This window comes from Pleurodeles waltl, chromosome 3_1 (genome assembly GCF_031143425.1).
Source record: "Pleurodeles waltl isolate 20211129_DDA chromosome 3_1, aPleWal1.hap1.20221129, whole genome shotgun sequence".
Classification (NCBI taxonomy): domain Eukaryota; kingdom Metazoa; phylum Chordata; class Amphibia; order Caudata; family Salamandridae; genus Pleurodeles; species Pleurodeles waltl.
In genome coordinates, this window is record NC_090440.1 from 1460401529 (window position 1) to 1460538877 (window position 137349).

The following is a 137349-nucleotide window of genomic DNA, read 5'->3' on the forward strand; positions in this document are numbered from 1 at the left end:
GGGGTGGAGGGTGAGGGAAGAGGTCAATGGTGGAGAGGAAACACTACTTAGGGACATTGGGTCAGGGAGAGGGTGAGGTTTGGGAGTGGAGGAAGTGGGAGTGGTTGGGGAGGTGTCTGTCTGCTGTGTTCTGGTTCAGATGCATGGGCTGGATGCTGCTGTTACTTGGATGGCTGTTGGGTGTCAGTGCTTGCCTTTGTGTACCTTGGGAGAGGGGGGACAGACACAGTGGGAGAGGACACAGGGGACGTGTGCATGGCTGTTAGGGTGGTGTCTACCAGTGAGGTGTGTGTTCTGATAGGTGTCCTGGTGATGGCAGTGGTGGATGAGGATGTAGTGCATGCAGATGTTAGTGTAGACGGAACTGGGAAGGAGGTGGAGGAGGAGAAGGAGGGGGACACAGTGGAGGCAGTGGATGTTTGTATTTCTGCATCTGGATGGTGTTTGTGTGAGTGCCTGTGGGATGAAGTATGATGCTTGTGTTTGCCTGTGCCACTCATGTGTGTTGTCTTGTGTGCATGCTGGTCTGCCTGTGTGCTTCAGATAGGTTGGGGTTGAGGGGAATGGGATTGGGTAGAGGAAGCTGGAGGGTGGAAACAGGGACAATGGCTGCCATCAGAGAGGAGGCCGCAGCCTGGATTGATCTCTGTTGGGCCGCCAAGCCAGTGTGAATGCCCTCCAGAAATGCATTGGTCTGTTGCATTGGGGCTGCCAGCCCCTGGCTGGCATTCACAATGGTTGACTGCCCAACAGAGATGGATCTCAGGAGGTCAATAGCCTCCTCACTCATGGCAGCAGGGCTAACTGGGGTAGGGCCTGAGGTGCCTGGGGTGAAGGAGATGCCCACCCTCCTGGGTGAACGGGCACGGGCAACTCGATGAGGGGCTGCTGGGAGGGCAGTGCTGGTATGGGGGGTGGCGGATGTACCTATAGCTGGGGTGGGCACAGAGGTGTCCGCCACAACCAGGGAGCTTCCATCAGAGGAGGTATCTGTGTCTGAACTGTCCTCTCCAGTCTCTGTCGTGGTGCTCCCCTTGCCCTCTGTCCCACTGGTGCCCTCACCGTCGGTGGACTCCTGGGTCCTGTGGGACGCAGCTCCCTCCGTCGCCGGTGCCTCTGCTCCTCTGCCAGTTGATGCTAATGCACATAAGGACAGGATGACAAAAAAAGAGGGGGAGACAAAGGATACACTTGATCAGTGGCTGCACCGACACCATGGTTGGCGTACACAGCACCCTCACACACAGAGAACAGGCCTATGCAATATGCAATGCACTATCAGTAACAATGTTAGTCACCAGGGCATGGGGAGGGACACATACCGCCAACTGCAGCATACCTGGGACTCACACAGCCCTGCCCAGTAGTGGATGCCTACAAGCTAGGTAGGAGGAATATCACATCAGTACCCTACCCAACATGGGACATACTCTGCAATGTCAGGCCTGGCCTAGGGGCACCCACAGACACACATCCCCCACCTGGATACCACCCCACCAGGCGTAAGTTGTAATGATGGGCACTGTACTCACCCCCTTGTGACTGCTGCGATGCCCTAAAATGCCCATCCAGCTCCGGATAGGCCACTGCCAGTATGCGGGCCATCAGGGGGGTCAGAGTTCGACGGGCACCCCTTCCTCGTTGGGAGGCCATCCCCAGCTGGGCCTCTGCCGTCTTCCGTGCCCAGCGTCTCAGGTCCTCCCACCGTTTCCGGCAGTGGGTGCTCCACCTGCCGTAGACCACCAGGGTCCACACCTCCTTGGCGATGGCACGCCATATACTCTTCTTTTGATGGGCTCTGACCTACAGAGGAAATACACATGGGGAAAGGTGTTGTTCAGACTGTCCTGCCTGTTACACTCATGCCTCACCATACCCTTTCCCATCCCCATTTGCACAGACATGGCCCAGCACACATGCTGCTCGCTGCCCAGGGGACATCCACCAACCCCCCCCTACACAAGGCCTTCACACACACCACTCCATGCATTCATGCCCCATGCATCATAATCACAGTGTACTCACCTGTTGGTCTGGAGGCCCATACAGCAGTCAGTACTGGGGTAGGACCCCATTCACTAGTCGCTATAACTCCACCGAGGTGAAGGCAGGGGCCCTTTCCCCATTCACATGGGCCATGGTAGGTTCCAGACACAGGTCACAGCAGCACATGCAGTGTATGTCCTCTCCTGTTGAAGGTCAGGCAGCAAGTGAGTGAACAAATAGAAAATGGCAGTGACGTCCACGGTGGTGCATACCGTCACCGCCGGCGTACATCACCATTGGCCACTGTATCCCATAGAACCCAATATTATCCAATGAGGCATTGCACTGCGGTTCATGACCGCCTCCCGCAATGGCGCACAACGTCAGTGGAATTACCTCACTTTCACCTGTCCCTCCACACAGGACAGGCGGATGCCATTTCGGCAGGGCAGGCCCTGGATTATAACTGCGTCGCAGTTCACATATGTACATACAGGACAAAGGCCACTTATACATTTCAAATTAACATCATGCATTGTACTGTTGTGGCTATAATGTACAGTTTATGACCTGGTCCTCACTCATTTGCCCCATAGATTGCAACCACTGCAGATGAATAGGAGATGGAGACATACCCCTGTGTACAGACCCCTGGTAGACTTGGCAACAATGGAGGACAGGCACATTATCCTCACCTACAGACTTGAGAGGGCCACAATCAATAAGCTGTGTGCCCAACTGGAGCTTGACCTGATATCTGCTATCCATCACCCCACTGGGATCCCCCCTCTTGTGCAAGTTCTCTTAGTGCTCCATTTCTTGCCAACTGGTTCTTTCCAAATGACAGTGAGCTTGGCAGCAGGAATGTCACAGCCAATGTTCTTCAATAGTGCTGACCAGAGTGTTGTCTGCCCTGATTAAACACATGTGCAGCTACATTGTTTTCCCCCAGATGGAGCGTGGAGGATTTAGCCACAGTGAAGGCTGACTTCTATGCAATTGGACATATCCCCAACATCATTGGGGTGATTGCTGGAACACATATTGCATTTGTCCCGTCTCCCGGCAAAATGAACAGGTCTTCAGAAATCGAAAGAGTTTTCACTCCATGAATGTCCAGGTGGTGTGCCTGGTGGACCAGTACATCTCCCACGTCAATGCTAAGTATCCTGGGTCTGTGCATGATGCCTTCATCCTGAGGAATAGCAGCATTCCAAATGTGATGGGCCAACTACAGAGGCACTGGGTGTGGCTAACAGGTAAGCCCTGGTTCCCACCCAGTGGCTGTTGGTGAATGGGTATGGTGTGGGCCATAAGGGATAGTGTGTGGCTAAATGTTGTACCCCAATATTTGCAGGTAACTCTGGTTACCCCAAACTATCATGGCTACTGACCCCTGTGAGGAATCCCAGGACAAGGGCAGAGGAACTTTACAATGAGGCACGTGGGTGTACAAGAAGGATAATAGAACGTACCTTTGGCCTGCTGAAGGCCAGGTTTCGGTGCCTCCATCTAACAGGTGGATCCCTGCGCTACTCACCCAAGAAGGTCTGCCAGATAATCGTGGCATGCTGCATGTTGCATAACCTTGCCTTGAGACACCATGTGCCTTTTCTGCAGGGGGAGGAGGCTGGAGATGCCCCTGTGGCAGCAGTTGACCCTGTGGACAGTGAAGATGAGTAGGCAGAGGATGAGGATGAGGACAACAGGCAGCAGTAACTAGGCAATACTTCCAATGACTCACAGGCAAGACAGTGTGACTTCACATTTCATTGTCATTTTCTTGTTTCACATTGTCAATGGCAGGCTGTGATTTCCCACTTCTATGCCCACTCACTGTACCCTTTGGCAACTCTTTTTGCAGATGTTGGTGCCCCACTATCACTCCTGGTGTGTTCACTGCAGCCAACTACAGGTCTATCCTATTACATTACTGTAAAGTTGATTTGCTATGTGTGAGCCTTGTTAAACAAATACATACTTTAATCATTTCACATTCTCCATACTTGTATTTGTTCAAAGTGTGTTTATTGCAGTGCTAAAAAGAAAAGGGGGAAGTGCAATGGGCTGGGATGATGATGGAGCACAGGTGCATTGTCCAAGGGGGCATAGGAAGGGGAGCAATGGCAGTTCAAGGTGGACAGGGTGACAGAGTGGGACACAAGGGTGACAATCAGGAGAGTCCTATTTCCTGGCGAGGGTCTTGGCAATAGTTCCTGACTTCTGCCTGGATCGCAGGGAACGTTTGCAGGGTGGTTCCCCTTCTGCAGGAGCAGGGGTGCTGGTGGCCTGTTGGTCCTGTGGCAGGGGCTCCTGTCCACTAGCGGCAGCGGAGGTGGAGGGCAGTTCAGTAGTCTGGCTAGTGGCAGGGGCCCGCTGTTGTAAGAATGCCTCCCTCATAATGTTGGCCATGTCTGCCAGCACCCCTCCAATGGAGACCAGGGTGGTGTTAATGGCCTTCAAATCCTCCTTGATCCCCTGGTACTGTCCCTCCTGCAGCCTCCTGTTCTCCTGCACATTGTCCAGGATCTGTTGGTATGCTCCCAGGATGTCAGTGAGTGCCTCCTGGAGAGTTGGTTCCCTGGGCCTGTCCTCACCCTGGCGCACAGCAGTCCTCTCAGTTTCCCAGTTGTCCTGTGCCTCTGTCCCCTGAACCGTGTGCCCACTGACCTGAGGTCCCTGATTGTCTTGGGTATGACGTGTGCCCTGGGGTCCCTGTAGTGGTGGGCACACTGCTGATTGGTGTGTCCTGGGGACAGAGGTGTGGGTACCCTGGCTAGGTGCTGTGGTGATGTTTCCTGTGGGGGGAAGGCTCTGTGGTGGTGTGGGACTGTGCCTGGGTAACCAACTGTCCAGAGGTCCCCGATGGGCCAGGTTGGTCATCCAGATCCAGGCGATCAGAGCTGCTGTCATCACTGTGGGCCTCTTCTGTGGGTGTACTGGAAATTTGCTGGCACCTCCTCTCTGCTGACATTGGCTGGGATACCTGTGGGGATGTAAATGCAGTGTTATTGTTTCTGTGTGTGACATATTGTGCATGGGTGGCTTGCCCTCTTTGTTTGTATTTGCCCTGGAAACTTTAACTTGTTTGAGTTGGTATGTGTTGGGCTAGCTGATTCTCTCTAGTTTGCATGCTTTAGTGATAGGTGTACATGCAGGTCTGTGAGTGGTGTCCATGCATTAGTGTGGCATGCAGGGCTTGGTATTGGGATGAGTGAGTTGTGATGGTGGGGTGTGTGGGAAGTGGTGGAGTGATGGGAGTGAGTGTGAGGATGGGGGTATGTGATGGCATGCAGGTAGGGGTGTAGTAGTAGTAGAGACTTGGCTTACCAGAGTCCAGTCCTCCTCCTACTCTGGCCAGGCCCTGTGAATGCATGTTTGCCAAGACGTGCTCTTTCCATGTTGTTAATTGTGGTGGAGGAGGTGGGGGTCCACCGCCGGTCCTGTGTACAGCGAGTTGGTGTCTTGCTGCAATGGAACATACCTTCCCCCGTAGGTCGTTCCACCTCTTCCTGATATCATCCCTTGTTCTGGAGTGCTGTCCCATGGCGTTGACCCTGTCCACAATCCTCCACCATAGCTCCATCTTCCTAGCAATGGACATCTGCTGCACCTGTGCTCCAAATAGCTGTGGCTCTACCCGGATGATTTCCTCCATCATGACCCTTAGCTCTTCCTCAGAGAATCTGGTGTGTCGTTTGGGTGCCGTGGGTGTTGTGTGAGTAGTGTGGGTGAGGGTGTGTAGGGTGATGTGTTAGGAAGTGTTTTGTGAGGTACGTGGGTGGTGGATAGGTGATGGTGGTGTGTGGCTCTGGTCTTGTCTGTGGTCGTGGTGTCTATCTCGTGGCAATTGTTTGATTTCGTAAAGGGTTATTGGTAGTATGTGTGTTTTATAGGGGCGTGGGTGTGTGAGTGTGGTGTGTGTATGGGTGTCAGGTGTGTGTAGTTCAAATTGTCCAATGTGCTGCTGTTTTGTGTGTGTGTGTATTTTGAGCACAGCGGTATGTACTGCCAATGGTTTACCACAGTTGAATGTCCACCATGGTGATTCGTGGGTCATAATGTGTTGGGCGTTGTTCTGTTGGTGTAACTGTATGTTTTGATACTGCCAGTTTATCACTGACCTTTGGTGTGGCGGAATTGTGTATGTGGCTGAATAGTGACAGATTGGTGTGTGTGTCATAATATGTTGAACGGATATTTGCTGCGGCAGCGGTATGTCGCCGGCAGTCAGCATGGCAGTAAGTGGGATTTACCGCCAATGTCATAATGAGGGCCTACGTCTCTTCTTGGAAGGACTCACTGCTCAAACAATGGAAGATGCCCCCCTTGACTCACTACCTGCCCGGTCCCACTGCCATACCTCCCACCCCACTGTCCCCAGTGGTTGTTGGTGCACTGGTGGGACCTGGGACAGAGGCAGAGCCCTTTAGAGACTGGTCTACTCCCAGGATGACAGGGACCTGGCCCTTAAGACGGTGGCATCCCTCACTCAGGACCAGGGCAGCAACAAATCATGGTCCCCGCTAAAGCCCTCCCATCCCAATAGTTGAGATGCATTCCTGGTAGTAACAAGGCTAGTTACACCCCCCTGTGCCATTTTCTGGGAGCTGGGGGCCATGATCTTCAGTCAACGAACGGATGAGTACTATGCTGCAAGCCTATACCTAACTTAGTGACATTTGCATTGTTGATACATTCTTTGATTGTTATTGAGCCTCTCTGACTTGCTCCACGCTCGATTGAACTGCTTCACCTGCTGTATAGCCGCATGCCTTTGCATCTTTTCTATTGTGTTATTACATTACACTTCCTGGCATCAGAACTGTTTGTTATGGCAGGGATTTCCCCATTGGACACACCCCACCAGGTTGTTGGGACATCACTTCATTGCTGCCTGACCTCATTGTCCCCCGCGACTCTCAATCACCTTCTGGGCTCACCATCCATACTTCCTCCGTGATAACCTCCCCCCAGGTTGCCTCCAAGGACTCCATACCCTACGGCCTCAATCAAATTCAATTCACTTCTCTTTATTGCAATACATCCTTTCTGCTTCTTGTTTACCTGCTCTCTGTAGCACTACATCTCTGGCTGCCCCTCACAGCCAGACGGGTCCCCTTTATCTCCCTTCCCACCTACCTCACAGGGGTTCACCTCACCCCACTTCCACAGCCTCCCCACATCACTGTGTACTCTCCCTCGATTTTCCCTTAGCATGTACATCGCCTTGTCCCTCTGTCTGTGAGCCCTCCGGCTCATTGGCGCCACAAGTCTAGATCCGCGGTGTGCGGTTTCCAGCCGCTCCTGGGGCTTGCTTTCAGCCTGGTGCTGGCTAGTTTATTTTTTTTCTCCCCTCCCACCTCATACCGCTCTCTTTCCCCACATACTCGGTACAACTTTCCATGCCGTGCCGGAGGGACCCTTGTACTGACCTACCCCCTCTCCTCTTTTTGTCCTTCTCTCTTTCTATTTCTTCCTGTCTCCCCCATCTCTCTCACCCTCCCTCTCTGTTCCCTTGCCTCCCCCCACTCAACCTCTTTTCCCTATCCACGTTGACCAACCTCCTGTTCCCCCCCTTAAGGCTTCTGTTATGCGTTGTGCCCCACCGGCCCACACACCGCCCTGATGGCTGCCTCTGCCTAATCTCCCCCCTTGTGCACCATTTCGTGGAATGTCAACAGGCTTACACACTATATGAAACGTAAGAAAGTGTTGTACCATTTTCAGTCAAAGCGGGTAGATGTGACCCTCTCATAGAAGACCCACGTCTCCTTCCTTGAATCCGAGAAGCTGGGGTGCAAATGGGTGGGATGGGTGATCCACAGTAGCTGCCCAGCTGCCCTTAAGTTGGGCTCTTGTGGCCCCTCCAGAAAATGTAGTGTTGCTGTACTCTTACGTAGATCACTGCCAGTCACAGTCCTCAAATCCTGTTCTGTTCCAGATGGGCGATATGCTTTTGTCATATTGAAATTTGGGGAGTGAACACTGTGTGTTGGCTCGGTATATGCCGCAACAGGCCCTATGCGCCTCTTCTTCCTCCAACTCAACTGCCTCCTCACAGAGATCGAGCCCTTCCACTATTTGATTGTGGGCGAGTGGAAATTGACACTGGAAGTGGTACTGGATCATACTGGCCCATTGGATGCCAGCAACAATACCGAAAGGGCCCTCTAGGGGGACGTGATCTCCAACCATGGCCTGGTGGACCACTGGCTCCTCGCCCATCCAATGGACCAGTAGTGTACCTTTCTCTCACCCGTCCTTGGCACACAATCCAAGCTGGACTACTTCCTGGTCTCCCATAGGGTGGTGACAATCATGCGGGAATCCCAAATCCTGCATTCTAAATTGTCTGACCAAACTCCAGTCTTGGTCTCCCTGGACCTCTGCTTCACCTCCATGGGCTGCAAACCATGGTGACTGAATGTATCACCCTATCGCACCTCCAAGGGTAAATCCCAGCTTCGCTCCCACATCTCCATGTACCTGGATGATAATAAGGGCTCAGTGGCCTCCCATAGGGTTCTGTGGTCAGCCGCAAAGGAGATGATCCGTGGCCAGCTTATGAGGGATGCAGCACTGGCCAATGCACAGAGAGTGACCCATCAGAAGGAACTGGAGGCCGAGATTTCAACTCTCACACATCTCTATACAGTGAAGCCCTCCCCCACACTTGCTGTCCTCTGGAGAGTGAACGTATGGACTAGGGGTGGGTGGCGAACTCCGCTCCGCTCGAAGAGTTTGCAGAGTTTTTACCACTCTGCGCTCCGCTTAGAGTGCAGAGCTCTGAAAAACTCACTGTAGCAGAGCTGTGCAGAGTTTTTCCTTGCTCTCGCTCCCCAATGTTGAGTTGGAGAGAGCGAGCAAGGAAAATCCTACTCAAGGCAACCTCCCGGCATGATTTCTCAATGCAGGTGGTCGCAAATGGTTGCGACCACTTGTGTTGAGAAACCTTCCGTTCGCATTGAGGAAGCTTCTGCTTGAGTAGAAAATCTACTTGAATGGCAGAAAAGAAGCAGCACCCTCTTGTGCTGTGCAGGGAGCCATTGGCATTGATTTTTCAGTGCAGGACAAACACCTGGTGCTATAAATCAGCACTAACGGCGCAACCTATTGCACTCTGCCACTTGCAGAACTCCACGTGGCGGGGCAGAGTTTGTTGGCCACTTTGCAGAGCTCGCGTAGTGGAACTTCACGAACTCCACCCAGGCCTAGTTTGGACCTTAACGCTTTGTTCTCATCTAAGGTCGAATATGCCCTACAGAGACTTAAAGGCTGTCACTATGAACAGGGTGAGAAGGCAGGTTGCCTTCTAGTAGCACAACTGAACCAACAGGAGGCTGCATTAGCCATCCCAGCCCTACGATCTTCTTACCCACCCACAGGACAGAGTAAATGAATTTGCACACTTCTACCGGACTCTTTATACTCCAGAAACAACGACTGACACCACTCGAGTGATGGCATTCTTGAGGGCGTGTGCCTCATCAACTTCAACAAGGCCAGCAGGGCCCTTCTGGACAGGGAAATCAGTAAGACTGAGATTGGGCAAGCCATCTTTAGACTTCTTTACCACAAAGCTCCAGGGGAGGATGGCTTCTCCACAGAATTCTACAAGTAGGCTGGAGGAGATCTTATTGAATCCCTCTATTAAGCCTTCTGTGAGGCAGGCTAGATGGGTTCACTTGGCTCCATCTATAGCAGAGCAGTGATACCATTCCTCCCCAAACCTGGGGTGGCAGCTACAGACCCATCTACCTACTTAACGGTGACATGAAAATCCTCACTGGTTTACTGACAGCCCGCCTCCACAAGGTGTTCCCGTCCTTGATTCACCACACGCAGGTGGGGTTTGTCCCCGGCTGTTCCTTCAAGAATCACCTCTGTACCGTTGCTCAAAACCTGTGGGCAGCCAAAGATATGCCAGATGAGGCACTTGCCATCTCCATAGATGCCAAAAAGGTGTTCAACAGGATCAAATGGGGATACCTCTTTGAAACTCTGCAGCTATTGACCTAGATGAGTGTTGGACCTGTCTTTTTGACAGGGTCATCCCCAAACTTTTTGCCTCCTTCCTCCTATTATTTCTGACCTGTTGTTGTTGGCTTTTGAACTTTGGGCACTTTACTGCTGCTAACCAGTGCTAAAGTGCATATGCTTTATGTGTAAATTGTACTGTTGATTGGTTTATCCATGATTGGCTATTTGATTTAAGACCTTAGTAGAGTGCACTATATGTGCCTAGGGCCTGTAGATTAAATGCTACTAGTGGGCCTGCAGCACTGGTTGTGCCACCCACTTAAGTAGCCCCTTCACCTTGTCTCAGGCCAGCCATTGCAAGGCCTGTGTGTGCAGCTTCACTGCCACTTCGACTTTGCATTTAAAAGTACTTGCCAAGCCTAAAACTCCCCTTTTTCTACACATAAGTCACCCCTAATGTGTTCCCTACGTAACCCCTAGAGCAGGGTGCTGTGTGGGTAAAACGCAGGATATGTACCTGTGTAGTTTATATGTCCTGGTACTGTAAAACTCCTAAATTAGTTTCTACACTACCGTGAGGCCTGCTCCCTTCATAGGCTAACATTGGGGCTGCCCTCATACATTGTTGAAGTGGCAGCTGCTGATCTGAAAGGAGAAGGAAGGTCATATTTAATATGGCCAGAATGGTAATACAAAATCCTGCTGACTGGTGAAGTCAGATTTAATATTACTATTCTAGAAATGCCACTTTTAGAAAGTGAGCATTTCTTTGCACTTAAATCTTTCTGTGCCTTACAATCCACGTCTGGCTAGGTTTCGTTGATAGCTCCTTGTGCATTCACTCAGACACACCTCAAACAAGGGTACTCAGCCTCACTTGCATACATCTGCATTTTGAATGGGTCTTTCTGGGCTGGGAGGGTGGAGGGCCTGCCCTCACACATAGGACTGCCTCACCCCCTACTGGGACCCTGGCAGACAGGATTGAACTGAAAGGGGACTGGTGCACTTCTTAGCCACTCTTTGAAGTCACCCCCACTTCAAAGACACAATTTAGTATAAAACAGGGCCTCTGCCCTACCACATCAGACGTTGCTGGAGAAGAAACCTGAACCAGAACCTGCATCCTGCCAAGAAGAACTGCCTGGCTGCTCAAAGGACTCACCTGTCTACTTTCTACAAAGGACTGCTGCCTTGCTGTTGGCCGGCTGCCTTGCTGAACTCTTGTCTGGCTGTAAAAGTGCTCTCCAAGGGCTTGGATAGAGCTTGCCTCCTGTTCCCTGAAGTCTCAGGACCAAAAAGACTTCTCTTTTTCATTTGGACTCCTCGTGTGCCGAAAAATTAGACGCACAGCTTGCTCCACGGTGAGAAATTCACCGCACGCCGATCCAGAAAGACACCGCTCCACGCGACGCCTGCGGTGCGACCGGAACTTCGACGCACGGCATCGCATGGACAACGCCGCCCGACTTCCAGAGAGGAAATCGGCGCGACACCTGCTGTGAGAAAGAAAATTCCACCCACAGCCCCCAGGAACGGCGCGCAGCCGGATAACAAGCCGAGGAATCCACGCACAGACCCTGGGACATCTGGTAATCCTGCGATCCACAGAAGGAGACGGTCCACGTGCCGGAAAACGACGCACGTCTTCCCCGAGTGAAAAATAACGACGCAAGTCCATGTGTGAAGGGCTGAAACCGACGCACACACCATTTTTCTTCCCGTAGAACGACGCACGTCTCCCCGAGTGAAAAATAACGACGCAAGTCCATGTGTGAAGGGACGTAACCGACGCACACACCATTTTTCCACGCATCTCCTCTTCTGCGGCCCTCTGCGGAGATTTTCCACTCCAAACCAGGTACTTTGTGCTTGAAAGAGACTTTGTTTGCTTTTTAAAGACTTAAGACACTTTGGCGGTCATTCCAACCGCGGCGGGAACCGCCGAATGACCGCACCGCGGTCAAAAGACCGCGGCGGCCATTCTGGCTTTCCCGCTGGGCCGGCAGGCGACCGTCAAAAGGCCGCCCACCGGCCCAGCAGGAAAGACCCAGCAACGATGAAGCTGGCTCCGAATGGAGCAGGCGGAGTTGCTGGGGTGCGACGGGTGCAGTGGCACCCGTCGGGATTTTCAGTGTCTGCAAAGCAGACACTGAAAATCATTATGGGGCCCTGTTAGGGGGCCCCTGCACTGCCCATGCAAGTGGCATGGGCAGTGCAGGGGCCCCCAGGGGCCCCACGACACCCGTTCCCGCCATCCTGTTCCTGGCGGTAAAAACCGCCAGGAACGGGATGGCAGGAAGGGGGTCAGAATCCCCATGGCAAGATTCCCTAGGCCAGGGGAAAACCGGCGGGAAACCGCTGGTTCCCCTTTTCTGACCGCGGCTTTACCGCCGCGGTCAGAATGGCCCAGGAAGCACCGCCAGCCTGTTGGCGGTGCTTCCACGGTCCCCGGCCCTGGCGGTCATGGACCGCCAGGGTCGGAATGACCCCCTTTATATCACTTTTTAGTGATATCTTTACAAATTCATATTGCATCTTTGATCGTTTTGACCTGCAAATACCCAGATAAATATTATATATTTTTCTAAACGCTGTGTGGTGTATATTTGTGGTGCTATATGGTGTTATTGTATGATTTATTGCACATACGCTTTACACATTGCCTTCTAAGTTAAGCCTGACTGCTCGTGCCAAGCTACCAGAGGGTGGGCGCAGGATAATTTGGATTGTGTGTGACTTACCCTGACTAGAGTGAGGGTTCTTGCTTGGACAGAGGGTAACCTGACTGCCAACCAAAAACCCAATTTCTAACATTGGTGATCAGCGGTGAGGATAGGACTTGCATTTGTGCAGTGACATACAGTAGCTAAGTATTTCACTACCTACCCACAGTTGAAGGTCAATTTGATTTTTTTGATCTTTTTGCTTTTGGTTCTCTGATGTCCTCCTGGATATATTATTGATTTTGGACTTTGGTTTTGGGTTTTGCCTGTGATACCTTGCCAGATTGGGAATGGATTCCAGCTTCAGAGAAGACTACGATGTGTCAAACCTTGTACCTGTTGAATCCCTCACTAAGGCTGAGCTGAGGGAGCTTTGCAGTAAATGGGGACTTCCTATGTCAAGGAGATCCACTAAGATGGAACTGCTAGATTTCTATGTAGCTTGGGGAGAAGCACAATGGGCAGAGGAACAGGCAGCAAAGACTCAAAGAAATCATAGCCCTGAGAATGATTATGAGGAGGACGACTACTCAGATGAAGAAAGAGAACCAGTGAGAGATGAATGGCTCCTAGAGACAGAGCGGTGGAGAGAGGAGCTAGATGACTTTATTGAAAGGGCTGAGGCAGCAAGAGCCTTAGCCCTGGAAAAAGAAAGGATTGCAGCTCAAGAGCTGAGCTGTGAAGAGCTGAAACTGGAAGCCGAAAGGGCTGAGTCCAGTTCAGATGGTGGCAGCAAAAATCTTGCATCCAGTGCTGCTGAAGAAGTGTACAAGCCCAGAGATGTGGTACCCAACTTGAAGAAGGGAGTTGACACACCCCAGACGGTTCAAGAGTATGAGGTAGTTCCCGTTATGCACAGGGTCCCTGAGAAGGATTGGGGAACTAGCACAGGGAGTCTACTGGGGGGAGGGACACTTTACTGGCTCTAGAAGAGAGTGACAGGGAAAAGGGTTCCCCCCTGGTGGACGTCCTGGATATAGAGTGTGGAGACATCCCAGAAGAGTATGGGTTGAGTGTCAGGGACAGTCAGATACTGTCTCACCAGTCTCAGGAGGGTGATGTAGAGTGCTTTTTCAAGGCTGAGTCTCTTGATGGTTGGGTGAAGGGTACTGTGGTTAATACATGTGAAGGGCAGAGTGATGTAATTGCTGGAAGGCATATGTCTGGTCCTTATTTTCCAGAGCTACGCCAACACCAGGTGGAGTGTGAGTTCTCTGACCCCAAGTAGCTTACAATGGAGGCAGACTTCTGGGTGAATACAAGAGAGTCTAAAGAGGCATTTGGGGGTGCTCCTGAAGGGAGTGGTCTAGGTGTTTCCCAACCAGGTGAGGTGGGAGAGGATGGTAGTGTCCCAGGTAGGTCCCAGGTCCTAGAGGGTTCCATGAGGGAACGCCAGGAGGGAAGCCTAGCCTGTACCGTAGGGCCACCTGTTGAGGGAGGCCCGCAGTGTCAGAAGAACTTGGGGGGGGGGTAACTGTAGCCAGCATCCCACCAGTTCTGGTGTCTGGCAGTACCACTCCTAGTGAGGGGGTGCAGAAGTCCAGACAGAGGGTTGAGAGGGGGTTGCGGACCCCAGTGGAGGTCCTGGAGAGTCAGGGGTCAGCTCTGTGAGCAGAGCCCCTCAGGAATGACCCAGGTGAAACCGTTTCTGGTTTGGGGGAGATCCAGACTCTGCCAGATGGGCAGAGGTCAGGAGACCTGCGCCAGCCAGACTCTTGTGTAGCCCTTAGGGATGGTGTGTCCCTTGTGGGGGGTGAGCATGCCCCCCATGAAGTCCTGGCGTGCCAGGCAATTGTTGAACCTCAGGGTGGTGACTCTGGGTTGGATGACCAGGTTCAGGGGTTACACTCTGGCCTGGTGGGGGGTCAGTGTGCCCCCCAAGAAGTCCTGGTGTGCCAGGCAAGTGTTCAACCTCAGGGTGGTGACTCTGGGTTGGATGCCCAGGTTCAGAGGTTAAACTCTGACCTGGTGGGGGGTAGGTGTGCCCCCCAGAAAGTCCTGGTTTGACAGGCAGTGATCCAGTCTGAGGGTACAGGCCCTGGGCTGGAAGACCAGGTTCAGGGTGTCCCCCCGGACCTGGAGGGAGGGGCTACTGATAACAGTGCCCTTACCATGTTGTCTTCTGAGGAGGTCACTCCTAGTTGGAGGGTGCTTGACCCCAGAAGAGAGGGCAGGGGGAGGAAAGCCTCACCCCGGGCCCTAGTCCAACCTGAAGGTACAGACCCCAGGTTGGAGGGCCAGTTGCAGGTTAACAGCCCTGCACTGGTGGAAGAATGGTGCAGGGCGGCTTCTATAAGCACCCTGACCATGTTGGACTCTGGGGGTACCGCTCCAGGAGGGAGGGTACAGAGAGATCCAATTGGAGTCAGGAAGGCGAAGAACTGGAACATGCCCCTGCTGTTGTGGGCCTGGGTCCTTGTTCTATCGCCTCAAACAGGGAAGTACATCAGGATAGTGATTGTTCTCCCCTGGCTTTAGGCTGGTGGGGGTTCATGTTGGACCTGGCTTTTTGACAGGGTCATCCCCAAACTTTGTGCTTCCTTCCTCCTATTTTTTCTGACCTGTTGTGGTTGAGTTTTGAAATTTGGGCACTTTACCACTGCTAACCAGTGCTAAAGTTCATAAGCTCTCTGTGTAAATTGTACTGTTGATTGGTTTATCCATGATTGGCTATTTGATTTACTTGTAAGGCCATAGTAGAGTGCACTATATGTGCCTAGGGCCTGTAGATTAAATGCTAATAGTGGGCCTGCAGCACTGGTTGTGCCACCCACTTAAGTAGTCCCTTCTCCTTGTCTCAGGCCTGCCATTGCAAGGCCTGTGTGTTCAGTTTCACTGCCACTTCGACTTGGCATTTAAAAGTATTTGCCAAGCCTAAAACTCCCCATTTTCTACATATAAGTCACCCCTAATGTGTGCCCTAGGTAACCCCTAGAGCAGGGTGCTGTGTGGGTAAAAGGCAGAACATGTACCTGTGTAGTATATATGTCCTGGTAGTGTAAAACTCCTAAATTCGTTTTTACACTACTGTGAGGCCTGCTCCCTTCATAGGCTAACATTGGGGCTGCCCTCATACATTGTTGAAGTGGCAGCTGATGATCTGAAAGGAGCAGGAAGGTCATATTTAGTATGGCCAGAATGGTAATACAAAATCCTGCTGACTGGTGAAGTCGGATTTAATATTACTATTCTAGAAATGCCACTTTTAGAAAGTGAGTATTTCTTTGCACTTAAATCTTTCTGTGCCTTACAATCCACGTCTGGCTAGGTTTAGTTGACAGCTCCTTGTGCATTCACTCAGACACACCCCAAACACAGGGTACTCAGCCTCACTTGCATACATCTGCATTTTGAATTGGTCTTCCTGGGCTGGGAGGGTGGAGGGCCTGCCCTCACACAAAGGACTGCCACACACCCTATGGGTACCCTGGCAGACAGGATTGAACTGAAAGGGGACTGGTGCACTTCTTAGCCACTCTTTGAAGTCACCCCCACTTCAAAGGCACAATTTAGTATAAAACAGGGCTTCTGCCCTACCACATCAGACACTTGCTGGAGAAGAAACCTGAACCAGAACCTGCATCCTGCCAAGAAGAACTGCCTGGCTGATCAAAGGACTCACCTGTCTGCTTTCTACAAAGGACTGCTGCCTTGCTGTTGGCCTGCTGCCTTGCTGAACTCTTGTCTGGCTGCAAAAGTGCTCTCCAAGGGCTTAGATAGAGCTTGCCTCCTGTTCCCTGAAGTCTCAGGACCAAAAAGACTTCTCTTTTTCATTTGGACTCCTCGTGCGCCGAAAAATAAGACGCACAGCTTGCTCCGCGGTGAGAAATTCACTGCACGCCAAGCCAGAAAGACACCGCTCCACGCGACGCCTGCGGTGCGACCGGAACTTCGACGCACGGCCTCGCATGGACAACGCCGCCCGACTTCCAGAGAGGAAATCGACGTGACGCCTGCCGTGAGAAAGAAAATTCCACGCACAGCCCCCCGGAACGATGCGTAGCCGGATAACAAGCCGAGGAATCCACGCACAGACCCTGGGACATCTGGTAATCCTGCGATCCACAGAAGGAGACCGCATGCCGGAAAACGACGCACGTCTTCCCCAAGTGAAAAATAACGACCTAAGTCCATGTGTGAAGGGGCAAAACCAACGCACACACCATTTTTCTTCCTCTAGAACGACGCACGTCTCCCCGCATGAAAAAATAACGACGCAAGTCCGTGTGTGAAGGGGCATAACCGACACACACACCAATTTTCCACGCATCTCCTCTTCTGCGGCCATTGCGGAGATTTTCCACTCCAAACCAAGGACAATGGGGTTGAAAGAGACTTTGTTTGCTTTTTAACCCCTTCGCTGCCAGGCCTTTTCCCCCTCCTGTGCCGGGCCTTTTTTTGCCTATTTGGGGCAGTTCGCGCTTAGGCCCTCATAACTTTTTGTCCACATAAGCTAACCAAGCCAAATTTGCGTCCTTTTTTTCCAACATCCTAGGGATTCTAGAGGTACCCAGACTTTGTGGGTTCCCTTGAAGGAGGCCAAGAAATTGGCCAAAATACAGTGAAAATTTCGTTTTTTTCAAAAAAATTGGAAAAAGTGGCTGCAGAAAAAGGCTTGTGGTTTTTCCCCTGAAAATGGCATCAACAAAGGGTTTGTGGTGCTAAACTCAGCAACTTCCCAGCTTTCAGGAACAGGCAGACTTGAATCAGAAAACCCAATTTTTCAACACAATTTTGGCATTTTACTGGGACATACCCCATTTTTGCAGTTTTTTGTGCTTTCAGCCTCCTTCCAGTCAGTGACAGAAATGGGCATGAAACCAATGCTGGATCCCAGAAACCTAAACATTTCTGAAAAGTAGACAAAATTCTGAATTCAGCAAGGGGTCATTTGTGTAGATCCTACAAGGGTTTCCTACAGAAAATAACAACTGAAAAAGAAAAATATTGAAATTGAGGTGAAAAAAACATAAATGTTTCTCTACGTTTTACTCTGTAACTTTTACCTGCAATGTCAGATTATCGAAAGCAATATACCGTTACGTCTGCTGGACTCCTCTGGTTGCGGGGATATATAGGGCTTGTAGGTTCATCAAGAACCCAAGGAACCCAGAGCCAGTAAATGAGCTGCACCCCGACGTGCGTTTTCAATCTATACCGGGTATAAAGCAATTCATTTGCTGAAATATAAAGAGTAAAAAATTGCTATCAAGAAAACCTTTGTATTTCCAAAAAGGGCACAAGATAAGGTGTTGAGGAGCAGTGTTTGCACATATCTGAATTCCGGGGTGACCAAACTAGCATGTGAATTACAGGGCATTTCTCAAATAGATGTTTTTTTTACACACTCTCCTATATTTGGAAGGAAAAAATGTAGAGAAAGACAAGGGGCAATAACACTTGTTTTGCTAATCTATGTTCCCCCAAGTCTCCCGATAAAAATGATACCTCACTTGCGTGGGTAGGCCTAGCGCCGGCGACAGGAAACACCCCAAAGCGCAACGTGGACACATCCTAAATTTTGGAAAAAAACAGAGGTGTTTTTTGCGAAGTGCCTACCTGTAGATTTTGGCCTCTAGCTCAGCCGGCACCTAGGGAAACCTACCAAACCTGTGCATTTCTGAAAACTAGAGACCTAGGGGAATCCAAGGAGGGGTGACTTGCGGGGATCGGACCAGGTTCTGTTACCCAGAATCCTTTGCAAACCTCAAAATTTGGCTTAAAAAACACATGTCCCTCACATTTCTGTGGCAGAAAGTTCTGGAATCTGAGAGGAGCTACAAATTTCCTTCCACCCAGCGTTCCCCCAAGTCTCCCGATAAAAATGATACCTCACTTGCGTGGGTAGGCCTAGCGCCGGCGACAGGAAACACCCCAAAGCGCAACGTGGACACATCCTAAATTTTGGAAAAAAACAGAGGTGTTTTTTGCGAAGTGCCTACCTGTAGATTTTGGCCTCTAGCTCAGCCGGCACCTAGGGAAACCTACCAAACCTGTGCATTTCTGAAAACTAGAGACCTAGGGGAATCCAAGGAGGAGTGACTTGCGGGGCTCGGACCAGGTTCTGTTACCCAGAATCCTTTGCAAACCTCAAAATTTGGCTAAAATAACACATGTCCCTCACATTTCTGTGGCAGAAAGTTCTGGAATCTGAGAGGAGCTACAAATTTCCTTCCACCCAGCGTTCCCCCAAGTCTCCCGATAAAAAAGATACCTCACTTGTGTGGGTAGGCCTAGCGCCCGCGACAGGAAACGCCCCAAAGCGCAACGTGGACACATCCTAAATTTTGGAAAAAAACAGAGGTGTTTTTTGCGAAGTGCCTACCTGTAGATTTTGGCTTCTAGCTCAGCCGGCACCTAGGGAAACCTACCAAACCTGTGCATTTCTGAAAACTAGAGACCTAGGGGAATCCAAGGAGGGGTGACTTGCGGGGCTCGGACCAGGTTCTGTTACCCAGAATCCTTTGCAAACCTCAAAATTTGGCTAAAAAAACACATGTCCCTCACATTTCTGTGGCAGAAAGTTCTGGAATCTGAGAGGAGCTACAAATTTCCTTCCACCCAGCGTTCCCCCAAGTCTCCCGATAAAAATGATACCTCACTTGCGTGGGTAGGCCTAGCGCCGGCGACAGGAAACACCCCAAAGCGCAACGTGGACACATCCTAAATTTTGGAAAAAAACAGAGGTGTTTTTTGCGAAGTGCCTACCTGTAGATTTTGGCCTCTAGCTCAGCCGGCACCTAGGGAAACCTACCAAACCTGTGCATTTCTGAAAACTAGAGACCTAGGAGAATCCAAGGAGGGGTGATTTGCGGGGCTCGGACCAGGTTCTGTTACCCAGAATCCTTTGCAAACCTCAAAATTTGGCTAAAAAAACACATGTCCCTCACATTTCTGTGGCAGAAAGTTCTGGAATCTGAGAGGAGCTACAAATTTCCTTCCACCCAGCGTTCCCCCAAGTCCCCCGATAAAAATGATACCTCACTTGCGTGGGTAGGCCTAGCGCCGGCGACAGGAAACACCCCAAAGCGCAACGTGGACACATCCTAAATTTTGGAAAAAAACAGAGGTGTTTTTTGCGAAGTGCCTACCTGTAGATTTTGGCCTCTAGCTCAGCCGGCACCTAGGGAAACCTACCAAACCTGTGCATTTCTGAAAACTAGAGACCTAGGGGAATCCAAGGAGGGGTGACTTGCGGGGCTCGGACCAGGTTCTGTTACCCAGAATCCTTTGCAAACCTCAAAATTTGGCTAAAAAACCACATGTCCCTCACATTTCTGTGGCAGAAAGTTCTGGAATCTGAGAGGAGCTACAAATTTCCTTCCACCCAGCGTTCCCCCAAGTCTCCCGATAAAAATGATACCTCACTTGCGTGGGTAGGCCTAGCGCCGGCGACAGGAAACACCCCAAAGCGCAACGTGGACACATCCTAAATTTTGGAAAAAAACAGAGGTGTTTTTTGCGAAGTGCCTACCTGTAGATTTTGGCCTCTAGCTCAGCCGGCACCTAGGGAAACCTACCAAACCTGTGCATTTCTGAAAACTAGAGACCTAGAGGAATCCAAGGAGGGGTGACTTGCGGGGCTCGGACCAGGTTCTGTTACCCAGAATCCTTTGCAAACCTCAAAATTTGGCTAAAAAAACACATGTCCCTCACATTTCTGTGGCAGAAAGTTCTGGAATCTGAGAGGAGCTACAAATTTCCTTCCACCCAGCGTTCCCCCAAGTCTCCCGATAAAAATGATACCTCACTTGCGTGGGTAGGCCTAGCGCCGGCGACAGGAAACACCCCAAAGCGCAACGTGGACACATCCTAAATTTTGGAAAAAAACAGAGGTGTTTTTTGCGAAGTGCCTACCTGTAGATTTTGGCCTCTAGCTCAGCCGGCACCTAGGGAAACCTACCAAACCTGTGCATTTCTGAAAACTAGAGACCTAGAGGAATCCAAGGAGGGGTGACTTGCGGGGCTCGGACCAGGTTCTGTTACCCAGAATCCTTTGCAAACCTCAAAATTTGGCTAAAAAAACACATGTCCCTCACATTTCTGTGGCAGAAAGTTCTGGAATCTGAGAGGAGCTACAAATTTCCTTCCACCCAGCGTTCCCCCAAGTCTCCCGATAAAAATGATACCTCACTTGCGTGGGTAGGCCTAGCGCCGGCGACAGGAAACACCCCAAAGCGCAACGTGGACACATCCTAAATTTTGGAAAAAAACAGAGGTGTTTTTTGCGAAGTGCCTACCTGTAGATTTTGGCCTCTAGCTCAGCCGGCACCTAGGGAAACCTACCAAACCTGTGCATTTCTGAAAACTAGAGACCTAGAGGAATCCAAGGAGGGGTGACTTGCGGGGCTCGGACCAGGTTCTGTTACCCAGAATCCTTTGCAAACCTCAAAATTTGGCTAAAAAAACACATGTCCCTCACATTTTTGTGGCAGAAAGTTCTGGAATCTGAGAGGAGCTACAAATTTCCTTCCACCCAGCGTTCCCCCACGTCTCCCGATCAAAATGATACCTCACTTGTGTGGGTAGGCCTAGCGCCCGCAACAGGAAACACCCCAAAGCGCAACGTGGACACATCACAGAAAACAGACCTGTTTTTAGCAAAGTGCCTACCTGTAGATTTTGGCCTGTAGCTCAGCCGCCACCTAGGGAAACCTACCAAACCTGTGCATTTCTGAAAACTAGAGACCTAGGGGAATCCAAGATGGGGTGACTTGTGTGGCTCGGACCAGGTTCTGTTACCCAGAATCCTTTGCAAACCTCAAAATTTGGCTAAGAAAACACATGTTCCTCACATTTCTGTGGCAGAAAGTTCTACAATCTGAGAGGAGCCACACATTTCCTTCCACCCAGCGTTCCCCCACGTCTCCCGATAAAAATGATACCTCACTTGTGTGGGTAGGCCTAGCGCTCGCGACAGGAAATGCCCCAAAACACAACGTGGACACATCACATTTTTTCATAGAAAACAGTGCCTACGTGTGGATTTTGGCCTCTAGCTCAGCCGGCACCTGGGGAAACCTAGCAAACCAGCGCATTTTTGAAAACTAGAGAACTTGGGGAATCCAGGATGGGGTGATTTGCGGGGCTCTGACCAGGTTCTGTTACCCAGAATCCTTTGCAAACATCAAAATCTGGCTAAAAAACACTTTTTCCTCTCATTTCGGTGACAGAAAGTTCTGGAATCTGAGAGGAGCCACAAATTTCCTTCCACCCAGCGTTCCCCTAAGTCTCTCCATAAAAATGGTACCTCACTTGTGTGGGTAGGCCTAGCGCCCACAAAAGGAAATGGCCCAAAACACAACGTGGACACAACATATTTTTTCACAGAAAACAGAGGTGTTTTTTGCAAAGTGCCTACCTGTGGATTTTGCCCTCTAGCTCAGCCGGCCCCGGGGGGGGGGGGGAATGCCCTAAAATAAATTTGACCCCCCCACCCCCCCAAACCCCCCCTGCCCAGGTGCGACCCTTGCCTACGGGGTCGCTACCCCTGCGCGACATTGGCGCCAAAAAACAAATCCCCGGTGCCTAGTGGTTTCTGCCCCCTTGGGGCAGATTGACCTAAAATCTACCAATCTGCCCCCAAGGGGGGCAGAAATGGTCTAAACACAATTTGCCCCCCAGGGGAGCGACCCTTGCCTGATGGGTCGCTCCCCATCTCTAAAAAAAACCAAACAAACAAAAAAAAAAAACACACAAAAAAATTTGCCCTGGCAACATGAGGTTTCTGCCCCCAGGGGGCAGATCGGCCTAATAATAGGCCGATCTGCCCCCAGGGGGAGCAGCAATGGCCTAAAATAAATTTGCCCCCCGAACACCCACTCCCCCCCCCCCCCCGGAGGGACCCTTGCCTACGGGGTCGCTCCCCCTGCGTGACATTGGCGCCAAAAAACAAATCCCTGGTGCCTAGTGGTTTCCGCCCCCTTGGGGCAGATTGACCTAAAATCTACCAATCTGCCCCCAAGGGGGGCAGAAATGGTCTAAACACAATTTGCCCCCCAGGGGAGCGACCCTTGCCTGATGGGTCGCTCCCCATCTCTAAAAAAAAACAAACAAACAAAAAAAAAAAAAAAAAAAAAAAATTTGCCCTGGCAACAAGAGGTTTCTGCCCCCCCTGGGGGCAGATCGGCCTAATAATAGGCCGATCTGCCCCCAGGGGGGGCAGAAATGGCCTAAAATAAATTTGCCTCCTGAACCCCCCCCCCCCCGAGCGACCATTGCCTACGGGGTTGCTCCCCCTGCGTGACATTGGCGCCAAAAAACAAATCCCCGGTGCCTAGTGGTTTCTGCCCCCTTGGGGCAGATTGACCTAAAATCGACCAAAAGTCTAAACACAATTTGCCCCCCAGGGGAGCGACCCTTGCCTGATGGGTCGCTCCCCATCTCTAAAAAAAACCAAACAAACAAAAAAAAAACACAAAAAAAAATTTGCCCTGGCAACAAGAGGTTTCTGCCCCCCCTGGGGGCAGATCGGCCTAATAATAGGCCGATCTGCCCCCAGGGGGGGCAGAAATGGCCTAAAATAAATTTGCCCCCCGAACACCCACTCCCCCCCCCCCCCCGGAGGGACCCTTGCCTACGGGGTCGCTCCCCCTGCGTGACATTGGCGCCAAAAAACAAATCCCTGGTGCCTAGTGGTTTCCGCCCCCTTGGGGCAGATTGACCTAAAATCTACCAATCTGCCCCCAAGGGGGGCAGAAATGGGCTAAACACAATTTGCCCCACAGGGGAGTGAACCTTGCCTGATGGGTCGCTCCCCTTCTCTAAAAAAAACACCAAACCAATAAAAAAAAACACAAAAAAAAAATTTGCCCTGGCGCCTAGAGGTTTCTGCCCCCCCTGGGGGTAGACCGGCCTAATACCAATAGGCCGATCTGCCCCCAGGGGGGGCAGAGATGGCCTAAAATAATTTTGCCCCCCCCACCCCTACCCCCCCCCGGGGAGCGACCCTTGACTACAAGGTCGCTCCCCTTGTGTGACGGCGCAAAAAAAAGATCCCTGGTGCCTAGTGGTTTCTGCCCCCCTTGGGGGCAGATTGACCTAAAATCGGCCGATCTGCCCCCAAAGCGGGCAGAAATGGCCTAAATACATTTTGCCCCTCCAGGGGAGCGACCCTTGTCCAAGGGGGTCGCTCCCCATCTGTAAAACAGAAAAACAAAAAAATCCCTGGTGCCTAGTGGTTTCTGCCCCCCTTGGGGGCAGATCAGCCGAATCAAAATAGGCTGATCTACCCCCCCAGGGGGGCAGAAATGGCCTAAAATAATCCCCCCCCACCCCCCCCCAGGGAGCGACCCTTGCCTAAGGGGTCGCTCCCCTTGCGTGAAATTCACGCAAAAAAAAACTCCCTGGTGTCTAATGGTTTCTGCCCCCCTTGGGGGCAGATTGGCCTCATCAAAATAGGCCAATCTGCCCCCAAGGGGGGCAGAAATGGTCTAAATATAATTTGCCCCCTAGGGGAGCGACCCTTGCCTAAGGGGTCGCTCCCCACCTAAAAAAAAAAGAAAACATAACAAAAAAAAAAACAAAAAAAAAGATCCCTGGTGCCTAGAGGTTTCTGCCCCCCCTGGGGGCAGATCGGCCTAATAATAGGCCGATCTGTCCCCAGGGGGGGCAGAAAAGGCCTTCCCAAAAAAATGCCCCCCCTGGGAGCGACCCTTGCCAAAGGGGTCGCTTTGTTGCGTGACATTCGCGCGCAAAAACAAACTCCCTGGTGTCTAATGGTTTATCAAAATAGGCCAATCTGCCCCCAAGGGGGGCAGAAATGGCCTAAATATATATTGCCCCGTAGGGGAGCGACCCTTGCCTAAGGGATCACTCCCCACCTAAAAAAAAAGAAATCATCACAAAAAAAAAAAAAAAAAAAAAAAGGTCCCTGGTGCCTAGAGGTTTCTGCCCCCCCTGGGGGCAGATCGGCCTAATAATAGGCCAATCTGCCCCCAGGGGGGGCAGAAAAGGCCTTCCTAAAAAAATGCCCCCCTGGGAGCGACCCTTGCCCAAGGGGTCGCTCCCTTTTGCCAATTTCAAGGAAAAAAAAAAAATCCCTGGTGTCTAGTGGGGTTTCAAAAGCCGGATTGCAAGCAATCCGGCTTTTGAAACCTGTGAGAGACTTCAAAGGGAAGGAAATACATTTCCTTCCCTTTGAAGCCTCTCGGGGCCTCCCCCATGGGATTGAAAAAGAAATGCAAAAGCATTTCTTTTTCAATCGCGCTGGAAGCTCTGCTTCCAGCGCAATGGGGGAGACCCTGTGACTAATCAGCGCGCGCTCGCGCGCTGACGTCACAGGGGGGGTTGGGGGGGTCGGGGGTGGGAGGGGAAGGGCTCCCCCTTCCATCCCTGACTTGGGGGGGTGGGGGGGGAACCCCACAGAGGGAGCGAGAGCGCTCCCTCTGGGCTCTGTGCACAGGACGTAATGGTTACGTCCTGGGCACAGCAGCACTGTGCCTCAGGACGTAACCATTACGTCCTGGGCACAGAAGGGGTTAAAGACGTAAGACACTTTATATCACTTTTTTGTGATATCTTTACAAATTCATATTGCATCTATGATCGTTTTGACCTGCAAATACCCAGATAAATATTATATATTTTTCTCAACACTGTGTGGTGTATTTTTGTGGTGCTATATGGTGTTATTGTATGATTTATTGCACAAACGCTTTACACATTGCCTTCTAAGTTAAGCCTGACTGCTCGTGCCAAGCTACCAGAGGGTGGGCACAGGATAATTTGGATTGTGTGTGACTTACCCTGACTAGAGTGAGGGTTCTTGCTTGGACAGAGGGTAACCTGACTGCCAACCAAAAACCCAATTTCTAACAGTGAGGAATTCATAAACAAGGACTGTTGGCTATGTGACTCCTCCACAGCTCAGGTTAACTGCGGGTGCGTCCTGTCAGATCCATTCCTGATCATGAGGGGTGCCAAGCAGGATTGCCCACTGTCACCTCTGCTATTCCTCCTGGCCATGGAGCCCCTTGCATTCTCCCTTCATCAATCCCCGCTCCTCTCTGGTGTCACTATCCCTAGCGGCATGTCCACAATGTATCTCTACACGGATGATATCTTCCTCACGGACCTGTTAAGCTCCCTTCGGCATTGCTATACATCATCGTCAACTTTGCACCGCTGTCGGGATACCGGGTGAACTGGGACAAGAACGAGATGTTGCTCCTTTTGCACTTGACCATGAGGGTGGCTATCCATGGCTACCCCTTCCGCTGGACGCTGACCTGCCTGAAATATCTGGGGGTCTATGTCAATAGGAGGTTGGACCATATGTTGGCGGACAAACTTGACCCTTTGATCGCCCCCTTTTAAATTTAAATTGGGCTTCGTGAAATGGTCCCACCTCAGCCTCTCCATGTGGGGAAGAGTACAAGCTGTGAGAATGGTGATGCTCCCACGGTTTACGTAGGCCCTTGGCCTCTTGCCTATCTTGGTTCCCCCGTCTACCTTACACACCATAGAGGCAGAGATTCGCTACTTTTTCTGGGGGTCTACCCACTCCCGCTTAGCTTATGCCAATCTCTTGGTACATCCCTCGTGTGGTGGTTTGGGTCTCCCCTCAGTTGAGCACTACACCCTAGCCCAACACCTTTCCCAGCTGGCCTACATGCTACCTTTACAGGGGGGTGGCCTAACATCATCAGGTCCTGCCAGCCTGATCCTCCGGGCCATGATGAAATCCTAGCACCAAGCCCATTCCCTCCTCCGGGTGGATCCCCTTCTTCATGAACATGCACCCTTGTAGGGCAACAGGTAAGTTACATGTTGAACTGGAAGCCTTCCGGGCAGCAGGCATCACCGGCCAAGACCAGGTCCTCACCGGAGGGACCATCAAGTCCTTTGCAGCACTCAGATAAGAGTTTGGGGTGCCGCACCAGCAAGCTTCCATGGGGTTATGCATGTTTTTTTATGGCATTCTGAACTGCAACATCTTCTTCCTTCCTCTTCTTAATAACCTCTGCATTACATGGCAAAAGAGGCTGCAAACAGAATATGAGGCAGAAGATTGGGCAGAACTCTTGGAGGCTCTAAACTGCAGTATGAGGGCGGCCCGTTTGAAGTTATGCCTCTTCAAGACACTGCATGATTGGCATTGGACCCTCTGTGAAACTGCGAGCAGCATGATTGTTGCTTGATGGGACCTTTTTGCCGTTGGCCAGGTACCCGCTGTGAAATTCTACACATTTTCTGCGACTGCTCTTCGATCCAACACTTTTGGGACACAGTGGAAACCATGCTCCTTGAGTCACTACCTTTCTGGACCCCTTTGTCTCACCCTCTGATCTACGTGCATGACACAGACGACACCTGACCTCTCCCTTCCCCAGCATCGCCTCTTACATACGGCCCTTACCACTGACAAGATCTGCATTTTTAGCCACTGATGTTCCCCTACACCCCCCCCACCATTAGTAGTGGCTGGAGGTATTGTACCATGCTTCTTCCCACAAACATATTATTTACATTCTCCAGGACAGAGTGGAGATTTTCCTCCAGAAGTGGGTGCCCATCCTTCCGATACCTAGGCACTAATTCCTGTTCTTATACGTGAGCTTCCCACTCCCCCTCTCCCACCGAATGCCCCCTGCCAGGTAGACGAGCCGACCCTCATCCCCTGCTTCAGGCAGGTTGTCTCCCCTGGGTGCTACATAACTCCAGTGGCTATTAACTTTCTCCCCCTCCCTCCCTTGCCTATCCCTTTAATTTCTAGCTCCTCCCTCGCCCTCTTTTTCTATGTGTCCTCACCCTCCCTCTCCCCTCGGATGAGCACCAATGCTGCTCCTGCATATTTCCCTGCACCTCGAGGCGAATAGTGGTGGGATTCTCCCCTTGGTATGCTATAATGTTAATGTATATCTTGTGTTCTGAAATATGGTTTTCCCTGTATCACCCTGATCTACAACGTTTTTGCATTTACCCCCTGCCGATGTGAAGAACCTCTGTTGTAACTGTATGCAATACACCCACTGTACCACAGTGTTATTCCTTTAGATTTCTAATAAAGAAGTGCAAAACGAAAATAAACCCAAATTAATCCTACCAAGTCATAAATCCCACCAGTTTTTAACAAACTGAACCTCTGGAATGAGTCTTTCTGCCCCCTAAGATGGGCAAAAATACAACTCCTGCTGCAGAGGTTAGAAACCTTGAAATCATCCCGGACTTCAAATTGGCCCTTGGAAACCAGATTGCAAATTCAACGAAATCTCACTGTTACCAAATTAGAATGTTTAGATGCATAATGTTCTTCCTTTCTTTCTCTCACAAAATCATGACTGTAAATGTGTTTGTACAAGACAGACTAAATCAAGGAAATTCAACTGACCTCAATTTCCCCATGGCTGCGACTTATTGACTCCAGAAGATTCAGAACACTCTTTTTAGAGCTATTTTCAATTTGATAAAGTTTGTTTTAGTACCTCATGTACAGCAACTCCATTGGCTCCCAGTTTGAAAATGTATCATTTTCAAAAACATTCTGCATGATGTTCACATTTGTAATGGGACTTCTCCCCCCTTCTTACACAAAATGTTCAGAAATACTCTTTTCACATCAGGCACAAAACTCAAGCAAGTGTGCCCCTCTCCACGCTTGCCAAATTTGGGTAGCAGAGCATTGAGGGCCTGATTTATACTTTTTTAGCACTTCATTTGTGCAATTTTTTGACGCAAAAGTGGCGCAAACGTACAAAATATAATTGAATTTTGTAAGTTTGCGATGCTTTTGCGTAAAAAAATGACGCAAATGCGGCGCTAAAAAAGTATAAATCAGACCCCTAGAGTGCAGGAAGCTTCCCAATGGAATTCTAACATTCACACAGGCTATCTTGTCTTCTCTAAGAGAGGACAGTAACAGATCTCTCCAGTTTATTACTATAGTCAAAGGTGCTGTGTCTTGATGCTCAAGAGAATCGTGGCTTGAAGATGAAAGGCAACTTAAGTTAGTACTCACCGCTGTTTTTAATCTTGATCGTGACCCTTTTGGATTGCCAGTAAACAGATTAGTTAAGGGGTCTCTAATCAATCTTAAATTCTTTCACTCTCCTGCCATACTGAGTGCCTGACCTTCTTGATTCAACGGCAGCCACCATATATAAAAAGATCTCCGGCAAAAAGCCCCCGAAAGGGGAGCCCGTCAGATATTGCACCAGCCGGTCTGACGAGGAGCTTCCCGATGATGAAGCATGACACCCTTTCAGGTGTGTGAGGGCTCTAGCTCCTAAACTTTAATTGTTCACCCTAGTGTTAGGAACAGTGTACTTTTTGTATTGATTAGACGTATTGGGAGTACGTACACTGGACCTTCAATTCTCCCGATCCCTCTTTTTGTTGAGATGTCACAAGCTAGACAGAATTATAAGAGTAGGTAAAACATTTTTTCACTTTAAAGGTGGGAGTTATCGGGCTACATCTGATTATGCCTCAACCTTTTGGATTGGATGTTTGGTGCTCATTGTGAAGATGCTATGAATGGAAATATATTCAGGCACTGCTAAATCTCAAAGCCGAATGTGTGGTTCCTGGACAGATTCATTAACTTGGTTCTTCTGAAGATGATTTGGTAGGAAATGATTCTCCTCAGATGGAGCTGGTGGTAGACAGAACTTGCCGAGCCTTGCTAGGTCCAGACTGGTTAATTGAAGGCTCATAGTGGTGAGATGTATAAAAGACAAAAATCAGCTGAGTGCTGCTGAAGGCCAAATCAGGATAAAATGTGAACGGATTAACATTTTCTTCTGAAAAATCCACTGAATGATCCCAGCACAGTATTTGGCCTGTGACTGACATCAGTAGATGAAAGCTTGGCACTCTTTTATATTTCTGGCACAAAACCTTGAGTTAAGTGGCACGTTGCCTTTTGGAGTTCAGTTATCATATACCATACAGACTTCATAGTTATGGCTGCCAAATCTTTCCACACCTCTCATGCAAAGAGAAGGGATCAGTACAATGCTTCTCTGATATGGCAAAGTGCATTAAGTAAACTGATGAGTATCATAGCTCCAATGTAATATTCAGCCGTGATTACACTTTAACTCCTGAACAAATCAGGGAATTAGTTCATCCTTTTTTGGAATCTCTTTTTAGCCTTATATGAACTCTTTGGCGAACTCACTTTTTATTGGTCAATGGGGACTCAATATCACTAAGTGATTTAATGTCCATGGTTTACTTTTGAAATGTATATATGGTTAAAGAGCTAAGTGACTAGTTCCTTGTTTCAACCATTAAGAGGGTAAAAAAAGGTGGAAGAGTTATTGGAAGAGTTAGGTTGTTGTAGAGACCTCTGTAATGTGCAGACTTTTATCTTCGTGCCAAGTAAAGGAAAAAATGCTTAGGCCTAATTTAATACTGAGGGCCTGATTTAGAGACTGGCAGATGACTTATTCAGTCACAAAGGTGAAGGATATCTAGTCTGCCCTATTTTAAATCCTATTGCACTTCTAATAAGGGGGACAGGTAATCCTTCATGCGTTTAATGGCGTACCTATCTGCCAAGTTCTAAATCAGGTCATAAGTATCTTACTATTTGGCAGTGTGCTATTGTTTTTGGAAACCTAGTAGCTCTTTAGGTACGAGCAATTATTCACTCTCACCTTCACACAGGCTATCTTGTCTTCTCTAAGAGAGGACAGTAACAGATCTCTCCAGTTTATTACTATAGTCAAAGGTGCTGTGTCTTGATGCTCAAGAGAATCGTGGCTTGAAGATGAAAGGCAACTTAAGTTAGTACTCACCGCTGTCAGAGGTGCGGTATCAGAGGAGTTTGATGGAGCATTGGTGACACCACAGGTATGGTAGAGAGTTGGATGGCAGTGATACCTCCAAACATGCAATAACGTGAAAAAAGTCAAAATGAAAGAAGTGTAGAGTGGGGACTGCTAAACAGGGAAAGATAGCAGTGGGAAGAGCAGGCATCAAACGGTGGATAAAGTGTCTTCCTTATCTCTGATTAGCACCTGCTCTCATCCATTGCAAATCTAGTGAAGTTTAAGAATGTAGATGGTGTTGTGGCATAAATGTTCAGTGCATTGTCACTCCCTCTGAAAGGCACAGCGCAACACATCAACCACATGCAGTCACTTGAAATAGAAAGGGTCCAGAGAGTGCCTAAAGAGCCTCTTAAAAATAGTACACATCCAAGTGTTACACGATTCCTACGCATATAGCAGGACTGTGTATTAGCCCAACACAAACTTCACAATATAGAGACTGCTAATCTGTTCGTCTACAAGGCGGCCCGCCCACTCAATTTAGATGTTGCCAGGCCATGTCAGCGGCGTCATAGGCAAAAGTGGTTGTCAGAGGGAATGCAGCCAATATTTTTACTGTGCCAATTACGATGTGCCTTCCCATCAACGTAACTGTGGTGGGCCACACCTGAGTTGGCGGTTTCAAAGGAATATAAGGCAGAAACTTACTTTTTTTCTTTCTTCCACTTCCCTTTCCATCATGAACACAATTTTCCAAGTCCTTCCTTTGCTGCTGCTACTTGGCCACTTAGCAAATCAACCCCACCATTGCTGGAATCGAAAGTAAGCTTCTTTTTTAATTGTTTTCTTTTGAATTGTCTGTTTACATTTGCTCCGGACTCGGGCATGTTTACAGTTCTCTGACAAGCATTTTTTTCTAATGTGTACTGCATGTGCGTAACTTCATTTAAGAAATTTAAAGAATTACACCTGTATTAATTGTATTGTGATTTCAAATTTGGTGCAAGCTTCCATCATTATAATGGACACTTGCACAAAATTTGGCATCGATTAAAATTCATAAGGTGTTCATACTGTGTGTTTAGGTATTTTCTGTAAACTATCAAACTTAAAATAACTGCATTACAATTTGTTTGAATAATTTAAATTTAAAATAATTCAGTAATTGAACTAGACATGATAAAACTTGTTTTAAAAAATAAATGCAAGCTCAATGTTAGTTATAAACTTGAATCATTAATAATATTTATTTATGTAACAATTCCACTCGTCTGGGGTCTTGTATGTGTTTTACTATTTTGATTGGACTTTGAAGAAGTGATTGTGCTTGGGACTGGGGTGGGAGTTTTGACTTTGGTTGATGAAGGAAACTGAGTTGAGACATAAGGTTGGACTGGTTGGGAGGCTGGGTGACTGAGGAGGCTGCTATTTTGGCAACCAATCTCTGCATGCCAGACATTGAACTGTGAAGGGCATCTAGAAATGCAACAATTTGTTGCATTTGTCAGAATAGCCCCTGGATTACATTCACTATTGCAGTCCGGCCTACAGAGATGCTGTGTAATAGGTCAGTAGTCTCCTCACTTAGTGTAACCAAGGTGACAGGGGCATTGGGTAAGGTGCCTGTGGCAAAGGAGACCCCAGCCCTTTTAGGGTTTGGGGCTTGGCCAATGGGGGTGAGGTTTGAGGGAGCTGAAAAGGGAGGGTGGATTTGTGTTTCTGGGTGGTGCACAAGGATGAGGTTGTTACAGTTCCGTTATAGTCCACAACCACTAGACACTGGTCACTTGTGGAGGCCTCCAATGAAGATGAGAAAGTGGTGGCCTCAGTTCCAGGCCCTTCACCCTGCATGCCACAGTGTCTATCAGTTTCTGATGTTTCACCATCAAAAAACACAGTGGCCTGCTGCTTTCCTACCTTCTTGGCCAATATCTCCTTCGGCTCCTCTTGAAGATGCTGTAAAGGCAAATACAACAGTTTTGTTGTATCTGTGTAAATATAACTGATCATGACGTTTTTTTTCTCAAAACGTTTTCAAAAGGTTTATATTTCACCTGCTTCAAGGTTTTTAAGCCTTGGTTTAGTTTTATCTTTATCTCTTGCATGTAGGGAACATCTTCAGAAACCATTTGGTCACAGTTTTGTGAATTTCCTATTATTGTTCCTATTGTAATTTGTTTTTTGATCATTTTTCTTAACTATTTTCAATTCTCTCCAGGAACTGTTTACACTTCTAAATGGTTCTGATTTATTGTTTGGAATAGTGAACTTATGTTACAAAATTTTAATGTAAACCAAAACCCCCTTTTAGCATTGTGTGTACAAGGCAAAAAAGCAATTTTGTGGTGTTTAAAAAACAAAAATAAATTTCAATTTGTGTCAATATTTACTGTACTGTTATTCCATTTTTACTATAAACTGAAAGACTGTTCTTCGTTGGACATTTCACAATGGTAAAACTTACTTGATTTCACTTAAGCATTTTAAAATGTTAAAAGTAAAGGTTTTGATTAAGTACTAAAGTTGTTTATTAATGTATCACTCCCTTTGTATTCAGTTATGCTGTTGAAGAAATCCAAAAATAGTTTTTTAGTTTTAAATTACTTCTACAGCATAAGTAAATACATAGGCCATGATACATTTTGACTTCACTTTAGTACATATTTGAAAACATTTACATTTTTCAATTACAAATCTTAATTCATTTTTAGTTTTTTTACCATTGTGAAAATAAAGAAAAATATTCTGGCTTTCAGTCTAGTCAAAAATTGGTACAACTTTACAGTAACTTTTGAAACACATTGGTGCATATTTATTTTTTAAACCCAGAAATCAAAATGCTATTTACAATTAAACATTTTTTTACTTTCATGTATTTCAAATATTTATGAATGAGTCATTTTCCTGTCTCATTTTGAGTTTTGCAGATGGGATACTCCAACATATATCTGATGAAATTTCCATTTGCCAAATTCCAAGCATATCATAAAACATTTTGCCCTTGGAATAAGTTGGGACTATGTGATGGGAAATTCCATGTGCAAAGTTCTTTAAGTATTCTCTTTTTTGTTCATTATTGATTTTTCATCTGCAAATAACAAAGGACATAAAATTAATGTCTTTGGTGTGTGTTACTATGTCACTAATGTGTTCACATTACTGTCTTTTTTTCAAAAAAGCAGGCCACAGAATTAATTTTTAAATAAACAGTCTGGCTTACATGCACATTTGTGAATGAGGAAGACATCATGCAAAATTGTTATTTTTTTACAATAAATTAAATAGATTTTTTAATAAAACATAATGTTAATATGTTTGTAATCAAACTTTTATCTATTTATTCTCATGTTTTGTTTGTTATTTTTGCTCACAAATTTAAAATTGTTAGTTTATAGTGGCATGTTGTCAACATGGAGTGCTAGATGTGTCTGAGCAGAACTCCCACTGAGCCCAATTACATCCTCCTTGAATCCTTACCCTTGATCCTGTTTATGGGGGCTCAGAGTTGATGGCTGACCCAAGAGAGGACATCACCAGTGTGGTGCAGGCAGAGGTGGAGGCAATCTAGAGCCAATAGATGAGAGCCGGACGCCATTAGCCGGCCTGTACAACATGGCACCCATAATCTCCGTGAGCGAGAACCAGAGTGGTGTATGCCCCTGAGAAGACCTGTGGTCACACGGATGGTGAGTGGAGCTCTACCGCTGTTCCAGGAAACCCTAGGGGTTGTGTCCTGTCCTGCCCCCGTGTGGTCACTCATCTAGGTGGAAGCCTTGATCCCGCGGCTGGCCTGCCTACATAGATGCGGGCCCTGCAACTGACTGTGAGGATGTCTGCACCCCAGTGTGCCAGCGTTTGGAGGTAAGGAGTGCACGGAGAGAGTAGTGGCCCGAGGTGCACTAGCTGTGTTTGACCGCAAGAGGCCTGTCCCTCCCATGTGCTGGCTGGTGGTTCTTGGCTGAATTGACGCTGCCTCTAAGGCTGGAAAAGAGTGGCCCTATGATCAACAGCGGCGGGGAGGGGAAAGATACGCAGCATGCCTCAGCAGAATGCACTGCGTCTGGGAGACCTGAAAGAGTTGCCTACTCGACTCCTTGGCACCAGATTATTAAAGACAGACATAATGCGGCTAGATGGATCATTGCCTAAGAATTTAACCTCTCAACACCTTCCTCTGTGGTGACAGCGGGGACAGACTTGCTCCGCGGACACCCTTCGCCAGAAGGGCCTTAAAGATATGGTGAACAGTTTCTCATCACGAGTCAGGACTTTTTACTCATCCTGACTGGCTCTACTTTTTTTGGTTCCTGGCCTCCGCTGCCCTCAAGGGAGACCCATGGGTGAGGCACGCGCCAGTGGATCAAAGAACCGACCAATGAATTTGGTGTGTGATAGATGACCTCAGCAGATGCGGGCACCCCCAATTCCTCAGGGCCCATAGTAATCATAGTGTTGGTGGTATACCTATACAATACTGTCATCTAGTAGGGCAGACAAAGGGGGACATACTAATAAGTAAGTGCTCCTTTGCTGGACATCGGAGAGTGAGGGTGTCCCGCCTGTTGTGCAGGATGGAGAGAGAGACATTTTTTGAGGGCCAGTGCTAACCTGGTTGTGCAATCCCTAAACAGTCAGGCCTGTCTTGGTGATTACTATTAGGCCTTGTGGACTGTTTGTCAGCGGCTGCCTTGAGAGGCGCCCAGAAGACCAGATATAGGGGCTCTACCCGACCAGTGACCTCTCAAACAGGGGAAGATAGACAGGTACACTAAAGTGATGGAGGCTCCCTTCCCAAGTGGATGTGGCTGCCTCGTCACTGGATACTGCGGCCCTATTACTAGAAATCCAGCAATCCAGAGCGGCCTTAGAAACTAAAGTGGGGGAGGTAGCTGTGGAGATCTCTCTGTTAAAACAACACCTCTGCAATGTTGCTGATTGAGTGACAGCTACAGAGGAGAGGATAACGGAGCTAGAAGATGCGACACACACCCAAGGTAAAGATTTAGCTCATATAAAAGTGTTTACTAAGGATCTCCTCAGGGAGTGAATGATGCTGAAAGCCACGCTCGGTGTAACAATCTCCGCTTCATGGGATTTCCTGCTGGAATAGGGGAAATAGTAGAAACGCACCTACTTTTTTTCAGAACTGGCTCCAAGATCACTTTACTTCTACTAATTTCTCTCTGTGTTTTGTGATAGAGAGTGCCTATAGGGCATTGGCAGGCAGGCCCCTCTGAGAGCCCTTATTGTGCACTTTTTGAACTACCATGACAGAGATATTGGGCCTGATGTATCAAGCTCCCAGTTTGCATTTCCTAAATAGCGAATTTTAGGAAATCGCTATTTTAGAAATGCAAAATGGGATGTATCAAAATACCGAACCGCAAATCATTTGCGAATCGGTATCTGAAAATCGCAAATTGCGAAAACGGCAACCCAGAACAGCCTGATGACATCACAACCAGGAAGTGAGTCAGCCCATGCTGTTTCCAGGAGCCACGCCCACAGGAGCATGCAGGGAGATACAGCCCAGCACCAGGGAGCCAGCTTTGTTATCCAGCGAGGACCAAATTGCAACATGGCCACTAATGGAAAGATGAAGGACAAGGGAGCCAGGAAGCGCAAGGTCAAATTCAGTGAGCAGGAATTGGAGGTGCTCACTGAGGAGGTTGTCAGGAACCATGACAAACTCTTTGGGAAGAACTCACTACAGGTCCCTGAAAGTGAGAAAAGGAAACTGTGGTTGGAAATCCAGACAAAAATCTGTGCAGTAGGTGTTGCGCAGCGCTCTGTGGAAGAAATACGCAAGAGATGGTATGACCTGCATTCCCGTGCCAAAGAAAGGGTAGCCAGCAGGCTAAAGGAGGCAAGGAGCACCGGAGGAGGACCACCCACCCAGACACCGTCCACACCAAGGGAAGACATGGTGGAGTCCACACTGCTTCCAGAAGCCGTCAGTGGTGTCACTGACATTGACACCTCAGGGACACCCAGCACCAGCAAAGGTAAGGGCAGCAAAGATGAATATCCCTATATGTGCATGTACAAATGTCCCCTAGAAATAGCTATTAGCTTGATGCAGCGTGATAAGTAGTCCATGCCACATCTTATACAACGCAACAATGCCTTATGGGAGTGATAGTCCACAATCCTAAGGTCAATAAACCACATTAAAAACAACTTGGTGTTCAGCCACATACAGAAACAACACACACAAGTCACAGTGATACGATGTCAGAGTACAAAATTTACTATTGTGCTACTTATTGTGAGATATAAATAAATGACATGCTGCACATTCTCGTTGCGGATGTTCCGGGCCCTGCTGCAGCAGAAGGTGGAAATGTGGGGGATGTTGAAACACAGCCATAGTCCGACTCTAACACAAGTGAGTCTCTCAGTATTGCACCAACCAGATGCAGGGCAAGGGTGTTACCTCTCCCAGAGTACAACCTGGACTCAGATGTGATGCCGGATGAACTGCCCACACCACCCCCAGAGGATAGATCCACAGGAACACAGCAGTCCCTGCCCCAGCGTAAGTCAACTCCCCTCAGGAGGCATCACAATGCAGGCAGACAGTGCACAGAGGAAGGAGAGGGCCCATCAATCTTTGGTGGCCTTGAAGCCTCCATGCTGAAAGTGCAGCGCCTGCAATGCAAACACATGAGGTCAATGCACAGGCAGTTGCTGTCATTCAGTCAGAACATGGGCGCAATGAGCAAGCAGTTACATTCACTGTATGAGGGACAGCAAACAGCAACCGAAAACACAAAGGACCTGACAAATGCCATTAGGGATCTCTGCACTGAGATTCAGCAGGAGCGTGTCAACCACCATAGACGCCATCACCAATTTATGAGAAGGTTTGATGGGTTCTGCAGATCGGTCAATCGGCCTGCTAGCTCAACTGCCATGATCTCACGACGTGCTGTGGGCATACAGGTGGAGATGGCACACTGCAGTTGTGACGTTGCACAGGGCTTGGTGCAAATAACCAATGTCCTGGATGCAATGCAGACAGCACACAGTGCTACAAACAGCAAACTGGGTGGTGGAGATAGTGAGGAGTTCTCTAACCTCAGCAGTCTTACAGCCCCTGCGATGGATCCCATGCGTCGCAGTACCAGACACAGTTCTGCCAGTGAACCTGCTACAAGAGGTGCCAGTGAGGCCACTGAGCACTCAAGTGTAGTGTGTGGACATAGGAAGTAATTCAAAGTCCTACAGGGGACTACCATAACATGTAGCTGTACAGTTATACTATGATGCTAATAGTGTGACACTGTTATTTGCAAATGGTTGCCTATGGTTCATGGCTCTGTCCTATTGACACATACGTTACCTGAAGTCAAGGTAATAAAGGTGCCAACTACAGAAAGACATACAATTGCAGTGGTTTTGTCATTACTTACATCAGAAATGGTTGTGCGTGATGTCAGCACGTCTTTGCCTGCCCTCTGCTGCACTGGTCCTGTCTACTGGATGATGGGGTGGTAAGGGATCACCATCTTCATCTGAGTCTGGCTCCATTGGTTCAACAGGTATGCCCCTTCTCGTTGCAATGTTTTGCAACATTGCACATGTAGCCACAATTTTGAAGTTCGTCTCTGGGCTGTACTGTAGTGCCCCTCCACTCTTATGGGTGCACCTGAAGCGGCTCTCAGGATACCGAAAGTCCGCTCCACCACACTGCGGGTTGCCCTGTGTGCAGCATTGTACCCCCTCTCTGCAGGCGTTGCAGGGTTCAAGCAGGGCGTCAGTATATAGGTGCGCACTGCATAGACAAAGTCTCCTAGAATAAACAGAGGGGTAAATGGGTATTACTTTACCCAGTAGGTATCCTTCACCAAACTCCCCAGTTAGCAGTCTTGTGTGAATCCCGCTGTGGTGAAAGATGTATGAGTCATTTGTGCTACCTGGGTACCTGGCCACCAGATCGGTAATGATGTTAGAGGCATTTCTACTCACCTGTATGTTCATGGAATGATGGTTTTACAGGTGCGATCAACATACTCGGTGGCCGATGGTGGACAGATAGCTACATGTGTCCCATCAAAGGCACCATGTTGGAATTGTGCAATCTGATAAAAATTGATTTTCGTTTGTTGTAATTCCTGTGGGGTGTTGGGGAATCTGATGTGCTCTTGTATTTTGCTCAACATGGCATTTACAAATGCTTTGAAGAATTGTGAGGGCACTCTGTGAGACCCCTCCTGCTGCTGCTACGACCCCTTGATAGCTCCCTGATGCTAATAGATGTAGGAAGCATAATACCTGCACATGGGTGGGTATGCTATTGGTCCTGTGTGTGGTGCTCTGCAGTAGGCGTTGTAGATCTGCTATCAGGTCAAGTATCATGGCTGAGCTTAACCTGTACTTCTCATATATCTCCTCCTCTGTCTGGTCAAAGCCATTGTGGAAGACCGGCTGAGTCATTCTGGGCCTCTTTATATAGGTTGCACCTGGTTACCACCTGATTTCAATTCGTGGTAAATTGCGTGTGTAAAAGCCCATTTGGTGAATTTTCGCAAATTGCGAATTTTTGATGCATCTCATTGCAACATGGCTTTGCGTGTCACAATCTGCATATCGCAAATTGCGCCAGGATTTAGCAGATCACTATCTGCGATTTGCTAAACGGTGTCACAGTTTGCGTCTCGCAAATAGCGATTCGGTATCTCATGTCGCCATTTGCGATACACTGATTGCGACACGCAAAACCATGTCATATTCACTAAACATCACAATTTTTGCGTTTCCATATTTTCATACTGCGAATGCCTTTCATACATCTCAGGGACCATTTTTGAATTCGAAAACGGCAGTTTTTTGCAATTCGCACCGTTTGCGAATGCAAAAATGTTTGATACATCTGGCCCATTATCCTCACAGATGCACATTGGCTGGGCAATCTCAACTATGACTCTTCTACCATACTCCTTTTCCCGAACTACCCCTGTGAAGTACATAAGCAGCACTGTTGATTCAATGCAGTTAAAGTGAAACTTTGTGCAATGCAGCTTCGATACATGCTTCTTCTTCTGGCAAAGTTGAAAGTCATCCTACAGAAACACCAAAGGATACGTGACGATGGGTGTAGGAAAGATCACCGCCATACCCACTTCAGACAACCTTGACAGAGACGCCTGGAGAAAGAGCACAGAGGCCCATATTTCTACTTTTTGACGCAAACTTGCGCTAGCGCAGGTTTTCGTCAAAAAGTTTAACGCCAGCTACCGCCATTCCAAAGCGCCAGCCGGGCGTCATATTTAAGGAATGATGGTAGCCAGTGCTGCAGCCTGGTTAGCGTCAAAATAAATGACTCTAACCAGGCAGCGGAGGCGTAGGGATGACTGGGGGTTGTGCATCAAAGAATGGTGCAAGTCAGGTTACAGTTAAAAAAAATGACTCTAACCTGACTAGCGTCATTTTTTGACGCACAACCCCCATGGAAATGACTCCTGTCTTAGCAAAGACAGGAATCATGCCCCCCTGCCCAATGGCTATGCCCAGGGAACTTCTGTTCCCTGGGCATGGCCATTGGGCACCATGGCATGTAGGGGGGCCCAAGTTAGGCCCCCTTATGCCACCTAAAAAAAAAAATATATACTTACCTCCACTTACCATTGATGGGTCCCCCCATTCATGGGTGTCCTCCAGGGGTGGGCGAGGGTGGCAGGGGGTGTCCCTGGGGGCAGGGAAGGGCATCTGTGGACTGTTTCCATGGTCAGAGACCATGGAAATGAGCCCACAGGTCCCTTAATGCCTGCCCTGACCCAGGCGTTAAAAAGCGGTGCAAATCCATCTGGGTGACATTTTTTAAGGCCCGCCTCCTCCTGTGCTTCAAAATGACGCAGGAGGAAAAATAAGGCGGACATAACTTAGAGTCATTTTTGCACGGGAACGCCTACCTTGCATGTCATTAGCGCAAGGTAGGTTTTCACGTACAAAAAATGACTCAAACTCCATAACTTTGGTGCTGGACTGGTCTAGCGCCAAAGTATAAATATGGAGTTAAGTTTGCGCTGAATTTGCGTAAAAAAAAAAGACGCAAATCCGTCGCAAACAGAGTATAAATATGGGCCAGAGAGCCAGACCAAAATACCTGGACCTCCAAGTGCAAGCTAGCAATGCCATCCCCTTATGATGGACCCAGCAGGCCATAGCATGCTCGGCGAGAGAGGACAGAGCAGACTCCCGTGAGGCCCACCCGTCATCTGAGCCGCAACTGACTGACTAGACTGGACCAGACACCATTGATCCGAATAGAGAGACAGATGGAGACACTGATCGTTGATGTTGAAAAGGGGTAGCATTCTTTCTTTTTCCTGAGGTCCACTGGAGAGTTTGATGGGTATGAAAGGCCCTGGCATGAGAGCTCCTCTTTGGTCCCCTACTCTTCCCTATTCCTCCCTCACCCTTCATCTCTTTCTTCCTCAGTCTGTTTACTCTCTTTTTAGTCTCTTTCTCTCTTCCCAAATTGGTGTAAGTGGTGTGTGTGTGTTTAGAGTGACTGTGGAGTACAGCCACTATAGGTCTGAGGGTTAGTTAAAGCACCGTAGGAGTCGATTGTAGGCCTAGTTGTTTCTTCCCTCCCATACAGTGTGAGTGTCACTCAGTGAATGTCCCTTAAGAGGGACGTTGTGAGTTTTATGTGTGCAAGGTTGGGATAGGGTGGACTACAGACCCCTCTGGCCTGGTCCTGCGATGTGGTTGCCATAGTGAAACTTGTGGATGTACGTGAGCAGGGGGCGGGAATGGAAGGGGTGATTGGGGTTGGATAGTTATGTGATGTTTTTTTTTTTTTGCTATTCCTTTTATTGGGATATTGACAGCAAGGAGGGTGCATCGTTCACAAGCGACCCTCCTCTCCACAGAAAAGGGGGCATGAAGGTGTATCTATGTAGATATAATGCTCACAGTCAACTCTGATGTTGGCATACGCTCTATTCTCTCATGAAACTTCAATGACTTAGGAAATAAAGTTTAGAAGGGATTGGTGACTGCTTTCATCAAGCATCAGAATCCGGATGATGTTCTTTTGCAGGAGACACACCTACTGGGCAACCACTAGCGCTTTATGGACCAGAGAGATTACACTATGCTGGCACATGCTGGGTTCACTTTGGGGGCCTGGGAAGTAGCAATTCTAGTCCACAAAAGGCCCCCTTCAAGATCTGTAGAACATGGATAGACCTTAAGGGGACCTTTGCAGCCATCCAGGGTATGTGGGGAAGGGAAGACATCACCATCATCAGTGTTTATGCACCTCCCCATCTCCAGCAACCTATATTACAGATGGTGGCTGGAATACTCTGACACGAGTCCTCTTTGCATATTATTGGGAGAGACCTTAATGATGTGTTAGCGCCTACGCTAGATAGATCAGGCACTCCACCTGCCACAAAGACATCTAGACCCATGCCTCTGAGATGTTTTGTATAAATACTGGGCATGACCGACCTGTGGCGGCGACAGCACCCGATGACACAAGGTTGTTCCCACTATTATGGGGTGCCTAAAGTGTTTTCTAGATTTGATTATGTATTCACACTCTCTGGGAAGTGAGAGTGATACAGAGAGCAGAGAATCTGGCGCTAGGTTTGTCTGATCATTCTCCACTTTGGGTGTCCATTGGACAGTGGACCCAAGGCCGGGGCGATGGTTGGCGGCTGAGTGCCTGGGAGTTAAGAGACGAAATGGTCAGATGAGAAATTAGGACGGACACAGAGCGTTACTTTTCAGAAAATAAAGACTTGGTAGATTCAGCAGTGATACTGTGGGTGGCCTATAAAGCAGTGATGCAAGATAGAGCACAAAATATTATCGTCTTTAAAAAAAGAAGACCCTCGAAGAGATGGAAGACCTTAAGTGTCGGTTGATAGCTTTGAAGGTGAGGAATGCAGACTCATCTACCCTCTTGACCTTCGGTACATAGAGGTTTTGTGTGCCAAATATAGAGCCCCTGCCTCTAATGAGGTAGAACCCATCTCTTGACCATGTAACACCACCTTTATGACACAGGTAATATGGCAGGGAAATTGTTGGCATGGCTGGGGCAGCGTGAATTAGAAGCACAATGGGTGGCTCTATTGGAGGGAAATGAGGGCACCTTTTATGTAACTGACAAAGAAATTGCAGATGAGTTCACTCGATTCTATGAGGCCCTTTATAGGAAGCGACCTCGAGTTGATCGGCACCAGATAGAAGGGTATCTGAAAGCCTTAGCTGTCCCAGTGCTCTCTGCGGTGGACAGGGAGTCCTTAGAAGATGAGCTATCCCTTGCTGAGGTAAGGGAGGCGGTTGCGAAACTCTCTCCAGGGAAAACTCTCAGCCCAAATGCCCTTCTGGCAGACTTTTTCAAGAAACAGATAGAGCTATTGGTACCCCACCTTCATAACTTATACGTAACAGCCCGCAAGGAGGAGATCTTTCCACCCAACCCGTGCAGGGATACAATAGTAGTAATCCATAAACCAGGTAAACCTCCTACTGAGTGAGGATCTTACTGCCCTTATCTCCCTACTTAATATTGAAACTAAGGTCCTGGCCACAGTACTTGCTACTAGTCTGTTGAGGGTTATCTCTCCCCTTGTTCACAAGGACCAATATGTGTTTATGCCAAAACGCTCTACCAGGGGTAACCTTTGCAAACTACATAACTGGATAGCAACAGTGAAGTCCTACCCTGATCCTCATAGCTTTGTGTTGTTGGACGCAGAAAAGGCCTTTGATGCTATCCATTGGACTTTTATGATGCAAACCCTCCAAACAATGGGAGTTGGGCAAAAATGTTTGGCTTGGATAACTCTACTTTACCATGAGCCCTAAGCAGTGGTGTGGGTTGACATTACAATGTCAAATGGATTTCCTATTTTTCCTATTAGATGGGGCACTCGTCGAGGCTGCCCTCTCTCCCCCTCCTCTTTGCACTTACATTGGAATCCCTGGCTTGTACAATCTTAGACAATCCATCTATGAAGGGCTTTAGGGCCCCAGGATTCTCTTGAGCAAAGTAAAAAATCTCCTTGTAACCCACCGACCACCTTGAGCCCTGAAATGTTCTAGACATTTGAGACCTACGGAGTCCATTCAGGCTATACCATCAATTGGAATAAGTCAGTCCTCTATTATGATCATCTGTCGGGATCTGGTCATACTGCACTATATAAACTAACAGGATGACAGATGTCCTGAGAAGGATTCTGACATTTGGGCATTTATGTAACACTACACCCCAAAAGCAGTATAGACCGCAATATTGAGACTATACTATCAGACTTCCACGTAGACGCCATGCGCTGGAGGACACTCCCTCTCACAATAATGGCAGAGCATCCATGTTCAAGATGGTCACCCTCCCCATGTTTTTCTCTGCCCTGCAAAACTGTTGATATAAACTCCCAGACAAAATTTTGAAAGAGATGGAGTTGCTACAATGGAGGTATTGCCCTTCTGATGTTTGGACATATCACTGGGCCTCCCACTTGGTTGTGAAATGACTGGTGTCACGCTGAAGGGAACCACCCCACCTATGTGCTAGAAAAAGCACAGTTTCGGGACCTTCCTTTTCTTCACTATCTCTATGACGGTAAGAAAGTGAGGTGATTCCTACCCACAACACAAGTTGTAATAGAGGTGTGGCACATGGCAACCAACAGAGGTATAGCTTAGGTGGGAAATATCACTCAAGAGACTGTTTTGTGGGCAGGAAATACTTTTAAAAAACTGTAAAATGAGAGGGTTTCATGACTGAGACCAAACAGGAATTTCTAAGGTGGGAGACTTATTTGGGGGGGCAGTTGATGTCCTTTTCCTCTCTACAACAAGAAAATCAGCTCCGTAATACACAAAACTTTAGATACCTTTAACTCAAACATGCATGGTGAGAAGAATCTATCCCAACTGACCTCCTGGAATATTCACCCTTAGAGAGCAGGTTGTTGATGGGGGAAATTACTGTGAAGGCTGTCTGATTCATTCATATATAGATCCCTTAACAATAACATGCCCAACACCCTACTGAAACATAGACACATCTGGGAACCTGAGATAGGCGAGGTTATAGTTTGGGATGCAGCTCTCATGTTTCCCAGAGATGTGGTGATTAAATCCAGGTGACGATTTATTCAGCTAAAGATGCTACATCAGATCTATTATGATAAAGCACGTCTATATAACTTGGGATGGGCAGCCTCCTCTGATTGTCTACAATGCATGAGGCAGGGGCAGACTTCTTTCACATGCTCTGGTCCTGCCCGGTCAAAAGCCCCTATTGGTAAAAACGTTTTGATGACAAAGGGAAGATACTTAAAATAACACCACTGAATGACTCCAAATATATCCTCCTTCGCATTCCTTGTGACATAGATTTCCCTCTAATGAAATTACTGTTTTGTAGTCTGGGCCTGGTGATTGCCAATAGAGACCTGGCTAAGAACTGGGGGGGGGAGGCTAAGGGGGTCAGGAGCCCAACAATAACAGAATGGATTTGTATATATCAGAGGGGAGGGGGGTATTTAAGAGAAGTGGATGCCCGCATAAATTTCATAAAATACGTGGTGCCTGGATTACACACAATAACCATGATCCCCAAGAAGGTGTCAAATCAGAATGACTTTTTCAATGCTAACAATCCAACTTGTTTATGTATCCATATCCATGTGCAAGATGTTGTCCCCATATATGCTTCAAGATGATAATACTAAGCCCTGTCATGCTTTCCGATGTACCTTGGCCTTCTTCATTGTCCTCTGTTATGTCTTGCACATATGCTTATGTAACAATTATTTTGTATTTGAAAAATCCAATAACAATATTCTTTAAAAAATATATATCTTTTGTCTATAATGCTACCTCACAAATGTGAAGTTTGGAACATCCACTGTATTCGAAGTGCATTTTATATTATGTCACTTTTAGTAGGGGGAAACGTAACATCCTTTACAATTGTGATGAAGTATCACACCTGACACAAATAAAACTTTTGGGCTATTTGGTACAACTGTCCCTTATAAAATCTAACAACATCATGCTTATTTTTTTTAGGCAGGCATGTCCTTTGTAAGTTATCAAAAATATATTGCTTTCATTATTTTCTTCAAAAAGCACATCATGCTACACAATGTGCAAAACTCGCACCTTCAAGAACTCTTCTTGTACGTTGGTCATGTGTCAACCTTTATGCTGATGCCAAATTTTGTTGCTTCAACAAAACACAGTTACGTAAAATGAAAAACACAAAACAAACTTAACCCATTCATGCTGCTGTCTTGCTTTCAGCTGTCTATCAAGCTGGGGATAGGTCACAACAAGTATGTGGGCCATTAGGGGTCTGGGTTCTGCTCACATGCTTATAAGATTGGGAGGACTGGCTGAGCTGAACTTCTGTTGATTTCTTGGTCCAGCATCATAGGTCCTCCCATTCCTTGCAGCAGTTGATGCTGTGCCGCTTGTAGACCCCTAGGGTCTGCACCTTCTTGCCGATGTCCTTCCAAGTGTCCCTCTTATGATGGGAGCTGACCTGTATAAATAAAAAAAAAGATTTTTTTTTAAAATGTTTGTGACTTTTGACGTAAAACAATTTTGAGAAATCAATTACAAGCATTTAAAAAAATTAAAACAGCACAACTTTAAAAAAAATAAGTAGTATGTAGTAACCTGTTGAGTAACCTTATCCCTTGCTATGTCCTCATTTTACTAATCCAGGCCAGTGACATCATTTAGGCTGAGTTATTTGTCTGAATAAAAACAATTCAACATATTATTTTGGTATGTAAAAATACCTATCTATCTATCTATCTATCTATCTATCTATCTATCTATCTATCTATCTATCTATCTATCTATCTATCTATCTATGTTAATTCATATTATAAATATATATATATAATTTTAAAGTAACATAATGTTAACTTTGTAAATTTAAAATGAAATTTGTGGTGTGTAATTTAAATGTTTAAAAATACACACCATCATTTTTCTATGTAAATAAAAATAAACACAAACTTCACTTCAATCACTACATTTTACTCAGGAACTAAAAGCCACATTTTAGCCTGTGTTTACATAAAAAAGTTAGCTAAAATTACATTTTCATTTCAAACATGTACCTGCTCCTCTGGTAAGCCATACAGCCTGCTGTACTGGGACAGGACCTAATTTGAAAGCATCTCCAGCTCATCTGGTGAGACGTTTGGGGCCCTGTCTCCTGCTTTTCCAGGCATTGTAACTCCCAGAAGTAGGAAACAGCAGCAACAATTGAGGAAGTGTTCTTGGTGGCACTGTTAGGAGGCAAGCCAGCTTTTTTTTTCTAATCCCACATACATCTACACGATGTGCAAGACCTTTAACCTAAAATGACATATCCATTGGCTTTCGTACATTGCTTTCATACATACTAGCCGTTGTGGAGTTTCACATCTACTACCCTGTCAACTTCAGCCAACTTTCATCTAATTGCAAATGTTCTAACAGCGCTGTCAGGCTTCTGCCATTTTAGATTGTTAAATGGTATGTTTCTGATTGTTAAGTGTGTCACCACCACTCAAAATGGTGACTAGTTTGTGTTTATACTATTGTTGATGGAATTTTAGATAGAAAGAAATTGTAAATAAATGTGTAAATAATACATTTAAAATATTTTATTTACACATTTCTTTTTTTATAAAGGTCATTAAAAAAATTTAATAAAATATCATCACAAATAAATGTTGTGTAAAATTATTTAAAAATAAAAATATTGAAATATAAATACATTTTATATCTGTTATTTCAAAAATACGTTTGCAAAATTTATACCAATTTTTTAAACGTAAATGCAGACATGTGAACCCAGAGAGAGGGAAAACACAATGGACTCAAGTTATGAGAACATTTCCAGACCTTGCCACCATGGAAGAATGGGATATAATTAAAACATTCAGATTAAATAGGCAAACTAATATTGATTTATGTCATCAGCTTGAGCCAGATCTTCTGCCTCACAATAGGAATCTCACATCAATAACACCAATAGTGAAAATAATGACAGTTCTTTATTTTGTGGTCACAGGATCATTCCAATAGACTGTTGCAGTATATGGTGGAAAGTCCCAACCAACTTCCAGTGGTGTGCTATAAGACATTCTTTCTTCAATGATGAGACACATCAACAGCTTCACACAGTTTCCAAAAAATGAGGATTTTGCCAATGCAAAGGGTGATTTTTATGTTTTGGGTCAACTGGCAAATGTGGTCAGAGCAATTTAAGCAGCACATATTGCCTTTGTGGCAATATTCAACAGAAAACAAGTCTAATGCAATCTTAAAAAGTTCAGTTCAATCACTGTGCGAGTTGTCTTCGTACTAGATATGTACATACAAAACTCAAGACCAATCGGTTAAAAAAATAGTTGCTCTGTTTACATGCAAACACCAGAACAATTGCATAAAAATAAATACTGTTGCAGTTCTTAGGACCATTTGCAAGTAAGTAACACTTCTGTAGATAATTGTGTTTTTACACAGGACATGTTCCAGAATATTGTGTCTGCACAGGAGTCCTTATACTCAGTTCTCTGGAATCCCCTTTAGGTAGGAGGGCGCTAGAGGTGCAAAGTTATGGACAAGACCAGCATTTCTGGTTTGCCTGCCCATGAGCATCCGGGTGCAGTGGTGTTTGTCCTGTCAGGTTCCTGTGCACCAAACACTTGGCAATGAGGGGGGCCACCTTGAAAAAGAATGCAAGGTGGTGCTTGGGGACAAGTCTGCGAGTCTCAACTGGGGACTCAGTCGGTGGGCATCCAGAGAGCAGGGGGGACACCGTTGGAAGTTGTGGACCCGGGCCAGGGTACTCGGGTGCAGTGGATCTTTAGCGGTGGTGCTCCTGCGTCAAGATCCACACAGTTCTTTTGGTGACCTGCAGAGAGAGAGACAGAACAAGGCAACTCGATGTCTGGGAATGCTTACCTCTGTGATGCTGAAGGTTCTGCTATTGGAGTCCAGGGTGGGCTTTAACAGGCCTTGGTTGGTGCAAGGGGTCCAGTACCACAGGTGTTAGTGCAGCTCAGCTCCAGTGGATCCATGGATCTTCTCACTTAGTGTGGAGACGGGACTGGCTTCTTGGAGCAATGGGACCTCTTTCTGGATGGCTGCTGCGAAGGTGGACCTGGGGGCCAGCAGGCCAGAGAACTGGAAATTGAAGTTGGTACCTGCAAGATGCAGGGAAGTGGCTCCTACACTTAAAGGGAGATGCTGATGGACTAGTGAAGTGCTGGAGAACCTCTGAGGCTTTTGAAGTCCCCACAGCCACAGGATGAGTCATGATGTTGTGATTTTTGGGACCGCAGCAGGTAAGGATGCAGGGTTTTGCGCCAAAAGTTAATCAGACGCCTGCAGTTCCCGCTCTTCCGGTACTTCTGAGTCCTCTTCTTCTTGTTGTCAGCTGAATCTGGCTTCTGTTGTTGGGGAGCAGCCTAAATACTGAATTTAGGGGCATTTTATGGGAATGTAGAGTAGTAGCCAATGGGCTACTTACACTTGTAGGTGCCTACACCCCATTATGACCACTTCCTGTGGGGAATGGGCATATCCCTATCCCAGAAGGCCTAGTTCAGACCAAAATCAAGACGATGGAACACTTTTTTGAACATCCACCTTGGGTAGCCTACCTTTGGGGTGTGGTTAGCCCAGGGGCGGTACACGTCTACTGACCAGCTACTTTTTTCGCCTGTCCTGGTGCCAAATTGGCCTGAGGGCAGGGGATGGCTACACCCAGGACTTGGGAATCTGGGGGGTGCATACCAAAGGCCTCAGGGTCTCTGAAGATCCTGGCCTTGGAATACAGATCTGCTAACAATCCTGCTTGAGAGCACATGCTCTTCATCTGAGGGGGCCAGAAACATGGCTGCTGGTGGCAGACTGGTCTAACCTAATCTGTCAGCACACCAAGAGGCTAGTGGGGTTCGGGAGCCAGCTCTAAGGTGCCCACTGGGTGCATGTCCGAATAAACCTGAGGCTGGTATCAGTCTGAATTTATCAAGATGATGTGTTTGATACCAAACGCCATAGGTTTTGGTGAAGTCATTAAGGCCCATATTTATACTTTTTTAGCACCACATTTGTGTCATTTTTTGATGCAAAAGCCATGCAAACTTACAAAATACAATTGTACTTTGTAAGTTTGCGCCGCTTTTGCATCAAAAAGCGGCACAAATGCTATGCTAAAAAAGTATGCATAGGGGCCTAAGTGTATGGGCCACTCGTGTTGACAAGTGTCCAGCACCTACCGTAAAGTTGCTTCCAGGTTCACTTGCAATGCTCAGCAATGGGGCTGACCATCACAGAGTCATATCCATTTGTGCAGATATGGCCACCCAGTAAGTGTACTGCACCCTGCCTTAGGGCTCTTAAGCCTGCTTTAGGGGTGACTTACATATACTTAGCTGAAGTGATGGGGGCATGGCACACCAAAAGTGTGCCATGTCATGTTTTCTCCTGGCTTGCACCAGGGCACATAGACTGCAATGGCAACTGTGTGCTTCTCGTTTTAGGGGGGTTCCCTGAGGTTGGCACAATCTGTGCTGCTGCCTTTAAGGACAGTTTCCTATATCCAGGCCCCCTGTAGCAGTGGTCCCACTTACTACCAACTTACACGGTGGAGGAGTTTGCCAACTGTACACCATGTTACCTGTTTTTTGGAAAAGAGCACTGGCACTGAGGGCCTATTTAGAAGGAACCCGGTGCACCTTAGTTGAAAAACCTTAGTATCAGTTGCAAAAAGTGGGGTGTGGCCATTTCAAAATGGGGCACTTTCCCACAGATAGGATATAGAAAGCATTTTGAGCATGGAGATCTGGGTCTTAATAGAAAATCTTGTAAATCCATGTTGTCAGAAAGGAGAGATAATTGTTGCTTAACACCAGACAAAGTGGAATGTTCTAGCATTTGCTGGCATAACTTACCCACACTCTAAGTAGTTACTACACCTGAGTGTTGTGACTGAACATATCTGAGGTCTTGTCTGCTAGCTTTAAAACCCTTGGATGAGTTTAAAAAATGTTAATTGCAGCCAATAGTGTCAACATGCCACACCAACCAACCCTCTGAAATGCAAAGTGAAGAATTGTATGTACCATTCTGCACAATGAATTAAGCTGTTCTTCTGTGAGACTAATGTACTGTTGCCATTATTGACTCGTGCAACAGAGGGAATACTAGGTGTGTTCAAATTTTTTACTTTTAGCCAATCCAAGACACATAGCATGCTGTACTGTTTTGTTTAAAAATACCATTTGTCCAGGAATCTAACAATCCCTGAATAAAGCATCAATGCCTTGGACCTGTCTGTGTCTCATACTCCAAACTGATTTTAAATCAATGTGTTGTTTCCGATATTTGTAACCCTCCAAAGACAATTGGGAAACAAAGGAATTGGAAAAAATAATTTTGTTTGTGTCAGCATATTTTGCTTTGCTGATGATGGTGTTAATTTATAATAGAATAAAACTGTGTCTATGGCGAAGTCACCAGAAAGTAAGGAAAGTTTTTCAAATATTGTTGCGGACTCCCTGCAGGTGGAGTTAGGCAGTGTTCCCCCTGTGTATAGTTAAAACAGCATGAGGTGTACTTGCTCTATGTAACAATGATGAGCAGAATGATGGTAAAAAACATTTCACCATGGGTTGCAGAATTCAAATCAAATCCTCTTTCTTAAATACTGTGTGAGATTCTAGTACAGAAAACATGTTAGAATTAGTCTTGACATCCAAATCATCAGATACAACACTTGGGGTGACAAAGTCATTCATAGCAATCTTAAAAACATGTGGAATTTGTAAGGGTTCTGTGGGACCAAAATTGTCATGTGAGACTTTATCCCAAATAATACAAACATGGGTGGGGAATGCAGTAATGCTCACAAAGTACAAGTCTCTTCTGACCTTATGTGTGGAAGGTTCTGGAAAGGAACATGTTGGGAGATAACAGAAAAAAGTCTGTTACAAATCCAAACCAGATCAAGAGGAAAGATAGTGAAAGGAAAATCTAAAGTTAGTACTGTGGAGGTATCAAGTAAGTCTTTTTGCAACCGAAACCATAGCACAAGAGCACCAATCAATGAAGTGTATAAAGAATATGAAGAAAACCATGAATGCTGGCAAAGTAACCAAAGGCAGTCTGTGCAAAGATAGGGGCTGTTTGAGACAAAGGAGAGTCTGTAGATACCTCCAAGGTTGTTTGATAGTATATAATTTTTTTGCCAAGAGTAGCTGTGGAGCATTGCATACCCATATCAGAAACCTATCCTGTGTTGGCAGTAGAAGCAGGCAGAAGTGCATGTTCACCATCAGATGACCTCATCCAGAGAATAAAAGTATTAGGACTGCTTAATGCAGGTAGAGGGATCTCTTGCAGGATATGGTGAGGAGATAAGGCACTACCCAGATACCCTTGCAGACAAATGTGTAGTTGCTGCCTGTCTACAATTAACAGGAATAACAATTACTTGTGCCATGTTTAATGAATGCTATTCAAAGAAAGGTCAACTGTAGTGGGGTAATCATTGGAAACGTTCAAGTTTTTACAACATAGAGACATAAATACATGCTTTCTTTTTAGCTGAGGAGGATGAATCCCTTTCATCATGGATGTCTCCATGTAGAGGTGAAAAGGACTCTCTGCCACACTACTCAGGAGACCTGTTAAATAAGTACCTTACCAAAAACATTGGTGGCGCTATGTTATACGATTTCTACAAATAAAGCAGGACTGTGTATTAGACCAACACAAACTTCATAATATTAAGACTTAGGCCCAGGTTTATACTTTTTGGTGCAAAACTGCACTAGCACAGTTTTGCACCAAAAGGTTTAGTGCCCTGAGCTCCAGCTGGTTGCCATATTTATTGAATGGCGCAAGCCGGCAAATAAGCTTGGGCTAGCATCAACAAAAATTATGCAAGCCGGATGAGAGTGGTGGTATAGGAATAAGTGGTTGCGCAGCAAAAAATGACGTTAGGCTGGTTAGCGGCAAAAAAATGCCGCTAACCACCCTTGCGTCGTTTCCAGGTGCACAACCATCCTAAAACATGACTCCTGTCTTAGGAAAGACAGGAGTCATGCCCACTACCCCAATGGTCAGCACAGGGGACCAGTGTTCCCTGGGCATGGCCATTTGCCCCAGTGCCATGTTAGGGCCCCCAGTGGCACTTTAAAAACAAATACAAAAATGCTTACCAATACTTACCCTACTTACCTGGGATGGGGGTCTCCATCCTGTGGTGTGGGTGGGGGTGTTCCTGGAGCTTGGGGTGGGCACCTTTGGGCCCATTCCATGGTGTTTGACCATGGAAATGGGTCCACAGGTCCCCTAACGCCTAGTCTGACCCAAGTGTTAAATAATGTCGCTAAGCAAGGTTGACCCCATTATTTGGATCCGCCTCCCACCTGTGCGTCATTTTAGCACAAGGGATAAATATTTTGGATGGGAACGCCTACCTTCCATCTCATTGACGCAAAGTGGGTTCACGCATCCCAAAAAAATTGCAAACTCCAATATTTTGACGCTAGACAGTTCTAGTGTCAAAATATAAATATGAAGTTAAGTTTGCGTCAAATTTGCATAAACAACTGACGCAAATTTGGCGCAAACAGAGTATAAATATGGGCCTTAGTCCACATATATCATCAGTAAGTGTTGTTGTATCTCAACTAGTTCACAGTGCCACAGCCAACCTCCAATCAGACCAGGGTAAGATGTTGTTGGCAATCTTGAACATGATACTCTGATTCCCAAAGAATCAGTGGAAATAGATCTAACTCTTTCATTAGTCACTTTTGCATTCCCAAGGTTAACACAAGAAAGATACAAAAAGCATTTTAAAAACATTTATTGAAGTTATTGTATTCTTGTAAAAATAGCATGTTCTGCAATTTTTAGAAAGATGAAACATCCTACTGTAATCAGCATTGTTAGAATGGTAAACAATATAAACAATTCAACCATGGCAATTGTTGCTAATGTTTGCTTACTCCTCTCTGTATTTAATACTGTATTAGAGAGAGCATAGCAGGGGTACCCTCTGCCAGATCTTTGGGATAGTCTAACCTCCATATCTTGATATTAGGTGTCAGGAAGTGAGCACAGGATATTATCCTAGTCAGGGTGAAGGTCGGAGTCAGCAGGGCTGCAGATTAGGTTCAGCTCGTAAAGGTTCTGTGATAGTCCCAGCATAGAAGTGCTTCTCTCACTGAGCCATTGCACAGAAGCTGTTTATGTAATAAAGTAGCATTCTTATCACACTGTAGCAATGTTGCAGAGCAGCTCATTCATTTCATTTAGATAAACAGACGTTTCTCCTGACAGGTACAGCAAGAAAGCAGAACAATGGCATTGCGTTCTGAAATTTACGACCCTGGAACTAACTCCACAGACACAGGACATTCATACATTAAAGTGTGGTAAAGGTTACCATGGAAAGGAGGTGTCAACTTAAGGTGTTGAATCTAAAATGAAAACTACATGCAAGAACGTGACCCAAGCACTATGATCTTCAGACGTCTGTGCTGCACACATTTTAGGAAAACATTTTAGTGGACTGAAGGGAATCCCTTATTAAAGTGGGAAGGAGATAAGATATTTTTCCAGCAATACTTTGTCAGTGAAACAGTAGAAAGTAGAAAATCTTTTCTTGAATTGTGAGCTAATATGTAGGTTATTGAAATCAAGCTTGGATTTCATAGGTCCTTTCATGCTGAGGATTATGCAAAAAAGAAAAACTCAAAACATTAAAAAACATGAAGAATCTAGCATAAAGTTTATAAAACCATAATGAGGAGCAGACCGACGGATGAGATACAAACATGACTTGGTGATACTAACTATATTGAATAGTTTTTTGATTGTCATAGTAGTTACAACATTTAAGTGGGAATGTTTATGACAAATCTTACACAAAAAACACCTAAATGAATTTGTATTATTTTTCAGTTTTATAACAATTTGTTATTTCATGATTACCAGCCTATTCCTAAACACACACAAAAGTTTGACAGGATGTCCACAGACACTTACCCGGTGTCATGCTTCATCATAGGATAGCCCCACACTCTCCAAAACACTTCAGTTTGCTGGAGAGCAGTCCTACACCCTGAAGTCAGGGAGGCACTTGTTTCTTGTCTATGATCCATGAATAGATTAAACACCAATGTGATAACCCAGTCTGGTTTTTACTGGGTAGGATACCACTTGGTAATAAAAAATAGGTGCGGCGCATCAGAGATTTAGTAGTCCAACCCCACTATGATGTCAACATGTTTCTGCCTAGTAGCTCAACTGAGTCCATGGCATTCATCAGGATAGATGCTGGATCCTCTTCAAGCATATATAAGTCATATATACTAATTTACTGAAGATCTAACACTTGTCTTCAGCCAAAGTTCATAGGGCACTTACTTACCTGGAAAATAGTAATAACATATGTGTGTTACAAATATATCTGTTGACTGGAGTCCTGGAGTCCTTCATTCTCATATTCAGGAAACACTGCATGCGGTAAAAGCGTAACACTGCACTCATGTATCACACTCATACAATATTGTGATGTGTCATGCTTTGAGAACTGGCTATCTCACTCTTACCCTATAAGGGTATCTAGGCTCCATTGAGAAAGACCTCAGGAACCCTTGTAGTCACACGCTGCACAGGAGAAGAAAGGATTGTCACCTATACTAATACATAAACTAAAATCACAGTTGAAAGAATTACTTCCCACCACTTCCCACTTACTACACCAAGGTGCACTCCTCGCGCCCACCTAATTAAACTGGCTCTTCCTCTTGATGACTGTGGGAGTCACTGTCTGCTAAACTTAAATACCCTGATGGGGGGTCACATCTGTGATTAATTAATGACCCCCAACAGCATATATGTAGTAGCTGAATATAACCACTACAAACTTGCCACCATGCAGGAACCAATGCAAATGATGAAATTCAGCAATGTCAAGACCGGGTGTGATTATACCGCCAGCAAGGCATGCCCTCTTTTTTGACAGTCAGCTGTTTTCAGGCCCATTTCAATCATGGGCATGCAATCACACGGGTACATCATGAAATTCAGCTGTGTCATGACCGGGTGAGCATTTAAATAATAAACGCACTAGTGGAGATTGTATACCCAGGAGGGAGCCAGCTGTTTCCGTCCTGTTTCAATCACGAGCATGCAATCAATTTGAAACTTTGGTGTAATGTTTAAAATAGAACTGGGTGGAGTTCACGGAGTTCTGCTACGTGGAACTCTGACAAGTGCTGAAAAAAAGCTCTGCCGTGTGCCACAAAGTTCAGAGAGCTGCAGAGTGTGGTAAGTCGCGCTGCTAGCGCTGATTTTTAGCGACTGTAGTTTGGCACGCTCTGTAAAATCAGCACGAACGGCACAATGCAAAGCTCAAGAGGGGGCTGCTTTTTTCTGCCACTCATGTAGATTTTCTACTTGAGTGGCAGCTTCTTCAACACCAGTGCCAGGTTTCTCACTGCGAGTGGTAGCGACCTGCTGCGATCGCCCACGTTGAAAAATCTCACCAGTAGGTGGTGTAGCATGTGATTTTTCTCACTCGCCAACCTAATGTTGGTGAACTGTGAGAGAGAAAAAACTGTGCTCCACAGAGTAGGCAAAGCTCTGCAAAGTCCAGTGGCGGAGGGGAGTTTATGTTCACCCCTAGTTGAAAAATCACTCCATTGGCAAATTGTATGAAGAAATCAATGGGCAACTTTAAAAGAAAAATGTAAATTGATGTTCTGTTCCAGTTTTTGTTTTATGCACCTTTGTTCATAAGGGTAATTGATTTTAATACGCAGTGTGTTGTGGTCGGAACAGATGCCAATCACAGAGTATGTATAAGCATCAGGATTCTGGACAAAGTAGTCCAGGTGCACCACTGTTTTTCATGTGATCCATGGCCTTGCCCTGAGAACAAGAGTAACTGTAAATGTCTGCACCCCCATAGCCACGGGCACAGTGTGGTTTTTATTCTGAAGCTAGTGTGTCACCAGAAAGTGTCCAAAGATGTATTCTGTGACACATAGTATGTGTGCCTGAATCTCTTCTAAACCATTGATCCTCATTGTTGGTTTGGGGAGACAGGATAGCCCTTAGGTTCACACCCACTACAATTGTAAAAGGGGGTTAAATGCATATGTCTCACTGGGCTCTTTTACATAAACATGTCTCAGAGTTCACTGTAGTAAGGGGGGGTTCTTATAGTTGGAGCCACAGTATTTCACCATTAAGGCCTATTTCCCACGTTCTTAGGCAGTACGCCCATCTCTGTTCACAGATGAATAACTTTCTCACCACATCAGGGAAACATGTGGCCATTTTGTTCCGAAACAACCTACAAAAGTTATTTGTCAGTGTGATTGGTTTCCAAATAATGGAGTGGCAATTTACTGGTGATCCTTCTGCATCGTATGGCACTGTGGTGTTCATTGATTTGAACTTTTATCTTCCTGGCGGTCATTCCCATGTATAATAAATTACATGGGCAAGTGACTAGGTATACCACATCTTTGCTGTTAGTCAGTGATTTCAATTTCCAGGGTCTCTCAGTTTTTATATCCACTTCCTTTATTTTGCATGGTGAATGCACACCCCACAAGGTTCCAGCATGGGAAATGTTCCACGGGGGCTGGATTTCCCCTGAATGTATTTTGTTGTGGTACCGGGGTCTTCTGGACCTTGGTGTGTACTAGCATGTCACGCATGCTAGTATTGCATTTGTAAGCAAAAAGAGGGAATGGCCATTGTTAGGTACCACTGTTCAATATCCTCCATTGTTTATGAACAATACACTGAAGTGTATGTGGTCACACACACAATTCTATATGTTCTTCGGTTTGTTTCCAATAGGGCCTCTCTATTATTGTTCCTGGCCCTTTTACGGGTTCTTCGTACAGTTCTCCTAGAGAAGTTTTGTGCAACCAATTTCTCTTTCAGGATAGTGACTTTTGATTCAAAGGTCTCAAGGGAAGAGCAGTTGCATCTAACTCTCAGAAACTGCCCCACCAGGAGGTTTTCACATAGGGTCTGTAGTAAACACTTCAGCAGGTAAGGTGAGAAATCCTTTATTCCAGTAATCTATATATATTCCAGTACAGCAGTAATAACTCCCAGCTTGCTCCTCACTCTCCTGTCTCCAGTCTTCTCTCTCAGCCTTCGTTATCCAATCTAGAATGCTAAACCCCTCCACATTCCATTCATTCCTTACAAGCCAATCTCTACACATCTTCCCCCTCACATATCTTGACAAACAATCAACTGTATACAAATCCCCAAAAAATACACTATTACAATTCACTCAATTGTTAAATTTATCCGCCTCCTTAACTGTGAACAAATTTCCTATACTCCAATCTCTTCCATCCTCCAGCCTGACCACTGCATTTGTCACTTTCACTACTTTCTGTGGTTTAGAAAACTTGCTCTCACCATTCTTCACTATACCAAACCTTTTCACAGCCACCCAATCACCTACTTTCACACCCACATTCTTCACTCTATTCCTAGAATCATAACTCAACTTATTACGCTCCTGAAAATCTAACACACTAGCTCTCATTCTTTCACGATCCACCCACACTTGTCCCTTATCACGCAACCACCATGGAGATTCTTTTGTCGCAGCTTCTCTTCCCTTACGAGGAACAAATGGTGACACTCCTGTTACAGAATGAGGTGTCACTCTATGTGCCCACAACATCCTATTCAACTCCTCTCTCCAATTTAGTCCATTTGCTAGAGAAAGTTGAACATTCTCCATGATAATTCGATTCACCCTCTCCACCAAACCATTCGCTTGAGGATGAAACAATGCATCTCTCTCATGCTTAATTCCCAATCCGGTGAGAAAATCTGACATAGTGGCTGACACTAATTGCACACCATTATCTGTGACCAAAACCTTTGGCACACCTTCCCCCAGAAACACTTCCCTGAGAAACTCTCTGACCTTATCAGTAGTGATCCGTTCCATGGTTTTAACTATAAACCATTTGCTATGGTAATCCACAAGGACTACAAGAAATCGATTCCTTCTGCCAAGTTTATCTACCGGACCTATAAAGTCCAAAGCCAACTTTTCCCATGGACCAGCTGGAAATTGTACACACCCTAAAGGTGTCTGTCTGATAATCCTAGCCTTATCAATATTACCACATGCCACACACTCACCCACAACCTGCTCCACATCCTTATCCATCCCAGGCCACCAATAAAACTGTCTTTACCTCCTCTTAGTCAAACTTCTCCCTAAATGTCCCTCATGCACTATCCTTATTAACCTCATTCTCAACTTTTTAGGAGGAACAATTCTCCCACGTCTTAATACCTTCTCTCCCTGAATACTCAACTCATCCTTCACATCCATATACTGTCTCAAACTTTCATGTAGGTCACCTCTAACTTGATCTGAACCACTTGTGAATTTTTTCAACTCATCATACTCCTCATCTCCCACAAAGCATCTACCCATTCCTCTTGTCCCAAAGATAGTTCCTGGTCCACCAAGAACGCCTCTACTTCCTTCCCACACGTCAGTGAGACCTCCGCAGGACACTCATCAACAGGCATGCGCGACAGACAGTCAGCTATAATGTTTTTCTTGCCCCTCACAAATTCTACCACAAAATTGAAGTCTATGACATTGATCAACCATCTGGAAAGCTGAGGTGTCATACTCCCTTCCAAACCTCGACGACATTTGAAAACCTGCAGCAAAGGTTTATGGTCAGTACAAAGCACAAAAGGCAAACCCCACAAATAATACCTATAATGATTAATACCCCAACAACAAGCTAGTGTCTCCTTCTCAATGGTGGAATATGATCGTTCCACCCCTTGCAATCGTCGGGATGCAAACGCAATTACTCTTTCTTCATTATCAGCTACTTGTATGAGAACTGCTCCCAGCCCTGCACTACTAACATCAGTCATAATGATTGTCTTCTTGCCTAAATCAAAATGCCCCAACATAGGAGCACGGGCAATAGAATCTTTAATCGTCGTAGATGCTGCTTCACAATCTGTTCCCCACTCAAACACTGATCCCTTTTTCAACAATAGCCTCATGGGTTCAACAACATTTGTAAAATTATGCACAAATTTAGAGCAATACTCTGCTATTCCCAGAAATGATTTCAATTGTTCCTTGTTACTTGGCTTTGGAGCCTCACTAATTGCTCTCACAATGCTTTTCTTGGGTTTTATCCCCTCAGCTGATATCTCATGACCCAAATAGTTCACTCGATCCTTTCTCAGATGACACCTCTCTCTTTACCGTCAAACCATGAGCTTCAATTCTCTCCAACACCTTTCCTATCAACACATCATGTTCCTCCAAAGATTTCCCCACTACTATAATATCATCTTGGAAGCACAACACATTTTCCAACCCATCAAAAACGTTCTGCATTATTCGCGGAAACACAGCCAATGCAGAGGCTAATCCAAACGGCATTCTGCAATAACGGTATGCATCCAAAGGGGTAACAAAAGAAGTTAATGGATGCAATTCCGGATGCAGGTTAACCTGGTGATAAGCTGCAGACATGTCCAATACACTAAACACTTTACCCTCTCCCGTCATACTCAACATTTCTGTGATGTTTGGCAAAGGTTGCCTATCCACCCAAATATTCTTATTGAGGTCCCTCAAATAGATACACAAGCGGATCTTGTTTCCATCGTTAGGTGCCACAACAATAGGCGCCAACCACTCCGAAGATTCTATTGGCTCTATTATCTTTTCCTCTAATAATCTGTCAAGTTCTTGCTGGAGTGGTTTCCCCATCAAAAATGGTACCAGCCTAACCTTATGTACCACCAGTATTGCATTCTCTTTTAAAATTATACGGTGTGTACATTTCTTTAGCTTACCTAGTTTGTCAGTGAAAACTTTAGTAGACCAGTTCATCAATCTCTCACACCATTCCACCTCTGACTCTGAATTTCCATATTCTCTACACTCATTCGCTCCACAACCATAACCGGCTCAGTTGCATTCGGGTCAATATTCAAATCCTTTTGATGCCGCCATCCTAAAAGATTTGATCCCTCCTGAGCTATGTACACCTTCCCATGTACCCCATTACCCTTGAACATTATGTCCATCCATCTCATTCCTAAAATATTGATTCTCTTTCCCCCATATCCAACCGCTTTCACATCTGCACATTGTAGGTCCACCATTTTCCCTTTCAAAACGCCCTTATATATCTCCTTGGGTATTAGAGTAAACAAACTTCCAGAGTCCACTAATACTCTCACAATCTTAGACACCAGCATTATATCACAATGAGGTTTCTCCAGATTGCTTGAACTTTCCTTCTTTAGTTTCTTTTCACTCATGGACTCCATGTTCTGCTGGATTGTTTCAGTCATATTACTGATTGTTAATACAATTTCTTCTTCCCCACCTTGTAGATCTTTGTCAGAAACCATCAGCTAGAGCATTTAAACTTCAGCACATAGATTAGGAAAGTTGGTAATCTTTAATATACTACAAGATACTCTTTGGCCCCTTTTTTCTTGCTTTTGCAGGTTCCTGCTTTTTTCCTTTATGACAGTTTTGTCATCTTTTTCTTCCTCCCCCTTCCTAATCTGTTTTCCCCTTCTTTTGCACTATTTTAATAGCTCATACAAAAAATGAAGTGCCGGTTCCCAAAAATAAGTGCCAGTGCTCCCCACCGGCAACCACTGGTTTAAAGTAGGCACTGTTGGGGCCAAAACCCATATGACATCATAGGAGGATTTATTGTTACCTCAGGGTAGAATTATCACCGAAGATGTCTTTAACACTGCTGCCACTGTTCCTCTCATTTGCTGAACTAAAAGACCAGTTTTGGGGTGTGGCCCTCGATTTAGGTTGGTGTCTGTGGACCTCAGTGGTGATTTGTGGTTTCTCATAGTATTTGTCTGAGGTGTAAGGGAATACTTTCTCATGGCTAAATTTTTGTGCATCCTTCCTCAATTTGGTCAGTTCAGACAGAGTGAGGAACTCCTTGTACTGTGTCTGGTCTAAATTAATCTCTTCCAGTTTTTTCTTGAACACTGAGACGTGGACAAAGGGCTTGAGTTTTCAACTAGCAGAAGATCTGTCATCTATGCGGTACTGATGATCAGCACCAGCCAGTTCTTTGTGCACTTCAATTATATCAATGATCATTTTTTTTCTGAACACTTTGTTATTCAGAAATATGAGGGGTTCGTTGGTAACAATCAGACCCCTATGGCCTGCACTCTTTCTGAGATATTCAGTCATTAATGCATTGTATAGGGCCCTTCTTATTTATTCCCTCTTTAATATTGTGAGTAATGTCTAGTCACTCATAAGGGACAGTGATTGTGTTGATTATGTCTCAGTAAGATTATTGGTGCTCTTAAAATTTCTGCCACTCCAGCATTGTCAAAGGATAAATCATTGCCTCCCTCCTTTGTGTCTAGGGTGGAGTTGTTTATTCTGTTGTGTACTATTCTTAGGTTCCTGATGAGCAGGATCCCCAGTTGGGACTTGCTCCAAACACAATAAATATTACTGACTATTTGCCCAAGGAAAGTCACCAGAATGCACCTGCTGCAGCAAACATCAAACCACAAGAACTATGGACAATTTCCCTGGTGGGAAACTACAGGCTGTTGGGCCTAAAGGGTGAGCTGGCCTCCAATCAAATCCTATCTTACTCAAAAAAAGCCACCAAAATGAATTTATAATATTTTACAGTTCTACAACATTTTGTTATAGCATGATTACCAGCCTATTCCTAAACAGATACAAAAGTTTAATGAAAACGTCATTTTGCTGGAGAGAGGGCCTACACCCTGAAGTCAGGGAGGCACATTTTCTAGTCTAGGACCCGTGATTAAAATTAAAAAACAATGTGTTAGCCCAGTCTGGTATATACTATGTAGGGTACCACTTGATATTAAAAATTAGGTTTGGAGAATTGGGGAATTAGTACCCAACCCCACTATGATGTCAACATGTTTCTGCCGAGGGGCTCATCCGAGTCCAAAGCATTCATCAGGACGGATGTCTGATCCTCTTTAAGGGTATACCCATCATAAATATCAATGTACTGAGAGTTCAATGCTTGTCACCCAAAGTACACAGGCGTCTTAGTTGCCTGGAAAACAGTAAAAACATGTGTGTTGGAAATATATCTATTGACTGATAAAGCTGGGCCTGGAGTCCTTCAACATCTATCAGCTTGCAGTGTACATGTGCAAATGAGCCATCAGTTAAGCAGATGACCAGAGTCAAGACACTAAGGTTAGCTGACAACACCCAGATTGGTGGCTGGAAGGGGGTGGAACTCCACCAAACTCTTGTGGAACCTCCCCTGGGAATTAATATTTAGGAGGCCAAGACAAAGGCTGTAGTTGTAAAAAAGTGTGCCTATTTCTTCCCTTGGCAAACGAAATAAGAGCAACACAATATGCCAATAGGAATCCGGGTAAATGATAATATATTAGATAATAGTTCACTAACAATTCATTTAATATTACTTCTTCTTGTAAATAGAAACACAATTGGTCGAAGTAATTCATGTAAATAAGCACTGCCCTCTGTAAAAAAAATCCCTTTTATGTATGAAAGGAATACACATTGACCACAAAAAGACGAAGCAAAAATGAAAAGTTGAGCATGTGTCCCCAGCGATCAAGCAGTAAGAATACAATTAAACTATGAATAGAAATGTGTATATACAAGAAACAAACGACTGGGGACAAATAATGGAGCTGGATAAAATGTTTTATTCAAAATTCACAGTTCAACTGCTCAATGAATAGTCAACGACCTAGTGTGTCTTAATTTCTTCCCTTGGACCACAGTGTGTTTCTGAATTCTGATCTCTGGGTGCCTGATCTATACTTTTTTTTGCGCTGCATTTGCAGCATTTTCTGAAAGAAAAGCGGCGCAAATTTACAAAATATAATTGAATTTTGTAAGTTTGCGCTGCTTTTGCGTCCAAAAATGACGCAAAAGGGGAGCTAAAAAGTATAAATCAGGCCCTGAGTGTCCCTACGACAAATATTATCCTCTTCTTCTGAGTCATTGTGTTCCTGTGGCAAAAGATAGTGGTTAGTATTTTTCAAAACCTTTCGACATATTCAACACGGCTCTTATTAGATTTTCTTAAAGAAATGGCAGCTAGATTTACTGAATTTGTGATTACTATATCAACTAACAGATAAAAATGCTGGTGTATAGGTATGCCCATGATTTGTGTTTAATGATAAGGGTAATACTCAGTTCTTAATTTGTAAATAAAAACGTGCGGTGCCCAAAGCTCTTGGTGACGCGGGAATGAAGGTTTTACATTTATTAGCGCATAAACGTAGTATTGCAATAATCATGTGTGACTCTAACCGAACTAATGAAGATTGTACGGGGACAAAATGTGCCCCCAGAGTAGTTTGCCATCATTTATAAGCGTGCTTTATATAACGTGATGTATTAGAAATGCACTAATCCGACATAATCATAAACGTGTGCCATGATTTGCTCGTTTAAAATGCATTAGCTTAGCCTAACTTTAGTAGAGGCTTCGGCCTAGATGCTTTGTCTCACGGTTTCGATGCTCGTATTTTTCCACTGAGCTGAATAAACGTGTATTCTTGCTTGAAGCTGTACTTTTCCAGTGGGCTCGGTTCACATGCTTATCTTAAGGTTCCATGCCAGCAAGGCATCTTCTTTTTCTCTCCAAGGTCAATCTGCAGGTGCGGACAATGGAAGCTCTGAGAGTGAGCTAATTGGCATAAAATGTTGCAACTTGCGTACCCGACTCCAAGGATAATGTATGCTTAAGTAAAAGCTTGTAAACTGTTGTTTTTGATTGGTCAATTTGAAGCTAACCTATGAACCCTCCAATAGAAGACCCTACTGGATTTGAACTGTTGTCTATAAAAATCAGGTGCACGAGGAGAAAGTGGCCATTCCATTGCAGCCATTATCGCCATCGACGCCATTTTGACGGAGACCCTGATGCTTTCTCTAATCGAGAGAAAGAGATTCTTGCCCTAGAGACTTTAACTTTGATTCGTCCCTTGCATGAAGTAATTTGTCCTTAGTCTTGCCGCCGTGAGGCAACTGCCCCGTCCACCCTACCCCTTTGCCCCGTCCCATGCCGATCAAACCTGGTACCTGCGAGACGAAGACTTCCTTGAATGCTGATTGAATTTGGTAAATATGAAAAGATATAAATGTACAATTGCATTGTGTCTTCTTTTTAGGTAACCAACTGCTGATTTTGATTAGTGCCCTAGTTAGAAGTTTTCCAAATTAATGTTGCCAAATTGTTTTGCATGAAGTCCCACATGTTGATGCTAATTTGAGGTTAGGTGAGGAGTCATTCGATGCACGATGCAATTTGAGACCTTGTTATGCTGATCAATGTATGCAATTAGCTCATTACAGATTATTGTTTTAGTAGTTTGCGTTGCCATTATAGAAGGCATTGTTGTTCAAATGCTGCATAGATTACATCTCTTCCGTAGACATGGACAGATATTAATGTTCATTTACATTTATCATTTGGTGTTGAGACATATTTACATTGTGCTAGCTTTGTTAATATAGGGAAATAAATTGACTAACTTTGCATAAAACTGGTGTGGTTATTCGCGGCCGAAAGGTCACGGTTTCGCCGAAACGATGTCTGGATTAATTGTGAGGTGTTATGTTGTTCGTGATGTTGCTTATGTTCGTTATGGATTACTGATTATTGATTATTGAATTGACAAGATTGATCCTCTCTCGAGTAAGGAGAGTCCCACTTGGTCAAAAGGTTCATCGACCCAAGAGCGTCCCAAACACAGGTAAATTGTTAATACGGAACGCTCTATCAGTAGATGGTAGCAGAGGACGGTTAACGCACTTTGGGACCCCTACTCGGAAAAGTACATGGTGTTAGATTAGCGGTTTCGCCCTTTGGGACCGGTTCGAGAGGCTAAATTGGATTTTTCTTTGGTAAAACAGATTGACAGAATGATGATGGGCTAAGTCCACCGCGACTTTCCCGGGATCTCGGAGCTTGCGAATGGAGGGAATGGAGGTGTGAGATCAGCGTTGGCGGTACTAGTGATGGTATGAGTGAAGTTAGGGTTTTGCGCTCGCACAGCTTATTGCCGCAGATTGAGTGAAAAGGTTGCGAGGATTTTCTTTTTTCTAGAGAATAGCGGAGGTGCGACTCCGAGTGTAGAAGTAGGGAAGTCGTCGAACTTCATAGAGGATAGCGGAGGTGCGACTCCGAGTGTGAGAGTAGGGAAGTCGTCGAACTTCATGTGCGTCTGGCGCTTCGTGCAGGAAAAAGGTCCACGTGGTTGTTGTTGTTGAGACGGGCCCTGCGAGGTCAAGAGACTCCGGAGTATGTTGAAAAGTGCATGAGACACTTGTTATATGTTGTGGTCTGGTCGGTTTAATAGGTTGATCGGGCGTGGTCAACGAGTCGGTACGTGTGTTAAGGGAGTGAAAGAAACTTCGACTTCGGGCTTTGACAAAATTCTAAGTGCACTAGAATAGATCATTGACAAGTTGAGAGTAGGTCTGCGGGTCAGATTTGCTTGCGAAAGTGGGGACCGAGAAAGATGGAATAACTGCTGAGGCTAGTGAAAAATCCCTAAGGTCCTGAAGCGATTGTGTTACCCTTCCTGTAGTAAACCGACAGATCTGTTTTCTTATTATTTTGGTTGCTCGCAATACGTGCTAAGTTGTTACGAGAGGAGGTGAGTGAAGGAGGACAAGCCGCAAGGCTTTGTCAGCCGCAGTGTGTGTGAGTGTGACGTCACTAGGAGCCGCGCTGGGATAGGTTGGTTGTGGAGACGGGTCGCGCACGGACTGGACGCAGTCTGTGGGACTCGATTGGAAGGGGAAAGGCAGGTGAAGAGTATTCCGGGAATAAAGTCACCCTATTGATTACAAATTTTGTGAAATAAAGACGAGAAAATGAAGTTCTTAAAAGCATTCAAGAGTGCGATGAAGGGAGAGTCTTACATTAAAGCGAGCGTAGGAGAAGAGACGCCGCCCGAAGGTACACCAGCTTACATTGTAATGGAGGAAAGGGGAGTAGCTCCGTGCCTTTGGCTAAAGCAATGGCACAAGTTGACAGAAAAACATGGGAGCGTAGCGTTCCCGATCCATGGGACATTCAATATAAGGATTCTAGAGAATTTGAGATTCGCGATGTACGACATGAAGGTACCTCCAAGGCCAGCACAGTTTGAGGCTCTGGCGATTTGGGAGCTAATGGCTAGACAGCAACAGCAAAAGAAGTTCGAGACCAGGATAAGAAAGGTAGAAAAGACACTAGTGGATGCTAGGTGGGACAATGCACAGAAAGTGTGGAGGTCAGATGTATTGCAGGGGATAAAATTGTTTCCCGCAATTGCTAAGGAGGAAGAGGCGACAGGCAAGAAAGCTACCTGTAAGACCGACAAAAGGTGTTCTAAAGATAGAGATGATGAGTCAGAGGATGAGGAGTTCATCACGCAGTTGCTGAACGATCGTCCACCACCTTATGCAGAGAATGAACAAGGTCCAAGTACCAGTTCTGCCCCTCCAGCACAAGTACAGAATAATGGAACCCCGAGTTCAGAAACGACATCGGGATCTAAGGACCCGAGTCTACTGTTCACCCCGCAGATACCGCAGGTTAGGAGAATATACCCAGATGTGCCCGTGTTGAAACCAGCAGAGAGTTATCAGCCACAGGTCCCAAGGTACTACAGCAGTGATCCCGGTGCGGGAATGGTTCTAGACCCCACCGTAATGGGAATGCAGAATGGTCACAACCCGACGCTGGCACAAGCTGAATCAACCCAGCTTTTGATGCCCCAAAAGCAGATGCAGGGGGGAATTGCACATGCTCAGATGACGGGGAGTCAAATGGGCATGCCGGCAATGATGACCCATGGTGTGGGAATGAACATGCCTCAGAGCATGGGGAATGGACAGAACCCAGACGCAATATCACTACCCATTACTGTAGGTCCACCGGTACCTTTGTACGCTCAGCCTGCTAACTCAGGTATGAACGGTCAGGGATCATTGATGCAGAGTGGGATGGAGAGGAGGTGCATAGAAAACACTCCAGGGATAACTCCGATAGCGGCTCAGTCAACTGGATCAGGATCATTGATGGAGTTTAGCCCAATGTGCGCCCAGTCAACAGTGGTGAGGTCGAGTCCCCCGCTGGTGATACCGCTATCATCACAAACTGAGAAGTTGCCGCAACCATCAATGGCAGTCGATGTGAATGCTACACTGATGGGGTTGAATGCGCAACAGCTGACGCAGTGGTTCAACAGTCTGAACTCTACACAAAGCCCAGTCAGTGGAAAGGGAGAGGATTACCTGAATACGGTCAGGTTGAACATGGAAGCGGGAGAATTGGTGGAAGGGACTATGGGTGTGAATAGGTTAGAGTCCTACACAGAAGAAGAGCTAAGGTACCTGTGTCCCAGGATTACAAGGGAGGTGAATAAGATACATAGAAGGTTGCAGGAAATAGCTGACAAGAACGGGGTGGAGATAGACAAGACAAAACACTTGAGCAGGAGCTATAGATTGGATTTTGGGACCACAGATTTTGAACACATGAGGTCAGCGGGTATGAAAACGCACCTTAGAGAATTGCTGCAGAGTGCGCAAGTGTGGAGCTGTCTAGACAAATGGGAGAGCAGATGGGTAAAGAGAAAGGAAAAGAAGAAAGACAGTGTCCCTGAGAACCATGAGAAAAGACCACGGAGCAGTGATGCAGTAACTATGTTACCAATGAGAGAGACGGCAGGGGGAAAGTTGATACATGTACCGTGGCACAGAAGTGACATTCAGTCCTTTACGGATGATTTTCCCAAGCTAAGAGAGAAACCGATTGAATGGTATCAGCAGACTGATAGGTTTGTGAAGCTGGCAAAATGTCTTTGGGAAGATCTGAACACCCTCTTTGAGACTGTGGTTCCGGCGGATTTGTGGGAAGACTGCAAAAGAGCTGTAGGTTGGCCGACAAGTGAACCAGAGAGAGACAGGAATACAGGTGCACCATCACCTATGGTAATGAGTTTGTACTATAAGGTGATTGAGCACTTGAAGACAAAGGTTCCCGCGAAAAATGTGGATTGGCAGAAGATTGATCGGACAGCCCAAGAGGCTAAAGAGTCGATTCACAGTTATTATGAAAGGTTGTTGAAGGCGTTCAAGAACTACAGTGGTACAGAATCAATAGAGGCGAAGGACATGCTTCATTTTGTGTTCAGATTTGTGGAAGGGCTGAGACCAGAGATAAGTCAGATGATAAAATCGCACTTGATTTGTTGGCAGTCGAAACCGATTGATGAGGTGTTGACGTATGCGAAATACTGTAGCGACGAAATTGAAGTGAAGCAGAAAAAGTTGAAGGAGAAAGTGATGGTGATGCAACTTAAGGCAGCTCAGACAGGTTTGCAAGGGTTGCAAGGGTTCTCACAGCAGGTACCACAACCGCAGCTGCAGTTACAGGGAAACATGGCGTTTCAGCCACAGGCGAGAGGCAGAGGCAGGGGAGGTTTTGTGAATAATGGTCCGGATTTGAACACGGTTGTGACTGGTGTGCAGGCGATGAAGAAGGTGATGCCGTGTCACGTGTGCGGGATTGTCGGACATTGGAAACGCGAGTGCCCGATGTTGGTGCAGGAAGGTGCAGGTGTTGGTCAGCAGAACAATGATGTCAATGCATTGCAGACAATGAGAGGACCGAAAATGAGAGGTCCGAACCCAAATTTTCAGACCGTAAACCAGCTGCAAGGATTACAGCCCATGCAGCCGCAACAGATGCAGATGCCCCGCATGCAGATAACGCAAATGCAGCCAATGCAACAGCAGTTTCCTATGGTACCTAATCAGCCAATGCAAATACCCTTAGCACCAATGAATCAGCAGCAAGTGATGGTTCCTCCACAGGTCTCAGGGCATGTGATGAGTACAAATGACGCAGTGCAACAGTTCCCATTACACAGTGAGAATGGAATAAACGATGCATGGGAGAGTGAAAGCTTAGATGAGGAGGGAAATTGTGTGCTTGCAGCATCTTTGGAAGTTGATCAGAAGGGTCCGTATGTGGAGGGAAGAGTGATGGGTCATCGTGTTTCGTTCTTGGTTGACACAGGAGCCACACGTTCAACTGTTAGGAGCATTGAAGTACCAGATTTGCCCCTCTCAGGGAGAACGGTTCAAGTAGTGGGAGTAGCGAACAGGCACCTGACGAACCCAATTACAGATCCAGTACCAGTCAACATTGGTAACTATCAAGGGACACACAATTTTGTGGTCTGTGACTCAAGCCCAGTAGCACTGTTAGGGAGAGACCTATTGTGCAGATTGGGATGCTCGATCACGTGTTCGAACAATGGAATTACAATTGAGACGAACAGTGATGGGGAAGAGGAGGACAGCGAAGAAGGGGACAGCGTAGAGACTGTCAATGAAGCATATCCGTTGATTAGTCTTTTCCCGATGATAACTGAAGAGGATATTCCAGCTGAATTAAGGGAAACAGTGGGAAAAGAAGTGTGGGATATGACAGGAAAGGAGGTGGGATTGGTAAAAGGAGTGGAACCAGTGAAGGTGACCGTAAAACCCAATGCAGTATTTCCCCAGACTCCACAATACCACATGGCACAAGACACCCTCATGAAAGTGGCCCAACTAATTGACGAGTTTGTGAAACAGGGAGTACTGAAAGAGGTGTTGAGCAGTCCATGTAATTCACCAATCATGGGACTGATAAAGCCGAGTGGAAAGGTCCGACTCATGCAGGACTTGAGAAAGATAAATGACATTGTGGTTAAATGCTGCCCCGTAGTACCGAATCCGGCCGTAATAATGTTCCAAATTCCTTGTGATGCTGAGTGGTTCTCAGTCATCGACTTGTCACAAGCATTCTTCTCGGTGCCTCTTCATGAGGACAGCCAATTTCTCTTCTGTTTCAAATTCCTAAACAGAGTTTACAGTTGGTGTCGAATTCCTCAAGGGTTTTCTGAGTCACCATCGATTTTCAATCAGATCCTGAAGAAAGACTTGGAAGCATTAAAATTGCCGTTCGAGTCAACCCTAGTACAGTACATTGATGACTTGCTGATCGCATCCAAGACAGAAAGTGACTGCACAGCTGACACCATTGCCCTACTGAACCATTTGGGAGGGAATGGACACAAGGTGTCTCCTTCTAAATTGAAGTTCTGTCAGAAGAAAGTGAAATACTTAGGTCACCAGATAGAGAAAGGGTCACGGAGAATAATGAAGGAGAGAATCACGAGCATACTTCAAATGAGTCCACCAAAGACGAGAAGGGAGGTGAGGAAGTTTTTGGGGATGGTGAGTTACTGTCGCCAGTGGATTCCCAACTTCTCGGCTCTAGCAAAGCCTTTACTGAAACTGACCCAGAAGGATGCATTGGATGCAATTGAGCTGAAAGGAGATGAGATGGATGCTTTTATTGAATTAAAGGAATGCATGTGCAGGGCTCCAGCTTTAGGTATGCCTGATTACACAAAGCCTTTCACATTGTTTTGTCATGAACGTGATGCATGTTCTTTGTCTGTCTTGACACAGGCCCATGGCGGCATAAACAGACCAGTAGCATATTTTTCAGCTACTTTGGATCCGGTCGCAGCAGCACTGCCAGGGTGCTTGCGTGCCGTAGCAGCAGTTGGTATCAGCCTCACTCAGAGAGAAGGAATAGTGATGGGACATCCAGTAACAGTTATGGTCCCTCACTCAGTTGAAATTCTTTTGACCCGCTCCCGAACGCAACACATGACTGGAGCAAGGCTCACAAGGTATGAAACGATAATTCTGGGCTCACCGAATGTGCAGCTGAAAAGGTGCACTACGTTGAATCCAGCAACCTTGCTTCCTGGAGAAAATGCTGAAATAGAGAACGCTGAGGATGTCGAGCACGACTGTCTTCAGGTGACTGAATTTTGCACAAAACCACGACCTGACATCAGAGATACTAAGCTTGATGAAAATGACCAAATTGTTTTTGTTGATGGGTCATGTTTACGAGATGCAATGGGAGTATTGAAAGCAGGATATGCTGTATGTACTGTAGCAGGTGTCCTGGAAGCGTCCTGGCTTCAAGGAGTCTATTCTGCACAAGTAGCAGAGCTTGTAGCCCTTACAAGAGCATGTCAACTGTCAACATTAATGAAGGTTACTATCTACACTGATAGTCAATACGGGTTTGGAATTGTACATGACTTTGGGCAACTGTGGTCACAGAGAGGTTTCCTGACTTCTTCAGGGTCCCCAGTGAAAAACGGGGAGAGAATAAGGGAATTGTTACATGCCATTCAAATGCCAGCCGAGATTGCAGTGGTAAAGTGTAGTGCGCATACAAAAGGACAGGACTATGTTTCCCTGGGAAACGCATATGCGGATCAAGTTGCAAGATTTTGTGCCTTGAACTGTATATTGCTCAAAGATGAATGGAACTCGATCACTGAGCCAGAGCTTGAACCAGCTGAAGCATTTGCTTTAAAGGTCGTAGACACAATGGATGAACTAAAAGCATTGCAGAATAGCATCAGGGAGGATGAAAAGGCTTCCTGGATTAAATCACAATGTGTACAGAGACCAGATGAGCTGTGGGTTTCAAATGAGGGAAAATTTGTCTTACCGAATAGTCTCTTATCGCAGCTAGCGCGGTTCTATCATGGGCAAGCTCACCTAGGGAGAGATGCCATGATAAGATTGTTCAAAACTGATTGGTTTAACCCCAGATTTCGTCAAGTTGCAGAAGCCGTCTGCCACCGATGTGTCACTTGTCAGCAGATGAACCCAGGAAAGGGAACAGTTGTGAGCATGGGACACATTGGCAGAGCAGCGGGACCATTCAGCCGAATGCAAATGGACTTCATTGAGATGCCTGTGCATGGTGGTCTGAAGTATGTGTTGGTGATTGTGTGCATTTTTAGTCACTGGATTGAAGCATACCCCACACGTAGAAATGACAGCCTGACAGTTGCTAAGCTATTGTTGAGGGAGTTAATACCACGTTTCGGATTCCCGATCTCTTTAGAATCAGATAGGGGAAGTCACTTCAATAACGAGGTGATAAAGTTACTTTGCGAAGCGCTGAACATTGAGCAAAAGCTGCACTGTAGCTATCGTCCCGAAGCATCAGGACTGGTGGAACAAATGAATGGTACCCTGAAATCAAGAATGGCGAAAATATGTGCATCGACAAATTTGAAACGGCCCGACGCGTTGCCTTTGGTGTTAATGTCAATGAGAAACACCCCTGACAGGAAGACTGGACTGTCCCCGCACGAAATTCTCATGGGCAGGGCTATGAGACTTCCTGCAGTTCCCGCAAACGCGCTTTTGAATATTACAGATGATATGGTGTTAGACTACTGCAAAGGTCTAGCTGACGTGGTTCGCTCTTTCTCTCACCAGGTGGAAGCGACCACCTTGCCACTGATCCAAGGTCCAGGACACACACTGAAAGCAGGTGACTGGGTCGTGATAAAGAAGCACGTCAGGAAGTCGTGTCTGGAACCCCGTTGGAAAGGCCCTTTCCAAGTGATCCTGACAACAACTACTGCTGTGAAGTGTTCGGGGTTCCCAACTGGATTCACGCCAGTCACACAAAGAAAGTGTTGTGTCCCACAGAAGAGGAAGTGGAAGCTCTGAAATTGCCAATACCTGATAAAGTGCAGAGCGCTGTGCCAGAGCAAACCAGAACTAACAGCGAACAGGCAGTAACAGAAGAAAGAGAAACATTCTCTGAGGACGAAGCAACCAACTCACTTGGGGAAGACCAAGGAGAAACCTCAGACAGCGACCAAGAAGCTGAGGGTAGCAAAGAGCCTGAAGCAGCCGAAAGTGACAAAGAGCCTGACGAAAGTAACGGGCTCGAAAGAGGTGGAAGAGAAGGGGAGCCTGATCAGAGGAGGGCTTTCCCAGAAACAGACGATACCGAAAGAGGTGAGAAAGCAGAAGAGCCTGATCAGAGGACGGCTTTCCCAGAAGCAGACGGTACAGGAAAAGAAAAGGAAAGTGTGACTGATTCCCAAGAAGAAGGGGACAAAGAAAAACAGAGCGAAAGTGTTCAGTCTTCATCAGAAGAAAGCGCAGGTCCATCAAATGGTCACAGTGCAAGGAAAAGACTGAGCATATCACCGGAAAAACTGAGAACGAGGAGAAAGTCGATAGACTGTGAAGGGCCGAAGGTGAAAGAGAAGAGAAAGGAAGTATCTGTCGTGGTACCAACGTCCAGTGAACAAAAAGACTTGACCAAAGAGGAGAGTACCAGCGAGGCAGAATCAAAGAGAGAGGCAAAATTGAAAAGGAAAAGAATACCAAACAGGAGGTATTCCGGTCCAGAATGGGCATACGCAGTCAATGACGATTGGGCTGACGAATTTGTATCTCTTAGCCTCGAGAACGAAGAAGAAGAGATACCAATAGAAAATAAAAGTTTTCTAGACGCTGTTGATTGAAAGGCTGGTAAAGGACATTGCTTGCTATAACATAACGTGATACAACCAGCTGAGAACTGGCTAAAAAGACATTGCTAAATCGGATGAGACATTTGTTAACCGGATGAGACTTTGATAACCTGATTGACTTTAAACCCGAATTGAGACTTTGCTGCTAACTGATAAGTGACTGGCCTCCTGAAGAAGAACTGTGTGAACATTGCGCTTGTACAGCTTTGTGACAAATTGCAACCTCGTTTTCTTTTATAAGTGTTTTCAGCTCTCTGATTCTATACAGATCATGTCTAGATACGCTATACAAAACGGTAGAATGAAATATTGTAAATATGTGTGTGTCGGCTTAGTAGTTGCATGTACAATAATAATAATGGCAATAGTGCTTGGAATGCATGGAAAGGGGGAGAGTGAGAAAATTGATGCTACTACTATTGCTCCTGTTCCTGTTACTGAACTATCTGCCTTGAAGAGACTAGAATTAGATGAGAGACAATTGCATGAGAAGAAGGAGCTTTCATATAACGTTTTCTATCGCTTACTAACAGAATATGTGGAGACTATGGATGCGAAAGATTGTTACGTGTGTACACAGATACCGACATCGGTAACGGAAGGGGTGACTTATCACCACATGCCTCTTACGTATGGGATTACATGTAGTATAGTAACTTCTAGATTTTATGGTCAGACTAACATACAGTATTTTTATTCAAATTATGATGTTACTTTTGCATATGTACCTATAATCAAACAGCTAAGCCAGACTGCTAAAGATTGGGATGCAAAACTTATGAGGGAATTTTTCGAGCCAATGCAACCTTTTGAAACGGCTAACGCTCATAGGGAAAACCATACCTGCTCGCTTACTGCAGTAGAAATAAGCTTCTTAGATCGCACAGATGATAGGAGAGCACAAATGAATGCAAAATTAGAAAAGGAACTACACGAAAGGACCTCAGTAGATAATTATGCTTTTGCTGCAATAAAAACACAAGGGAAAATAGCTTTAGATGCTTGGCATGTAGGGAAATTTTGTATATATCGTGGTGAGTCTTATTATGATAACATTTTTGTGGGTGTGAGTGAATGTAAACACACGTTTATCTTTAAGGCCAAATGGACATTCATGCTGAACGGACTTGACCCTGTCATACCGGGTGTATATTACATTTGTGGGCATAATGCCTATTATCGTCTTCCTAAGGGTTGGTGGGGGAGATGTTATTTGGATATAGTGTTCCCAAAGGTTTATCAACTGGATGACCTATCGGTGATTCCAAAGACGTCTGGATCCCATCGTATCCAGAAAAGAGAGACCGCAGCTGCTGTGGTAGGAGATATATTTGGAGCCATGATTCCTTCATTGGGAGTTGTGTTGAATTCCATCAAAATAAGAAAGTTGTCTACTATAGTGGATAACATGTTGACAAAGTTTTCAGGTGCTATAATCCTGATGGATGCTGAACTTGCAGCGGAAAGAGCTATGACTCTTCAAAACCGGCTTGCCTTAGACATTCTTTTAGCAAAGGATGGCGGCGTTTGCAAAATGCTTGGTGCACGACACTGCTGTACCTATATACCAGATAATAGCGTGAAGATTAAAACAATGCTTGCTAATCTAACAAAAGAGAGTGCAGATTTGAAGGAACTGAAAGAACCAGGAGTTTGGGAGAAAGTTGGAAAAGGAATTGCGTCAGTGGGACATTGGTTAGGTGGAATTTGGAACGGAATTTTGCTGAAAATAATACAGGGAATACTAATAGTACTAATTTGCATCTTTGGAATTTGGGGAATAAAAAGGGGAATAATAATGATAATGGAAAGGATTAGGAGAAGGAAGGAAGAGAAAGTAATGAAAAGAATGGCAGAAGAATACAAAGCGAGAACAAGGGGAACAAAAAGGCAAAGAGAACTGACAGAATTTTAATGGAATAAAATTTGTGGGCATGTTTTGTGTGATGACAAGTAGTCATCAGAGGAGGGATTGGTGACGCGGGAATGAAGGTTTTACATTTATTAGCGCATAAACGTAGTATTGCAATAATCATGTGTGACTCTAACCGAACTAATGAAGATTGTACGGGGACAAAATGTGCCCCCAGAGTAGTTTGCCATCATTTATAAGCGTGCTTTATATAACGTGATGTATTAGAAATGCACTAATTCGACATAATCATAAACGTGTGCCATGATTTGCTCGTTTAAAATGCATTAGCTTAGCCTAACTTTAGTAGAGGCTTCGGCCTAGATGCTTTGTCTCACGGTTTCGATGCTCGTATTTTTCCACTGAGCTGAATAAACGTGTATTCTTGCTTGAAGCTGTACTTTTCCAGTGGGCTCGGTTCACATGCTTATCTTAAGGTTCCATGCCAGCAAGGCATCTTCTTTTTCTCTCCAAGGTCAATCTGCAGGTGCGGACAATGGAAGCTCTGAGAGTGAGCTAATTGGCATAAAATGTTGCAACTTGCGTACCCGACTCCAAGGATAATGTATGCTTAAGTAAAAGCTTGTAAACTGTTGTTTTTGATTGGTCAATTTGAAGCTAACCTATGAACCCTCCAATAGAAGACCCTACTGGATTTGAACTGTTGTCTATAAAAATCAGGTGCACGAGGAGAAAGTGGCCATTCCATTGCAGCCATTATCGCCATCGACGCCATTTTGACGGAGACCCTGATGCTTTCTCTAATCGAGAGAAAGAGATTCTTGCCCTAGAGACTTTAACTTTGATTCGTCCCTTGCATGAAGTAATTTGTCCTTAGTCTTGCCGCCGTGAGGCAACTGCCCCGTCCACCGTACCCCTTTGCCCCGTCCCATGCCGATCAAACCTGGTACCTGCGAGACGAAGACTTCCTTGAATGCTGATTGAATTTGGTAAATATGAAAAGATATAAATGTACAATTGCATTGTGTCTTCTTTTTAGGTAACCAACTGCTGATTTTGATTAGTGCCCTAGTTAGAAGTTTTCCAAATTAATGTTGCCAAATTGTTTTGCATGAAGTCCCACATGTTGATGCTAATTTGAGGTTAGGTGAGGAGTCATTCGATGCACGATGCAATTTGAGACCTTGTTATGCTGATCAATGTATGCAATTAGCTCATTACAGATTATTGTTTTAGTAGTTTGCGTTGCCATTATAGAAGGCATTGTTGTTCAAATGCTGCATAGATTACATCTCTTCCGTAGACATGGACAGATATTAATGTTCATTTACATTTATCATTTGGTGTTGAGACATATTTACATTGTGCTAGCTTTGTTAATATAGGGAAATAAATTGACTAACTTTGCATAAAACTGGTGTGGTTATTCGCGGCCGAAAGGTCACGGTTTCGCCGAAACGATGTCTGGATTAATTGTGAGGTGTTATGTTGTTCGTGATGTTGCTTATGTTCGTTATGGATTACTGATTATTGATTATTGAATTGACAAGATTGATCCTCTCTCGAGTAAGGAGAGTCCCACTTGGTCAAAAGGTTCATCGACCCAAGAGCGTCCCAAACACAGGTAAATTGTTAATACGGAACGCTCTATCAGTAGATGGTAGCAGAGGACGGTTAACGCACTTTGGGACCCCTACTCGGAAAAGTACATGGTGTTAGATTAGCGGTTTCGCCCTTTGGGACCGGTTCGAGAGGCTAAATTGGATTTTTCTTTGGTAAAACAGATTGACAGAATGATGATGGGCTAAGTCCACCGCGACTTTCCCGGGATCTCGGAGCTTGCGAATGGAGGGAATGGAGGTGTGAGATCAGCGTTGGCGGTACTAGTGATGGTATGAGTGAAGTTAGGGTTTTGCGCTCGCACAGCTTATTGCCGCAGATTGAGTGAAAAGGTTGCGAGGATTTTCTTTTTTCTAGAGAATAGCGGAGGTGCGACTCCGAGTGTAGAAGTAGGGAAGTCGTCGAACTTCATAGAGGATAGCGGAGGTGCGACTCCGAGTGTGAGAGTAGGGAAGTCGTCGAACTTCATGTGCGTCTGGCGCTTCGTGCAGGAAAAAGGTCCACGTGGTTGTTGTTGTTGAGATGGGCCCTGCGAGGTCAAGAGACTCCGGAGTATGTTGAAAAGTGCATGAGACACTTGTTATATGTTGTGGTCTGGTCGGTTTAATAGGTTGATCGGGCGTGGTCAACGAGTCGGTACGTGTGTTAAGGGAGTGAAAGAAACTTCGACTTCGGGCTTTGACAAAATTCTAAGTGCACTAGAATAGATCATTGACAAGTTGAGAGTAGGTCTGCGGGTCAGATTTGCTTGCGAAAGTGGGGACCGAGAAAGATGGAATAACTGCTGAGGCTAGTGAAAAATCCCTAAGGTCCTGAAGCGATTGTGTTACCCTTCCTGTAGTAAACCGACAGATCTGTTTTCTTATTATTTTGGTTGCTCGCAATACGTGCTAAGTTGTTACGAGAGGAGGTGAGTGAAGGAGGACAAGCCGCAAGGCTTTGTCAGCCGCAGTGTGTGTGTGAGTGTGACGTCACTAGGAGCCGCGCTGGGATAGGTTGGTTGTGGAGACGGGTCGCGCACGGACTGGACGCAGTCTGTGGGAATCAATTGGAAGGGGAAAGGCAGGTGAAGAGTATTCCGGGAATAAAGTCACCCTATTGATTACAAATTTTGTGAAATAAAGACGAGAAAATGAAGTTCTTAAAAGCATTCAAGAGTGCGATGAAGGGAGAGTCTTACATTAAAGCGAGCGTAGGAGAAGAGACGCCGCCCGAAGGTACACCAGCTTACATTGTAATGGAGGAAAGGGGAGTAGCTCCGTGCCTTTGGCTAAAGCAATGGCACAAGTTGACAGAAAAACATGGGAGCGTAGCGTTCCCGATCCATGGGACATTCAATATAAGGATTCTAGAGAATTTGAGATTCGCGATGTACGACATGAAGGTACCTCCAAGGCCAGCACAGTTTGAGGCTCTGGCGATTTGGGAGCTAATGGCTAGACAGCAACAGCAAAAGAAGTTCGAGACCAGGATAAGAAAGGTAGAAAAGACACTAGTGGATGCTAGGTGGGACAATGCACAGAAAGTGTGGAGGTCAGATGTATTGCAGGGGATAAAATTGTTTCCCGCAATTGCTAAGGAGGAAGAGGCGACAGGCAAGAAAGCTACCTGTAAGACCGACAAAAGGTGTTCTAAAGATAGAGATGATGAGTCAGAGGATGAGGAGTTCATCACGCAGTTGCTGAACGATCGTCCACCACCTTATGCAGAGAATGAACAAGGTCCAAGTACCAGTTCTGCCCCTCCAGCACAAGTACAGAATAATGGAACCCCGAGTTCAGAAACGACATCGGGATCTAAGGACCCGAGTCTACTGTTCACCCCGCAGATACCGCAGGTTAGGAGAATATACCCAGATGTGCCCGTGTTGAAACCAGCAGAGAGTTATCAGCCACAGGTCCCAAGGTACTACAGCAGTGATCCCGGTGCGGGAATGGTTCTAGACCCCACCGTAATGGGAATGCAGAATGGTCACAACCCGACGCTGGCACAAGCTGAATCAACCCAGCTTTTGATGCCCCAAAAGCAGATGCAGGGGGGAATTGCACATGCTCAGATGACGGGGAGTCAAATGGGCATGCCGGCAATGATGACCCATGGTGTGGGAATGAACATGCCTCAGAGCATGGGGAATGGACAGAACCCAGACGCAATATCACTACCCATTACTGTAGGTCCACCGGTACCTTTGTACGCTCAGCCTGCTAACTCAGGTATGAACGGTCAGGGATCATTGATGCAGAGTGGGATGGAGAGGAGGTGCATAGAAAACACTCCAGGGATAACTCCGATAGCGGCTCAGTCAACTGGATCAGGATCATTGATGGAGTTTAGCCCAATGTGCGCCCAGTCAACAGTGGTGAGGTCGAGTCCCCCGCTGGTGATACCGCTATCATCACAAACTGAGAAGTTGCCGCAACCATCAATGGCAGTCGATGTGAATGCTACACTGATGGGGTTGAATGCGCAACAGCTGACGCAGTGGTTCAACAGTCTGAACTCTACACAAAGCCCAGTCAGTGGAAAGGGAGAGGATTACCTGAATACGGTCAGGTTGAACATGGAAGCGGGAGAATTGGTGGAAGGGACTATGGGTGTGAATAGGTTAGAGTCCTACACAGAAGAAGAGCTAAGGTACCTGTGTCCCAGGATTACAAGGGAGGTGAATAAGATACATAGAAGGTTGCAGGAAATAGCTGACAAGAACGGGGTGGAGATAGACAAGACAAAACACTTGAGCAGGAGCTATAGATTGGATTTTGGGACCACAGATTTTGAACACATGAGGTCAGCGGGTATGAAAACGCACCTTAGAGAATTGCTGCAGAGTGCGCAAGTGTGGAGCTGTCTAGACAAATGGGAGAGCAGATGGGTAAAGAGAAAGGAAAAGAAGAAAGACAGTGTCCCTGAGAACCATGAGAAAAGACCACGGAGCAGTGATGCAGTAACTATGTTACCAATGAGAGAGACGGCAGGGGGAAAGTTGATACATGTACCGTGGCACAGAAGTGACATTCAGTCCTTTACGGATGATTTTCCCAAGCTAAGAGAGAAACCGATTGAATGGTATCAGCAGACTGATAGGTTTGTGAAGCTGGCAAAATGTCTTTGGGAAGATCTGAACACCCTCTTTGAGATTGTGGTTCCGGCGGATTTGTGGGAAGACTGCAAAAGAGCTGTAGGTTGGCCGACAAGTGAACCAGAGAGAGACAGGAATACAGGTGCACCATCACCTATGGTAATGAGTTTGTACTATAAGGTGATTGAGCACTTGAAGACAAAGGTTCCCGCGAAAAATGTGGATTGGCAGAAGATTGATCGGACAGCCCAAGAGGCTAAAGAGTCGATTCACAGTTATTATGAAAGGTTGTTGAAGGCGTTCAAGAACTACAGTGGTACAGAATCAATAGAGGCGAAGGACATGCTTCATTTTGTGTTCAGATTTGTGGAAGGGCTGAGACCAGAGATAAGTCAGATGATAAAATCGCACTTGATTTGTTGGCAGTCGAAACCGATTGATGAGGTGTTGACGTATGCGAAATACTGTAGCGACGAAATTGAAGTGAAGCAGAAAAAGTTGAAGGAGAAAGTGATGGTGATGCAACTTAAGGCAGCTCAGACAGGTTTGCAAGGGTTGCAAGGGTTCTCACAGCAGGTACCACAACTGCAGCTGCAGTTACAGGGAAACATGGCGTTTCAGCCACAGGCGAGAGGCAGAGGCAGGGGAGGTTTTGTGAATAATGGTCCGGATTTGAACACGGTTGTGACTGGTGTGCAGGCGATGAAGAAGGTGATGCCGTGTCACGTGTGCGGGATTGTCGGACATTGGAAACGCGAGTGCCCGATGTTGGTGCAGGAAGGTGCAGGTGTTGGTCAGCAGAACAATGATGTCAATGCATTGCAGACAATGAGAGGACCGAAAATGAGAGGTCCGAACCCAAATTTTCAGACCGTAAACCAGCTGCAAGGATTACAGCCCATGCAGCCGCAACAGATGCAGATGCCCCGCATGCAGATAACGCAAATGCAGCCAATGCAACAGCAGTTTCCTATGGTACCTAATCAGCCAATGCAAATACCCTTAGCACCAATGAATCAGCAGCAAGTGATGGTTCCTCCACAGGTCTCAGGGCATGTGATGAGTACAAATGACACAGTGCAACAGTTCCCATTACACAGTGAGAATGGAATAAACGATGCATGGGAGAGTGAAAGCTTAGATGAGGAGGGAAATTGTGTGCTTGCAGCATCTTTGGAAGTTGATCAGAAGGGTCCGTATGTGGAGGGAAGAGTGATGGGTCATCGTGTTTCGTTCTTGGTTGACACAGGAGCCACACGTTCAACTGTTAGGAGCATTGAAGTACCAGATTTGCCCCTCTCAGGGAGAACGGTTCAAGTAGTGGGAGTAGCGAACAGGCACCTGACGAACCCAATTACAGATCCAGTACCAGTCAACATTGGTAACTATCAAGGGACACACAATTTTGTGGTCTGTGACTCAAGCCCAGTAGCACTGTTAGGGAGAGACCTATTGTGCAGATTGGGATGCTCGATCACGTGTTCGAACAATGGAATTACAATTGAGACGAACAGTGATGGGGAAGAGGAGGACAGCGAAGAAGGGGACAGCGTAGAGACTGTCAATGAAGCATATCCGTTGATTAGTCTTTTCCCGATGATAACTGAAGAGGATATTCCAGCTGAATTAAGGGAAACAGTGGGAAAAGAAGTGTGGGATATGACAGGAAAGGAGGTGGGATTGGTAAAAGGAGTGGAACCAGTGAAGGTGACCGTAAAACCCAATGCAGTATTTCCCCAGACTCCACAATACCACATGGCACAAGACACCCTCATGAAAGTGGCCCAACTAATTGACGAGTTTGTGAAACAGGGAGTACTGAAAGAGGTGTTGAGCAGTCCATGTAATTCACCAATCATGGGACTGATAAAGCCGAGTGGAAAGGTCCGACTCATGCAGGACTTGAGAAAGATAAATGACATTGTGGTTAAATGCTGCCCCGTAGTACCGAATCCGGCCGTGATAATGTTCCAAATTCCTTGTGATGCTGAGTGGTTCTCAGTCATCGACTTGTCACAAGCATTCTTCTCGGTGCCTCTTCATGAGGACAGCCAATTTCTCTTCTGTTTCAAATTCCTAAACAGAGTTTACAGTTGGTGTCGAATTCCTCAAGGGTTTTCTGAGTCACCATCGATTTTCAATCAGATCCTGAAGAAAGACTTGGAAGCATTAAAATTGCCGTTCGAGTCAACCCTAGTACAGTACATTGATGACTTGCTGATCGCATCCAAGACAGAAAGTGACTGCACAGCTGACACCATTGCCCTACTGAACCATTTGGGAGGGAATGGACACAAGGTGTCTCCTTCTAAATTGAAGTTCTGTCAGAAGAAAGTGAAATACTTAGGTCACCAGATAGAGAAAGGGTCACGGAGAATAATGAAGGAGAGAATCACGAGCATACTTCAAATGAGTCCACCAAAGACGAGAAGGGAGGTGAGGAAGTTTTTGGGGATGGTGAGTTACTGTCGCCAGTGGATTCCCAACTTCTCGGCTCTAGCAAAGCCTTTACTGAAACTGACCCAGAAGGATGCATTGGATGCAATTGAGCTGAAAGGAGATGAGATGGATGCTTTTATTGAATTAAAGGAATGCATGTGCAGGGCTCCAGCTTTAGGTATGCCTGATTACACAAAGCCTTTCACATTGTTTTGTCATGAACGTGATGCATGTTCTTTGTCTGTCTTGACACAGGCCCATGGCGGCATAAACAGACCAGTAGCATATTTTTCAGCTACTTTGGATCCGGTCGCAGCAGCACTGCCAGGGTGCTTGCGTGCCGTAGCAGCAGTTGGTATCAGCCTCACTCAGAGAGAAGGAATAGTGATGGGACATCCAGTAACAGTTATGGTCCCTCACTCAGTTGAAATTCTTTTGACCCGCTCCCGAACGCAACACATGACTGGAGCAAGGCTCACAAGGTATGAAACGATAATTCTGGGCTCACCGAATGTGCAGCTGAAAAGGTGCACTACGTTGAATCCAGCAACCTTGCTTCCTGGAGAAAATGCTGAAATAGAGAACGCTGAGGATGTCGAGCACGACTGTCTTCAGGTGACTGAATTTTGCACAAAACCACGACCTGACATCAGAGATACTTAGCTTGATGAAAATGACCAAATTGTTTTTGTTGATGGGTCATGTTTACGAGATGCAATGGGAGTATTGAAAGCAGGATATGCTGTATGTACTGTAGCAGGTGTCCTGGAAGCGTCCTGGCTTCAAGGAGTCTATTCTGCACAAGTAGCAGAGCTTGTAGCCCTTACAAGAGCATGTCAACTGTCAACATTAATGAAGGTTACTATCTACACTGATAGTCAATACGGGTTTGGAATTGTACATGACTTTGGGCAACTGTGGTCACAGAGAGGTTTCCTGACTTCTTCAGGGTCCCCAGTGAAAAACGGGGAGAGAATAAGGGAATTGTTACATGCCATTCAAATGCCAGCCGAGATTGCAGTGGTAAAGTGTAGTGCGCATACAAAAGGACAGGACTATGTTTCCCTGGGAAACGCATATGCGGATCAAGTTGCAAGATTTTGTGCCTTGAACTGTATATTGCTCAAAGATGAATGGAACTCGATCACTGAGCCAGAGCTTGAACCAGCTGAAGCATTTGCTTTAAAGGTCGTAGACACAATGGATGAACTAAAAGCATTGCAGAATAGCGTCAGGGAGGATGAAAAGGCTTCCTGGATTAAATCACAATGTGTACAGAGACCAGATGAGCTGTGGGTTTCAAATGAGGGAAAATTTGTCTTACCGAATAGTCTCTTATCGCAGCTAGCGCGGTTCTATCATGGGCAAGCTCACCTAGGGAGAGATGCCATGATAAGATTGTTCAAAACTGATTGGTTTAACCCCAGATTTCGTCAAGTTGCAGAAGCCGTCTGCCACCGATGTGTCACTTGTCAGCAGATGAACCCAGGAAAGGGAACAGTTGTGAGCATGGGACACATTGGCAGAGCAGCGGGACCATTCAGCCGAATGAAATGGACTTCATTGAGATGCCTGTGCATGGTGGTCTGAAGTATGTGTTGGTGATTGTGTGCATTTTTAGTCACTGGATTGAAGCATACCCCACACGTAGAAATGACAGCCTGACAGTTGCTAAGCTATTGTTGAGGGAGTTAATACCACGTTTCGGATTCCCGATCTCTTTAGAATCAGATAGGGGAAGTCACTTCAATAACGAGGTGATAAAGTTACTTTGCGAAGCGCTGAACATTGAGCAAAAGCTGCACTGTAGCTATCGTCCCGAAGCATCAGGACTGGTGGAACAAATGAATGGTACCCTGAAATCAAGAATGGCGAAAATATGTGCATCGACAAATTTGAAATGGCCCGACACGTTGCCTTTGGTGTTAATGTCAATGAGAAACACCCCTGACAGGAAGACTGGACTGTCCCCACACGAAATTCTCATGGGCAGGGCTATGAGACTTCCTGCAGTTCCCGCAAACGCGCTTTTGAATATTACAGATGATATGGTGTTAGACTACTGCAAAGGTCTAGCTGACGTGGTTCGCTCTTTCTCTCACCAGGTGGAAGCGACCACCTTGCCACCGATCCAAGGTCCAGGACACACACTGAAAGCAGGTGACTGGGTCGTGATAAAGAAGCACGTCAGGAAGTCGTGTCTGGAACCCCGTTGGAAAGGCCCTTTCCAAGTGATCCTGACAACAACTACTGCTGTGAAGTGTTCGGGGTTCCCAACTGGATTCACGCCAGTCACACAAAGAAAGTGTTGTGTCCCACAGAAGAGGAAGTGGAAGCTCTGAAATTGCCAATACCTGATAAAGTGCAGAGCGCTGTGCCAGAGCAAACCAGAACTAACAGCGAACAGGCAGTAACAGAAGAAAGAGAAACATTCTCTGAGGACGAAGCAACCAACTCACTTGGGGAAGACCAAGGAGAAACCTCAGACAGCGACCAAGAAGCTGAGGGTAGCAAAGAGCCTGAAGCAGCCGAAAGTGACAAAGAGCCTGACGAAAGTAACGGGCTCGAAAGAGGTGGAAGAGAAGGGGAGCCTGATCAGAGGAGGGCTTTCCCAGAAACAGACGATACCGAAAGAGGTGAGAAAGCAGAAGAGCCTGATCAGAGGACGGCTTTCCCAGAAGCAGACGGTACAGGAAAAGAAAAGGAAAGCGTGACTGATTCCCAAGAAGAAGGGGACAAAGAAAAACAGAGCGAAAGTGTTCAGTCTTCATCAGAAGAAAGCGCAGGTCCATCAAATGGTCACAGTGCAAGGAAAAGACCGAGCATATCACCGGAAAAACTGAGAACGAGGAGAAAGTCGATAGACTGTGAAGGGCCGAAGGTGAAAGAGAAGAGAAAGGAAGTATCTGTCGTGGTACCAACGTCCAGTGAACAAAAAGAAAGGAGAGTACCAGCGAGGCAGAATCAAAGAGAGAGGCAAAATTGAAAAGGAAAAGAATACCAAACAGGAGGTATTCCGGTCCAGAATGGGCATACGCAGTCAATGAAGATTGGGCTGACGAATTTGTATCTCTTAGCCTCGAGAACGAAGAAGAAGAGATACCAATAGAAAAGAAAAGTTTTCTAGACGCTGTTGATTGAAAGGCTGGTAAAGGACATTGCTTGCTATAACATAACGTGATACAACCAGCTGAGAACTGGCTAAAAAGACATTGCTAAATCGGATGAGACATTTGTTAACCGGATGAGACTTTGATAACCTGATTGACTTTAAACCCGAATTGAGACTTTGCTGCTAACTGATAAGTGACTGGCCTCCTGAAGAAGAACTGTGTGAACATTGCGCTTGTACAGCTTTGTGACAAATTGCTACCTCGTTTTCTTTTATAAGTGTTTTCAGCTCTCTGATTCTATACAGATCATGTCTAGATACGCTATACAAAACGGTAGAATGAAATATTGTAAATATGTGTGTGTCGGCTTAGTAGTTGCATGTACAATAATAATAATGGCAATAGTGCTTGGAATGCATGGAAAGGGGGAGAGTGAGAAAATTGATGCTACTACTATTGCTCCTGTTCCTGTTACTGAACTATCTGCCTTGAAGAGACTAGTATTAGATGAGAGACAATTGCATGAGAAGAAGGAGCTTTCATATAACGTTTTCTATCGCTTACTAACAGAATATGTGGAGACTATGGATGCGAAAGATTGTTACGTGTGTACACAGATACCGACATCGGTAACGGAAGGGGTGACTTATCACCACATGCCTCTTACGTATGGGATTACATGTAGTATAGTAACTTCTAGATTTTATGGTCAGACTAACATACAGTATTTTTATTCAAATTATGATGTTACTTTTGCATATGTACCTATAATCAAACAGCTAAGCCAGACTGCTAAAGATTGGGATGCAAAACTTATGAGGGAATTTTTCGAGCCAATGCAACCTTTTGAAATGGCTCACGCTCATAGGGAAAACCTTACCTGCTCGCTTACTGCAGTAGAAATAAGCTTCTTAGATCGCACAGATGATAGGAGAGCACAAATGAATGCAAAATTAGAAAAGGAACTACACGAAAGGACCTCAGTAGATAATTATGCTTTTGCTGCAATAAAAACACAAGGGAAAATAGCTTTAGATGCTTGGCATGTAGGGAAATTTTGTATATATCGTGGTGAGTCTTATTATGATAACATTTTTGTGGGTGCGAGTGAATGTAAACACACGTTTATCTTTAAGGCCAAATGGACATTCATGCTGAACGGACTTGACCCTGTCATACCGGGTGTATATTACATTTGTGGGCATAATGCCTATTATCGTCTTCCTAAGGGTTGGTGGGGGAGATGTTATTTGGGTATAGTGTTCCCAAAGGTTTATCAACTGGATGACCTATCGGTGATTCCAAAGACGTCTGGATCCCATCGTATCCAGAAAAGAGAGACCGCAGCTGCTGTGGTAGGAGATATATTTGGAGCCATGATTCCTTCATTGGGAGTTGTGTTGAATTCCATCAAAATAAGAAAGTTGTCTACTATAGTGGATAACATGTTGACAAAGTTTTCAGGTGCTATAATCCTGATGGATGCTGAACTTGCAGCGGAAAGAGCTATGACTCTTCAAAACCGGCTTGCCTTAGACATTCTTTTAGCAAAGGATGGCGGCGTTTGCAAAATGCTTGGTGCACGACACTGCTGTACCTATATACCAGATAATAGCGTGAAGATTAAAACAATGCTTGCTAATCTAACAAAAGAGAGTGCAGATTTGAAGGAACTGAAAGAACCAGGAGTTTGGGAGAAAGTTGGAAAAGGAATTGCGTCAGTGGGACATTGGTTAGGTGGAATTTGGAACGGAATTTTGCTGAAAATAATACAGGGAATACTAATAGTACTAATTTGCATCTTTGGAATTTGGGGAATAAAAAGGGGAATAATAATGATAATGGAAAGGATTAGGAGAAGGAAGGAAGAGAAAGTAATGAAAAGAATGGCAGAAGAATACAAAGCGAGAACAAGGGGAACAAAAAGGCAAAGAGAACTGACAGAATTTTAATGGAATAAAATTTGTGGGCATGTTTTGTGTGATGACAAGTAGTCATCAGAGGAGGGATTGGTGACGCGGGAATGAAGGTTTTACATTTATTAGCGCATAAACGTAGTATTGCAATAATCATGTGTGACTCTAACCGAACTAATGAAGATTGTACGGGGACAAAATGTGCCCCCAGAGTAGTTTGCCATCATTTATAAGCGTGCTTTATATAACGTGATGTATTAGAAATGCACTAATCCGACATAATCATAAACGTGTGCCATGATTTGCTCGTTTAAAATGCATTAGCTTAGCCTAACTTTAGTAGAGGCTTCGGCCTAGATGCTTTGTCTCACGGTTTCGATGCTCGTATTTTTCCACTGAGCTGAATAAATGTGTATTCTTGCTTGAAGCTGTACTTTTCCAGTGGGCTCGGTTCACATGCTTATCTTAAGGTTCCATGCCAGCAAGGCATCTTCTTTTTCTCTCCAAGGTCAATCTGCAGGTGCGGACAATGGAAGCTCTGAGAGTGAGCTAATTGGCATAAAATGTTGCAACTTGCGTACCCGACTCCAAGGATAATGTATGCTTAAGTAAAAGCTTGTAAACTGTTGTTTTTGATTGGTCAATTTGAAGCTAACCTATGAACCCTCCAATGGAAGACCCTACTGGATTTGAACTGTTGTCTATAAAAATCAGGTGCACGAGGAGAAAGTGGCCATTCCATTGCAGCCATTATCGCCATCGACGCCATTTTGACGGAGACCCTGATGCTTTCTCTAATCGAGAGAAAGAGATTCTTGCCCTAGAGACTTTAACTTTGATTCGTCCCTTGCATGAAGTAATTTGTCCTTAGTCTTGCCGCCGTGAGGCAACTGCCCCGTCCACCCTACCCCTTTGCCCCGTCCCATGCCGATCAAACCTGGTACCTGCGAGACGAAGACTTCCTTGAATGCTGATTGAATTTGGTAAATATGAAAAGATATAAATGTACAATTGCATTGTGTCTTCTTTTTAGGTAACCAACTGCTGATTTTGATTAGTGCCCTAGTTAGAAGTTTTCCAAATTAATGTTGCCAAATTGTTTTGCATGAAGTCCCACATGTTGATGCTAATTTGAGGTTAGGTGAGGAGTCATTCGATGCACGATGCAATTTGAGACCTTGTTATGCTGATCAATGTATGCAATTAGCTCATTACAGATTATTGTTTTAGTAGTTTGCGTTGCCATTATAGAAGGCATTGTTGTTCAAATGCTGCATAGATTACATCTCTTCCGTAGACATGGACAGATATTAATGTTCATTTACATTTATCATTTGGTGTTGAGACATATTTACATTGTGCTAGCTTTGTTAATATAGGGAAATAAATTGACTAACTTTGCATAAAACTGGTGTGGTTATTCGCGGCCGAAAGGTCACGGTTTCGCCGAAACGATGTCTGGATTAATTGTGAGGTGTTATGTTGTTCGTGATGTTGCTTATGTTCGTTATGGATTACTGATTATTGATTATTGAATTGACAAGATTGATCCTCTCTCGAGTAAGGAGAGTCCCACTTGGTCAAAAGGTTCATCGACCCAAGAGCGTCCCAAACACAGGTAAATTGTTAATACGGAACGCTCTATCAGTAGATGGTAGCAGAGGACGGTTAACGCACTTTGGGACCCCTACTCGGAAAAGTACATGGTGTTAGATTAGCGGTTTCGCCCTTTGGGACCGGTTCGAGAGGCTAAATTGGATTTTTCTTTGGTAAAACAGATTGACAGAATGATGATGGGCTAAGTCCACCGCGACTTTCCCGGGATCTCGGAGCTTGCGAATGGAGGGAATGGAGGTGTGAGATCAGCGTTGGCGGTACTAGTGATGGTATGAGTGAAGTTAGGGTTTTGTGCTCGCACAGCTTATTGCCGCAGATTGAGTGAAAAGGTTGCGAGGATTTTCTTTTTTCTAGAGAATAGCGGAGGTGCGACTCCGAGTGTAGAAGTAGGGAAGTCGTCGAACTTCATAGAGGATAGCGGAGGTGCGACTCCGAGTGTGAGAGTAGGGAAGTCGTCGAACTTCATGTGCGTCTGGCGCTTCGTGCAGGAAAAAGGTCCACGTGGTTGTTGTTGTTGAGACGGGCCCTGCGAGGTCAAGAGACTCCGGAGTATGTTGAAAAGTGCATGAGACACTTGTTATATGTTGTGGTCTGGTCGGTTTAATAGGTTGATCGGGCGTGGTCAACGAGTCGGTACGTGTGTTAAGGGAGTGAAAGAAACTTCGACTTCGGGCTTTGACAAAATTCTAAGTGCACTAGAATAGATCATTGACAAGTTGAGAGTAGGTCTGCGGGTCAGATTTGCTTGCGAAAGTGGGGACCGAGAAAGATGGAATAACTGCTGAGGCTAGTGAAAAATCCCTAAGGTCCTGAAGCGATTGTGTTACCCTTCCTGTAGTAAACCGACAGATCTGTTTTCTTATTATTTTGGTTGCTCGCAATACGTGCTAAGTTGTTACGAGAGGAGGTGAGTGAAGGAGGACAAGCCGCAAGGCTTTGTCAGCCGCAGTGTGTGTGAGTGTGACGTCACTAGGAGCCGCGCTGGGATAGGTTGGTTGTGGAGACGGGTCGCGCACGGACTGGACGCAGTCTGTGGGACTCGATTGGAAGGGGAAAGGCAGGTGAAGAGTATTCCGGGAATAAAGTCACCCTATTGATTACAAATTTTGTGAAATAAAGACGAGAAAATGAAGTTCTTAAAAGCATTCAAGAGTGCGATGAAGGGAGAGTCTTACATTAAAGCGAGCGTAGGAGAAGAGACGCCGCCCGAAGGTACACCAGCTTACATTGTAATGGAGGAAAGGGGAGTAGCTCCGTGCCTTTGGCTAAAGCAATGGCACAAGTTGACAGAAAAACATGGGAGCGTAGCGTTCCCGATCCATGGGACATTCAATATAAGGATTCTAGAGAATTTGAGATTCGCGATGTACGACATGAAGGTACCTCCAAGGCCAGCACAGTTTGAGGCTCTGGCGATTTGGGAGCTAATGGCTAGACAGCAACAGCAAAAGAAGTTCGAGACCAGGATAAGAAAGGTAGAAAAGACACTAGTGGATGCTAGGTGGGACAATGCACAGAAAGTGTGGAGGTCAGATGTATTGCAGGGGATAAAATTGTTTCCCGCAATTGCTAAGGAGGAAGAGGCGACAGGCAAGAAAGCTACCTGTAAGACCGACAAAAGGTGTTCTAAAGATAGAGATGATGAGTCAGAGGATGAGGAGTTCATCACGCAGTTGCTGAACGATCGTCCACCACCTTATGCAGAGAATGAACAAGGTCCAAGTACCAGTTCTGCCCCTCCAGCACAAGTACAGAATAATGGAACCCCGAGTTCAGAAACGACATCGGGATCTAAGGACCCGAGTCTACTGTTCACCCCGCAGATACCGCAGGTTAGGAGAATATACCCAGATGTGCCCGTGTTGAAACCAGCAGAGAGTTATCAGCCACAGGTCCCAAGGTACTACAGCAGTGATCCCGGTGCGGGAATGGTTCTAGACCCCACCGTAATGGGAATGCAGAATGGTCACAACCCGACGCTGGCACAAGCTGAATCAACCCAGCTTTTGATGCCCCAAAAGCAGATGCAGGGGGGAATTGCACATGCTCAGATGACGGGGAGTCAAATGGGCATGCCGGCAATGATGACCCATGGTGTGGGAATGAACATGCCTCAGAGCATGGGGAATGGACAGAACCCAGACGCAATATCACTACCCATTACTGTAGGTCCACCGGTACCTTTGTACGCTCAGCCTGCTAACTCAGGTATGAACGGTCAGGGATCATTGATGCAGAGTGGGATGGAGAGGAGGTGCATAGAAAACACTCCAGGGATAACTCCGATAGCGGCTCAGTCAACTGGATCAGGATCATTGATGGAGTTTAGCCCAATGTGCGCCCAGTCAACAGTGGTGAGGTCGAGTCCCCCGCTGGTGATACCGCTATCATCACAAACTGAGAAGTTGCCGCAACCATCAATGGCAGTCGATGTGAATGCTACACTGATGGGGTTGAATGCGCAACAGCTGACGCAGTGGTTCAACAGTCTGAACTCTACACAAAGCCCAGTCAGTGGAAAGGGAGAGGATTACCTGAATACGGTCAGGTTGAACATGGAAGCGGGAGAATTGGTGGAAGGGACTATGGGTGTGAATAGGTTAGAGTCCTACACAGAAGAAGAGCTAAGGTACCTGTGTCCCAGGATTACAAGGGAGGTGAATAAGATACATAGAAGGTTGCAGGAAATAGCTGACAAGAACGGGGTGGAGATAGACAAGACAAAACACTTGAGCAGGAGCTATAGATTGGATTTTGGGACCACAGATTTTGAACACATGAGGTCAGCGGGTATGAAAACGCACCTTAGAGAATTGCTGCAGAGTGCGCAAGTGTGGAGCTGTCTAGACAAATGGGAGAGCAGATGGGTAAAGAGAAAGGAAAAGAAGAAAGACAGTGTCCCTGAGAACCATGAGAAAAGACCACGGAGCAGTGATGCAGTAACTATGTTACCAATGAGAGAGACGGCAGGGGGAAAGTTGATACATCTACTGTGGCACAGAAGTGACATTCAGTCCTTTACGGATGATTTTCCCAAGCTAAGAGAGAAACCGATTGAATGGTATCAGCAGACTGATAGGTTTGTGAAGCTGGCAAAATGTCTTTGGGAAGATCTGAACACCCTCTTTGAGATTGTGGTTCCGGCGGATTTGTGGGAAGACTGCAAAAGAGCTGTAGGTTGGCCGACAAGTGAACCAGAGAGAGACAGGAATACAGGTGCACCATCACCTATGGTAATGAGTTTGTACTATAAGGTGATTGAGCACTTGAAGACAAAGGTTCCCGCGAAAAATGTGGATTGGCAGAAGATTGATCGGACAGCCCAAGAGGCTAAAGAGTCGATTCACAGTTATTATGAAAGGTTGTTGAAGGCGTTCAAGAACTACAGTGGTACAGAATCAATAGAGGCGAAGGACATGCTTCATTTTGTGTTCAGATTTGTGGAAGGGCTGAGACCAGAGATAAGTCAGATGATAAAATCGCACTTGATTTGTTGGCAGTCGAAACCGATTGATGAGGTGTTGACGTATGCGAAATACTGTAGCGACGAAATTGAAGTGAAGCAGAAAAAGTTGAAGGAGAAAGTGATGGTGATGCAACTTAAGGCAGCTCAGCCAGGTTTGCAAGGGTTGCAAGGGTTCTCACAGCAGGTACCACAACCGCAGCTGCAGTTACAGGGAAACATGGCGTTTCAGCCACAGGCGAGAGGCAGAGGCAGGGGAGGTTTTGTGAATAATGGTCCGGATTTGAACACGGTTGTGACTGGTGTGCAGGCGATGAAGAAGGTGATGCCGTGTCACGTGTGCGGGATTGTCGGACATTGGAAACGCGAGTGCCCGATGTTGGTGCAGGAAGGTGCAGGTGTTGGTCAGCAGAACAATGATGTCAATGCATTGCAGACAATGAGAGGACCGAAAATGAGAGGTCCGAACCCAAATTTTCAGACCGTAAACCAGCTGCAAGGATTACAGCCCATGCAGCCGCAACAGATGCAGATGCCCCGCATGCAGATAACGCAAATGCAGCCAATGCAACAGCAGTTTCCTATGGTACCTAATCAGCCAATGCAAATACCCTTAGCACCAATGAATCAGCAGCAAGTGATGGTTCCTCCACAGGTCTCAGGGCATGTGATGAGTACAAATGACGCAGTGCAACAGTTCCCATTACACAGTGAGAATGGAATAAACGATGCATGGGAGAGTGAAAGCTTAGATGAGGAGGGAAATTGTGTGCTTGCAGCATCTTTGGAAGTTGATCAGAAGGGTCCGTATGTGGAGGGAAGAGTGATGGGTCATCGTGTTTCGTTCTTGGTTGACACAGGAGCCACACGTTCAACTGTTAGGAGCATTGAAGTACCAGATTTGCCCCTCTCAGGGAGAACGGTTCAAGTAGTGGGAGTAGCGAACAGGCACCTGACGAACCCAATTACAGATCCAGTACCAGTCAACATTGGTAACTATCAAGGGACACACAATTTTGTGGTCTGTGACTCAAGCCCAGTAGCACTGTTAGGGAGAGACCTATTGTGCAGATTGGGATGCTCGATCACGTGTTCAAACAATGGAATTACAATTGAGACGAACAGTGATGGGGAAGAGGAGGACAGCGAAGAAGGGGACAGCGTAGAGACTGTCAATGAAGCATATCCGTTGATTAGTCTTTTCCCGATGATAACTGAAGAGGATATTCCAGCTGAATTAAGGGAAACAGTGGGAAAAGAAGTGTGGGATATGACAGGAAAGGAGGTGGGATTGGTAAAAGGAGTGGAACCAGTGAAGGTGAGAGAATAAGGGAATTGTTACATGCCATTCAAATGCCAGCCGAGATTGCAGTGGTAAAGTGTAGTGCGCATACAAAAGGACAGGACTATGTTTCCCTGGGAAACGCATATGCGGATCAAGTTGCAAGATTTTGTGCCTTGAACTGTATATTGCTCAAAGATGAATGGAACTCGATCACTGAGCCAGAGCTTGAACCAGCTGAAGCATTTGCTTTAAAGGTCGTAGACACAATGGATGAACTAAAAGCATTGCAGAATAGCGTCAGGGAGGATGAAAAGGCTTCCTGGATTAAATCACAATGTGTACAGAGACCAGATGAGCTGTGGGTTTCAAATGAGGGAAAATTTGTCTTACCGAATAGTCTCTTATCGCAGCTAGCGCGGTTCTATCATGGGCAAGCTCACCTAGGGAGAGATGCCATGATAAGATTGTTCAAAACTGATTGGTTTAACCCCAGATTTCGTCAAGTTGCAGAAGCCGTCTGCCACCGATGTGTCACTTGTCAGCAGATGAACCCAGGAAAGGGAACAGTTGTGAGCATGGGACACATTGGCAGAGCAGCGGGACCATTCAGCCGAATGAAATGGACTTCATTGAGATGCCTGTGCATGGTGGTCTGAAGTATGTGTTGGTGATTGTGTGCATTTTTAGTCACTGGATTGAAGCATACCCCACACGTAGAAATGACAGCCTGACAGTTGCTAAGCTATTGTTGAGGGAGTTAATACCACGTTTCGGATTCCCGACCTCTTTAGAATCAGATAGGGGAAGTCACTTCAATAACGAGGTGATAAAGTTACTTTGCGAAGCGCTGAACATTGAGCAAAAGCTGCACTGTAGCTATCGTCCCGAAGCATCAGGACTGGTGGAACAAATGAATGGTACCCTGAAATCAAGAATGGCGAAAATATGTGCATCGACAAATTTGAAATGGCCCGACGCGTTGCCTTTGGTGTTAATGTCAATGAGAAACACCCCTGACAGGAAGACTGGACTGTCCCCGCACGAAATTCTCATGGGCAGGGCTATGAGACTTCCTGCAGTTCCCGCAAACGCGCTTTTGAATATTACAGATGATATGGTGTTAGACTACTGCAAAGGTCTAGCTGACGTGGTTCGCTCTTTCTCTCACCAGGTGGAAGCGACCACCTTGCCACCGATCCAAGGTCCAGGACACACACTGAAAGCAGGTGACTGGGTCGTGATAAAGAAGCACGTCAGGAAGTCGTGTCTGGAACCCCGTTGGAAAGGCCCTTTCCAAGTGATCCTGACAACAACTACTGCTGTGAAGTGTTCGGGGTTCCCAACTGGATTCACGCCAGTCACACAAAGAAAGTGTTGTGTCCCACAGAAGAGGAAGTGGAAGCTCTGAAATTGCCAATACCTGATAAAGTGCAGAGCGCTGTGCCAGAGCAAACCAGAACTAACAGCGAACAGGCAGTAACAGAAGAAAGAGAAACATTCTCTGAGGACGAAGCAACCAACTCACTTGGGGAAGACCAAGGAGAAACCTCAGACAGCGACCAAGAAGCTGAGGGTAGCAAAGAGCCTGAAGCAGCCGAAAGTGACAAAGAGCCTGACGAAAGTAACGGGCTCGAAAGAGGTGGAAGAGAAGGGGAGCCTGATCAGAGGAGGGCTTTCCCAGAAACAGACGATACCGAAAGAGGTGAGAAAGCAGAAGAGCCTGATCAGAGGACGGCTTTCCCAGAAGCAGACGGTACAGGAAAAGAAAAGGAAAGCGTGACTGATTCCCAAGAAGAAGGGGACAAAGAAAAACAGAGCGAAAGTGTTCAGTCTTCATCAGAAGAAAGCGCAGGTCCATCAAATGGTCACAGTGCAAGGAAAAGACCGAGCATATCACCGGAAAAACTGAGAACGAGGAGAAAGTCGATAGACTGTGAAGGGCCGAAGGTGAAAGAGAAGAGAAAGGAAGTATCTGTCGTGGTACCAACGTCCAGTGAACAAAAAGAAAGGAGAGTACCAGCGAGGCAGAATCAAAGAGAGAGGCAAAATTGAAAAGGAAAAGAATACCAAACAGGAGGTATTCCGGTCCAGAATGGGCATACGCAGTCAATGAAGATTGGGCTGACGAATTTGTATCTCTTAGCCTCGAGAACGAAGAAGAAGAGATACCAATAGAAAAGAAAAGTTTTCTAGACGCTGTTGATTGAAAGGCTGGTAAAGGACATTGCTTGCTATAACATAACGTGATACAACCAGCTGAGAACTGGCTAAAAAGACATTGCTAAATCGGATGAGACATTTGTTAACCGGATGAGACTTTGATAACCTGATTGACTTTAAACCCGAATTGAGACTTTGCTGCTAACTGATAAGTGACTGGCCTCCTGAAGAAGAACTGTGTGAACATTGCGCTTGTACAGCTTTGTGACAAATTGCTACCTCGTTTTCTTTTATAAGTGTTTTCAGCTCTCTGATTCTATACAGATCATGTCTAGATACGCTATACAAAACGGTAGAATGAAATATTGTAAATATGTGTGTGTCGGCTTAGTAGTTGCATGTACAATAATAATAATGGCAATAGTGCTTGGAATGCATGGAAAGGGGGAGAGTGAGAAAATTTATGCTACTACTATTGCTCCTGTTCCTGTTACTGAACTATCTGCCTTGAAGAGACTAGTATTAGATGAGAGACAATTGCATGAGAAGAAGGAGCTTTCATATAACGTTTTCTATCGCTTACTAACAGAATATGTGGAGACTATGGATGCGAAAGATTGTTACGTGTGTACACAGATACCGACATCGGTAACGGAAGGGGTGACTTATCACCACATGCCTCTTACGTATGGGATTACATGTAGTATAGTAACTTCTAGATTTTATGGTCAGACTAACATACAGTATTTTTATTCAAATTATGATGTTACTTTTGCATATGTACCTATAATCAAACAGCTAAGCCAGACTGCTAAAGATTGGGATGCAAAACTTATGAGGGAATTTTTCGAGCCAATGCAACCTTTTGAAATGGCTCACGCTCATAGGGAAAACCTTACCTGCTCGCTTACTGCAGTAGAAATAAGCTTCTTAGATCGCACAGATGATAGGAGAGCACAAATGAATGCAAAATTAGAAAAGGAACTACACGAAAGGACCTCAGTAGATAATTATGCTTTTGCTGCAATAAAAACACAAGGGAAAATAGCTTTAGATGCTTGGCATGTAGGGAAATTTTGTATATATCGTGGTGAGTCTTATTATGATAACATTTTTGTGGGTGCGAGTGAATGTAAACACACGTTTATCTTTAAGGCCAAATGGACATTCATGCTGAACGGACTTGACCCTGTCATACCGGGTGTATATTACATTTGTGGGCATAATGCCTATTATCGTCTTCCTAAGGGTTGGTGGGGGAGATGTTATTTGGGTATAGTGTTCCCAAAGGTTTATCAACTGGATGACCTATCGGTGATTCCAAAGACGTCTGGATCCCATCGTATCCAGAAAAGAGAGACCGCAGCTGCTGTGGTAGGAGATATATTTGGAGCCATGATTCCTTCATTGGGAGTTGTGTTGAATTCCATCAAAATAAGAAAGTTGTCTACTATAGTGGATAACATGTTGACAAAGTTTTCAGGTGCTATAATCCTGATGGATGCTGAACTTGCAGCGGAAAGAGCTATGACTCTTCAAAACCGGCTTGCCTTAGACATTCTTTTAGCAAAGGATGGCGGCGTTTGCAAAATGCTTGGTGCACGACACTGCTGTACCTATATACCAGATAATAGCGTGAAGATTAAAACAATGCTTGCTAATCTAACAAAAGAGAGTGCAGATTTGAAGGAACTGAAAGAACCAGGAGTTTGGGAGAAAGTTGGAAAAGGAATTGCGTCAGTGGGACATTGGTTAGGTGGAATTTGGAACGGAATTTTGCTGAAAATAATACAGGGAATACTAATAGTACTAATTTGCATCTTTGGAATTTGGGGAATAAAAAGGGGAATAATAATGATAATGGAAAGGATTAGGAGAAGGAAGGAAGAGAAAGTAATGAAAAGAATGGCAGAAGAATACAAAGCGAGAACAAGGGGAACAAAAAGGCAAAGAGAACTGACAGAATTTTAATGGAATAAAATTTGTGGGCATGTTTTGTGTGATGACAAGTAGTCATCAGAGGAGGGATTGGTGACGCGGGAATGAAGGTTTTACATTTATTAGCGCATAAACGTAGTATTGCAATAATCATGTGTGACTCTAACCGAACTAATGAAGATTGTACGGGGACAAAATGTGCCCCCAGAGTAGTTTGCCATCATTTATAAGCGTGCTTTATATAACGTGATGTATTAGAAATGCACTAATCCGACATAATCATAAACGTGTGCCATGATTTGCTCGTTTAAAATGCATTAGCTTAGCCTAACTTTAGTAGAGGCTTCGGCCTAGATGCTTTGTCTCACGGTTTCGATGCTCGTATTTTTCCACTGAGCTGAATAAATGTGTATTCTTGCTTGAAGCTGTACTTTTCCAGTGGGCTCGGTTCACATGCTTATCTTAAGGTTCCATGCCAGCAAGGCATCTTCTTTTTCTCTCCAAGGTCAATCTGCAGGTGCGGACAATGGAAGCTCTGAGAGTGAGCTAATTGGCATAAAATGTTGCAACTTGCGTACCCGACTCCAAGGATAATGTATGCTTAAGTAAAAGCTTGTAAACTGTTGTTTTTGATTGGTCAATTTGAAGCTAACCTATGAACCCTCCAATGGAAGACCCTACTGGATTTGAACTGTTGTCTATAAAAATCAGGTGCACGAGGAGAAAGTGGCCATTCCATTGCAGCCATTATCGCCATCGACGCCATTTTGACGGAGACCCTGATGCTTTCTCTAATCGAGAGAAAGAGATTCTTGCCCTAGAGACTTTAACTTTGATTCGTCCCTTGCATGAAGTAATTTGTCCTTAGTCTTGCCGCCGTGAGGCAACTGCCCCGTCCACCCTACCCCTTTGCCCCGTCCCATGCCGATCAAACCTGGTACCTGCGAGACGAAGACTTCCTTGAATGCTGATTGAATTTGGTAAATATGAAAAGATATAAATGTACAATTGCATTGTGTCTTCTTTTTAGGTAACCAACTGCTGATTTTGATTAGTGCCCTAGTTAGAAGTTTTCCAAATTAATGTTGCCAAATTGTTTTGCATGAAGTCCCACATGTTGATGCTAATTTGAGGTTAGGTGAGGAGTCATTCGATGCACGATGCAATTTGAGACCTTGTTATGCTGATCAATGTATGCAATTAGCTCATTACAGATTATTGTTTTAGTAGTTTGCGTTGCCATTATAGAAGGCATTGTTGTTCAAATGCTGCATAGATTACATCTCTTCCGTAGACATGGACAGATATTAATGTTCATTTACATTTATCATTTGGTGTTGAGACATATTTACATTGTGCTAGCTTTGTTAATATAGGGAAATAAATTGACTAACTTTGCATAAAACTGGTGTGGTTATTCGCGGCCGAAAGGTCACGGTTTCGCCGAAACGATGTCTGGATTAATTGTGAGGTGTTATGTTGTTCGTGATGTTGCTTATGTTCGTTATGGATTACTGATTATTGATTATTGAATTGACAAGATTGATCCTCTCTCGAGTAAGGAGAGTCCCACTTGGTCAAAAGGTTCATCGACCCAAGAGCGTCCCAAACACAGGTAAATTGTTAATACGGAACGCTCTATCAGTAGATGGTAGCAGAGGACGGTTAACGCACTTTGGGACCCCTACTCGGAAAAGTACATGGTGTTAGATTAGCGGTTTCGCCCTTTGGGACCGGTTCGAGAGGCTAAATTGGATTTTTCTTTGGTAAAACAGATTGACAGAATGATGATGGGCTAAGTCCACCGCGACTTTCCCGGGATCTCGGAGCTTGCGAATGGAGGGAATGGAGGTGTGAGATCAGCGTTGGCGGTACTAGTGATGGTATGAGTGAAGTTAGGGTTTTGTGCTCGCACAGCTTATTGCCGCAGATTGAGTGAAAAGGTTGCGAGGATTTTCTTTTTTCTAGAGAATAGCGGAGGTGCGACTCCGAGTGTAGAAGTAGGGAAGTCGTCGAACTTCATAGAGGATAGCGGAGGTGCGACTCCGAGTGTGAGAGTAGGGAAGTCGTCGAACTTCATGTGCGTCTGGCGCTTCGTGCAGGAAAAAGGTCCACGTGGTTGTTGTTGTTGAGACGGGCCCTGCGAGGTCAAGAGACTCCGGAGTATGTTGAAAAGTGCATGAGACACTTGTTATATGTTGTGGTCTGGTCGGTTTAATAGGTTGATCGGGCGTGGTCAACGAGTCGGTACGTGTGTTAAGGGAGTGAAAGAAACTTCGACTTCGGGCTTTGACAAAATTCTAAGTGCACTAGAATAGATCATTGACAAGTTGAGAGTAGGTCTGCGGGTCAGATTTGCTTGCGAAAGTGGGGACCGAGAAAGATGGAATAACTGCTGAGGCTAGTGAAAAATCCCTAAGGTCCTGAAGCGATTGTGTTACCCTTCCTGTAGTAAACCGACAGATCTGTTTTCTTATTATTTTGGTTGCTCGCAATACGTGCTAAGTTGTTACGAGAGGAGGTGAGTGAAGGAGGACAAGCCGCAAGGCTTTGTCAGCCGCAGTGTGTGTGAGTGTGACGTCACTAGGAGCCGCGCTGGGATAGGTTGGTTGTGGAGACGGGTCGCGCACGGACTGGACGCAGTCTGTGGGACTCGATTGGAAGGGGAAAGGCAGGTGAAGAGTATTCCGGGAATAAAGTCACCCTATTGATTACAAATTTTGTGAAATAAAGACGAGAAAATGAAGTTCTTAAAAGCATTCAAGAGTGCGATGAAGGGAGAGTCTTACATTAAAGCGAGCGTAGGAGAAGAGACGCCGCCCGAAGGTACACCAGCTTACATTGTAATGGAGGAAAGGGGAGTAGCTCCGTGCCTTTGGCTAAAGCAATGGCACAAGTTGACAGAAAAACATGGGAGCGTAGCGTTCCCGATCCATGGGACATTCAATATAAGGATTCTAGAGAATTTGAGATTCGCGATGTACGACATGAAGGTACCTCCAAGGCCAGCACAGTTTGAGGCTCTGGCGATTTGGGAGCTAATGGCTAGACAGCAACAGCAAAAGAAGTTCGAGACCAGGATAAGAAAGGTAGAAAAGACACTAGTGGATGCTAGGTGGGACAATGCACAGAAAGTGTGGAGGTCAGATGTATTGCAGGGGATAAAATTGTTTCCCGCAATTGCTAAGGAGGAAGAGGCGACAGGCAAGAAAGCTACCTGTAAGACCGACAAAAGGTGTTCTAAAGATAGAGATGATGAGTCAGAGGATGAGGAGTTCATCACGCAGTTGCTGAACGATCGTCCACCACCTTATGCAGAGAATGAACAAGGTCCAAGTACCAGTTCTGCCCCTCCAGCACAAGTACAGAATAATGGAACCCCGAGTTCAGAAACGACATCGGGATCTAAGGACCCGAGTCTACTGTTCACCCCGCAGATACCGCAGGTTAGGAGAATATACCCAGATGTGCCCGTGTTGAAACCAGCAGAGAGTTATCAGCCACAGGTCCCAAGGTACTACAGCAGTGATCCCGGTGCGGGAATGGTTCTAGACCCCACCGTAATGGGAATGCAGAATGGTCACAACCCGACGCTGGCACAAGCTGAATCAACCCAGCTTTTGATGCCCCAAAAGCAGATGCAGGGGGGAATTGCACATGCTCAGATGACGGGGAGTCAAATGGGCATGCCGGCAATGATGACCCATGGTGTGGGAATGAACATGCCTCAGAGCATGGGGAATGGACAGAACCCAGACGCAATATCACTACCCATTACTGTAGGTCCACCGGTACCTTTGTACGCTCAGCCTGCTAACTCAGGTATGAACGGTCAGGGATCATTGATGCAGAGTGGGATGGAGAGGAGGTGCATAGAAAACACTCCAGGGATAACTCCGATAGCGGCTCAGTCAACTGGATCAGGATCATTGATGGAGTTTAGCCCAATGTGCGCCCAGTCAACAGTGGTGAGGTCGAGTCCCCCGCTGGTGATACCGCTATCATCACAAACTGAGAAGTTGCCGCAACCATCAATGGCAGTCGATGTGAATGCTACACTGATGGGGTTGAATGCGCAACAGCTGACGCAGTGGTTCAACAGTCTGAACTCTACACAAAGCCCAGTCAGTGGAAAGGGAGAGGATTACCTGAATACGGTCAGGTTGAACATGGAAGCGGGAGAATTGGTGGAAGGGACTATGGGTGTGAATAGGTTAGAGTCCTACACAGAAGAAGAGCTAAGGTACCTGTGTCCCAGGATTACAAGGGAGGTGAATAAGATACATAGAAGGTTGCAGGAAATAGCTGACAAGAACGGGGTGGAGATAGACAAGACAAAACACTTGAGCAGGAGCTATAGATTGGATTTTGGGACCACAGATTTTGAACACATGAGGTCAGCGGGTATGAAAACGCACCTTAGAGAATTGCTGCAGAGTGCGCAAGTGTGGAGCTGTCTAGACAAATGGGAGAGCAGATGGGTAAAGAGAAAGGAAAAGAAGAAAGACAGTGTCCCTGAGAACCATGAGAAAAGACCACGGAGCAGTGATGCAGTAACTATGTTACCAATGAGAGAGACGGCAGGGGGAAAGTTGATACATCTACTGTGGCACAGAAGTGACATTCAGTCCTTTACGGATGATTTTCCCAAGCTAAGAGAGAAACCGATTGAATGGTATCAGCAGACTGATAGGTTTGTGAAGCTGGCAAAATGTCTTTGGGAAGATCTGAACACCCTCTTTGAGATTGTGGTTCCGGCGGATTTGTGGGAAGACTGCAAAAGAGCTGTAGGTTGGCCGACAAGTGAACCAGAGAGAGACAGGAATACAGGTGCACCATCACCTATGGTAATGAGTTTGTACTATAAGGTGATTGAGCACTTGAAGACAAAGGTTCCCGCGAAAAATGTGGATTGGCAGAAGATTGATCGGACAGCCCAAGAGGCTAAAGAGTCGATTCACAGTTATTATGAAAGGTTGTTGAAGGCGTTCAAGAACTACAGTGGTACAGAATCAATAGAGGCGAAGGACATGCTTCATTTTGTGTTCAGATTTGTGGAAGGGCTGAGACCAGAGATAAGTCAGATGATAAAATCGCACTTGATTTGTTGGCAGTCGAAACCGATTGATGAGGTGTTGACGTATGCGAAATACTGTAGCGACGAAATTGAAGTGAAGCAGAAAAAGTTGAAGGAGAAAGTGATGGTGATGCAACTTAAGGCAGCTCAGCCAGGTTTGCAAGGGTTGCAAGGGTTCTCACAGCAGGTACCACAACCGCAGCTGCAGTTACAGGGAAACATGGCGTTTCAGCCACAGGCGAGAGGCAGAGGCAGGGGAGGTTTTGTGAATAATGGTCCGGATTTGAACACGGTTGTGACTGGTGTGCAGGCGATGAAGAAGGTGATGCCGTGTCACGTGTGCGGGATTGTCGGACATTGGAAACGCGAGTGCCCGATGTTGGTGCAGGAAGGTGCAGGTGTTGGTCAGCAGAACAATGATGTCAATGCATTGCAGACAATGAGAGGACCGAAAATGAGAGGTCCGAACCCAAATTTTCAGACCGTAAACCAGCTGCAAGGATTACAGCCCATGCAGCCGCAACAGATGCAGATGCCCCGCATGCAGATAACGCAAATGCAGCCAATGCAACAGCAGTTTCCTATGGTACCTAATCAGCCAATGCAAATACCCTTAGCACCAATGAATCAGCAGCAAGTGATGGTTCCTCCACAGGTCTCAGGGCATGTGATGAGTACAAATGACGCAGTGCAACAGTTCCCATTACACAGTGAGAATGGAATAAACGATGCATGGGAGAGTGAAAGCTTAGATGAGGAGGGAAATTGTGTGCTTGCAGCATCTTTGGAAGTTGATCAGAAGGGTCCGTATGTGGAGGGAAGAGTGATGGGTCATCGTGTTTCGTTCTTGGTTGACACAGGAGCCACACGTTCAACTGTTAGGAGCATTGAAGTACCAGATTTGCCCCTCTCAGGGAGAACGGTTCAAGTAGTGGGAGTAGCGAACAGGCACCTGACGAACCCAATTACAGATCCAGTACCAGTCAACATTGGTAACTATCAAGGGACACACAATTTTGTGGTCTGTGACTCAAGCCCAGTAGCACTGTTAGGGAGAGACCTATTGTGCAGATTGGGATGCTCGATCACGTGTTCAAACAATGGAATTACAATTGAGACGAACAGTGATGGGGAAGAGGAGGACAGCGAAGAAGGGGACAGCGTAGAGACTGTCAATGAAGCATATCCGTTGATTAGTCTTTTCCCGATGATAACTGAAGAGGATATTCCAGCTGAATTAAGGGAAACAGTGGGAAAAGAAGTGTGGGATATGACAGGAAAGGAGGTGGGATTGGTAAAAGGAGTGGAACCAGTGAAGGTGACCGTAAAACCCAATGCAGTATTTCCCCAGACTCCACAATACCACATGGCACAAGACACCCTCATGAAAGTGGCCCAACTAATTGACGAGTTTGTGAAACAGGGAGTACTGAAAGAGGTGTTGAGCAGTCCATGTAATTCACCAATCATGGGACTGATAAAGCCGAGTGGAAAGGTCCGACTCATGCAGGACTTGAGAAAGATAAATGACATTGTGGTTAAATGCTGCCCCATAGTACCGAATCCGGCCGTGATAATGTTCCAAATTCCTTGTGATGCTGAGTGGTTCTCAGTCATCGACTTGTCACAAGCATTCTTCTCGGTGCCTCTTCATGAGGACAGCCAATTTCTCTTCTGTTTCAAATTCCTAAACAGAGTTTACAGTTGGTGTCGAATTCCTCAAGGGTTTTCTGAGTCACCATCGATTTTCAATCAGATCCTGAAGAAAGACTTGGAAGCATTAAAATTGCCGTTCGAGTCAACCCTAGTACAGTACATTGATGACTTGCTGATCGCATCCAAGACAGAAAGTGACTGCACAGCTGACACCATTGCCCTACTGAACCATTTGGGAGGGAATGGACACAAGGTGTCTCCTTCTAAATTGAAGTTCTGTCAGAAGAAAGTGAAATACTTAGGTCACCAGATAGAGAAAGGGTCACGGAGAATAATGAAGGAGAGAATCACGAGCATACTTCAAATGAGTCCACCAAAGACGAGAAGGGAGGTGAGGAAGTTTTTGGGGATGGTGAGTTACTGTCGCCAGTGGATTCCCAACTTCTCGGCTCTAGCAAAGCCTTTACTGAAACTGACCCAGAAGGATGCATTGGATGCAATTGAGCTGAAAGGAGATGAGATGGATGCTTTTATTGAATTAAAGGAATGCATGTGCAGGGCTCCAGCTTTAGGTATGCCTGATTACACAAAGCCTTTCACATTGTTTTGTCATGAACGTGATGCATGTTCTTTGTCTGTCTTGACACAGGCCCATGGCGGCATAAACAGACCAGTAGCATATTTTTCAGCTACTTTGGATCCGGTCGCAGCAGCACTGCCAGGGTGCTTGCGTGCCGTAGCAGCAGTTGGTATCAGCCTCACTCAGAGAGAAGGAATAGTGATGGGACATCCAGTAACAGTTATGGTCCCTCACTCAGTTGAAATTCTTTTGACCCGCTCCCGAACGCAACACATGACTGGAGCAAGGCTCACAAGGTATGAAACGATAATTCTGGGCTCACCGAATGTGCAGCTGAAAAGGTGCACTACGTTGAATCCAGCAACCTTGCTTCCTGGAGAAAATGCTGAAATAGAGAACGCTGAGGATGTCGAGCACGACTGTCTTCAGGTGACTGAATTTTGCACAAAACCACGACCTGACATCAGAGATACTAAGCTTGATGAAAATCACCAAATTGTTTTTGTTGATGGGTCATGTTTACGAGATGCAATGGGAGTATTGAAAGCAGGATATGCTGTATGTACTGTAGCAGGTGTCCTGGAAGCGTCCTGGCTTCAAGGAGTCTATTCTGCACAAGTAGCAGAGCTTGTAGCCCTTACAAGAGCATGTCAACTGTCAACATTAATGAAGGTTACTATCTACACTGATAGTCAATACGGGTTTGGAATTGTACATGACTTTGGGCAACTGTGGTCACAGAGAGGTTTCCTGACTTCTTCAGGGTCCCCAGTGAAAAACGGGGAGAGAATAAGGGAATTGTTTTGCCATTCAAATGCCAGCCGAGATTGCAGTGGTAAAGTGTAGTGCGCATACAAAAGGACAGGACTATGTTTCCCTGGGAAACGCATATGAGGATCAAGTTGCAAGATTTTGTGCCTTGAACTGTATATTGCTCAAAGATGAATGGAACTCGATCACTGAGCCAGAGCTTGAACCAGCTGAAGCATTTGCTTTAAAGGTCGTAGACACAATGGATGAACTAAAAGCATTGCAGAATAGCGTCAGGGAGGATGAAAAGGCTTCCTGGATTAAATCACAATGTGTACAGAGACCAGATGAGCTGTGGGTTTCAAATGAGGGAAAATTTGTCTTACCGAATAGTCTCTTATCGCAGCTAGCGCGGTTCTATCATGGGCAAGCTCACCTAGGGAGAGATGCCATGATAAGATTGTTCAAGACTGATTGGTTTAACCCCAGATTTCGTCAAGTTGCAGAAGCCGTCTGCCACCGATGTGTCACTTGTCAGCAGATGAACCCAGGAAAGGGAACAGTTGTGAGCATGGGACACATTGGCAGAGCAGCGGGACCATTCAGCCGAATGCAAATGGACTTCATTGAGATGCCTGTGCATGGTGGTCTGAAGTATGTGTTGGTGATTGTGTGCATTTTTAGTCACTGGATTGAAGCATACCCCACACGTAGAAATGACAGCCTGACAGTTGCTAAGCTATTGTTGAGGGAGTTAATACCACGTTTCGGATTCCCGATCTCTTTAGAATCAGATAGGGGAAGTCACTTCAATAACGAGGTGATAAAGTTACTTTGCGAAGCGCTGAACATTGAGCAAAAGCTGCACTGTAGCTATCGTCCCGAAGCATCAGGACTGGTGGAACAAATGAATGGTACCCTGAAATCAAGAATGGCGAAAATATGTGCATCGACAAATTTGAAATGGCCCGACGCGTTGCCTTTGGTGTTAATGTCAATGAGAAACACCCCTGACAGGAAGACTGGACTGTCCCCGCACGAAATTCTCATGGGCAGGGCTATGAGACTTCCTGCAGTTCCCGCAAACGCGCTTTTGAATATTACAGATGATATGGTGTTAGACTACTGCAAAGGTCTAGCTGACGTGGTTCGCTCTTTCTCTCACCAGGTGGAAGCGACCACCTTGCCACCGATCCAAGGTCCAGGACACACACTGAAAGCAGGTGACTGGGTCGTGATAAAGAAGCACGTCAGGAAGTCGTGTCTGGAACCCCGTTGGAAAGGCCCTTTCCAAGTGATCCTGACAACAACTACTGCTGTGAAGTGTTCGGGGTTCCCAACTGGATTCACGCCAGTCACACAAAGAAAGTGTTGTGTCCCACAGAAGAGGAAGTGGAAGCTCTGAAATTGCCAATACCTGATAAAGTGCAGAGCGCTGTGCCAGAGCAAACCAGAACTAACAGCGAACAGGCAGTAACAGAAGAAAGAGAAACATTCTCTGAGGACGAAGCAACCAACTCACTTGGGGAAGACCAAGGAGAAACCTCAGACAGCGACCAAGAAGCTGAGGGTAGCAAAGAGCCTGAAGCAGCCGAAAGTGACAAAGAGCCTGACGAAAGTAACGGGCTCGAAAGAGGTGGAAGAGAAGGGGAGCCTGATCAGAGGAGGGCTTTCCCAGAAACAGACGATACCGAAAGAGGTGAGAAAGCAGAAGAGCCTGATCAGAGGACGGCTTTCCCAGAAGCAGACGGTACAGGAAAAGAAAAGGAAAGCGTGACTGATTCCCAAGAAGAAGGGGACAAAGAAAAACAGAGCGAAAGTGTTCAGTCTTCATCAGAAGAAAGCGCAGGTCCATCAAATGGTCACAGTGCAAGGAAAAGACCGAGCATATCACCGGAAAAACTGAGAACGAGGAGAAAGTCGATAGACTGTGAAGGGCCGAAGGTGAAAGAGAAGAGAAAGGAAGTATCTGTCGTGGTACCAACGTCCAGTGAACAAAAAGACTTGACCAAAGAGGAGAGTACCAGCGAGGCAGAATCAAAGAGAGAGGCAAAATTGAAAAGGAAAAGAATACCAAACAGGAGGTATTCCGGTCCAGAATGGGCATACGCAGTCAATGACGATTGGGCTGACGAATTTGTATCTCTTAGCCTCGAGAACGAAGAAGAAGAGATACCAATAGAAAAGAAAAGTTTTCTAGACGCTGTTGATTGAAAGGCTGGTAAAGGACATTGCTTGCTATAACATAACGTGATACAACCAGCTGAGAACTGGCTAAAAAGACATTGCTAAATCGGATGAGACATTTGTTAACCGGATGAGACTTTGATAACCTGATTGACTTTAAACCCGAATTGAGACTTTGCTGCTAACTGATAAGTGACTGGCCTCCTGAAGAAGAACTGTGTGAACATTGCGCTTGTACAGCTTTGTGACAAATTGCTACCTCGTTTTCTTTTATAAGTGTTTTCAGCTCTCTGATTCTATACAGATCATGTCTAGATACGCTATACAAAACGGTAGAATGAAATATTGTAAATATGTGTGTGTCGGCTTAGTAGTTGCATGTACAATAATAATAATGGCAATAGTGCTTGGAATGCATGGAAAGGGGGAGAGTGAGAAAATTGATGCTACTACTATTGCTCCTGTTCCTGTTACTGAACTATCTGCCTTGAAGAGACTAGAATTAGATGAGAGACAATTGCATGAGAAGAAGGAGCTTTCATATAACGTTTTCTATCGCTTACTAACAGAATATGTGGAGACTATGGATGCGAAAGATTGTTACGTGTGTACACAGATACCGACATCGGTAACGGAAGGGGTGACTTATCACCACATGCCTCTTACGTATGGGATTACATGTAGTATAGTAACTTCTAGATTTTATGGTCAGACTAACATACAGTATTTTTATTCAAATTATGATGTTACTTTTGCATATGTACCTATAATCAAACAGCTAAGCCAGACTGCTAAAGATTGGGATGCAAAACTTATGAGGGAATTTTTCGAGCCAATGCAACCTTTTGAAATGGCTCACGCTCATAGGGAAAACCTTACCTGCTCGCTTACTGCAGTAGAAATAAGCTTCTTAGATCGCACAGATGATAGGAGAGCACAAATGAATGCAAAATTAGAAAAGGAACTACACGAAAGGACCTCAGTAGATAATTATGCTTTTGCTGCAATAAAAACACAAGGGAAAATAGCTTTAGATGCTTGGCATGTAGGGAAATTTTGTATATATCGTGGTGAGTCTTATTATGATAACATTTTTGTGGGTGCGAGTGAATGTAAACACACGTTTATCTTTAAGGCCAAATGGACATTCATGCTGAACGGACTTGACCCTGTCATACCGGGTGTATATTACATTTGTGGGCATAATGCCTATTATCGTCTTCCTAAGGGTTGGTGGGGGAGATGTTATTTGGGTATAGTGTTCCCAAAGGTTTATCAACTGGATGACCTATCGGTGATTCCAAAGACGTCTGGATCCCATCGTATCCAGAAAAGAGAGACCGCAGCTGCTGTGGTAGGAGATATATTTGGAGCCATGATTCCTTCATTGGGAGTTGTGTTGAATTCCATCAAAATAAGAAAGTTGTCTACTATAGTGGATAACATGTTGACAAAGTTTTCAGGTGCTATAATCCTGATGGATGCTGAACTTGCAGCGGAAAGAGCTATGACTCTTCAAAACCGGCTTGCCTTAGACATTCTTTTAGCAAAGGATGGCGGCGTTTGCAAAATGCTTGGTGCACGACACTGCTGTACCTATATACCAGATAATAGCGTGAAGATTAAAACAATGCTTGCTAATCTAACAAAAGAGAGTGCAGATTTGAAGGAACTGAAAGAACCAGGAGTTTGGGAGAAAGTTGGAAAAGGAATTGCGTCAGTGGGACATTGGTTAGGTGGAATTTGGAACGGAATTTTGCTGAAAATAATACAGGGAATACTAATAGTACTAATTTGCATCTTTGGAATTTGGGGAATAAAAAGGGGAATAATAATGATAATGGAAAGGATTAGGAGAAGGAAGGAAGAGAAAGTAATGAAAAGAATGGCAGAAGAATACAAAGCGAGAACAAGGGGAACAAAAAGGCAAAGAGAACTGACAGAATTTTAATGGAATAAAATTTGTGGGCATGTTTTGTGTGATGACAAGTAGTCATCAGAGGAGGGATTGGTGACGCGGGAATGAAGGTTTTACATTTATTAGCGCATAAACGTAGTATTGCAATAATCATGTGTGACTCTAACCGAACTAATGAAGATTGTACGGGGACAAAATGTGCCCCCAGAGTAGTTTGCCATCATTTATAAGCGTGCTTTATATAACGTGATGTATTAGAAATGCACTAATCCGACATAATCATAAACGTGTGCCATGATTTGCTCGTTTAAAATGCATTAGCTTAGCCTAACTTTAGTAGAGGCTTCGGCCTAGATGCTTTGTCTCACGGTTTCGATGCTCGTATTTTTCCACTGAGCTGAATAAATGTGTATTCTTGCTTGAAGCTGTACTTTTCCAGTGGGCTCGGTTCACATGCTTATCTTAAGGTTCCATGCCAGCAAGGCATCTTCTTTTTCTCTCCAAGGTCAATCTGCAGGTGCGGACAATGGAAGCTCTGAGAGTGAGCTAATTGGCATAAAATGTTGCAACTTGCGTACCCGACTCCAAGGATAATGTATGCTTAAGTAAAAGCTTGTAAACTGTTGTTTTTGATTGGTCAATTTGAAGCTAACCTATGAACCCTCCAATGGAAGACCCTACTGGATTTGAACTGTTGTCTATAAAAATCAGGTGCACGAGGAGAAAGTGGCCATTCCATTGCAGCCATTATCGCATCGACGCCATTTTGACGGAGACCCTGATGCTTTCTCTAATCGAGAGAAAGAGATTCTTGCCCTAGAGACTTTAACTTTGATTAGTCCCTTGCATGAAGTAATTTGTCCTTAGTCTTGCCGCCGTGAGGCAACTGCCCCGTCCACCCTACCCCTTTGCCCCGTCCCATGCCGATCAAACCTGGTACCTGCGAGACGAAGACTTCCTTGAATGCTGATTGAATTTGGTAAATATGAAAAGATATAAATGTACAATTGCATTGTGTCTTCTTTTTAGGTAACCAACTGCTGATTTTGATTAGTGCCCTAGTTAGAAGTTTTCCAAATTAATGTTGCCAAATTGTTTTGCATGAAGTCCCACATGTTGATGCTAATTTGAGGTTAGGTGAGGAGTCATTCGATGCACGATGCAATTTGAGACCTTGTTATGCTGATCAATGTATGCAATTAGCTCATTACAGATTATTGTTTTAGTAGTTTGCGTTGCCATTATAGAAGGCATTGTTGTTCAAATGCTGCATAGATTACATCTCTTCCGTAGACATGGACAGATATTAATGTTCATTTACATTTATCATTTGGTGTTGAGACATATTTACATTGTGCTAGCTTTGTTAATATAGGGAAATAAATTGACTAACTTTGCATAAAACTGGTGTGGTTATTCGCGGCCGAAAGGTCACGGTTTCGCCGAAACGATGTCTGGATTAATTGTGAGGTGTTATGTTGTTCGTGATGTTGCTTATGTTCGTTATGGATTACTGATTATTGATTATTGAATTGACAAGATTGATCCTCTCTCGAGTAAGGAGAGTCCCACTTGGTCAAAAGGTTCATCGACCCAAGAGCGTCCCAAACACAGGTAAATTGTTAATACGGAACGCTCTATCAGTAGATGGTAGCAGAGGACGGTTAACGCACTTTGGGACCCCTACTCGGAAAAGTACATGGTGTTAGATTAGCGGTTTCGCCCTTTGGGACCGGTTCGAGAGGCTAAATTGGATTTTTCTTTGGTAAAACAGATTGACAGAATGATGATGGGCTAAGTCCACCGCGACTTTCCCGGGATCTCGGAGCTTGCGAATGGAGGGAATGGAGGTGTGAGATCAGCGTTGGCGGTACTAGTGATGGTATGAGTGAAGTTAGGGTTTTGTGCTCGCACAGCTTATTGCCGCAGATTGAGTGAAAAGGTTGCGAGGATTTTCTTTTTTCTAGAGAATAGCGGAGGTGCGACTCCGAGTGTAGAAGTAGGGAAGTCGTCGAACTTCATAGAGGATAGCGGAGGTGCGACTCCGAGTGTGAGAGTAGGGAAGTCGTCGAACTTCATGTGCGTCTGGCGCTTCGTGCAGGAAAAAGGTCCACGTGGTTGTTGTTGTTGAGACGGGCCCTGCGAGGTCAAGAGACTCCGGAGTATGTTGAAAAGTGCATGAGACACTTGTTATATGTTGTGGTCTGGTCGGTTTAATAGGTTGATCGGGCGTGGTCAACGAGTCGGTACGTGTGTTAAGGGAGTGAAAGAAACTTCGACTTCGGGCTTTGACAAAATTCTAAGTGCACTAGAATAGATCATTGACAAGTTGAGAGTAGGTCTGCGGGTCAGATTTGCTTGCGAAAGTGGGGACCAAGAAAGATGGAATAACTGCTGAGGCTAGTGAAAAATCCCTAAGGTCCTGAAGCGATTGTGTTACCCTTCCTGTAGTAAACCGACAGATCTGTTTTCTTATTATTTTGGTTGCTCGCAATACGTGCTAAGTTGTTACGAGAGGAGGTGAGTGAAGGAGGACAAGCCGCAAGGCTTTGTCAGCCGCAGTGTGTGTGAGTGTGACATCACTAGGAGCCGCGCTGGGATAGGTTGGTTGTGGAGACGGGTCGCGCACGGACTGGACGCAGTCTGTGGGACTCGATTGGAAGGGGAAAGGCAGGTGAAGAGTATTCCGGGAATAAAGTCACCCTATTGATTACAAATTTTGTGAAATAAAGACGAGAAAATGAAGTTCTTAAAAGCATTCAAGAGTGCGATGAAGGGAGAGTCTTACATTAAAGCGAGCGTAGGAGAAGAGACGCCGCCCGAAGGTACACCAGCTTACATTGTAATGGAGGAAAGGGGAGTAGCTCCGTGCCTTTGGCTAAAGCAATGGCACAAGTTGACAGAAAAACATGGGAGCGTAGCGTTCCCGATCCATGGGACATTCAATATAAGGATTCTAGAGAATTTGAGATTCGCGATGTACGACATGAAGGTACCTCCAAGGCCAGCACAGTTTGAGGCTCTGGCGATTTGGGAGCTAATGGCTAGACAGCAACAGCAAAAGAAGTTCGAGACCAGGATAAGAAAGGTAGAAAAGACACTAGTGGATGCTAGGTGGGACAATGCACAGAAAGTGTGGAGGTCAGATGTATTGCAGGGGATAAAATTGTTTCCCGCAATTGCTAAGGAGGAAGAGGCGACAGGCAAGAAAGCTACCTGTAAGACCGACAAAAGGTGTTCTAAAGATAGAGATGATGAGTCAGAGGATGAGGAGTTCATCACGCAGTTGCTGAACGATCGTCCACCACCTTATGCAGAGAATGAACAAGGTCCAAATATCAGTTCTGCCCCTCCAGCACAAGTACAGAATAATGGAACCCCGAGTTCAGAAACGACATCGGGATCTAAGGACCCGAGTCTACTGTTCACCCCGCAGATACCGCAGGTTAGGAGAATATACCCAGATGTGCCCGTGTTGAAACCAGCAGAGAGTTATCAGCCACAGGTCCCAAGGTACTACAGCAGTGATCCCGGTGCGGGAATGGTTCTAGACCCCACCGTAATGGGAATGCAGAATGGTCACAACCCGACGCTGGCACAAGCTGAATCAACCCAGCTTTTGATGCCCCAAAAGCAGATGCAGGGGGGAATTGCACATGCTCAGATGACGGGGAGTCAAATGGGCATGCCGGCAATGATGACCCATGGTGTGGGAATGAACATGCCTCAGAGCATGGGGAATGGACAGAACCCAGACGCAATATCACTACCCATTACTGTAGGTCCACCGGTACCTTTGTACGCTCAGCCTGCTAACTCAGGTATGAACGGTCAGGGATCATTGATGCAGAGTGGGATGGAGAGGAGGTGCATAGAAAACACTCCAGGGATAACTCCGATAGCGGCTCAGTCAACTGGATCAGGATCATTGATGGAGTTTAGCCCAATGTGCGCCCAGTCAACAGTGGTGAGGTCGAGTCCCCCGCTGGTGATACCGCTATCATCACAAACTGAGAAGTTGCCGCAACCATCAATGGCAGTCAATGTGAATGCTACACTGATGGGGTTGAATGCGCAACAGCTGACGCAGTGGTTCAACAGTCTGAACTCTACACAAAGCCCAGTCAGTGGAAAGGGAGAGGATTACCTGAATACGGTCAGGTTGAACATGGAAGCGGGAGAATTGGTGGAAGGGACTATGGGTGTGAATAGGTTAGAGTCCTACACAGAAGAAGAGCTAAGGTACCTGTGTCCCAGGATTACAAGGGAGGTGAATAAGATACATAGAAGGTTGCAGGAAATAGCTGACAAGAACGGGGTGGAGATAGACAAGACAAAACACTTGAGCAGGAGCTATAGATTGGATTTTGGGACCACAGATTTTGAACACATGAGGTCAGCGGGTATGAAAACGCACCTTAGAGAATTGCTGCAGAGTGCGCAAGTGTGGAGCTGTCTAGACAAATGGGAGAGCAGATGGGTAAAGAGAAAGGAAAAGAAGAAAGACAGTGTCCCTGAGAACCATGAGAAAAGACCACGGAGCAGTGATGCAGTAACTATGTTACCAATGAGAGAGACGGCAGGGGGAAAGTTGATACATCTACCGTGGCACAGAAGTGACATTCAGTCCTTTACGGATGATTTTCCCAAGCTAAGAGAGAAACCGATTGAATGGTATCAGCAGACTGATAGGTTTGTGAAGCTGGCAAAATGTCTTTGGGAAGATCTGAACACCCTCTTTGAGATTGTGGTTCCGGCGGATTTGTGGGAAGACTGCAAAAGAGCTGTAGGTTGGCCGACAAGTGAACCAGAGAGAGACAGGAATACAGGTGCACCATCACCTATGGTAATGAGTTTGTACTATAAGGTGATTGAGCACTTGAAGACAAAGGTTCCCGCGAAAAATGTGGATTGGCAGAAGATTGATCGGACAGCCCAAGAGGCTAAAGAGTCGATTCACAGTTATTATGAAAGGTTGTTGAAGGCGTTCAAGAACTACAGTGGTACAGAATCAATAGAGGCGAAGGACATGCTTCATTTTGTGTTCAGATTTGTGGAAGGGCTGAGACCAGAGATAAGTCAGATGATAAAATCGCACTTGATTTGTTGGCAGTCGAAACCGATTGATGAGGTGTTGACGTATGCGAAATACTGTAGCGACGAAATTGAAGTGAAGCAGAAAAAGTTGAAGGAGAAAGTGATGGTGATGCAACTTAAGGCAGCTCAGACAGGTTTGCAAGGGTTGCAAGGGTTCTCACAGCAGGTACCACAACCGCAGCTGCAGTTACAGGGAAACATGGCGTTTCAGCCACAGGCGAGAGGCAGAGGCAGGGGAGGTTTTGTGAATAATGGTCCGGATTTGAACACGGTTGTGACTGGTGTGCAGGCGATGAAGAAGGTGATGCCGTGTCACGTGTGCGGGATTGTCGGACATTGGAAACGCGAGTGACCGATGTTGGTGCAGGAAGGTGCAGGTGTTGGTCAGCAGAACAATGATGTCAATGCATTGCAGACAATGAGAGGACAGAAAATGAGAGGTCCGAACCCAAATTTTCAGACCGTAAACCAGCTGCAAGGATTACAGCCCATGCAGCCGCAACAGATGCAGATGCCCCGCATGCAGATAACGCAAATGCAGCCAATGCAACAGCAGTTTCCTATGGTACCTAATCAGCCAATGCAAATACCCTTAGCACCAATGAATCAGCAGCAAGTGATGGTTCCTCCACAGGTCTCAGGGCATGTGATGAGTACAAATGACGCAGTGCAACAGTTCCCATTACACAGTGAGAATGGAATAAACGATGCATGGAAGAGTGAAAGCTTAGATGAGGAGGGAAATTGTGTGCTTGCAGCATCTTTGGAAGTTGATCAGAAGGGTCCGTATGTGGAGGGAAGAGTGATGGGTCATCGTGTTTCGTTCTTGGTTGACACAGGAGCCACACGTTCAACTGTTAGGAGCATTGAAGTACCAGATTTGCCCCTCTCAGGGAGAACGGTTCAAGTAGTGGGAGTAGCGAACAGGCACCTGACGAACCCAATTACAGATCCAGTACCAGTCAACATTGGTAACTATCAAGGGACACACAATTTTGTGGTCTGTGACTCAAGCCCAGTAGCACTGTTAGGGAGAGACCTATTGTGCAGATTGGGATGCTCGATCACGTGTTCGAACAATGGAATTACAATTGAGACGAACAGTGATGGGGAAGAGGAGGACAGCGAAGAAGGGGACAGCGTAGAGACTGTCAATGAAGCATATCCGTTGATTATTCTTTTCCCGATGATAACTGAAGAGGATATTCCAGCTGAATTAAGGGAAACAGTGGGAAAAGAAGTGTGGGATATGACAGGAAAGGAGGTGGGATTGGTAAAAGGAGTGGAACCAGTGAAGGTGACCGTAAAACCCAATGCAGTATTTCCCCAGACTCCACAATACCACATGGCACAAGACACCCTCATGAAAGTGGCCCAACTAATTGACGAGTTTGTGAAACAGGGAGTACTGAAAGAGGTGTTGAGCAGTCCATGTAATTCACCAATCATGGGACTGATAAAGCCGAGTGGAAAGGTCCGACTCATGCAGGACTTGAGAAAGATAAATGACATTGTGGTTAAATGCTGCCCCGTAGTACCGAATCCGGCCGTGATAATGTTCCAAATTCCTTGTGATGCTGAGTGGTTCTCAGTCATCGACTTGTCACAAGCATTCTTCTCGGTGCCTCTTCATGAGGACAGCCAATTTCTCTTCTGTTTCAAATTCCTAGACAGAGTTTACAGTTGGTGTCGAATTCCTCAAGGGTTTTCTGAGTCACCATCGATTTTCAATCAGATCCTGAAGAAAGACTTGGAAGCATTAAAATTGCCGTTCGAGTCAACCCTAGTACAGTACATTGATGACTTGCTGATCGCATCCAAGACAGAAAGTGACTGCACAGCTGACACCATTGCCCTACTGAACCATTTGGGAGGGAATGGACACAAGGTGTCTCCTTCTAAATTGAAGTTCTGTCAGAAGAAAGTGAAATACTTAGGTCACCAGATAGAGAAAGGGTCACGGAGAATAATGAAGGAGAGAATCACGAGCATACTTCAAATGAGTCCACCAAAGACGAGAAGGGAGGTGAGGAAGTTTTTGGGGATGGTGAGTTACTGTCGCCAGTGGATTCCCAACTTCTCGGCTCTAGCAAAGCCTTTACTGAAACTGACCCAGAAGGATGCATTGGATGCAATTGAGCTGAAAGGAGATGAGATGGATGCTTTTATTGAATTAAAGGAATGCATGTGCAGGGCTCCAGCTTTAGGTATGCCTGATTACACAAAGCCTTTCACATTGTTTTGTCATGAACGTGATGCATGTTCTTTGTCTGTCTTGACACAGGCCCATGGCGGCATAAACAGACCAGTAGCATATTTTTCAGCTACTTTGGATCCGGTCTCAGCAGCACTGCCAGGGTGCTTGCGTGCCGTAGCAGCAGTTGGTATCAGCCTCACTCAGAGAGAAGGAATAGTGATGGGACATCCAGTAACAGTTATGGTCCCTCACTCAGTTGAAATTCTTTTGACCCGCTCCCGAACGCAACACATGACTGGAGCAAGGCTCACAAGGTATGAAACGATAATTCTGGGCTCACCGAATGTGCAGCTGAAAAGGTGCACTACGTTGAATCCAGCAACCTTGCTTCCTGGAGAAAATGCTGAAATAGAGAACGCTGAGGATGTCGAGCACGACTGTCTTCAGGTGACTGAATTTTGCACAAAACCACGACCTGACATCAGAGATACTAAGCTTGATGAAAATCACCAAATTGTTTTTGTTGATGGGTCATGTTTACGAGATGCAATGGGAGTATTGAAAGCAGGATATGCTGTATGTACTGTAGCAGGTGTCCTGGAAGCGTCCTGGCTTCAAGGAGTCTATTCTGCACAAGTAGCAGAGCTTGTAGCCCTTACAAGAGCATGTCAACTGTCAACATTAATGAAGGTTACTATCTACACTGATAGTCAATACGGGTTTGGAATTGTACATGACTTTGGGCAACTGTGGTCACAGAGAGGTTTCCTGACTTCTTCAGGGTCCCCAGTGAAAAACGGGGAGAGAATAAGGGAATTGTTACATGCCATTCAAATGCCAGCCGAGATTGCAGTGGTAAAGTGTAGTGCGCATACAAAAGGACAGGACTATGTTTCCCTGGGAAACGCATATGCGGATCAAGTTGCAAGATTTTGTGCCTTGAACTGTATATTGCTCAAAGATGAATGGAACTCGATCACTGAGCCAGAGCTTGAACCAGCTGAAGCATTTTCTTTAAAGGTCGTAGACACAATGGATGAACTAAAAGCATTGCAGAATAGCGTCAGGGAGGATGAAAAGGCTTCCTGGATTAAATCACAATGTGTACAGAGACCAGATGAGCTGTGGGTTTCAAATGAGGGAAAATTTGTCTTACCGAATAGTCTCTTATCGCAGCTAGCGCGGTTCTATCATGGGCAAGGTCACCTAGGGAGAGATGCCATGATAAGATTGTTCAAAACTGATTGGTTTAACCCCAGATTTCGTCAAGTTGCAGAAGCCGTCTGCCACCGATGTGTCACTTGTCAGCAGATGAACCCAGGAAAGGGAACAGTTGTGAGCATGGGACACATTGGCAGAGCAGCGGGACCATTCAGCCGAATGCAAATGGACTTCATTGAGATGCCTGTGCATGGTGGTCTGAAGTATGTGTTGGTGATTGTGTGCATTTTTAGTCACTGGATTGAAGCATACCCCACACGTAGAAATGACAGCCTGACAGTTGCTAAGCTATTGTTGAGGGAGTTAATACCACGTTTCGGATTCCCGATCTCTTTAGAATCAGATAGGGGAAGTCACTTCAATAACGAGGTGATAAAGTTACTTTGCGAAGCGCTGAACATTGAGCAAAAGCTGCACTGTAGCTATCGTCCCGAAGCATCAGGACTGGTGGAACAAATGAATGGTACCCTGAAATCAAGAATGGCGAAAATATGTGCATCGACAAATTTGAAATGGCCCGACGCGTTGCCTTTGGTGTTAATGTCAATGAGAAACACCCCTGACAGGAAGACTGGACTGTCCCCGCACGAAATTCTCATGGGCAGGGCTATGAGACTTCCTGCAGTTCCCGCAAACGCGCTTTTGAATATTACAGATGATATGGTGTTAGACTACTGCAAAGGTCTAGCTGACGTGGTTCGCTCTTTCTCTCACCAGGTGGAAGCGACCACCTTGCCACCGATCCAAGGTCCAGGACACACACTGAAAGCAGGTGACTGGGTCGTGATAAAGAAGCACGTCAGGAAGTCGTGTCTGGAACCCCGTTGGAAAGGCCCTTTCCAAGTGATCCTGACAACAACTACTGCTGTGAAGTGTTCGGGGGTTCCCAACTGGATTCACGCCAGTCACACAAAGAAAGTGTTGTGTCCCACAGAAGAGGAAGTGGAAGCTCTGAAATTGCCTATACCTGATAAAGTGCAGAGCGCTGTGCCAGAGCAAACCAGAACTAACAGCGAACAGGCAGTAACAGAAGAAAGAGAAACATTCTCTGAGGACGAAGCAACCAACTCACTTGGGGAAGACCAAGGAGAAACCTCAGACAGCGACCAAGAAGCTGAGGGTAGCAAAGAGCCTGAAGCAGCCGAAAGTGACAAAGAGCCTGACGAAAGTAACGGGCTCGAAAGAGGTGGAAGAGAAGGGGAGCCTGATCAGAGGAGGGCTTTCCCAGAAACAGACGATACCGAAAGAGGTGAGAAAGCAGAAGAGCCTGATCAGAGGACGGCTTTCCCAGAAGCAGACGGTACAGGAAAAGAAAAGGAAAGCGTGACTGATTCCCAAGAAGAAGGGGACAAAGAAAAACAGAGCGAAAGTGTTCAGTCTTCATCAGAAGAAAGCGCAGGTCCATCAAATGGTCACAGTGCAAGGAAAAGACCGAGCATATCACCGGAAAAACTGAGAACGAGGAGAAAGTCGATAGACTGTGAAGGACCGAAGGTGAAAGAGAAGAGAAAGGAAGTATCTGTCGTGGTACCAACGTCCAGTGAACAAAAAGACTTGACCAAAGAGGAGAGTACCAGCGAGGCAGAATCAAAGAGAGAGGCAAAATTGAAAAGGAAAAGAATACCAAACAGGAGGTATTCCGGTCAAGAATGGGCATACGCAGTCAATGACGATTGGGCTGACGAATTTGTATCTCTTAGCCTCGAGAACGAAGAAGAAGAGATACCAATAGAAAAGAAAAGTTTTCTAGACGCTGTTGATTGAAAGGCTGGTAAAGGACATTGCTTGCTATAACATAACGTGATACAACCAGCTGAGAACTGGCTAAAAAGACATTGCTAAATCGGATGAGACATTTGTTAACCGGATGAGACTTTGATAACCTGATTGACTTTAAACCCGAATTGAGACTTTGCTGCTAACTGATAAGTGACTGGCCTCCTGAAGAAGAACTGTGTGAACATTGCGCTTGTGCAGCTTTGTGACAAATTGCTACCTCGTTTTCTTTTATAAGTGTTTTCAGCTCTCTGATTCTATACAGATCATGTCTAGATACGCTATACAAAACGGTAGAATGAAATATTGTAAATATGTGTGTGTCGGCTTAGTAGTTGCATGTACAATAATAATAATGGCAATAGTGCTTGGAATGCATGGAAAGGGGGAGAGTGAGAAAATTGATGCTACTACTATTGCTCCTGTTCCTGTTACTGAACTATCTGCCTTGAAGAGACTAGAATTAGATGAGAGACAATTGCATGAGAAGAAGGAGCTTTCATATAACGTTTTCTATCGCTTACTAACAGAATATGTGGAGACTATGGATGCGAAAGATTGTTACGTGTGTACACAGATACCGACATCGGTAACGGAAGGGGTGACTTATCACCACATGCCTCTTACGTATGGGATTACATGTAGTATAGTAACTTCTAGATTTTATGGTCAGACTAACATACAGTATTTTTATTCAAATTATGATGTTACTTTTGCATATGTACCTATAATCAAACAGCTAAGCCAGACTGCTAAAGATTGGGATGCAAAACTTATGAGGGAATTTTTCGAGCCAATGCAACCTTTTGAAACGGCTCACGCTCATAGGGAAAACCTTACCTGCTCGCTTACTGCAGTAGAAATAAGCTTCTTAGATCGCACAGATGATAGGAGAGCACAAATGAATGCAAAATTAGAAAAGGAACTACACGAAAGGACCTCAGTAGATAATTATGCTTTTGCTGCAATAAAAACACAAGGGAAAATAGCTTTAGATGCTTGGCATGTAGGGAAATTTTGTATATATCGTGGTGAGTCTTATTATGATAACATTTTTGTGGGTGCGAGTGAATGTAAACACACGTTTATCTTTAAGGCCAAATGGACATTCATGCTGAACGGACTTGACCCTGTCATACCGGGTGTATATTACATTTGTGGGCATAATGCCTATTATCGTCTTCCTAAGGGTTGGTGGGGGAAATGTTATTTGGGTATAGTGTTCCCAAAGGTTTATCAACTGGATGACCTATCGGTGATTCCAAAGACGTCTGGATCCCATTGTATCCAGAAAAGAGAGACCGCAGCTGCTGTGGTAGGAGATATATTTGGAGCCATGATTCCTTCATTGGGAGTTGTGTTGAATTCCATCAAAATAAGAAAGTTGTCTACTATAGTGGATAACATGTTGACAAAGTTTTCAGGTGCTATAATCCTGATGGATGCTGAACTTGCAGCGGAAAGAGCTATGACTCTTCAAAACCGGTTTGCCTTAGACATTCTTTTAGCAAAGGATGGCGGCGTTTGCAAAATGCTTGGTGCACGACACTGCTGTACCTATATACCAGATAATAGCGTGAAGATTAAAACAATGCTTGCTAATCTAACAAAAGAGAGTGCAGATTTGAAGGAACTGAAAGAACCAGGAGTTTGGGAGAAAGTTGGAAAAGGAATTGCGTCAGTGGGACATTGGTTAGGTGGAATTTGGAACGGAATTTTGCTGAAAATAATACAGGGAATACTAATAGTACTAATTTGCATCTTTGGAATTTGGGGAATAAAAAGGGGAATAATAATGATAATGGAAAGGATTAGGAGAAGGAAGGAAGAGAAAGTAATGAAAAGAATGGCAGAAGAATACAAAGCGAGAACAAGGGGAACAAAAAGGCAAAGAGAACTGACAGAATTTTAATGGAATAAAATTTGTGGGCATGTTTTGTGTGATGACAAGTAGTCATCAGAGGAGGGATTGGTGACGCGGGAATGAAGGTTTTACATTTATTAGCGCATAAACGTAGTATTGCAATAATCATGTGTGACTCTAACCGAACTAATGAAGATTGTACGGGGACAAAATGTGCCCCCAGAGTAGTTTGCCATCATTTATAAGCGTGCTTTATATAACGTGATGTATTAGAAATGCACTAATCCGACATAATCATAAACGTGTGCCATGATTTGCTCGTTTAAAATGCATTAGCTTAGCCTAACTTTAGTAGAGGCTTCGGCCTAGATGCTTTGTCTCACGGTTTCGATGCTCGTATTTTTCCACTGAGCTGAATAAACGTGTATTCTTGCTTGAAGCTGTACTTTTCCAGTGGGCTCGGTTCACATGCTTATCTTAAGGTTCCATGCCAGCAAGGCATCTTCTTTTTCTCTCCAAGGTCAATCTGCAGGTGCGGACAATGGAAGCTCTGAGAGTGAGCTAATTGGCATAAAATGTTGCAACTTGCGTACCCGACTCCAAGGATAATGTATGCTTAAGTAAAAGCTTGTAAACTGTTGTTTTTGATTGGTCAATTTGAAGCTAACCTATGAACCCTCCAATGGAAGACCCTACTGGATTTGAACTGTTGTCTATAAAAATCAGGTGCACGAGGAGAAAGTGGCCATTCCATTGCAGCCATTATCGCCATCGACGCCATTTTGACGGAGACCCTGATGCTTTCTCTAATCGAGAGAAAGAGATTCTTGCCCTAGAGACTTTAACTTTGATTCGTCCCTTGCATGAAGTAATTTGTCCTTAGTCTTGCCGCCGTGAGGCAACTGCCCCGTCCACCCTACCCCTTTGCCCCGTCCCATGCCGATCAAACCTGGTACCTGCGAGACGAAGACTTCCTTGAATGCTGATTGAATTTGGTAAATATGAAAAGATATAAATGTACAATTGCATTGTGTCTTCTTTTTAGGTAACCAACTGCTGATTTTGATTAGTGCCCTAGTTAGAAGTTTTCCAAATTAATGTTGCCAAATTGTTTTGCATGAAGTCCCACATGTTGATGCTAATTTGAGGTTAGGTGAGGAGTCATTCGATGCACGATGCAATTTGAGACCTTGTTATGCTGATCAATGTATACAATTAGCTCATTACAGATTATTGTTTTAGTAGTTTGCGTTGCCATTATAGAAGGCATTGTTGTTCAAATGCTGCATAGATTACATCTCTTCCGTAGACATGGACAGATATTAATGTTCATTTACATTTATCATTTGGTGTTGAGACATATTTACATTGTGCTAGCTTTGTTAATATAGGGAAATAAATTGACTAACTTTGCATAAAACTGGTGTGGTTATTCGCGGCCGAAAGGTCACGGTTTCGCCGAAACGATGTCTGGATTAATTGTGAGGTGTTATGTTGTTCGTGATGTTGCTTATGTTCGTTATTGATTACTGATTATTGAATTGACAAGATTGATCCTCTCTCGAGTAAGGAGAGTCCCACTTGGTCAAAAGGTTCATCGACCCAAGAGCGTCCCAAACACAGGTAAATTGTTAATACGGAACGCTCTATCACTCTCCTCTGAAACCTGCGGCTGCTGCAATTAAGGCCTATATTTATACTTTTTGACGCAAACCTGCGCCAGCGCAGGTTTGCATCAAAAAGTTTAACGTCGGCTACCGCCATTCCAATGCACCAGCCGGGTGTCATATTTAAGGAATGACGGGAACCGGCGCTGCGGCCTGGTTAGCGTCAAAATAAATGACTCTAACCGGGCAGCTGAGGCGTAGGGAAGACTAGGGGTTGTGCGTCAAAGAAAGGTGCAAGTCAGGTTAGAGTAAAAAAAATTGGCTCTAACCTGACTTGCGCCATATTTTGATGCACAACCCTCATGGAAATGACTCCTGTCTTAGCAAAGACAGGAGTCATGCCCCCCTGCCCAATGCCCGTGCCCAGGAGACTTCTGTCCCCTGGGCATGGCCATTGGGCACAGTGGCATGTAGGGGGGCCCAAGTTAGGCCCCCCATGCCACTTAAAATAAAAAATAAATTATACTTACCTACACTCACCATGGAAGGGTCCCCCCATCCATGGGTATCCTCCAGAGGTGGGCTAGGGTGGCAGGGGGTGTCCCTGTGTGCAGGGAAGGGCACCTGTGGACTGCTTCCATGGTCTCCCACCATGGAAAAGAGCCCACAGGTCCCTTAACGCCTGCCCTGACCCAGGCGTTCATTTTTTACACAAATCGGGATTTACGTCATTTTCTGGCTCCGCCTCCCAGCTGTGCGCCATTTTTGCCTGGTTGGATAAATATGGCGCACGGGCATTTAAGTCATTTTTTGGAACGCCTACCTTGCATGTCATTAACGCAAGGCGGTTTCATGCATCCAGAAAAAAACGCACACTGAGATATTTTGACGTTAGCGGGGTCTAGCGTCAAAGTATAAATATGGTCTTAGTTTTGCGCCGATTTTGCATTGAAAAAAATGACGTAAATCCGGCGCAAGCAGAGTATAAATATCCCCGTAAATGTGGGAGCATGGAATACTGAGGCAGCATAATCCTGAAGCCATCTCGGGCCTCTTTAATCCATTTCCAACCAGTCCCTGCCCCTACAGCTCACTCTTGCAGCTTTCTGCTTGCTCCCATTGTGACGCTTTTTCGTTTTTTTCTTCCTCCGCCTTTACCATATGTGTCTTTTGCTCGCAGTAAATGCTTGAGGGAGAAAAATACGTGCCGGCCCTCAAAAATAAGTGCCGGTGCTCAGCACCGGAAACGACCAGCTCATATTAAGCACTGGTAATACTGCGCGGGATATTGGAGGTAGTGCGGGGTTTGTTTTTCACAGTGCATTATTATCTGAGTCATTATTAGTTCCGCAAGTTGGAATGGAAGATACGGCAGAAATACTGCATATTCATTTTATCTATTGCGCTTCGCCGTGCTTGGAATATTACTGCTTTTGCCAACACATGTTCTATGTTTTATGTGATGAAATGTGTGTGCCGAAAACCGCATCATCAGTGCAAATTTACCGAACCGGTGTAATCCTCGTTTTTTGTGCTAACAGTGTTGCTCTGCCTTTTGCCTTTAGGGTCATAAACGTGCAAGAAATGCGACTCTCATCCAAACAAACCACGCAGTTTCATGCTTCCCCTTGCAGTACTGCCCCTCCTAAATAATAAGCCATTATGGAGAAATGGAGCAAGAGAGCTAATCATTTTTTTAACGCGCCTAAAACGTACTGAGGTAGATGAAACGAATTATACTTGCATGTGGCCTATTTTCCCTTTGATTAATTCAGATACTTGTTAATGTCTGCGGCAGATGTGAAGAGGTGTAACCATCGATTTTCAATCTATGTAAATTGTCCATGCATTTGTCAGACGTCGAGCCTAGAATGACTCGAGAGGGGTTCATTGATTGACTCAAAATGGATGCTATCGTGAAGTAAAGATCTCAGTGGCAAATGATATTAGCAAATAACTGGAAATCGGAAAGGCTTCACAGCCATGAAGCAGTTATGTTATTGTAGGTTTTTATTGATCATTCCAGATGGGAAAACTTCAGGGAAACTTCAGCAGCTAAATTACCAGAGCAGTTACATCGGCAAACTACATGCCAGACAGTAGCCCTTAAAGCAGTTTCCCAAGAGCCGATTTATGATGGATTGTGAAAGTCCAAGTAATAAAGAAAGGTGCCTTTAAATGTGTATTTAGCTGGTCACATTTGCTGCCCTTCAAAGGCAGAGGCCACATGCAAGGCTCTGTCTTCTGACAAATCCCTGTTTGTTTTTTAACATGGGAGATGGTGTTAACAAACTTTCTTCCCAATGCAGGCAGAGAAAGAAAAGTGAATTATGTAGGGTGACCAGAATGTTAAAGCCAAAAACTGGGACTTTTCACAAAAATGCAGAAAATGACAGCCCTCACCAGCAAATAATTACAGAAGAGGCACTAAGAACATCAATAAAATGCATTTTTTAAAGCCAGGATAATGATTTTAATTCAATTGTTTTCTGATAACACCTGTCAACAATCTCAGCTTCCAAAAACAAACAAAATCACCTCCCACCATTTTCAGGCGACCCTCTCTTAAAACCGGGACACGGAGTAAATTACCAGAAATCTGCAGGGACAGCTGTGTTAAAACCAGGACTGTCCTGGCAAATCTGGGGCTCCTGCTCACCCTAGAGTTATGTAGCATTCTTGCTTAGGTGCAGGCAGTTCAAAAGGAAAGGCTGTAGGATGTAATATTTTGTAACACACAACTAAATCTAAATATCTGTAAATTAATTGTACCCATTCTGCAGCTTGAAAAGCAAAAATGAGGCACATTTTATTCTAATTCTGAAGCATGATGGAAACAAAGGTTTAAATAGGAGCAAAACAAACCAAACATTTTACTTGGTGATGCACAAATGATAAATATTTACTGAAACCCTAGTTCTACACAATATAATTTGTGTGCAATATAGTTTTATCAGTAAAACTGTGTGTCTATGCACATTCAGTGGTCATTTCAAAGGAAAGTGTGCCATCGGCAAACGAGTATATGACAGTGCTATGCCAAATGATGGTTTAGTTACTCTAAAAAATCACCTCCCTCATGTCTATAGTAGCTAGGCAGGGCACTAAAGTCTATGATTCTAAAAATTGGGCCATGGTTCTAAAACATTTAGAAAGCACTGCCCTAACTATGTATTGAACAAGATTGGTTCAACTGCATTTAAATAGAGCATCCATAACAAGCTTTTTCCCCCATAGGGAGGGGGCTTGTTAAGTATAGGTGCCGAAATGAACAAAGGAAACAGAAGCATCATTTGTAAGGTTCCTGTGATGTGGCAGATCTGTACTTCAGTTTATCTCCTGAATAATAAAAATGCCTACTTCTGCAGTGCCCCTAAAAACTGAACTATCTGAGGGTGTTGGAGTGTAGCTTTTATAAATAATAATGTTAACGCAATATGCTTGCAAAATGATGTATAACGAAATTGCAGACAGATTGAATTAATGCACTATTAATGTCCACGTTTGAAATGTGCCCACGGGGAGTGGCCACCAATGTATACTTTGATTAATGAATTAGACTAATGACGAATTAATGATGTACTAATGTGTGAATTTATATCAGCTTAATGAATCATGTAGAAAGGGTTGCTAATTTAATCACTAGGCCTTAGTTAGCAAGAGTCTGGGCCTAGCTGCCTGGTCTCATATTAAATGTGTTTTTCTAACGTGCAATGTGCTGTCTTCCTAAAGGACGTGTAGCTGTACTTTTCCAGAAGCTGGAGATGTGTGTGTAACCGTAGTAAATTCTTTCTCATGAGACCCGACTTGCTCAAGGAGACATTCTTGTTGAATGCAACAGTGTAATTCGCAACAGGTACAAGGTCGCCCAAACTGGTAAAGACAATGGAGCTACTGACTAAAGCAAGGAGAGCGACTTTTTCTACCTGACATTCTACCCGTTGAAGACGTAAATCACAGGAGCCAATAAACTGCATGAGAACTGTCTTAAGGGAAAACTTCAGTAAGGTGATCAACGGATCATTAGATAGAGATAATGATGCACCAAATACTGACCAATGGGAAATTAGAGACTTCTCTGGCAAATTCCAAATAACGACGTGTCACAAGGAGAAATCCGCCATTTTTTAGCCACATTTTTAGCCATTCTTGCCGTTCCTTGCGGATGCTCCTTTACTTTTGTCCTTACTTTAACCATCCTCTATTTGCCCGATATTTACTTCACCTCCTTATGAGGGAAGAACTTTCTGCCCTAGTTTCTGAGACTTTGCTGCTTACCCCGGCTGATGGCGAGTTGACTGATGTCCTGAGGACGATGACTGACTCTGTATGCTGACCCATTTCGGAGGGTAACTATATGATGATGACATTGTAATTGTCTGTTTGCCTTTCCTTTCTATGTACCAACTGCTCTTTTATAGGGGCCATAGTTAGTGGTTTTTCTAAATTGATGCTGCTAAATTGTTTTGCATGAAGCCCAACATGCTAATGCTAATTCGAGGTTAGTTAAGGAGTTCATGAAACGAATGCAAATAGACAAATGACTGAATCTTTGCTGTGTTGAATAAATGCGCTAATGATACTCTGCTAAAGTTGATTCATGTTGACGTCGTGCTTTGTTCTAATGTTTGTGATCTTTGCTTTGATGAAGTCTTATTCGAGTTGCCATATTGTGACTTAATTGATGTGTTTTCTGGAATTGAGACTAATAAACTTACTAGTAGAATGTAACAAATAGGGAATAAATGTAGTAAACCTTCCTAAATTCCGTGTGGTTATTCATGGCTGAAAGGTCATGGTGAGTTTTGATTCTTATTGATGTCATTAACTCATTTGATTAATCTGCTATTGTGAATAATGATGGGGTTATTGACCTATCGATTAATATGCTGATTAGTTATCTCGTCTTAAGGTGTCTCCAATCAGGGTCAAAAGTTTCATTGGCCTAAAATGAGTACCAGAGCAAGTAAATTACCTATGGCTGGACGCGTTATCAGTTCTGGTAGCAGAGGATGGTTACGGCCCTTTGGGGCCCTAAGATGAGCGTCCATTGTTTTAAAATTGTTTTTGAAATAATGCAAATTGGAGAGATTGTGTTCCCCTAAGCCCTAAATGACTTTCCCGGGACCCCGGAGCTTGCCGAAGTGAGTTGGGTGTGTTCTCGGCTTTCTAGTGATGGTGTGAGTGAAGTAGGATTTGAGCTTGCACAGTTTATGCATACCGCAGTTGAATTGTGGGGTTCGTGAGAATTTTAGGCAAGGTGATGTTTTAGTAGGAGTGGGCGTACTCCGCAGTATGAGAGTAGGGAAGTCGGCGAACTTCATGTGAGTGTGGCGCTCTGTGCTCAAAAATTGTCCACGTCGTTGTTGGTGATGTATGGACCCTGCATGGTCTAAGACTCCGGAGTATATTGATAAGTGTATGAGACACTTGGTTTATGTTGTAATTTGCGCGGTTTAAATAGGTCAATCGGGCATGTTTGACGAGTCGAGTTTGAGTCAAAGTGTGTGAGTGAAAACCTTTGATGGAGATTTGGTAAGTTTTAAAGTTCCATAGGACGAGCCATTGACAAGTCGAGAGTGAAAGTTACGGGTCAAATTTTGCTTGCGAGTGCTGGACCTGAGAAGGAGAGAGTAGCGGCCGAGGCTTCAAGTGAAATCTCTGTAAAGTTCTGAAGTGATTGTGTTATCCTTCCTGTAGTAAACCGGTAAATTTGAGTTTTGTTGTTAAAGTGCTCGCAATATATTGCATTAGTTTTGTGTGAATAGAGAGTGAAGAATGCAAGCCGCAGGACTTTGTCAGCTGCAGAGTGTGTGAGCATGACGTCATTAGAGCCGCGCTGGGTTAGGTCAGTTAGTGAGAAGGGTCGCGCACGGATTGGCAGCCGTCCGTGAGAGGCAATTGGTTGAGAAGGTAGGTAAAGGGTGTTCTGGGAATTAAAGTCACTTCCTGATTCAGTCATAAACGAAATAAGAGATGCAAAAATGAAGTTCTTCAAGGCTCTAATGAGCGCTTCGAGGGGAGATGTGTACATTACCGCAAGTGTGGGGGAACCTACACCACCAGAGGATACACCGGCTTATACCGTGATGGAGGAGAAGGGAGTCGCACCATGTCTTTGGCTAAAGCAATGGTGCAAATTAACAGAGAAAGATGGGTGTTTGGTGTTTCCAGAGAATGGGACGTTCAACATAGGGGTTCTAGAGTATTTGCGGAAGGCTTTAAATGAGCAGAAGCCGCCTCCAAGGCCAGAACAGTTCGAAGCGCTAGCAATTTGGGAATTAATGGCCATACGACAAAGGCAGCAAAAGTTTGAGAGGAGAATGAGAAAAGCAGAAAAGACGCTAACGGAGGCTAGGTGGGACAGCGAGACCAGGATGTGGAGAACAGAAATAATAGATGGAGTCAGGATGTTTCCAGCAATAACTCAAGAAGCCGATACACAGGGAAGAAAGGCCACTTGTAAAACAGACAAGGGTTCTAGTAGAGGGAAAGAGAATAACAGGTCTTGGGCAGATGCAGATGACTCAGATGACGATGAGTTTCTTAATCAGTTGTTACAGGATCGTCCACCGCCATATGCCTTGAATGACAACAGACCAAGTACTAGTGCAGGTCCTGTAAATTCAACACAGAATCAGGGAACAGCGCATACAGCTTAGGTGAATGCAGTTGCGACACCAGCTCCAGTGCATATTAGTGTCAGTGGGTCTACCGCCCCAGAGTTGCAGACACAGTTGCAGCCACCACCGGTTCAGAGGCTCTACCCTGATATCCCAACATTAGAGACCACTACAAATTTGATGGTGCCGCCAGATCAAGCATTTACAAGATCAAAGTTGGTACAGATGGAGCCAACTCCACTTCTGCTGCCCCAGCCGCAGCAACAGATGGTTCCAAATTACACTTCGGTCACCGGACCGCAGTCAGTCACAGCACACGTAATGAATCAGACTATGGGAGTTAATGCTCCCCAGGGTTTGGGAAATAGACAGGCGCCAGCTGCTATATCTTTGCCGATTACAGTTGGTCCACCCGTACCTCTGTCTGCACAGGCAAAGCCTAGTGAATGTGACCAAGGGGTAATGACTCAAGAGGTGATAAGAGGAGGGTTCGCAGGAAGCTCTCAAGGGAAGACACCGGGAGAACAGACAGCAGAGAGATCTAGGTCCTTGTTGGACTTCAGTCCAATTGGGATTCCTCTAGAGACAATGAGACAGGCTGGTGTGGGACTACTAACTCCACAGATACCCAGTACGAACATGTCGCAACCACCGATGATGCAGGCTTGAAATATCTTGTTGCAAGGTTTGGCTGCGCAACAACTGAATGAATGGCTAGACAAGCTGAGTTTGCCGCAGACTACTCCTGCGACAGCAGAGCGGTCGGAGAGGGAGGAATACCTGAATTTTGTGAGGTTGGGCGTGGAAGCAGCTGAATTAGTTGAAGGGAGCATGGGAGTGAATAGGCTAGAGTCATACACTGAAGCAGAATTGAGGTATCTGTGTCCAAAAATAACTAAAGAAGTGAGCAAGGTTGGCGAATCTAGAAGACAAATATGGCATAGACTTAGACAATACTAAGCATCTAAAGAGGAGTTACAGATTAGACTTCGAACCTAAAGATTTTGATCACATGAGGTCTACTGGGATGAAGGCACACCTTAATGAAATTCTACAGAGCGCGCAGGTTTGGGGAGCCTTAGAGAAATGGGAAGGCAGATGGGCAAAGAAAAGAGATAAAAGGAAAAGTGACTGCTTGGAGCAGCAGCAGGCAAAACCAGCGCCAGATACCGGTACCATAAAAATACTACCCATGAGAGAAACAGCTGGAGGGGTTCTTGTCCATGTACCATGGTCCAGAGATGACATTTTGTCCTTCACAAATGACTTCCCCAGGCTGAGGGAAAAGCCGATAGAATGGTACCAGCAGACAGACCGATTTGTGAAGCTTGCAAAGTGTCTTTGGCAAGACTTGAATACATTGTTTGAAATCATAGTTCCGGCCGATTTGTGGCTAGAGTTCAAGAGAAGCGTTGACTGGCCAACTGCAGAACTGGCAAGGGATAGGGTTACCAGAGCACCCTCTCTGGAGGTAATGAAGTATTACTATAAGGTAATTGAGTTTTTGAAGCAGAAGGTGTCGCTGCAGAATATTGATTGGCAAAAGATTGATCGAACAGCACAAGAAGGCAAAGAGTCGATACATGCTTACTATGAGAGGTTGTTGAAAGCATTCAATCACTACAGTGGAACGGAGGTCATAGAGCTGAAAGATATGATTCACCTTGTGTTCAGGTTTGTTGAAGGGCTGAGACCAGAAATCAGCCAAATGATTAAGAATAATTTAATTTGTTGGCAAGCAAAGCCGATTGATGAGGTATTGCAGTATACAAAATATTGTAGTGATGAAATCGAATCGAAGCAGAGAAAGTTGAAGGAGAAAGTGATGGTGATGCAAATTAAGGCAGCGCAAGCAGGGATGCAGGGAAACGGAATACAACAGATGGTGCAACAGCCGCAGGGAAACAGAATGTTTTAGACGCAAATGAAAGGCAGAGGTCGGGGAGGTTTTGTGCACCGTGGTCCAGATTTGAATACAGTAGTGGTTCAGAATGATGTACAAGGGATGAAGAAGGTGTTGCCATGTCACGCGTGCGGGGGCGTGGGACACTGGAAGCGGGAATGTCAGATGATGGTGCCGGAGGGTGCGCTTCAACAAAGCAATGATGTCAATGCATTCCAAAATGTTAAAGGACTACGAATGAGGGGTCCTAATCCAAATTTTCTGAATAACATGTTTCAGATGCAGGGTCTTCAGCCCATGCAACAGTGCAGATGCCATGTATGCAACCAGTGCAGATGCAGCAAGTGCAACAGCAGATTCCAGTGGTACCTAGACAGCAAATGCAGTCGCCCTTAGCGCTGACAGCAACTGGCGATGCTTCCTCAACAGTTCACAAGTCAAGGAATGGGTGAAAATAACACAGTACAACAGTTCCCATTACGGGGTGAGAATGGAATAAACGATGAATGGTCAGATGACAGTTCAGATAGTGAGGAGTGCAGGCTTGCAGCGTCCCTAGAAATAGATCAGAGGGGAACCTATGTGCAAGGGAAGGTGATGGGTCACAAGGTCTCATTTTTGGTTGACACAGGAGCTACACGCTCTACAGTCAGGAGTGCAGAGGTTCCGAAGTTGCCCCTTTAAGGACGCACAATAAAAGTAGTGGGAGTGGCAAATCAGCTCCTGACCAACCCGATCACAGATCCGGTTCAAGGCGAGATTGGTACCTTTCAGGGATTACACAGATTTGTGGTTTGTGACTCCAGCCCCGTGTCCCTACTGGGAAGAGACTTGCTGTGTAAGATGAGGTGTTCTATCACCTGTTCTAATGAGGGAATTGAGGTGCAGACAAACAGTGATGATGAAGGGGATGATGGTCAGATCTCAGAGCCTGAGACAGAGACCACAGATGAAGAGTACCCTTTGATAAGCTTTTTACCGATGTTCACAATGACTGACCTGCCTGCAGACCTGCAGGGGACGGTCACGGAGAGAGTGTGGGACTTGACTGGAAAAGAAGTGGGACTGATAAAAGGAGTGGAACCAGTCAAAGTAGACGTGAAGCCGAATGCTGTGTTTCCCCAGGTACCGCAGTACCATATGGCACAAGACGTCCTCATTCAGGTGACACAGATAATTGCAGACTTTGTGAAGCAGGGGGTCTTGAAGGAAGTAATGAGCAGCCCATGTAACTCACCTATAATGGGTCTGAGAAAGCCCTGTGGGAAAGTCCGAATTGTTCAAGACTTGAAAAAGATCAATTACATAGTGGTAAAGTGCTGCCCAATAGTGCCAAATCCAGCTGTAATTACGTTTCAAGTTCCATGCAACGCAGAATGGTTCTCAGTCGTTGACTTGTCCCAAGCGTACTTTTCTGTGCCTCTTCATAAGGACAACCAATTTCTCATCAGTTTTAAATTCCTGGACAAGGTTTACAGTTGGTGTCAAATCCCTCAGGGGTTTTCGGAGTCACCATCTATCTTCAATCAAATTTTGAAGAAGGATTTGGAGTCATTCGAACTGCCTTTCCAATCGACTCTAGTGCAGTACATTGACGATTTGTTGATTGCTTCCAAAACAAGAAATGACTGCAAGTACGATACTATTGCCCTATTGAATCACTTGGGAAAGAATGGGCATAAGGTATCCCAGAAGAAGCTGCAGTACTGTCAGAAAGAGGTGAAATATCTAGGCCATTTGATTGAGAAGGGGTCGAGGAAAATATCCAAGAAAAGCGTGACTGCCATATTACAAAGGAATCCTCCGACATCTAGGAGAGGTGTCAGAATGTTTCTGAGAATGGTGGGCTACTGTCATCAGTGGATCCCAAATTACTCCGTTATCTCCAAGCCCTTGGTGAGACTGACAGTTAAGGAGGTTAAGGATGGCCCAGATACCCTAACTATGTCTGAGAAAGAGATGAGGGCGTTCATTGAGTTGAGGGAGTGTATGTGCAGGGCTCCAGCTTTAGGGATGCCTGATTACACAAAGTCTTTTGTCCTGTTTTGTCATGAACGTGATGCTTGTTCTTTGTCTGTCCTGACACAGGTTCATGGAGGTACAAACCGACCAGTAGCATATTTTTCAGCTACTTTGGACCCAGTCACAGCAGCCTTACCGGGTTGTTTGCGTGCAGTTGCAGCAGTTGGTCGAAGCCTCACTCAGTGTGAAGGCATAGTGATGGGACATCCCTTAACAGTAATGGTCCCACATTCAGTTGAAATACTATTGACCGAAACTAAGACTCAGCACATGACAAATGCCAGACTGACTAAATACGAAACAATTATATTGGGGTCACCAAACGCGTCACTGAAACAATGTACTGTATTAAACCCGACAACTTTGCTTCCCAATGAAAATACAGATGTTGATGATGCTGAGGAGGTAGAACATGATTATCTTGAGGTAACAGAACTGTGCACCAAACCGAGACCTGATATTAAAGATACCCAACTGGAAGAAAATGATTACATTATCTTTGTTGATGGCTCATGTCTGAGAGACTCAGTAGGAGTACTGAGAGCCGGATACGCTGTATGTACAATCACTGGTGTTTTAGAAACATCTTGGCTTGAAAGAGTATACTCTGCTCAAGTGGCTGAATTGATTGCTCTTACTAGGGCATGCTATGCTGCTGACAAATTGAAAGTGGCTATCTATACCGATAGCAGATATGGATTTGGAATTGTCCATGATTTTGGCCAGCTATGGTCCCAGAGGGGTTTCATGACCTCTTCTAGTTCTCCAGTGAAAAATGGCGAAAGAATTAAGGAGTTGCTGCATGCGATTCAGTTACCTCTTGAAATTGCCGTGGTAAAATGTAGCGCCCATGTGAAATCACAAGACTTTGTGTCAATGGGAAATGGATATGCAGATCAAGTCGCAAGGCTTTGCGCATTGAATTGTATATTGTTCAAAGATCAGTGGGAATTATTACCTGAAACAGAAAATGAGACATGCACAGGTTACGCACTAAGAGTGGTTGACACAATGGAAGAATTAAAATTGTTGCTGGGACGTGCCAGCAGAGAGGAGAAACACTCTTGGCTAAAAATCGAGTGTGTTCAAAGACCAGATGATCTGTGGGTTCCAGATGAGGGGAAAATGGTTTTGCCGAACAGTCTTCTGTCACAATTTGCAAGGTTTTACCATGGGCAAGCACATATTGGGAGAGACGCCATGATCAGGTTGTTCAAATTGACTGGTTCAATCCGAAATTCAGACAAGCCGCAGAAGTGATTTGTCACTGCTGCATCATCTGTCAGCAGATGAATGCAGGGAAAGGACCCGTGGTGAATTTGAGACACATTGGGAGAGCAGGAGGTCCATTTAGCAGGATGCAATTGGATTTTATTGAGATGCCTGTGTGTGGAGGTCTGAGATATGTGTTGGTGATTGTGTGTATCTTTAGTCACTGGATTGAAGCATACCCCAAATGTAGGAATGACAGCCTCACAGTAGCGAAGTTGCTGCTTAGGGAGTTGATACCATGCTTCGGGTTTCCGATATCTTTAGAATCAGATAGAGGAAGTCACTTAAAAAATGAGGTGGTTAAGCTCTTGTGTGCTGCACTGAACATTGAACAAAAATTGCATTGCAGTTACCGCCCTGAAGGATCAGGACTAGTGGAGCAAATGAATGGTACCCTGAAGTCTAGAATGGCAAAAATGTGTGCAGCTACAAATTTGAAATGGCCTGATGCATTGCCCTTAGTGTTGATGTCAATGAGAAACACACCCAACAAGAAAACAGGACTGTCTCCTCATGAAATTCTCATGGGCCGAGCTATGCGATTGCCAGCAGTACCTGCAAATGCTCTTGTGAATATCACAGATGATATGGTGTTGGACTACTGCAAGGGTCGGGCTGACGTGGTCCACTCTTTCTCTCACCAGGTGGAAGCAACCACACTGCCACCGATAAATGATCCAGGTCACAACCTGAAAGCTGGTGACTGGGTTGTTGTCAAGAAACATGTGAGGAAGTCGTGTTTGGAACCACGTTGGAAGGGGCCGTATCAAGTGATACTAACAACTACCACTGCTGTTAAGTGTGCGGGAATTCCAAATTGGATCCATGCCAGTCACACAAAGAAGGTGACGTGTCTAACTGATGAGGAAATTGAATTATTGAAAATAACAGCTACAGAAAAGGAAGTCTCAGGGCCGGAGAGTAATCAAAGGGGAACTGAGACTGGAAGAGAGCCCTTTGAGGACGGCCTGGTCACTCAAAGAGTAAACAAGATCCAGAGGGGTGACGGTGGGCCTATCTCAACTGAGGCACCAGGAGAACGGACTCAAAGAGAGGTTCTCCCAGAAGCAGAAGGATACGGGTTTGAAGTCAAACCCCTGACAGACCCAGAAGGAGAAGGAGTTGAGACAGAAGGAAGTCTGAGTGTCCAGACTCCT

General features: G+C 45.5%; 1 protein-coding gene across 1 annotated transcript; it reads left to right on the plus strand.

Annotated features, from left to right (window-relative positions):
* The first annotated feature begins 67385 nt into the window (after positions 1 to 67385).
* Positions 67386 to 120889, plus strand: LOC138283593 (uncharacterized). Its single transcript, XM_069221531.1, has 10 exons — positions 67386 to 67473; positions 73101 to 73765; positions 79012 to 79159; positions 85272 to 85897; positions 91171 to 91318; positions 95732 to 96357; positions 101631 to 101778; positions 107890 to 108554; positions 113798 to 114055; positions 119999 to 120889. The coding sequence occupies exons 1-10, from the start codon at positions 67386 to 67388 to the stop codon at positions 120887 to 120889; spliced, it is 4263 nt and encodes a 1420-aa protein (XP_069077632.1).
* The last annotated feature ends 16460 nt before the right edge of the window (positions 120890 to 137349 follow it).

What these genes read in the sequence shown, in the direction of transcription:
- LOC138283593 (XM_069221531.1), top strand. Translation starts at nt 67,386, where the DNA reads ATGGGGAATGGACAGAACCCAGACGCAATATCACTACCCATTACTGTA. An exon ending in GTGAACAAAAAGAAAGGAGA is followed by an intron (nt 96,358 to 101,630) that starts GTACCAGCGAGG and finishes GCAATTGCTAAG; the next exon opens with GAGGAAGAGGCGACAGGCAA. An exon ending in AGGCAGAATCAAAGAGAGAG is followed by an intron (nt 108,555 to 113,797) that starts GCAAAATTGAAA and finishes GCAATTGCTAAG; the next exon opens with GAGGAAGAGGCGACAGGCAA.